At 38.9% G+C, this 125,095-nt stretch overlaps 1 protein-coding gene and 1 long non-coding RNA gene across 2 annotated transcripts; both read right to left on the minus strand.

Annotated features, from left to right (window-relative positions):
* Positions 1 to 20,963: 20,963 nt before the first annotated feature.
* On the minus strand, positions 20,964 to 66,284 carry TDRD15 (tudor domain containing 15). Its single transcript, XM_061433197.1, has 4 exons — positions 65,569 to 66,284; positions 59,334 to 59,437; positions 50,121 to 56,361; positions 20,964 to 21,920 (listed from the first exon to the last, which is right to left on the minus strand). Exons 3-4 carry the CDS (start codon positions 56,356 to 56,358, stop codon positions 21,892 to 21,894), a joined length of 6,267 nt encoding a protein of 2,088 aa, XP_061289181.1. The 5' UTR covers positions 56,359 to 56,361; positions 59,334 to 59,437; positions 65,569 to 66,284; the 3' UTR covers positions 20,964 to 21,891.
* An 11,298-nt stretch (positions 66,285 to 77,582) lies between these two features.
* Positions 77,583 to 105,790, minus strand: LOC133257381 (uncharacterized). The gene is made up of 3 exons (XR_009739527.1): positions 105,532 to 105,790; positions 83,922 to 84,087; positions 77,583 to 82,755 (listed from the first exon to the last, which is right to left on the minus strand). It is a non-coding gene; the product is annotated as an uncharacterized LOC133257381 (long non-coding RNA).
* Between the last annotated feature and the right edge of the window lie 19,305 nt (positions 105,791 to 125,095).

Raw genomic sequence — 125,095 nt, forward strand, 5'->3', positions numbered from 1 at the left:
CATGACTGAGTGGACACTGATGTCTCACTCGTTGGTTGGGATACCTCTGCTGCAAGTCCAGAAGGAAAATAAGCACACACTGCAGGGATCAGCGTGTTGATAGTCACAAAGCCTCAATTACAGGAAATAAGGTCAAAAATGGCCTTACAAAAAGTCCCTCAAAGACTACATAACATCAACCAAAGGCAAGAACAAATAACAGAAACTAAAAACAGTAAAAACTTGATGCTACTACAGAACAAATCAAGCATATTCATACTAATTTCAAAAACCATAATTTCTTCTTGGTGAAAACAGAAATCCATATGGCATTGTGGGTCTGCTAGACTACTATAAGGATGATATCTCCTGTATGAATTTATTTAAAATGAATTTTGAAGGGGGATGTTAATCAATTTAGCCATTTGTCACTTGCAACTGGCTACTGCTTTATTTCATCACCACAATATCAGGACTTTGATAAACTAGACTGATGTTTTCTAGAGTTCTGATTTATTCATTCCTTGATTTATCTGGTTGAGGGTCATTGTTTTTAAAGAATGTAGGCTGTCTTAAATTAAGAACATTTGAAATAAGATAAACTCATTTATAATCTAGGAAAAGTTAAATGGCTCAGCACTTTACCTAAGCACCTGACCATGACTGGGAACCTCTAGCAACAAGGCAGAACTATAAATAAAAATGAAGTTACCACAGAAGTTTCAGAAAGGTTATGCTTCTCTTTTACTGCATATTAACTGACTAGTCAGTTCTGTGCCCCCATATGAAACAAGAGGATTCATAAGAGTAATGTTAATAACATTTTGAAATCCTTTATGAGGAGCACCTAAATACCAGCTCTGACATTCATAACCTAAAATATTCAAGAAAAATCAGTATTCAAACTGTGACCCCTGCATAGCTCTTTCTCAGCAGTGTCCTGTTTGCAAACATGAAGTCTGCCTGCAGGCATGCTGAATCACTTTAGTCCTGTCTTACTCTTTGTCATTCCATGGACTGTAGCCTTCCAGGCTCCTCTGTCCATGAGATTTTCCAGGCAAGAATACTGGAGTGGTTGCCATGCCCTCCTCCAGGGGATGAGCCAATTCAAGACTGATCCAGGAATTGAATCCGTATCTCTTAAGTCTCTTGCATTGACAGGTTTACCACTAGCACCACCTGGGAAGCCCAGAAATGAAGTTTCCATATCCCCAATCATAAAAACTCCGCAGAATATAACTCTCTAGTTAAAGTCTACAGATTAATTACTGTGAAGGCAGCTAGACCTCTCCCCTTCCCCATGAAAAAGTAAGCCATAGGGAGAGCAACTCTTCACATGTCCTTGTAGCTGCCAAATATTAGGAGATGAATGTGATACAATTTCAAATGTGCTTTGAAAGACCACTTTAATTATAAGTATGTGTGTATTATTTCTCATCACGCATTCTCTCAAACACTACAATGGAAAAAATAAACTAAACTCAATCATGACTATGCCATGAGAAAAAAAAGAAGTGTGCTCTGCAGACACACACAAATTTCTACAGATTCTGGGCACACATGGTGCACAGCTGTTGACTGAATCTGGCCCTTGGGGGGCAGGATGAAAGAAAACACAATTAGAGGTGAAATAAGCAGGTGTTTTCCTTTGTTTGTTTGCTTTCATTATTTGAGTGGGAAGAGCAAGATAACTTCCTGTATGGCAAAGCACACAGAAAAATTTCAAACTCTCCATTTAATTGCTTTGTCTCTTAATGGAAAAGAGACAGTGTTCTCTCTAAAAATGAATTCACCTCCATGCTCATGGAGTGCAAGAATGAAAAAAAAAAAAAAAAAGTCTTGTTGGTTAGAGCTAAAATTAAAATACATTTATGACACTAAATCTTACTCTGCCCTAACTCCTTAAATATTAAATGGACATTAATGCAGAACTTACTCTAGTTCACCTTTTATTACAGATAATTCTAATTTTCTCATTTCTCCTATCAGAAATAAACTTCTTGAGGTCAGGAATGATATTATTCATTTGCGTCCCAAACACAGACCTTGCATAAATATTTATGGAGTGATTTGCATCCAGTAGACACACCAAAATATCTGTAGAATGAATCAATTCTGAGTCCCGGAGGGAAATGCTACAAGAACAAGATCTTTTTTGGAATCATGATATTTGAGACAAGTGTAGTCTATTTATCCAGGTAACAAATTTCACTTGCTGGAAGTAATTTAATGCAAGGAAACAAGGTAGACACTTCAAGTAAAATCCTCATGTTTCCAAAGCAGAGAGGTAACAGAATGAGGGTTTTTCTTCCTCTCCCTCCAACCTATTCCTATTTTATCAGTTACATAGATTTAAAAACTGAAAATTCTAAAAAGCTCATAAAAATGAAACCGTACTAACATGTATGAATACATATACACATATACCTATACACATATACACATTTTGTGTGTGTGTGTGTGTGTGTGTGTGCACAACATGCACAGTGGGCTGATTTTAGCTTAAAGGGTATCAGTATGATATTGGCCATGAATTCTGGGAAAATTTTAGGCAGAAGGGAGTTATATTAAAAAAAAGAAAAATTCTATGAGTTCTAATGAGGCAGTCAGTATTGGATTAAATGCATGCAAGGATATCAAAAATATTTTTAAATGAATCTTTTAAATGAATAAACATATGTGTGAATGGAGAGCGTTGGAGTAGTCATTATAAAGAGAATAAAAACAGACACCTTTAGTATTCTCACTCTTCGGTATTTTTTTAATAATGATATAAAACCATCATGTACTACTACTCCTTTTAGCATTTATGGCCTCTAAAGTCTTAACGCAGCCCTAGGGACAGACCATTTTTAACCTGCATGGTGACAGTACATAAGTGAGAGAATCCCAAGGGAAAAGATATTTTAGGGACAATATCCCTAGCAGACCTCCATAGCCAACAGCATTCAAGTTTGTTTTTTAATTCTAATACCTGTTTTTTTAAGAATGGTGTCTCTATCTTTAAAAAGCTTTATTATATAAAAAATAATGGAAAACATTTGGATTTTACATATTTTAAGAGAAATTTGTTTAAAAAAATATGAAGTATATTTTATAGGACTTTACATATCCACATAAAAAAAATAATTTGATAAACCATGTTCTAACACAGAATATGTGTTCACAAATTCACAAAAACTTTAAACCTAAAAAAGCTTTTAAAATTAAAACTTCATATATTTATATTTTATCCAAAATTTGCTTTTAAAAATCCATTTCTTCCCTCAAAAGGTGCCTGCCATTCTACACCCGATTCTAAAAATCCTGTCACAGTATCCTTTGAACCACAAAGCTCAGAATCAAACACCACCTAACATCTGTACTACCAGCACCTTAACCTTCCAGTGTGATTGTCAACAGCCTCGTGTTGTCCCTGAGTATAGGAAAAGTATTCTGTTTATTGGAGAGTGGATGGAATTCCCCTAAGAGCCAACCACATATGTTTAACTCTAAAGAGCATCCTTTTCTAACACACCTTTTAGTAAGAAAAGGCTGGGTGGGGAGAAGGACATCTAACTGCTTAGATTTGAGACCCAGCCATGATTATCTCCTGATAGCTCAGTTGTTAAGAATCCGCCTGCAATGCAGGAGACCCCGGTTTGATAGCTGGCTCAGGAAGATCTGGTGGAGAAGGGATAGGCTACCCACTCCAGTATTCTTGGGCTTCCCTTGTGGCTCAGCTGGTAAAGAATCTGCCTGCCATGTGGTAGTCCTGGGTTCAATCCCTGGGTTGGGAAGATCCCCTGGAAAAAGGAAAGTCTACCCACTCCAGTATTCTGGCCTAGAGAATCCCATGGACTAAACAGTCACAAAGAGTCAGAGTCGGACACGACTGAGCTACTTTCACACGTGATTATGTCAGAAAGGTTAATTTACTAATTTTCAAATTAAAAAATAACGGCCATAAAGTTTGGCCAAGTTCAGAATTATTTTATTAAGTAGCTTCCCCAGGTTGGTGGCCTGAATAAATTAAGGTGATGGAGACCTCCCTTTTGTTGCACTTAATCTGTGGTGTCTTCCCCCATTGGGTAATTGCAGGTTTGCTATTAGAGGTGCAAAGCTCTTAATCTTCCTCAGTATGATAACTACAGTCACACTGTCCTGAGGACAATTGTAGAAACACTCAAGGCAAAAAGTAGAAGCACATGATGAATGAACATCGGGTGCTGATAGCGCTGTGACACAGGGCATTGTTCTGATTTACTTCAGCAAGTCTTTAGAGCTTTAAGTGATTTCAACAGAGACTTTAATCTCTTGCTGCAATTAGTGCTCTCCACAGACTTGACATATTATCTAACCATTACATCTCTGGCCTTAACAAATCTCACTGCCCTTTTACTAATTTGATAAAAGGCCTCCTTGTTTCCAGAGTTGGTGATTTCCACTCCTAATATATATTCTGGCAACATTAAAACACACATAAAATGCCCACTTAAAGCTTACAATATGTGTGATATAGATCCTTTGTTCTCAGAATTCTTTATTCTCAGCAGTTCTTAAATATACTCAATGTTAAGAGAAGTGCACACAAACAAGTAAGGGTGGGAAGTAAAAAAGAGATTTTCTTCTATATTATGTTCTGTTGTTCACACTAGCTAAAAACACCACAATTATTTCTTTAAAAACTATTTCTTCATTTCCACATAAGATCTTGCAGACACTTTCAAAGTTGGTTCTTATTTTTCTATGGCTATTGCCTTTTACCAAAATAATTTCTTACTAGACTAATGAATTTAAATTCAATAGAAGAAAACAAAAGACACATATCAAACCTATTTTTCACAGATGACATCAGAAAAGAGAGAGGTGAAAATATGTGGACATAATATACAAATAACATAACTAGATATTCTTATCAACAGCTAGTGGGGTCTAAAAAGGGATATGGTTAAAGTACTCACTAGGATACAGCCTAGACTTATCAGTGAATTACTGTAAGCACAGATAACAGGTCAGCATTGAATTCCATTTTTTTTTCTATGTCTTTATTTATGTTGTTCTTTCTTCCTTGAATGCTTTCTTCCTAACTCTATAAAAACTACTAAGCCTTCAAGGTCATTTCAAATGCCACTCATTGGTGAAACTATACCCACAAATAGCAATACCAAATATCAATCATACTCTCTCCTTAGTATTCCAAAATAACTTTTTATATATTTCATTACAATGTATCATCCTAACCCCAACTTACACATCTCTCTATCACCATCACTAGCATTATAAAACAGGGTGGCATACAGTAGGTGCACATTTACAGCAAACTACATTGTCAGTAAGCCTATAATATCTCTTATGCACAAACAATAAGAAGTCAAATGGCTGAGAAAGAACTTACTATATCCTTTTTATTTAAAATATTTATTTATTTGGCTGTGCCAGGTCTTAGTTGGGGCACCCAGGATCTTCGATCTTCTGGCATGTGCGATCTTTAGTTGCAGAATACAAACTCTTGGTTGGAGCATGTGGGATCTAGTTTTCTGACCAGGGATGGAACCTGAGCCCCCTGCATTGGGAGTGCCTAGTCTTAGCCACTGGACCACCAGGGAAGTCCCTATATCCTTTTAATGGAGTGCTGCTACTGCTGCTGCTGCTAAGTCGCTTCAGTCGGGTCTGACTCTGTGCGACCCCATAGACGGCAGCCCACCAGGCTCCCCCGTCCCTGGGATTCTCCAGGCAAGAACACTGGAGTGGGTTGCCATTTCCTCCTCCAGTGAAAGTGAAAAGTGAATGCAGTCATTAAAAACATGTTCACCAAAACTCAGCAAAATATTCTGATATAATGTCAGGTAAAAATGTCAAATCTGGTGGCTCAGATGGTAAAGAATCTGCCTGCAATGAGGAGACCTGGTTTCAATCCCTGAGTCAGAAAGAACCCCTGGAAAAGGGAATGGCTACCCACGCCAGTATTCCTCCCTGGAGAATTTAATGGGCAGAGGAACCTGGCAAGCTACAGTCCATGGGGTCACAAAGAGACAGACACAACAGAGTGACTAACCACTGTCAATTAAAAAAAAAAAAGAGAAAACTGTACAGAATTTTTATTTCAGCTATGTATAAAATATATACTTGAAAAAAATTCTAGAAGAAAATACACTAAAGTATTAACCTTCAAGATCACAAAATGATCCAATATATTTATTTCCTCATTGAAATTGAAATGACTAAGCATAAACAGAGATTCTCCCATTTCAAAAGGAGGGGAACATACACACTTACCAGGAATTCCTGTAAAACATACCCTCAGACAAAGGAAAAGCAAATTCTAAATTATTACAAGTGAAGAAAATCCCTAACTTGGAAGTAAATTTCCCAGGGGAAACCTCCACTAACACAACCTGGGCCTCAGCAACTGTAGGTGGGAATGGGCTGTGGAGTAACATGTGGGGAGCAAATTCTGCCAGCAGCACCTGTTTGCACACTCTTGGAAGGGTGACCCATGATACACCCAGCCTACCCTTAGAAGAGCCAAGAGTGAAACAAGAGAAGCTCCCAGGGAACGAAACTGAAAGAGGCACCCATTCTCAGGGTCCTGGGAGCCTGCTAGGCTACTCACTTGCCTCACACCACCTGCTAGGGTCTAACTAGTCGGGCTGCATTAAAAATAAAATAAAAACACTCTGAAAACATGCACATCAACGTAATGGGTGAGATTATTGTTACAAAGCCATGCCTACTCTTTCCCTATGCCTTAGACCTCTCTAACTTAAATAAATAAAAATTATGTAAATCTAGTCTTTTCATTCTCACTTAAAGAAATTATGTAACTTCCAATATTAGAAAAATATACACTTCCCCCACCCCAAATGCATCCATTAATAACATGATGAGAAAAAAATAGTAATTTTTTTAAATGGACTTATATGAGATAATTCTGTAGTCTGAAAGAAAATGACCAATTTAAAGGAATTCAAACAAATACAATTTTAACTATCATGCCTGCAGCAAAAATCAAGGCACTAAATCGTAACAGGATTCTCATGCAAATCTGAAGATATTGTATCTATGAAGAAGAAAATAAGAGAGATAGATGTTAAAACATACTATAAATTTACCACAGTTAAGAAGTATGATACTGGCACCAGAATAAACAGATAATGGAAATAAGCACAATGAAAATCTCAAGAAATAACCCCAAATACACTAAGAAATTACTGATTTCACTGGTAGTTCAGTTAGTAAAGAATATGCCTGCAATGCAGGAGACCCGGGTTCGATTCCTGGGTCAGGGAAGATCCCCTGGAGAAGGAAATGGCAACCCACTCCAGTATTCTTGCCTGGGAAATCCCACCAACAGAGAAGCCTGGCAGGCTACAGTCCGTGGGGTCACAAGAGTCGGACACGACTTAGCGACTAAAATCACCACACTAATACTAAGCATTTGTGTACAACAACTTTAAAACCTCACCGTAAACAAAGTTAAAAGATAACCAAATGTAATCAAAGCTAAACAGGAAGAGAAAAACTGGGAAAGTAAATTTTCAACAAGAGAATGTAAATATTCTTAAAACATGGTGGGTGGTGGTTTAGTCGCTAAGCTGTGTCCAACTCTCGCAACCCCACAGACTGTAGCCTGCCAGGCTCCTTTGTTCATGAATATTTGCCTTCTTTTTTTAAAAAAGCTTTGTATGTTATAAGAAATAAAAATAAGGCAAAATTTCCAATAAGAGTATAAATTCAACTCAACAAATATATATTGAACACTGTATTAGTTTGCGAGGGCTGCTAACAAAGTAACACAGATTGGGTGGCATTAACAGAAAGCTATTTTCTCACAATTACAGAAGCTGGAAGTCCAAAATCACGGTTTCAGCAGAGTTGGTTTCTTCTGAGGACTCTATCCTTGACTTGTAGATATGTAACTGTCTTTACCCTGTGTCTTCACATAGACTTCCCTCTGTGTATGTCTATATCCAAATTCCCTCTTCTTATAAGGACACTGGTTGTCCTGGATTACGACCCACCCTAGTGACCTCATTTTAACCTAATTTCCTTTTTAAAAACCTTCTTTACAAATACAGTCATGTTCTAATGCACTGGTGATTTCAGCACATGAAGCTGGAGCAGAGGAGAAGGAAAGAAAGGAGGAAGTCTATAACAAGTCAGGTATTTCCCACCTTTTGAAAGTTTGCTTTATGCTACTTTGCTTTTACAAAAGTCTTACATTAGTGCCTGTTTTTGCTAAACAAAAGAAATTCCAAGAGGATTTTCGATTTTATGAAGGAAAAAAACAGGGTGAAAGGAGCCTTCACCATGTTTTGCAAAGAGCCTTTATAGAGGCAGTGTACACCCTGAGTAACAAGAGTAGCACCACCAAGCTCCTTCCACACACGTGGATGTATACTCAGTATCTGAGCATCAACACACCACAGCTTTGAACTCTGTCTGTGAGCAGCTGTGCTTTTGCATGAAGTTGCTTCAGTCGTGTCCGACTCTTTTGGAGCCTATGGACCACAACCCACCAGGCTCCTCTGTCCATGGGACTCTCCAGGCAAAAATACTGGAGTATGTTGCCATTTCCTTCTCCAGGGGATCTTCCCAACCCGGGGATTACACCTGCATCTCTTAAGTCTCCTGCATTGGCAGGTGGCTTCTTTACCACTAGCGCCACCTGGGATCTGTGCCTTTCCTCAATTCATTTTCTGCATCCATTTGCAAGGTAAGTACTAAGGTAACTGCTTCTTCAGTTGATGCCATTTCAGCTTACAAAAGATTTCAAAGGAATGCTCTACACTTGGATATCAGGGAATACCTGCATCTACTATTTGCCAGGCATTATTCTAGAAACATCAATGTACCAAACAGACAACTATCCTTCCTGATAGACCTGACATTCCATAGAGATATCCATGAGAAATGGACAATAAACAGTAAACCTGATAAATAAAATTATACTAGAAGGTTATGAGCATTATGGAGAAAACTAAAAACAGAGTAGTTTAAGGAGAATCAAGATTGCATGGTGGGGGGTGCAAGTTTAAAATACAAGTCATTGAGCAGATGACATTTTAACAATGATGAGCAAAAGAAATTAATGGTAAATCACACCTACTTTAAAGAACTAGAAATGCTCAATAGACAAAGAAAAACTGTTCAACTGCAACAAGACAGTTACCATCTAATGAACAAAAAGTGTTAATACCACCAATGTAGGCCATGGTGCAGGTAAGGATTAATGGGAGTATAAATTAGTATAACCACAAAACAGTAAAGAAATTAAAGGAGAAAACATATAAAGTCCCTACAATGCATTGTAGTCAAAGATCCAAATGTGAAGGGCAAAAATAAAAATGTAAACACAAAAATTACAATAGAAGAAAATCTTAGTATCTGTGAACTAATGAAGTAATCTGGGTACCCTCTATTTACAGATGATTTACATCTAATTGTACTGGCAGAGCCCCTTCTAAACTCCAGAACCAAAACAAACAAAAAACTGTTCATAATGTGACTATCTTAAATGAAGCTGAAATGTCAGAAAATTCTTAGCATATCAAAGAAAGGATCCAAAAACTTGGGGCAACAGGAATGCTGTTCGTTATGAATGGTCTACTCTCCCATTATCCTATGCCCCTCAAGAAAACTTAGATGATACTAACTTAATCAAGGAATTCAGAAATATAAATGTTGAGGGAAATGCGAGCATCTTTGAAAAGTGTTATGGAGTGCATTCTTTGTAGGGCAAGGATGCTGGTGATGATGCCTGTAAGTGACAGAGGTACCAGGATCCCTATGTAATGATCAGTTCTCTGGACAGTACAAGCCTAGAAGTCACACCTAACCACCCAAAGGGAAGAACGTAGCTATAGTCAGGATGTTCTAAGTACTAATGACCTTTGATACTAAAAAACTGAGGAGAGGACTGAGATGAATGGGCAGCTTTCTAAGATTCTACATGATTTGCATAACTCAAAAACCTCTTGAATCTGATGAACATCACGACATGAGCCACCAAAATAGAGTCATAGTTCTTCATATAATACTTAATTCTGAGTTAGAGACACTGAGCCCCTTAAGTGAAGGGATGGTGAGGTATTTAAGTACATTCCATAAATCCTGATTTTCCCCAAGGGGATAAAATGTGAGGCTTTGGGGGTATAGAAATAGCTAGGTGTTTGGAAGATTGTTGAACATAGCTTTGAGTTAATGTTAAACCCTCTGAGTCCAGAAAGCCACTGTGGTCATCTATTCAAAGACAAAAGGAGTTCAGTCTTAGTTTTTTAGATACTCAGAGTGACAACAGCCTCAAGCTATGGCCATTTCCCCAGATCCTTAATATACAGTTGAAACAGATACAGTAGAAAAAAAGAGGAATCTTCACTTTAACTCTTAAAAATGTGTATATATTTAATTATCCATTTATTTCTTTGGTTTCACCTGGCCGCAGTTGTAACCTGCAGGATCCTCGGTCCTCGCTGTGGCACTTGAGATCCTTCAGCAGCAGCATGTGAACTCCCAGCTGTGGCATCCAATTCCCCAACCAAAGACCGAACCCAGGCCCCCTGCATTGTCCAGCCACTGGACCACCAGGACTGTCCCCTGGTACATGAACTCTTAAAAAAGTAAAGTCTTTTACAGTGGGAAGGGCCAAGTGGAAGCCTCTGGAGTGACATCTACCTACCTAAAGAATACATTTATAAGAATACCAGATATCTCTGGAGAATTATAGAGATTAGGATACCACCAAATTTTTGAAAGCTGCTGAGGTAAGGATTCCTAACACAGCCCTGTTTAACTCCAAGATATATCTTAAAGAAGGACATCCTAATCAAGCAATTATGCCAATTGAAGCTGCTGGTCCAGATGCGGCCACTCTACTAAAGTAAATCAACCCAACGCCTAGCACCTGGCAGGCAGCTACTGCTCTGGTGAATTCTTTTTCTACCATCCGATACAGAATACTCAAAGCAGACTATTCTCACTTAGGAGTAACAGAAGTAACTCCTCACTGTTTTGCCTCAAAGTAGGTCAATTCTCAGGCTCTTAAAGCAAATTAATCTATAGAGAGCTTGATTGTTTTCCTATTCCACAGAGCATGATGCTGGTGCATTATACTAATAGAACCACATTGATGAAATAGAGTAGGAAACATCAGGTAAGCCAGATACCTTGATAAGATACTTGCGTGGCAAAAAAAGATCCGAGATAAACTCCATGAAAATACCAAAGCCTAAAATCTCAGTGAAGATTCGGAACTCCAGTGATCTCAGGCACATGAGGATATTCCCTACAAAAGGCAAGTTGCCATGTCTTGACATTCACCCCTACTCTGTGATCAAATCTATCACCACTGCTCACGTAATTTTTTAAATGAGGGGAAAAAGTAAAAATGTTCTTTGACATTCTATAAACTATTGCCCTGATTTTCCTAATAGCAACCACCATTATCCAGAATGTTTGCTCATTGCTTACTTCTGTTTATCATCCTCATAAGATGGTAAGTTCCATGAGTATTAAGAGTTGACCTTTTTATTTATAAATATTTTCCAGGACCTAGGATGGTATCTGACAAAGAGCAAGTGTTAAAAATTTTTTTCATTAAGGAATAAATTAAATCCAAAGCACTTTTCGATACATGAAAATTTCTAATAAGATTTTCACTACACTTGTTACTATTATATACATTGTTTTGCATGTGTTTAGTGCAGGTGTTGTTTTATTATTTTTTAATATTTGGCTGCATCAGGTCTTAGTTGCAGCACTCAGGATCTTCACTGCATCAAGCAGAGTCTTTCATTGTAGTGCACAGACTCTTTAGTTGTGGCCTGTAGGCTCTAGAGCATGTGGGCTCAGTAGTTGGGGCACGTGGGACCTTAGTTATTCAACCAGGGATCAAACCCATGTCCCCTGCATGGCAAGGCAGATTCTTAACCAGGGAAGCCCCTGGTGTAGGTATTTTTGACAGAAAAGTACAAGGAGGAACTAATTCTTCCTTTTGGTAAGTTCTTCAAGGTTATGAATTGACTTTATTGGTTTCTGATTTGCATATAATATTCAAAAGAGAAATAAGTTCTATTAAATATTATGCATAATGTAATATAAATGTGACAAACTATTTACATTTTAAAAGGCTAAAATGATAATACCCTCTATGGTTTTTCATTTTGCCCAACAGGCTATTTTGGTTTTGAGTATGAATTTTAAAAACCAAAGTTATCTAAAATCTTTAGCAGGGCATGGCAGGACATAAATGATTTTTACACGTTCCTACAAAAATAAAACTGAAAGGCTGAACAACGTTTTACTAATTGCTTTTATTTCGGTGCTGAAGACCCTAGGAAATAAGAGAGGATTCCAGAAGACAAGCATCAAAAATATATGGAAGGTCAAAAATCAATATAGTTAGGTACAATGCATCAGGTATACACCAATAGTACAAACAAAAACATAAATACAGAAGAGGGGACTTATGTGGCTTTTGTTCAGAAGCATTAAGGGAGGCTCTAGAAGTTACACACGAGATGAGCCATCAGTCCAAACTGTAGGCAGGATCAGATGCGTAGACCTCATCAGGCCTAACAGTTTGGATTTACCCTGCACTGAATGCAGTCTTTGATTGATTATGGGAAGGTTTCATCATCATTGTTTTAGATACATTAGCCTGACAGGAGTACAAAAGGCCAAAGCAACAGGAGAGAGAGCAGAGGCAGAGAGCCGAGTTAAAAGGTGACTTGCCATTTACAGAGAGTAAAAGAAAACTAGAGCTAAGTTCACCAACCTCTCCATGAGGTGACAGTGAAACAAAAGGTAAACTTTTCCTCTAATGTTGGGTCAAACAGCATATAAGCCATGAAAGATTTTTCTTCTTGCATTGTCACAAAATGTCACTAACTTTTTGTGCAGTTGCCCATCTCTAGAAGCAAGGTAAGTGAAACCTAGCAAGCAAATATGGAAAAGTTATTTAAATTTCCCTTCTGGAGTCTTTTGTCTTTCAGTTATGAGGAAATCATATTCACCAAGAACTCCAAAGAAAACGTTTATTGCTTTAGGTATCTCATAAGAGGTACATGTAGTCTCCAAACTGCACAGCACTATGGAAAGATACCAAAAACAAAGGGGTAAAGTGAGAAATAGGCCAACTTCTCCACTCATTTAAGAAGGAACAAGCACAATCCAATTTGCCTGGCCTGTCAGAAAATTTCTCAGAATATCCTGCTACTGACAAATCTCTGAAAGCCTCTCTGTGGACTTCATTGCTGTTCTACTCCACTGTATCAAGAAAGCACACTTTAGTTACAGCTGTTTTCATCATGAGTTATTTTCCTTTTTATATTCTTACCTGACTGCCCTTTTTCCCACTAATAAAAATCCCTTCACTCCTAAAATCCAATCAAATGAACATTACTGTAACTTTTTTTCAACAGCCCTGTGCTCCTCCAATCTTACTTAACAGAATTAGACAAGTACCCTGATCTTCATGTGGATCACTTTTCACTTCTTAATCTTTGAATGAATCAGATTTTAATGCTTCCTTTTTACTACAACTTGCTATCCACACCAAACTTTCCTGAATATAGGTAAGACTGACTCTAAAGAGTAAAATTTGTGAGAATTATAAAAAAAATCAGAAGGGGAAAAAGGTATTTGTTTAAGCATTTTATATCTTTACCATTACTTCTTGGATAGTCAGCCTATCAAAATGTCAGTACTGGGTCTCCATCTGGTGGCCAAAGTTTCTACTTGTAAATTCTAAAGGACCTCAGAATTTTTTGGTTCATCACCCTAAGAGTGAATCACAAAAGAAAAAAGATGTAATGTATTATTTTAAAAAGAATGCATAAACTTATTTAATTCAGAAAATTCTGACTTTCATAATGCATAAATTAAAGGCATACTTACAAAAAAAATCCAGCAATGTTTAGAGCTAATCTTATACAAGAAAAACAAAAAAGAAAATGTTTTGAACTGAGCACAGGGAGAAAGTCTGTGACTGTCAGAAATTTCATTTATCTATTCATTAGTCAACAAATATTTATTGAGTACATATTATATGTGAACAAAGCCCTCAGTGCAGGGGCTATAGGGAAAAATACAAATTTCTTTCCTTCAGACATCTTACATTCTAACAGGGAAAGACAAAATAAATACACACCATAACATCAGTTGTCATCAACATAAGAACAAAAAATAAAGGAGAATAATAGGATAAGGAGTTATATAGGTGGAAATACACTTACTTTATAAAGAATGGTCAAGATTGGCCTCTATAAGACAATATTTAAATAACAGACCTGAATAAACTGAGAAATTTATGGTTTTAGAAAAGGCAGAGGAACCAGAGATCAAAGTTCCAACATCTACTGGATCACTAAAAAAGCGAGAGAGTTCCAGAAAAACATCTACTTCTGCTTTATCAACTATGCCAACACCTTTGACTGTGTGGATCACAATCAACTGTGGAAAATTCTGAAAGAGATGGGAATACCAGACCACCTGACCTGCCTCTTGAGAAATCTGTATGCAGGTCAGGATGCAATAGTTAGACCTGGACATGGACCAACAGACTGGTTCCAAATAGGAAAAGGAGTACATCAAGGTTGTATATTGTCACCCTGCTTATTTAACTTATATGCAGAGTATATCATATATACTTCCTCCAACCCAGAAATGCTGGGTTGGAGGAAGCACAAGCTGGAATCAAGATTGCCAGGAGAAATATCAATAACCTCAGATACGCAGATGACATCACCCTTTGGCTGAAAGCAAAGAACTAGAGCCTCTTGATGAAAGAGGAGAGTGAAAAAGTTGGCTTAAAGCTCAACATTCAGAAAACGAAGATGATGGCATCTGGTCCCATCACTTCATGGCAAATAGATGGGGAAACAGTGGAAACAGTGGCTGACTTTATTTTGGGGGGCTCCAAAATCACTGCAGATAGTGACTGCAGCCATGAAATTAAAAGACACTTGCTCCTTGGAAGGAAAGTTGTGACCAACCTAGATAGCATATTAAAAAGCAGAGACATTACTTTGTCAACAAAGGTCTGTCTAGTCAAGGCTATGGTTTATCCAGTGGGCATGTATGGATGTGAGAGTTGGACTGTGAGGAAAGCTGAGCACCAAAGAATTGATGCTTTTGAACTGTGGTATTGGAGAAGACTCTTGAAGGTCCCTTGGACTGCAAGGCGATCCAACCAGTCCATCCTAAAGGAAATCAGTCTTGAATATTCATTGGAAGGACTGATGCTGAAGCTGAAACTCCAATACTTTGGCCACCTGATGCCAAGAGCTGACTCATTGGAAAAGACCTTAATGCTGGGAAAGATTGAGGGTGGGAGGAGAAGGGGACGACAGAGGATGAGATGGTTGGATGGCATCACGGACTCAATGGACATGAGTTTCAGTAAACTCCAGGAGTTGGTGATGGACAGGGAGGCCTGGCGTGCTGCAGTCCATGGGGTGGCAGAGTTCGACACGACTGAGTGACTGAACTGATGCATTCCTAAGAAAAAAATGCTTTAGGCTAAGAAACCATATGTGTAAAGAGTCTGAGGTAGAAACATGTACAGACAAGTAAGTGGAACAATGTGGCTAGAGAATACTGAGTGACAGGAAAAGTGAAAGTTTGGCTAAGAGAGGTAGCAACGAGTCAGAGTATGCAGGGCCCTGTGGCCACTCAAGAACTATGAATTTTATTCTAAACATGGGAGAAAGCCACTGGAGGTTTTGGAGAGAATCAGATTTGGGCTTTAATAGGTTCACTCAGCAGACAGCTATGTGAGGAACAGACTGGGTATATGTTTGTGGGAGGGAAAAAGGGGCAGCGGGGAATTTACTAGTCTGCTGCAGCCATCCAGGGAGGAAATGGTGGTAGCTTCCACTCTGATGGTAGCAACACAAGAGGTAAAACTTTTTTTTTTTTTTTTTTTTTAGTATTTATTTGGTTGCTCTGGGTCTCAATTGCCACATGCAAGATCTTCAATCTTTCTTGTGGCATGCAAGATCTAGATTCCTGATCAGGGATGGAACCTGGCCCTCTGCACTGGGAGCAAAGTCTTAGCCACTAGGGAAGTTCCCAGAGACATAGGTTTATTTTTTGTTGTGCTGGGTCTTTGTTGCTGAGCACTGGCTTTCTCTAGTTGCGGTGGGCAGATGCTACTCTTCATTGCAGTACAAGAACTTCTTATTGCAGTGGCTCCTCTTATAGAGCATAGACTCCAGGCACACAGACTCAGTAGTTGTGACTTGCAGGCCCAAGAATGCATGGGCTCCAGTAGTTGCAACTCATGGGCTTTAGTTGTTCCACGGCATGTGGAATCTTCCCAGACCAGGGACAAAACCCATGTCCCCTACATTGGCAAGCAGATTCTTATCCACTGTACCATGAGTGAAGTCCCAGATATGTTTTAAAGATGGTGCAATAGGAATGCTTGTGAAGTATGAGAGGAAAAGAGGAATCAGGATAATATCAAGGGTTCTGTCATGAACCAGAATATATGTCAGTAGAAAATATGTAGACCAAAGCTTGGAAAGTGAAAAGGATGAAAAATAAAACGTCATCAGAATAAGTGACAAAGTATAAGCCTCTAATATAAGTGTACCTGGAATCCAAGAAGAGAAGAGATACAATGGGTGAAATGTCTAAAGATATTGTGACTGAGGATTTATTAAAACTGTTCCCCAAAATTCTATTAATAGCTAAAGATTTTTTTTAAAAATGGCACAAATCCCAAACAGGGAAATTACAGTTCAGTTCAGCACTTAGTCGTGTCTGACTCTTTACGACCCCATGGACTGCAGTACGCCAGGTTTCCCTGTCCATCACCAACTCCTGGAGCTTACTCAAACTCATGTCCCTAGTCAGTGATGCCATCCAACCATCTCATCCTCTGTCATCCCCTTCTCCGCCTGCCTTCAATCCTTCCCAGCATCAGGGTCTTTTCAAATGAGTCAGTTCTTCGCATCAGGTGGCCAAAGTATTGGAGTTTCAGCTTCAGCATCAGTCCTTCCAATGAACATTCAGGACTGACTTCCTTTAGGATGGACTGGTTAGATCTCCTTGCAGTCCAAGGGACTCTCAAGAGTCTTATCCAACACCACAGTTTAAAAGCATCAATTTATAAATAAGAATGTTTCAGACATCACAGGAGAATTTCTGAAATTTAGGGAAAAGAAAAAAACTTAAAGCAGCCAAGGAAAACCAATAATATTTTGAGCTGACTTAAAAAGGTGAAAGTCTCACGATATAGAAAGATACCTTTAAAACTCTGGAAAAAAAACTATTCTAGCATTCTAAAACTTTATTAAAATTCTAGTTAGAAAATAACTATTCCAAAATTCTATATTCAATAAAAATTACTTTAAAATTGAAGACAAAATGTATTTCAGGCAAAAATAAGAGAATTCATCATAAAGCATGTGTTAAATGAAACATTAACAGGTTCTTCAGAAAGCAAAAAGATCCCAGAAGGAAACACAGGAATACAGGAAGAAACGGAGACCAAATGAAATGGTAGATGTGTAGATAAATCTAACTGCTTAATACTCATATTTCATGAGATTAAAAATTGGGACAGCAATAATACAAAATGCAATAAAGTGGTAAATGGCATTAAGCTGTGTTCTAAGACACTATTTTTGTCTAAATAGAAAAAATAATTTAAACTCTACTAAATCAAGGATGCATCTGTTAATTTATACATAACTATTAAAATGAATTCTGAAATGATGTATAACTGAGGCTAGTATAAAAATATAATAAAAAGATTTTATATTCAAAAGAAAACAAAAAATGGACCAAACAGAAAACAAATGGTAAAACTATATACCAACCAAATACATACTTAGCTACATAAATGTCAATGAAATAAATACTCCATTTAAAAGAAAAATACAATCAGATGAGGAAAATAGCTTTAAATTGTGTATGACAGACACACCTTAAATAGAAGGACAGAGTATGTTTGAAAGTAAAAGAAGTTTGGAGAACATGGAAAATCATCCATGTGCTAATGCAACGAAAGCCAAAAGTGTGGCTTGAAAGACTAAATTGAATGTCTGTTCTCTGCATTACAAAATTAACCTGGAAAGAGATTTTTAATACACACACACACAAACCCACATATATCCCATCAATTTTTCTCTGAAATATGTATCTACACACACATACATGCCATCAAATTTTTCTCTGAAATATATATCCAATATATCCAAGTGAACAAATATGCACAAAAGCATCAGAATAATGTATTAAGAAGGACCATAGCAGCATTATTCCATATAGCCGTAACTGAAAACAATCCAAATATCCATCAAGAAAACAGGTAAGTCACAGCAATAGAATGGAATACTATATAGCAAGAATAATTAATGAACTGCTACACATAACATGGACAAAACTCAAATAACATGTTAATAAGCAAAAGATAACAGATATAAAAATACACATGAACATACTGAGGTCAAGGATCAACTAATCAAACTATAATGTTTAGGGACTCAGCTTGTGTATGTGTGTTAGTCACTCAGTCGTGTCCAACCCTTTGCGACCCTAAGGACTGTAGCTCACCGGGCTCCTCTGTCCATGGAATTCTCCAGGCAAGAATACTGGAGATGGTTGCCATTCCCTTCACCAGAGGATCTTCCCAAACCAGGAATCAAATCAAGGTCTCATGCATTACAGGCAGATTCTTTATTCTCTGAGCCACCAGAGAAGTTGTTTTTTTTAAAGGACTCAGTTTAGAAGGTTAAAAATACAAAAAGCAGAAAGAAGGTGATTATCACATATCAGGAGAATGCTATGATACTGAATGCTTAGTAATAAAGAACGCATAAGAATTATTCTGACTGGCTGAAGAGTACATGGTTCTGTTCACTTTGTGATAATATTGTACTTAACTATGCATGTTTTCTTTAAGTTTTTAAAAGTTTATGAAAGTCTATTAAAACAATTAAATCCCACAGGGACTAAGGCTTAAAGGTAACACTTGGAAAATAAAAATGTTGCAAAATAAAAAAGGCAGGAATGAACCTGGAATACAATCCAAATGTAAAAGAGACTTTCTTAACTACATCTGGGAAATTCAGTCTCAAAAACAAAAGATAAACATGGTTAATTGAATGAAGAGTTAAACCTGTGTTATATCTCTTTCCATACAAAATGTCTAAATTGGATGATAAAGTGTTAACATAATATACAAACTGCAAAAGTTAAAATTAGAAACTTCATAGAAGGATAAATTCAAACACAAAGTTGTTAAAATTCTCTATTAATAAGGAAATTCAAATTGAAATAATTTTACACCCTCATACAAAAATGTATAAAATGCTATAAAATCTACTAAAGATAACATAGGGAAAAAGTATTATCATATATCATTCATTGATATTTCAGTTGTTTTTGAAAGCAATAATGGTAACAGCTACTGAAATTAAAAATATTTTCTTTTATTTAACAATCTCCATTGCTAAAAATCTTGGAAAAACATATTTAATAGATTATCACTATGTAAGGGGTGTACACTCACAGATGTGTACTGCAGCTACATTCAAGGAGGCAAAAACTGCAAAAATAAATCAATGAAGTTGCTGAAAACAGAATTTAAAATATATCCATATTTTTCAAATTATGAATAATTTTAAAGAGTAAAAGTAGCACATTACTACAGAGAAGGCAATGGCACCCCACTCCAGTACTCTTGCCTGGAAAATCCCATGGATGGAGGAGCCTGGTAGGCTACAGTCCATGGGGTCACTAAGAGTCGGACACGACTGAGTGACTTCACTTTGACTTTTCACTTTCATGCATTGGAGAAGGAAATGGCAACCCACTCCAGTGTTCTTGCCTGGAGAATCCCAGGGAAGGGGGAGCCTGGTGGGCTGCTGTCTATGGGGTCACACAGAGTAGGACAAGACTGGAGCGACTTAGCAGCAGCAGCAGCACATTACTAATCTTACATTTCTCAGAGGAATTCTAAGTGAGAAAAATAAAATGCAGAAACTTGTATGATCTTATTTTTCTAAAACAAAGATATGTACATTGTATTTCTATGCTAACATCATTAAATTCACTAAAGCACTGATTATATGCACATGGAGAAAATCTAGGCTTTTATGACCTAACTCGGCAGAGATGGAAGAGTTATATAAACAGAAAGTTTATAAATTATAAGAATAAAACAGAGAAAAGAGGAAGGAGAATCTAAGCAAATGAGAGGGGGAAAAAGGGCAGGAAATTATTATACCTAAAAATGAATGATATCTTTATTCACTTATGTTAAATTATATATATATCATATATGTGGTATATGTATAATATCATGTATCGTCAAAAAAACCCTACCATTACTTTAGGCACCTGAAATATTTTTCCTTAAAAAAGAAAAAAAACAAGCTTAAAAACTGAGAAGATAATTATGGGAAAAATGAGTAGAAATAAAGAAAACTAAAAGGAATTTAAATCATATAGGACTAAGTGCCACTAGATGGCAGTAAAACCCTCCAAAAATTATAGAAACATTTTTCTTAACTGCTAAACATCTTTCTTTACCTCATTAAAAACATTCAAATTAGATGATTATCAGGAATGAAGTTCCTTAAAAGACAGACTATAACCTTTAATAATAAAGGAGTTAATATGTGTGTTAGTCACTCAGTCATATCCGACTCTGCGACCCCACGGACTATAACCTGCCAGACTTCTCTGTCCATGGAATTCTCCAGGCAAGAATACTGGAGTGGATTGCCATTCACTTCTCCAGAGGAACTTCCCAACCCAGGGATTGAACCCTGGTCTCCGGTATCGCAGGCAGATTCTTTACCATTTTGAGCTACAGGGAAGTCCTAAAGGAGTTAATAGTCATATATAACTCTCCATTTCCTAAGTCATCTGAAACATTCACATTTTTTAAAACTAATGAATTATGTCGTCTGAAAAGACGACATACTTAGTATTTACTCAATATGCATTTATCTCAAATCTTTTATGTGTAAAAATAAGAAGACAAATTGAAAGAATCATTTATTGAATTTTTAATCAAGTAGAACAAAATGAAAACTGAATAGAATGTTTACAAATAAACCAATACACACTAAATGTACAACAGCATAAGAATTATCTAGAACTCAGACACAGTCACATGACATGGTATCCCAAAACCAAATAACTGAATAAATAAGCCATTAGGCAGCTAATATGTGTGTCATACACATTTTCACTGAAACTCATACTGTATACATTACTAAGCATCTTTACCACATCTATACACCAAAAGGTCTTAATGATTCTTATAACGTATTTAAGTTATCCAGTTGTTCTAGTTACTACTTCAGAGTTTAATACATAAAACTACTGTGTTATCAAGTTCACGCATCCTGCAGCTTAGGAATCTGGGCATGATGGAATTGACTTGTCTCTGCACAATGCCCATGGCCTCAGCAAGAACAACTCAAATGCCTGGGGTCTGGAACTGCTGACAGGAATCTTTACGTAACTTGGGTTTCTTCCCAGCCTAGATGCTAAACGTAGATTTCTTTCATGATGGTCCAGGGAACCAGGTACAAATGTTTCAGAAAATAAGGTGAAAGTTGCATCACCGTTTATGAGCCAGTCTTGTAAGGTCACGCTGCATCACTGCTCCCCTATGCTTCGATCAAAGCATTCACAAGCCTGTTAAGATCCAAATGGTGAAGAATGACAAGGGGCACACTGGATAAAAGCATGTGAGAATGGAAATATTACTGTGACAATCTTTGGATAATACAATGTAACACAGTGTTCACTCTGGCCACAATTCACATCATTCCCATATGCAGACTACACTGTACCCTCCCCCAAGACCTGCAAAGTCTCAATGCACTATGGCATCAGGACAATCTTGAACTTCATTATCTAAATCAGGTCCAAGGGTAGATTAAGCTCCCAAGAAGTGGTTCCTCAAGTACAGCACCTCTCGCCCTGAAGATCTACAAAACAAAGCGGCATGTTACCCCACATGCATTTAACACACAACTATGGAACAAGCACAGGTTAACCTCTGTATGCACTCTCATTCAAAAGGAGGACAGCCAGCAGGAATTCAGTAATTGCTTAGAAATCTCTTTAACCTTGCTAGCTGGATTCCTCAAGTTAGCTACATTTTCAGTTTTCCATATTGTGGCAGTAATCATTTTGCTAAATTTTCTTGACTATATCTAATAAAGATTTCCAGTCTCCTTTCTTTCAGCTTCCAACATTTTCCTCAACTTCCTCAAATCCCTCACTGACGGCCTCCTTGAAGCCTGCATCATGTTTCCTCTTTAAGACCCTTCCAGCTTCTGTCCATTGCTCAATCCAAAAGTTAGGTCAGCCTCTCACTTCTGGTAACCAAAATCTGTTTCAGTTATTATTTCAACTTACCCCAAAGCCTAGTGATAAAAATAATGGTATTACTATGCTCACAGATTCTGTGATGCAGAAATTCAGACAGGATGGAGCACTGCTTCATAATGTCTGGGCCTTATACAGGGATATTAAAACAGTCATAAGCTAAAGCTATCAAAAAAGTACCCAAACATTTCTTCTCCATGTAGAATGGGTTTCCTCATAGAGTGGCTAGCTCACGGTAACTGGCCTCCTTACACGGCAGCTCAGCATCAAGCACAAGTATTCCAGTGAACAAGTTAGAGAAACACAGCTTTCATGACCAAGTCTTGGAAGTCACACAGCATCATTTTCTATACTCTTTGAAGAAGAAAATAAGAACAGGAAATAGCACTGTGGCCATTTTTGGAAAATCCCCTATACCAACTAATCAAGAAATAAATGGTAAAGAAGATCAAAGTACTATTGTCAACCATGCATAATGACAGAAGGAAGAACTAACGGCTACAACACATATCTGTGCTGCCTCTTAAAGCCCTATTAGAATAACAGAAAAAATAAAAAAGATAAATCCAAAGGACAAAAATAAAGACAGCAATGGAAAGAGAAAATTAGTTGATATCTATTCAAATAGTCGAATAGTCTGACCTAGACAGATTTTGCTAAGAGACGGCTGTGGAGATAAAGATACACCATCTCATTCTAGCTAAGAGTTTGTCTGCCATCTTGATCCAACTTTCCCTTCCTCTCTAATCCCAGATAACAACTTTGGCCCAACTTCTCTGAAAGCAGAATCATGGTAGAGGATCAGAGCCAATCACTTAATATCTGAAACAGCATTTCCAAGGACATACCTTACAGCAGAGCTTTATTTTTATGGAGGAGGAGGTAAGCAGGTAAAGCTCAAAAAAAAAAAAAAAAAGGATTTACTGAGATTTTGTACAGAAGAATTAAACCAATGACCTCAGCCCAACCCCAAATGCCTAGGTAATTACCTCTCCACTACTCAGTAGAGGTATATTTATTTATTTTCTAAAGCAGCAGCTCTCGAACTGTGGTCTGGGTACTACTACTGGGGCCCTGAAACCCTTTCTTATCTTACCAGTCGATAAAGATAAGGACTGTTTTCATTATTATATTAAGATGTGCTTTGCCTTTTTCATTCTCATTCTCCCATGAGTACAGAAGGGAATTTTCCAAGAACCACACAACATGTGATATAGAAACAGACTGAATGCAACAGCAAGTATGAAAATCCAGCCGTCCTCCATGAAGGCAGGCATTAAGTTTATGAAGTTTAAAACAATGACATTGTTCTCACTGCTTTTTTATTTCAGAAATATCTTCAAAGAATTAGGCTAATCTTAAAATCACACTATAAAATTAAAATATAATTAGATTGCTATTTGTCAATGGATTATTTTTAATCTTCAATTTTTTGACATAGTGAATTTTGATAGATATAATCCACATAAACAAAAGGTCTTTGGGATCTGCACTAGTTTTTAAGACTGTAAGGAGAACTTGAGAATAAAAGTTTGCAATCCACTGCTCTAGAGAATTTATACCGGAAATAAGAGAGGCTCCTAATTTGGTGATGCCAAGCGCAACAGAAGGCATGGGTAACATATTGTGTTCAAAATTTAGAGACAAAATGAAATACTATACATAGAATTCACCAACCTGTTTCCTAATTTAGCTTCCAGATTGACAACCTGGCATATATCCACCAAGTAGTAGATAAGAGGACTGTTAGCAGGGAAAATGGATCAAAGAGAAGCCAACATAACAAAATGCTTTGCTCCTGTAAGATCATACCTCAGCATATGAATGGAGAAGTTCCAATCATTGTTTTAAGTCTCTTCACTAACCAACATGAGTGGACTGAAAAAAAAAATTTTGAGGAAAATCTAGGAGAACAAAACCAACAGTGCAAAGAACAAAATAAAACTTAAAAACATTTTTGCATCACTAAAACAGAACACAGATCTATAAAAAAAATAACCCCAGGGATATGAAAGATCCTCTCTCAGATGAGGATGGGGCTCTCCTAAGTCAAAGGGATCTCACATGTTTTCTGATGGGTCACAATTTAAGTATGAAGCATGTCCTGGGTGACAGAGAAAAGCTTTCATATGTCTGCCTTTGCTTACTTTCTCCTATCACACTGTATGTCCAACCTTTATTAAAGCATTTTATGAGTATACAAGAGTCTTGTGAACACTTTCAACTATCTTACCTGTGTAACTATTACAATGTGTTAAGTAGTTGAGAGTGGTTCCAATAGCTTGCTCAACTGGTTGAGTAAAATGTGGACTCAATGGTGCTACACATGGAAATCGAGATGTCCAGAATTCTATTTGAAAGTGAAAGTGTCAGTCGCTCAGTCCTGTCTGACTCTTTGCAACCCCGTTGATTGTAGCCTGCCAAGGTCCTCTGTCTATGGAATTCCCTAGGCACGAATACTAGAGTGGGTTGCCATTTCATTCTCCAGAGGATATTCCTGACCCAGGGTTCTCCAGGGTTCTATTTGTATAATATAAAACAATTCTCAAATGATGGCCTCCCCAGACCAGCAACACCACCATTACCTAGGGATTGTTTAAAATGAAAATTCTCAGTCCTCCTTCAGAGCTACTAAATCAGAAATTTTGGCACTGGGACCCAGAAATCCCTGTTTTAACAAATCCTCCAAAAGATAGGATATATGCAGTTTGAAAACCTTTGATATAGAAAAAATTCATAGGGATATAACAATGCAAGTGTATTTACTATGTGACTTGTTCACTAATTCCCTAGTTCCCAAAGAACACTCAAAAAACATTTTCTTCACAACTGATTTAACAAATGCATTGGGATGACTCAGGGAACTCACACCGGGGCTCTGTAACAACCCAGAAGGGTGGGAGGGACATAGGGAGTGGGAGGGAGGGGACATATGTATACCCTGACTGATTTATGCTGAGGTATGGCAGAAACCAACCCAATATCATAAAGCAATTATCCTCCAATTAAAAGGAAAAAAAGAAATATACTGGGGCAAAGGCTCTGACTATTATCAGCATGCCAGCTATTAAAGTGAAATATGGGGCTTCCTTGGTGGCTCAGATGGTAAAGGATCAGCCTGCAACGTGGGAGACCTGATTTGATCCCTGGTTTGGGAAGATCCTCTGGAAAAGGGAATAGCCACCCACGCCAGTATTCTGGCTTGGAGAATTCCATGGACAGAGGAGACTGGCGGGCTAGAATCCATGGAGTTGCAAAGAGTTGGACATGACCGAGTGACTTTCACGTTCAATTTTCATGCTACCTTTATTATGGGTTCACTATAATCAGTAAGAATGATGGGCAATTGTTGAGGATAGGTAGCTAAGATGGCAGGGCAGGAAGACACTGAATCCCCTCCTTCCATAGACACACCACAATTACAACTACTTACAGGAGCAACCGTCTATGATATTTATGATATCATATGATAGAATATCAACTTAAAAGACTAGCAGAAAATATTTTCAACAACTAAAGACATATAGGCAGAAACAGAATAATACAGGGCAGGAGGAATGGAGAAACAGTACAGTCAGGACCCACATCCCCATTTCAGCAACACACAAACAGAGGAATAGTGCAATCATAGAGGTCTCCTCCTTAAGAAGTGAGGTGTCTGAGCAATTGGGCTCCCCAGTCTAAGGGTCCTGCACAGGGAAAACGAGGCATCAGAAAACCTGGCTTTGAAAACCAGCAGGGTTTTTGTTCAGGTGAGCAGGAAACCTATAGGAAACAGATTAAAAAGTCACATGCAAAATCTCACAGGCTCTGAGTCCCAGCACAAAGATAGTGATCTGAAAGGACTCACCTGTTGTTAATCCTAAAGAGCCTCCAACCCATAGAGATGGGAGGCAATGGGGAACCCCACCCCCCAGAGAAACAGATGCTGTCAGAAGCCATCTGGAGACCTTGTTCGAAGAGGACACTGGTGCTGGCAAGTGCCATTTTGGATCCTCCCTCTAGCCTGTGAGTGTTAGTGGCTTACCTGTCCACCAGCAGGCTAGCACAAAACCTGAGCTCCCAGAGCCCCCATAGTCAGCTACTCTAGGACCCAGCCCAGCTCCCAAACTCCAGGCAACACAGGAAGCCCTGCAAGGACCAAGGCTTGCCCTAGCCCCAAGCTGCCGGAAGCCACACAGACTGCAGAATAATGAATTACCCTCTTGTGAGCCAGCAATAGTGCCAAGAGGGCTTGCGCCACAGAGCCAACCACACAAGAAGCCTACCCACCCTCCAGTAAACCTGCAGCCACTTGATGCAGACTGTAGTCAACTGTGCCAGGGACCAATACTACCTACCACTGTACCCACAGCAGCCCTTGCCACAACAGAAGGGACCACACAGCACATATAGGGGGCATTCTTAGAGCACATGGCTCTGCTAACCAGAGGGGAGCATGCCTCTGGGCTCTACAGGACATTCGTTACCTAAGACTACTACTTCAAGATCAAGAAACGTAATCAAAATACCAAGCATATAAACAGAAGATTGAGCTGTCCAATGGTAAAAGTTAATGAAAAACTAGAAAATTCTGGTCTTGGCTATGAGTACCTGGTATTAGACTTCTCCTATGAAATACAACTGGAGACAAAACCAAGAATGAATATATAAAATCTTCAAGCACCTATGTAGGGCTGTAAGAAAGAAGACACAAGAGAATCCCCGTAGTCATCCAAGTTCTCTCCCTCGGAAAATTACACAGGCCACAGTTCAGAAAATGGAAGCATAGGACAGTAGTTTTGCTAAATTAAGGATGCAGAAATCAAAGTTCAGTGCACCTTGTGGTAGGTAGAATTCGCAATGCCATACTGAGGGGGGCCAGAAAGAGTGAATCCCTCAGGCTTGCATGATATGCCCTTAGTCCTTAGCCAAATTCTAAACTGCAAATTTACAGGGCAAGATTCTAATTGGTTGTGTTAAGAAGTTGAAATTGAAAAGAAATTCTAGAGGTAACAAGAGTGCCTGAAAGATTTCGCATTTGGGGCCAAACTAGAGCTTAAGCACCCCATAAAGCAACCCTGGCTGGCATTCAGTTCAGACCCAAGAAAACTTATGCCATAGAAGTGGGGACCATGAACAAAGTGGAGAAACAAACAGATCTTTCCTTAAAATAAAACTGAAATAGATCTTTCCTTAAACTAAATCTTGGTATGATTCCGGTGATGCATTTGCAGTTTATCTACCTATCAGAACAAAAAGTTTAAAAGACTTAAGAAGAAAATAACATAACCCCAAAGCTGCTGCTGCTGCTGCTAAGTCACTTCAGTTGTGTCCAACTCCGTGTGACCCCACAGATGGCAGCCCACCAGGCTCCGCCGTCCCTGGGATTCTCCAGGCAAGAACACTGGAGGGGGTTGCCATTTCCTTCTCCAGTGTATTAAAGTGAAAATGAAAGTGAAGTCGCTCAGTTGCGTCTGACTCCTAGCGACCCCATGGACTGCAGCCTACCAGGCCCCTCCGTCCATGGGATTTTCCAGGCAAGAGTACTGGAGTGGGGTGCTATTGCCTTCTCCCAACCACAAAGCTACTATAATATAAATTCACACCATCCATCATATAATTTTTTAAAAAGGCAGGAAAGACTGATCAATAACCAAGAGAAAATAATCGGTTAAATCAGGCATCTATTCATGATGAAATTCTCAATAAACTCAGAATAGAAAGGACTTGCACAACATGATTAGAAGTTAAGATACCTACCACAAATATCATATCTAATGGTGAAAAGACAGAAGGTCTTTCCTCCATGACAGACTACAAAGCCCAGATGCGTGCTCTCACAACTTTTCAACATTATATTGAAAGTTCTACCTCATGTAATCTGATAAGAAAGGCATCTACACTTGAAAGGGAAGATTATCTAGTTGTAAATGACACTATCTTCTATGCAGAAAATTCAAAGGCACACACATGCACATACATATACACACATGTACAAATTAGAACCAATGAAAAAGACAGAAAGGTCACCAGACAGAAGATCAAAATTCAAAATCAACTGTATTCCTATAGATCAACAATGAATAACTGAAAAAAGAAACTTAAAAATTTAGTATCAAAAGAATGAAATATTTAGAAACAAAAGAAGTTCAAGACTGGTACACTAAAAATTGCAAACACTGCTGAGGGAAATTAAATAACAAATGTAGAGATACTCCCTGTTCACAAATTGGAAGAGATAATACTGCTAACAAAGCAATTCTCTCCAAATTAATCTACACATTCAACCAAATGTTTATAAAAATTCTGGCTGGCTTTTTGTGAAAATTTACAAGATGATTCTCAAATTCAAATAAAAATGTAATATAGCCAATGGAGCCCCACAATTGGAAAAACAAAAAAACTATGGAGACTTACCTTTCTAACATCAAAAATACTCCAAAGCCATAATAATCAAAGTAATGAGGTACCAGCATGAGACTAGTCATACAGATCAATGGAATAGAATTAAGAATCCCCAAGTAAATCCCTACATTTTTGGTCAACTAATTCTGACAAAGTTTCCACAACAACTCAATGAGCAAAGAATAGTCTTTTTTTTAAAAGTGGTGCTATAAAAACTGGAAATCCATTTGCCAAAAAAAATGCAGACCCGGCTTTATACCATATATAAAATTAACTTAAAATAGATCAAAGATCTAAACATAAGAGCTAAAATTCTCTTAGGAAAAACGTGTAAATCTTCATGATCCTGGATTATACAATGATTTGTTATATATGACACTGAAAGCAAAAGTGACAACAGAAAAAACAGGTACACTGAAGTCCAAAATTAAAACTCTTATGCTTCAAAAGAGCATCAATCAAGAAGTAAAAAGATAACCTACAGAACGGAGGTAAATATTTGTAAACCATATACAGGATAAGGGGCTTGTATCCAGAATATATAAAGAAATTTTATAATTTAACAATAAAAAGACAAAAACATTTTTGCGGTGAAAAAGTTTGGACATATTTATACAAAAAAAGATATACAAATGACTAATAACCACATGAAAAAATGCCCAATATCATTAGTCATTAGTGAAACGCAAATTAAAATCAGAAAACAGCATTTCACATACACTAATGTGGCAAGAATAAAAATGGCAAGTAACAGATATTAACAGAGATACAGAGAATCAGGTGCATACATATGACTAGTAGAAATGGAAGAATGGTGCAGCCACTCAGGAAAACAGTTCAGTGATTCTTTAAATGTTAAACATAAATTTACCATCAGTTCAGTCGCTCAGTCGTGTCCGACTCTTTCCAACCCCATGAATCACTGCACGCCAGGCCTCCCTGTCCATCACCAACTCCCGGAGTTCACCCAGACTCACATCCATCGAGTCAGTGATGCCATCCAGCCATCTCATCCTCTGTCATCCCCTTCTCCTCCTGCCCCCAATCCCTCCCAGCATCAGAGTCTTTTCCAATGAGTCAACTCTTCACATGAGTTGGCCAAAGTACTGGAGTTTCAGCTTTAGCATCATTCCTTCTAAAGAAATCCCAGGGCTGATCTCCTTCAGAATGGACTGGCTGGATCTCCTTGCAGGCCAAGGGACTCTCAAGAGTCTTCTCCAATACCACAGTTCAAAAGCATCAATTCCTCAGCGTTCAGCCTTCTTCACAGTCCAACTCTCACATCCATACATGACCACAGGAAAAACCATAGCCTTGACTAGACGAACCTTTGTTGGCAAAGTAATGTCTCTGCTTTTGAATATGCTATCTAGGTTGGTCATAACTTTCCTTCCAAGGAGTAAGCGTCTTTTAATTTCAAGGCTGCAGTCACCATCTGCAGTGAGTTTGGAGCCCAAAAAAATAAAGTCTGACACTGTTTCCCCATCTCTTTCCCATGAAGTGATGGGACCAGATGCCATGATCTTCGTTTTCTGAATGTTGAGCTTTAAGCCAACTTTTTCACTCTCCACTTTCACTTTCATCAAGAGGCTTTTGAGTTCCTCTTCACATTCTGCCTTAAGGGTGGTGTCATCTGCATATCTGAGGTTATTGATATTTCTCCTGGCAATCTTGATTCCAACTTGTGCTTCTTCCAGTCCAGCGTTTCTCATGATGTACTCTGCATATATGTTAAATAAGCAGGGTGACAATATACAGCCTTGACGTATTCCTTTTCCTATTTGGAACCAGTCTGTTGTTCCATATCCAGTTCTAACTGTTGCTTCCTGACCTGCATACAGATTTCTCAAGAGGCAGGTCAGGTGGTTTGGTATTCCCATCTCTTTCAGAATTTTCCACAGTTTATTGTGATCCACACAGTCAAAGGCTTTGGCATAGTCAATAAAGCAGAAACAGATGTTTTTCTGGAACTCTCTTGCTTTTTCCATGATCAAGCAGATGTTGGCAATTTGATCTCTGGTTCCTCTGCTTTTTCTAAACCCTGCTTGAACATCAGGAAGTTCACGGTTCACAAACTGCTGAAGCCTGGCTTGGAGAATTTTGAGCATTACTTTACTAGCGTTTGAGATGCGTGCAATTGTGCGGTAGTTTGAGTATTCTTTGGCATTGCCTTTCTTTGGGATTGAAATGAAAACTGACCTTTTCCAGTCCTGTGGCCACTGCTGAGTTTTCCAAATTTGCTGGCATATTGAGTGCAGCCCTTTCACAGCATCATCTTTCAGGATTTGAAATAGCTCAACTGGAATTCCATCACCTCCACTAGCTTTGTAGTGATGCTTCCTAAGGCCCACTTGACTTCACATTCCAGCATGTCTGGCTCTAGGTCAGTGATCACACCATCATGATTATCTGGGTTGTGAAGATCTTTTTGGCAGAGTTCTTCTGTTTATTCTTGCCATCTCTTCTTAATATCTTCTGCTTCTGTTAGGTCCATACCATTTCTGTCCTTTATCGAGCCCATCTTTGCATGAAATGTTCCCTTGGTATCTCTAATTTTCTTGAAGAGATTTCTAGTCTTTCCCATTCTGTTGTTTTCCTCTATGATCCAGTAATTCTACTCAGATATATAGCCAAGAGAAAGGAACACATGTATTCACATAAATGCTTATAAAATATCTTTTTAGCAACACTAATCGTAATAGTGGAAACTTAGGAACAGCTAAAACAGTGTATTCACACAATGAAATGCAGGGATTAATGTTTAGCAGAAATGATAGTGGATGATAAAAATTATTTCTGATGACAGTTCACAACTTTTTTAATTACAAAAAAACACTGACAATTTATGCCACGGTGTCTTATTATATTTGGGTCTTTAATCAGTTTGGGTTTATTTTTGTATATGGTGTGATAAAATGTTCAGATTTCCTTCTTTACATGTAGCTGCCCAGTTTTCCTGCTTGTTCAAGAGAGGCTGTCTTCATTGTATGTTCTTGCCTTGTCATAGATGAATTGACCATTAGTGCTTTGGTTTATTTCTGAACTCTTTTCTGTTCCATTGATCTGTGTTTCTTTTTGTGCCAGTACTAAACTAAAAGAAAGTGGAAGTTGCTCAGTCCTGACTCTCTAAGACCACTTGACATTGAATTCTACACTTGAAAAGGGTATAGGATATGAAAACATGCCTCTAATTAGTTTTTAAAGCAGCAAAATTAAAAGTCACAGACAAAAACTGAAAAAATTCATTGTTATTAAGAGCCAAATTAATATAAATTAAAATATATCAGAAAATAACTTCAAAAATGAAAACAAACACTTCAAAATTTACAAGATGCAGCTGAAGAATACTTAAAACAAGTCTACAGTATTAAATAATTCTATTACACAAAGATTTAAAATAATTGAAGTGGCTCAGACGGTAAAGCATCTGCCTACAATGCAGGAGACCCGGGTTCAATCCCTGGGTCAGGAAGATCCTCTGGAGAAGGAAATGGCAATCCACTCCAGTACTCTTGCCTGGAAAAGCCCATGGATGGAGGAGCCTGGTAGGCTACAGTCCATGGGGTCACAGAGAGTCAGACACAACTGAGCGACTTCACTTCTTTAAGTTGCTTACAACTGCCAAGCAAAAAGTTTGAATAGGGGGTAAACTGCAGTTAACAGCCATTTCAGCTCTTAGCACAGAAGTTCTACCCATTCTCCACAGGCCCTGGAAGGCAACCCTACAATAATTCCTAGAGCAAATTTACGTAAACAAACTAGATAATGTGGGTGAAACGAACAAATTCCTAGAATGACACAAATAACCAAAACTGACTCAGGAAAAAAAGAAAATCTGAACACACCTATAACAAGCAAAGAAACTGAAGTAGGAATTAGCACTTCTTGTAAAGAAAAGCCCAGGCTCAAAGAGCTTTACTGGTAAATTCTGTCAAATTTTAAAGGAAGAAACAATACCAATCCTACATAAAATTCTTCACACAATAGAGAAGTAAATATTTCCCAAGTCATTCTTTTATCCTGATGCCATATCCAAACTAGACATCACAAGGAAGGAAAAAAAAAAAAAGCCTACAGACCAAAACTCCCTATTAACAACATTAATCAAAAACAGCATGGTACAAAAACCATCATACATGGGCTTCCCTGGTAGTTCAGCTAGTAAAGAAGGAGACCTCAGTTCAATTCCCAGGTCAGGAAGATCCCCTGGAGAAGGGACAGGCTACCCACTCCAGTATTCTTGAGTTTTCCTGATGGTTCAACTGGCAAAGAACCCGCCTCCAGTGTGGGAGACCTGGGTTTGATCCCTGGGTTGTGAAGATCCCCTGGAGAAGGAAATGGCTACCCACTCCAGTATTCTGGTCTGGAGAATTCCATGGACTGTATAGTCAGGTGGTCTTAGAGAGTCAGACAGGACTGAGCAACTTCCACTTTCTTTTAGTTTGGTACTGGCACAAAAAGACACACAGATCAATGGAACAGAAAAGAGTTCAGAAATAAACCAAAGTACTAATGGTCAATTCATCTATGACAAAGAAGGCAAGAACATACAATGAAGACAGCCTCTCTTGAACAAGCAGGAAAACTGGGCAGCTACATGTAAAGAAGGAAATCTGAACATTTTATCACACCATATACAAAAATAAACCCAAATTGATTAAGGACCCAAATATAATAAGACACCGTAACATAAACTGTAACACTATTTTTTTTAAATCTGTCTCCCAAAACAAAGAAGGGCTTCCCTGGTAGCTCAGCTGATAAAGAATCCACTGGCAATGCAGGAGACCCCAGTCTAATTCCTGGGTCATGAAGATTCCCTGGAGAAGGGATAGGTTACCCACTCCAGTATTCTTGGGTTTCCCCGGGGCTCAGACAGTAAAGAATCTGCCTGCAATGCAGTAGACCTGGGTTCAATCCCTGGGTTGGGAAGATCCCTGGAGGAGGGCATGGGAACCCACTCCAGTATTCTTGCCTGGAGAATCCCCATGGACAGAGGAGCCTGGCAGCTTATAGTCCACGGGGTGGCAAAGAGTTGGACATGACTGAGCAACAAAGCACAACACAGCAAAACAAAGAAAACAAAAGCAAAAATAAACAAATGGGACCTGACTAAATGTAAAAGCTTCTTCACATAAAGGAAACCATTAGCAAAAAGACAACCTATGGAATAGAAGAAATATTTGCAAATGATATGACTGATAAAGGGTTAATATCCAAAATAAACAGCCCATTCAACCCAACAGGAGAATGCAAACATGATTAAAAATGTGCAGACAACCTGAATAGCCACTTTTTCCAAAAATATACAGATGTCCAACAAGTACATGAAAAAAATGCTCAACACTGCTAATCAGAGAAATGCAAACTAAAACAATGAAATCACATCACAACTGTCAAAATGGCTATCATCACAAATACAAACAACAAACATTGGTGAGGATGTAGAGAAAAAGGAACCCTTGTGCACTGCTGCTGGGAAGGTAAACTGGCACGATTTCTATGGAGGTTCCTCAAAAAACTAAAAATAGAACTACCAAATGATCCAGGAATTCCACTGCTAGGTATGTATCTGAAAAAAACAAATATAGTAGTTCAAAAAGATATATGTACTCCTATGTCCACAGCAGCATTATTTACAATATCCAAGATAAGGAAGCAACCCAAGTGTCCACCAACAGAATAACAAATAAGAAATAGTGGTACGTACATACACACACAAAAAAAACACAATATGGAATATTACTCATTCATTAAAAGGAATTAAATTCTGTCATTTGCAAAAACATGGATGAATCTAGAATATTATGCTTAGTGAAATAAGTCAGAGAAAGACAAACACTTTATTAATTCTATGTGGAATCTAAAAATTAACACGAATGTGATGACAAAACAGAAACAGACTCACAGATATAGAGAACTAGTGATTGATTACCAATGCGGGGAGGGGCCGGGGACAACAAGGGTTGGGGATTAAGAGGTACAAATTACAATATATAAAGTGAAAGTATTCAAATATATCCATTATTCTGTAATAACTTTAAATATAATCTATAAAAAATACTGGATCACTATGGTGCACACCTGAAACTTACTATTATAAATTAACAATAAAAATTGTTTTGAAAACAAATTTGAAAAAGAAAATGAATGAACCATAGCTATACATGAAATGGATGAATCTTAACATCTAAAAAACTGCAAAAGCAAATTACAGATACAAAAACAGACCATGATTTCCACTGACAACCATTAAAAGAAAAGAAAGCAACATTACTTCTTTACTGTTGGCAATATTAGGTGGTAAAACTTTTTAAAACATAAAAAGTAAGAAGGGAAATATGCAATAGTCAAGATAGCAGTTCAGTTGGAAAAGGCATAAATATCAAAAAGGAGAGGGAAAGAACTTCTGAAGTTTTGGCAATGTTCTATTCTTAAATGTGTAGTGGTTATCATCAGTGTTCAATCAGAAGTAATCCCTCCAACTGCATAATTCTGTTTGGTGCAGTTTTCTTTATGCTACATTTTAAAATAACAAAAGTTTAAAATGCATTATATGCCAATAACTAATGATGACATGCAAAGAATGTTCTTGTTTCAGGATGCTGTGCTCCCTTTCCTGGGTCTTTAAAAAAAAAAAAAAAAAAACCTTGAGGTTTGATATTTCATTTAATTTTGAAACCCTTGCAACAGATATCAGAACTATTCATTACATTTCTTTCTTCAACAGTTTCAAAGGATAGCTTACTTAATTCATAAGCTATACATATGCATCATACATGTAATTTAAGAAGTTTAAGATTTCACTTGTCATAAAATTTATCTTTTTTAAAGTGTAAAACTCAATGAGCTTCAGTATATTCAGAGTTGTGCAACTGCTATCACCAATGAACTTCAGAACGTTTTTCATCACCCCAAAGAGAAACCCCATACCCATCACCTACCTCCCCTCAGGCCTTGGGAATCAAAACAAAAGTAGTGTGTTTGTAGTGAGTCAGCGTTACTTGGCTGTACTATGCTTTCTATAATTTTCTTTCCGGTACTCCTAAGTTCCCTACCAAACTATACCACACCTTTTAAGAATCAGGCTCACACATTATACTTCTTTAAGTCTTTTAACTGGTTCCTAGGCAGTTAGATACACCATCCTCTGTGGACGTAAAACACCTCTTATATACCTTTATTGCATTGTACATCAGATCAGATCAGTCACTCAGTCGTGTCCGACTCTTTGAGACCCCATGAATCGCAGTACGCCAGGCCTCCCTGTCCATCACCAACTCCCGGAGTTCACCCAGACTCACATCCATCAAGTCAGTGATGCCATCCAGCCATCTCATCCTCTGTCGTCCCCTTCTCCTCTTGCTCCCAATCCCTCCCAGCATCAGAGTCTTTTCCAATGAGTCAACTCTTTGCATGAGGTGGCCAAAGTACTGGAGTTTCAGCTTTAGCACCATTCCTTCCAAAGAAATCCCAGGGCGGATCTCCTTCAGAATGGACTGGTTGGATCTCCTTGCAGTCCAAGGGACTCTCAAGAGTCTTCTCCAACATCACAGTTCAAAAGCATTAATTCTTCGGCACTCAGCCTTCTTCACAGTCCAACTCTCATATCCATACATGACCACAGGAAAAACCATAGCCTTGACTAGACAGACCTTTGTTGGCAAAGTAATGTCTCTGCTTTTGAATATGCTATCTAGGTTGGTCATAACTTTCCTTCCAAGGAGTAAGCGTCTTTTAATTTCATGGCTGCAGTCACCATCTGCAGTGATTTTGGAGCCCAAAAAATAAAGTCTGACACTGTTTCCACTGTTTTCCCATCTGTTTCCCATGAAGTGATGGGACCAGACGCCATGATCTTCATTTTCTGAATGTTGAGATTTAAGCCAACTTTTTCACTCCCCACTGTCTACATATCAACCTTTATAATAAATGTTTACAAATTGGTTTCCACCACTGTAAATGACATATCTTTAAGAAGCAGAATTTGACTTATTTTTCTATCTCCTACATCTAATACAGTGACTTTCAAAACTTTTGATGAATGAAGGCACCATAAGAAGAATATAATGAGTTTAAAAAGGATGATGATTTAGTAACGAGAAGATATTCAAAGATCATTATGTTCAAGGACATAAAGACAGAAATAAATACACTGTGCTACACGAAAGCATTATGACAAGAGTAGCTTTAGTCAGCAACTGATCACTTTATGATTACTAAAAAATTATGACAAAACTAAGGAAATATATTAAAACTATTACTTAGGGTTCACACGAAGATGTTAATGCATCATAGCCAAAGGGGAATGACTATTAGAATAAATCTTAAACGTATCTAGGTTATATTATGATATCCATACCAAGAAAAATTATTCTAAAAGTCAAGTAGAGATAAAAATACAATGCTGGAGACTTCTGAAAATGGATGAGAATTCAGAGTAGAAACCAAAAAAATGTTTTAAAAGAGAGCTTCAATTTTTAAAAGTGAAAAGGATGAAGAATATTTTTAAAAGTCTGTTTTCTGAGAAGACAAAACTATTTTTAAACACATGAAACTATAATGTGTTTGAGTAAGAACTATCTTTGTAAATAAAATTAAATGAATTAAATTTTTCATCACAATATGCATATGGCATGATTTTGTTAAAACATATACACACACATATACTGTTTAGGAAGTATCACAATTATTTTACAGTGAAAAAATTTAACTCAAAACATTCAATACACAAAACAAAAATAATTTTCTTTGGATGTACACAAATAATATTCATTAATAATGTAAGAAAGTTTTATCATTTAAAATATTAGAGCTCAATATTCTTATTAAAATCTGAAATGCAGACTTGAAAAAATATTTTCTACAGGATTTATTAATTCAAATTCTGTGAATAACTCTGTTCATTTCTGATCATTTCCAAACATAAAATACTATACAGTAAGACATAAATGAAGTTAAAAGAATTCTAAAAATCTAAAGGAGTATGCAGCCCTTCATGATTAAATTAGTGCCCAAAAATTCATTATTACTAACTTTATCTTACTTTAGCATTCAAATTCTTTAAAACTAATCAAATCATTAAAAAAAAAAAAAACACCCACACAAGAACAAAAGCAACCCAGAGATAAAATAGTCATAGAAGTTATGTAGAGTGAATTATTTTCCAATAGAATCACTCTTCTAAACTGTAGTAAATAACTTTAATATATGGTGAGGTTTGAGGGCAAGTAACACAAAATTATTCAAAAAAATTAGGTAAGAATGAGTAAATGTTAAAACTCTTTCTAAAATAATCACAACTAGATATTAACTCATAATGTAAAAATATATAAATAATGTCTACCTGCCTTGAATAAATTAACTTTCAGGATACAAAATTTAAATGTCAATATATTCATAAATAGTATTTCTGGAAATTATTTCCTAGGCTCAAAAAATAATACCAACACATATTCAACACTCAATATATATGTACAAATGACAAAGCTTGTTCCCTTAGCCAGCTTTGAAAATTTAAGTTTTTCACAAAATTCTTTGTATCCCTAGATCTCTAGTTTTTCAAAACTATTTGATTTACACTGACTCTTAAGCACACTTGTATAATTTTAAGGTTCTATCTTTGCACCAAAACACTGGATTTGCCCAATAAATATTTGAACTAAACATAGTCATACAGCTGTATCTGACTCTGTAATCCCATGGAATGTAGCACACCAGGCTCCTCTGTCCATGGAATTCTCCAGGCAAGAATACTGGAGTGGGTTGCCATTTCCTTCTCCAGGGGATCTTCCCAACCCAGGGATCGAACCCAGGTCTCCTGCAGTGCAGGCGGATTCTTTACCAACTGAGCGACAATATTTACTTGCAAAATAAATTTCAATTCACAGGTAAATGCTCTGACAATATCTATACTCCTACCACTAGAGAAGGATGTTCTTTAATGTCACAAATACCCACATATCACAAATATCCACAAGCAATAAACCCAAACCCAAATTAAAAGTAGAAATAATGATAAAATGAAAGGAAGAAAAACACCATAGTAAGAGCTAAAAAGCACCTGGTCCCATCACTTCATGGGAAATAGATGGGGAAACAGTGGAAACAGTGTCAGGCTTTATCTTTTGGGGCTCCAAAATCATTGCAGATGGTGATTGCAGGCATGAAATTAAAAGACACTTACTCCTTGGAAGAAAAGTTATGACCAACCTAGATAGCATATTCAAAAGCAGAGACATTACTTTGCCAACAAAGGTCCGTCAAGGCTATGGTTTTTCCAGTGGTCATGTATGGATATGACAGTTGGACTGTGAAGAAAGCTGAGCACTGAAGAATTGATGCTTTTGAACTGTGGTATTGGAGAAGACTCTTGAGAGTCCCTTGGCCTGCAAGGAGATCCAACCAGTCCATTCTGAAGGAGATCAGCCCTGGGATTTCTTTGGAAGGAATGATGCTAAAGCTGAAACTCCAGTACTTTGGCCACCTGATGCGAAGAGCTGACTCATTGGAAAAGACTCTGATGCTGGGAGGGATTGGGGGCGGGAGGAAAAAGGGATGACAGAGGATGAGATGTCTGGATGGCATCACCAACTCGAAGGATGTGAGTTTGAGTGAACTCCGGGAGATGGTGATGGACAGGGAGGCCTGGCATGCTGCGATTCATGGGGTTGGAAAGAGTCGGACACGACTGAGCGACTGAACTGAACTGAAGAGCTAAAAAAATGGGAAAATAGGATTAACCATGACCTTCTGATAAATGTCAGTCCTATAAGCACCTCTACTTCTGAGGGAATACAGTTACACAGGGTTAACTCTGTATATAACTCAGGACTGAAATTAGGACCCTACAAAGCAGCAACTGAAACACAGACATTAGTCAGTGAAGACAGCTGAAAATATTGAAATGATATTATCTAGTGACTGTAAAAGCACGTGTAAAAATTATTTCTTGAATAAAAGTTTTTCAAGATACTTTAGAGGTGAAACACATTTCCTAAGTAACACTTTTTACATCAAATAACAATTCTTGGTGTAAAAAATTTCTCTAACATTCTAGTTACTGTCTCCTGAGAAAATAATCTGAACAATCTAGATTATTTTAACAGTTTTAATATATTAGAAGTTGTTCTACACTTACAACTTTTAAAATATATCTGGAACATCTAATTATACCAATTACTGTGTATCCTATGCACCATCTGTTGATGCATAAACCATCTGAACTTTCTTCTCCCTCTACTGAAAAAGCAAACAAAAATGAACATGATGAATACAATTTTCAAAGCATTATGGGTTCAATTAATAGTTACTCAAGATTTGACATAAATAGAATTTCTACATAATTCCTAAAAGTCCCAATATAAAAAGTAAAGATATGAAATACAGCATAAACAAATTATGCATACACTAAAATGTAAACAAATAACCATATACAGAGAAACTAAAAATAGCTTTCTTAAACAAGTATAACCTCTGTGAAACACCTATAGCCTATTCCAATGCTTATTTAAAACAATAATTATCTCTTAATCATAAGTCCTAACTTCAAAATAGAAATTTAACCATTAATCTCACACTGTTAAGTAGGATGTGTGCACACGCATACATTGTCCTAAACACTTCTTACAGAGTAGCATCAGAACTTTTTCATGTTACCATTTCCCAAAATATTTTCAAAGTAAATATAGTTGCTTTATTATAATGATTACTGGCTAACAATAAGCATCTACTATGAACCAGGTAATAGTGACACTGACGAAGCTGAAGCTGAACAGTTCTGTGAAGACCTACAAGACCTTTTAGACCTAACACCAAAAAAGACGTTCTTTTCATTGTAGGGGACTGGAATGCAAAAGTAGGAAGTCAAGAAACATTTGGAATAACAGGCAAATTTGGCCTTAGAATACGGAATGATGCAGGGCAAAGGCTAATAGAGTTTTGCCAAGAGAACACACTGGTCATAGCAAACACCCTCTTACAATAACATAAGAAAAGACTCTACACATGGACATCACCAGATGGCCAACACCGAAATCAGATTGATTATATTCTTTCCAGCCAAAGATGAAGAAGCTCTACACAGTCAGCAAAAATAAGACAGGGACCTGACTGTGGATCAGATTGCTAATGCTAAGTTGCTTCAGTCGTGTCCGACTCTGTGTGACCCCATAGACGGCAGCCCACCAGGCTCCCCCGTCCCTGGGATTCTCCAGGCAAGAACACTGGAGTGGGTTGCCATTTCCTTCTCCAATGCATGAAAGTGAAAAGTCAAAGTGAAGTCGCTCAGTCGTGTTCAACCCTCAGCGACCCCATGGACTGCAGCCTTCCAGGCTCCTCCATCCATGGGATTTTCCAGGCAAGAGTACTGGAGTGGGGTGCCATTGCCTTCTTCGGTGCATCAGATTATGAACTCCTTATTGCCAAATTCAGACCTATATTGAAGAAAGTGGGGAAAACCACTAGACCATTCAGGTATGACCTAAATCAAATCCCTTATAATTATACAGTGGAAGTAAGAAATAGATTTAAGAGACTAGATCTGATAGACAGAGTGCCTGATGAACTATGGACAGAGGTTCGTGACACTGTACAGGAGAAAGGGATCAAGACCATCCCCAAGAAAAGGAAATGCAAAAAAGCAAAATGGCTGTCTAAGGAGGCTTTACAAATAGCTGTGAAAAGAAGAGAAGTGAAAAGCAAAGGAGAAAAGGAAAGATATACCTATTTGAATGCAGAGTTCCAAAGAATAGCAAGGAGAGATAAGAAAGCCTTCCTCAGCAATCAATGCAAAGAAATAGAGGAAAACAACAGAATGGGAAAGAATAGAGATCTCTTCAAGAAAATTAGAGATACCAAGGGAACATTTCATGCAAAGATGGGCTCAATAAAGGACAGAAATGGTATGGACCTAACAGAAGCAGAAGATATTAAGAAGAGGTGGCAAGAATACACAGAAGAACTGTACAAAAAAGATCTTCATGACCCAGATAATCACGATGGTGTGACCACTCACCTAGAGCCAGACATGCTAGAATGTGAAGTCAAGTGGGCCTTAGGAAGCATCACTACGAACAAAGCTAGTGGATGGAATTTCAGTTGAGCTATTTCAAATCCTAAAAGATGATGCTGTGAAAGTGATGTACTCAATATGTCAGCAAATTTGGAAAACTCAGCAGTGGGCACAGGACTGGAAAAGGTCAGTTTTCACTTCAATCCCAAAGAAAGGCAATGCCAAAGAATACTCAAATGACCACACAATTGCACTCATCTCACACGCTAGTAAAGCAATGCTCAAAATTCTCCAAGCCAGGCTTCAACAATATATGAACCGTGAACTTCCAGATGTTCAAGCAGGGTTTAGAAAAAGCAGAGGAACCAGAGACCAAAGTTTCAACATCCACTGGATCATTGAAAAAGCAAGACAGTTCCAGAAAAAACATCTACTTCTATTGACTATGCCAAAGCCTTTAACTGTGTGGATCACATAAACTGGATAATTCTTCAAGAGATGGGAATACCAGACCCCCTGACCTGCCCCTTGAGAAATCTGTATGCAGGTCAGGAAGCAACCATTAGAACTGGACATGAATCAACAGACTGGTTCCAAATAGGAAAAGGAGTAGGTCAAGGCTGTATATTGTCACCCTGCTTATTTAACTTATATGCAGAGTACATCATGAGGAAACGGTGGGGTGGATGAAGCACAAGCTGGAATCAAGATTGCTGGGAGAAATATCAATAACCTAATACACAGATGACACCACCCTTACAGCAGAAAGTGAGGAAGAACTAAAGAGCCTCTTGATGAAAGTGAGAGAGTGAAAAAGTGGGCTTAAAACTCAACATGCAGAAGACTAAGATCATGGCATCTGGTCCCATCATTTCATGGGAAATAGATGGGGAAACAGTGGCTGACTTTATTTTGGGGAGGCTCCAAAATCACTGCAGATGGTGACCGCAGCCATGAAATTAAAAGACGCTTACTCCTTGGAAGGAAAGTTATGACCAACCTAAACAGCATATTAAAAAGCAGAGACATTACTTTGCCAACAAAGGTCCATCTAGTCAAGGCTATGGTTTTTCCAGTAGTCGTGTATGGATGTGAGAGTTGGAGTATAAAGAAAGCTGAGCACCGAAGGATTGATGCTTTTGAACTGTGGTATTGGAAAAGATTCTTGAGAGTCCCTTGGACTGCAAGGAGATCCAACCAGTCCATCCTAAAGGAAATTAGTCCTGAATATTCATTGGAAGGACTGATGCTGAAATTGAAACTCCAGTACTTTAGCCACCTGATGCGAAGAGCTGACTCATTTGAAAAGACCCTAATGCTGGGAAAGACTGAGGCAGGAGAAGGGGACGACAGAGGATTAGATGGGTGGATAGCATCACCAACTCAATGGACATGAGTTTGGGTCAAATCTGGGATTTGGTGATGGACAGGGAGGGCTGGCGTGCTGCAGTCCATGGGGTCGCAGAGAGTTGGACATGACTGAGCAACTGAACTGAACTGAGGTACTAGTGAAAACACTTTGTGTTTTATTTAATCCTCCACCAGACAATGGAGTAATTACGATGATCTCCATTTTACAGATGAAGAAGCTGAGGAACAGATCAGTTAAAAAGCTTATCTACTCAATTAATAAAGGATGGAAAAAGGAATTCAAATTCAGGGAATTTGGCCTCAATGCCCATACTTTTCACTACCATGCTAGATTTAATACAGGTGATTTATGAATATATATCACTTAGTGTTATATTTTCAAAATTCCATCTGGCATTTTGCATGCTTGTCAGCCACTCCCCTTTGGATGTCCAGATATCTCAAATTTAAAATGTGAGACAATATTCTTCTCTAAAACTGGGTTGCCATTCCAGATTTCTTTCAAAGATGTCTTCCAGGTAAATAAACAAACTGTATAAGACATACTCATTGGTGAATAGCTGAGAGCATTTCCTATAAGATCAGAAGCAAGAAATGAATGTTCACTCTTGACACGTTTATTCAACACAGTTTTAGAAATCCTAGCCATGGCAATCAGAGAAGAAAAAGTTAAGTAAAAGAAATTCAAATTGGAAAAGAAGAAGCAAAACTGTCACTGCTTGCAGATGACATGATACAATATACAGAAAATCCTAAAGATGGTACCAGGAGAAATATCAATAACCTCAGATGTGCAGATGACACCACCCTTACGGCAGAAGAGTGAAGAGGAACTAAAAAGCCTCTTGATGAAAGTGAAAGAGGAGAGTGAAAAAGTTGGCATAAAGCTCAACATTCAGAAAACTAAAATCATGGCATCTGGTCCCATCACTTCATGGGAAATAGATGGGGAAACAATGGAAACAGTGTCAGACTTTATTTTGGGGGGCTCCAAAATCACTGCAGATGGTGACTGCAGCCATGAAATTAAAAGACACTTACTCCTTGGAAGGAAAGTTATGACCAACCTAGACAGCATATTCAAAAGCAGAGACATTACTTTGCCAACAAAGGTCCGTCTAGTCAAGGCTATGGTTTTTCCTGTGGTCATGTATGGATGTGAAAGTTGGACTGTGAAGAAGGCTGAGTGCCAAAGAATTGATGCTTTTGAACTGTGGTGTTGGAGAAGACTCTTGAGAGTCCCTTGGACTGCAAGGAGATCCAACCAGTCCATCCTAAAGGAGGTCAGTCCTAGGTGTTCTTTGGAAGGACTGATGCTAAAGCTGAAACTCCAATACTTTGGCCACTTCATGCAAAGAGTTGACTCATTGTAAAAAACTGTGATGCTGGGAGGGATTGGAGGCAGGAGGAGAAGGGGACGACAGAGGATGAGATGGCTGGATGGCATCACCGACTCGACGGACATGAGTTTGGGTGAACTCCGGGAGTTGGTGATGGACAGGGAAGCCTGGCATGCTGCAATTCATGGGGTTGCAAAGAGTTGGACATGACAGAGAGACTAAACTGAACTGAAAGATGGTACCAGAAAGCTATTAGAGTTCATCAATGAATTCTGTAAAGTTGCAGGATACAAAATTAATATACAGAAATCTGTTGTATTTCTATACACTAACAACAAAAGATTAGAAAAAAATTAAAGAAACAATCCCATTTACCATCACATCAAAAAGAATAAATTACCTAGGAATAAACCTACCCTAAGAAAACAAAAGACATGTACTCTGAAAACTACAAGATGCTGATGAAAGAAATTGAAGATTACATAAACAGATGGAAATATAAACTATGTTCTTGGACTTGAAGAATCAGTATTTTCAAAATGACTATACTACCAAAGCAAACTACAGATTCAATGCAATCCCTATCAAGTAACCAATGGCATTTTTCACAGAATTATAACAAGAAAACCTTAAAATCTGTATGGACACACAAAAGACATCTAATAACCAAAGCAATCTTGAGAGAAACTGAGCTGAAGGAACCAGGTGCCCTGACTTAAGACTATACTACAAAGCTACAGTCATAAAAACAACAGGTATTGGCACAAACCCGAAAACATCACTGTAACAAATATCACTGTTTTTCTTAGAGTAAAACATAGGCAGAACACGCCCTAACAGAAATCACAGCAATATCTTCTTCAGGCCATCTGCTAGAGAAATGAAAATAAAAACAAAAAAACTAATGGGACCAATTTAAACTCAAAAGCTTTTGCACCACAAAGGAAACCTTTACACACATGAAAAGATCCTCAACATCACTAATTATTAGAGCAATGCAAACCAAAATTACCATGAGATATCACCTCACACTTGTTATAATGGCCATGATTTAAAAAAAAAAAAAAACCTACAACAGTAAATGCTAGAAAGGGTATGGAGAAAAGAGAACCTTCCTACACTGTTGGTAAGAATGCAAATTGGTACAGTTACAGATGAATGGATAAAGATGTAGTAATATATACAATGGGCTATTACTCAGCCATTAAAAAGAATGAAAAAATGCCATTTATAGCAACATGAATGAACTGAAGTTTATCATAAGTGATGTAAGTCAGAGATAAAGCTTACACGCAGGACCCCAGGTGGCATTAGTGGTAAAGAATCTTCCTGCCAAAGCAGAAGACACCAGAGATGCGGATTCAATCCCTGGGTCTGGAAGATCCCCTGGAGAAGGAAATGGCAACCCACTACAGTATTCTTTTCTAGAAAATTCAACAGGCAAGAGGATTCTGGTGGGTTACAGTCCATGGTAGGGGGGTATCTCATAAGTTAGACAAGATTGAGCACTTTTCACTTCAGAATCTACTGTATAGCATAAGGGACTCTACTCAATATTCTGTAATAACCCAAATGAGAAAAGAATCTGGCTCAGCAGTAAAGAATCTGCCTACAATGCAGGAGCCACAGGAGATGTGGATTCGGTCCCAGGATCAGGAGATTCCCCTGGAGAAGGGCAAGGCAACCCACTCCAGTATTCCTACCTGAAGAATCCCATGGACAGAGGAGCCTGGTGGGCTACATTTTATAGGGTCACAAAGAGTTGGACGAGACTGAAGCAATTTAGCATGCACGCAAGCACAGTTCACATGAAGATTCTTTTTGAAATAATTGTTACAGGACTTCCAGAGCAAAATAAAAAAGCAAGTAACCAACCAACCAACCACACCAATAAAACAAAAACAAAAGAACCCTGTAAAAACATCCTGGAGAAGGACTAGTAATTTTTATTTTGGAGAAAACAGTCTGTAAATAAAAACAATTGCCTTGAACATTTAAATATTCATATGTTATAGTAGGCTGCTGCTGCTAAGTCACTTCATTTGTGTCCAACTCTGTGCGACCCCATAGACAGCAGCCCACCAGGCTCCCCTGTCCCTGGGATTATCCAGGCAAGAACACTGGAGTGGGTTGCCATTTCCTTCTCCAATGCATGAAAGCGAAAAGTGAAAGTGAAGTCGCTCAGTCGTGTCCGACCCTCAGCGACCCCATGGACTGCAGCCCACCAGGCTCCTCCGTTCATGGGATTTTCCAGGCAGGAGTACTGGAGTGGGGTGCCATTTAGCCTACTATAAGGTTAAATCTAGACATTTGTCTAAAAATTAGAGGCAGCAACTTCTACAAGCTAATGGCAGAAAGCAAAGAGGAACTAAAGAGCCTCTTGATGAAAAGGAGAGTGAAAAAGCTCAACATTCAAAAAACTAAGAGCATGGCATCTGGTCCCATCACTTCATAGCAAATAGATGGGGAAAAAGTGGAAAAAGTACGATTTCATTTTCTTGGGCTCCAAAATCACTGCAGATGGTGACTGTAGCCATGAAATTAAAAGATGTTTGCTCCTTGAAAGAAAAGCTATGACAAACCTAGATAGTGTATTAAAAAGCAGAGACATCACTTTGCCAACAAAGGTCCATATTGTCAAAGCTATGGTTTTTCTAGTACTCATGTATGGATGTGAGAGTTGGACTATAAAGAAGGCTGAGTACTGAAGAATTGATGCTTTTGAACTGTGGTGTTGGAGAAGACTCTTGAGCATCCCCTGGACTGCAAGATCACACCAATCAATCCTAAAGGAAAGCAACCCCAAATATTCATTGGAAGAACTAATGCTGAAGCTGATGCTCCAATATTTTGGCCACCTGATGCAAAAAAGCTGACTCATTGGAAAAGACTTTGATGCTGAGAAAGACTGAGGGAATGAGGAGAAGGGGCTGACAAAGGATGAGATGGTTGGATGGTATCACCAACTCAATGAACATGAGTTTGAGCAAATCCAGGAGATGGTGAAGAACAGGGAAGCCTGGTGTGCTGCAGTTCATGGGATCGCAAAGAGTCAAACATGACTTAGCAACTGAACAACAACAAACTTCTATAACTAAAACAATACCTGAGCAAGAAGAAATAAATGCATTATATACTTCTAGGCCATTTCTAATACAATGTCCATTACCTTAAATTAGATTTAGCAGAGGATTAGTCTGACTTATTATGTATAGTCTGGACTCCAAATACAGAAACAATTCTAAACATTTTCTCCACATAAAAATACAAAATTACTATTTTCTCCCACAATTCAAGAAGCTATCTATAGTAATTTCTAGAATAGCAATTCTGTACCTTAGCTATATATCAGAATCACTTGGGGAGCTTTAAAATCCTAATGGCAAGGCCACAGTTTGACCAATTAAAACAATCTACAATCTGTAAAACTGACACACAGGCATCAGAATTTTAAAAAAAGAAAACATCCTTTCTTAACGCCAATGCAAAGCCTAGCTTGAAAAGCATGGCTGTTAGAGTCCCTCTGCTAACATTTTTAATAGTCAAGAAAGTTTCTCAAGTATTGATTATCTTCAAATAAGAACTACTAAAACTATTTTGCTCTAGACTCAGACAAGCTACAGCCAATAATAGTAGCGAACAGCAGTTGTTACTATCGCCCTTGGATAAGTAATACAGGTAGAACCCAGACTGCACTCCAGGCAATGAAATCAGTTTATGTTGTTTTCTTATTTTGTTTTGTTTTAAAACTATGATGATAGCAAATCTATCGCGCTATTCTTTGTCCATAAAACCATATATTTTTGTATCACTGAAGTTATGATCTTTCCTTAGAAGGGACTTCAAATTTTTTAGAAGTATAATTTAATGTTTGATTCTCTAACTCCTTTTATAACTGTTACTTTCAACACTTTAAGTTTTTGACTCACTGTGTGCTAAGGATGCAGGAGGTGGGATAGACATGGTGACCAAAAGTGGGATCTTAAAGAATTTGATGAGCAAAACAAAGAAAGCAAAAACGTTCACAGGTAAAGGAACAATAAAAGATATGTAAGTGCCAAAATGAATGGACTGATGGTCAGGAGTTTTATAGAAAAACTCTTTCTAAAATAAACAATTTTTTAAAGTATAAATAATGGCCAAAAGTAGACTCTGTAGTTGGAGAAATCTGAATTTAAAATTTCAGTTTCTTACTTACCAGCTCTATGTCCATGGGCAATTTACTTAATTTCCCTGAGCCTTAGTGTAAAATATTCATAATAATTTTGGGGGAGAAGGACACTTCTCATTCCTGATCTTCCTCCATGTGAAGTATTCATGATTGAGGCACATTCCTAGATTAACAACCCTCTGGTCTCATTCCATCCTTACTCATACTCGAGAAGTCGAGGCAATCTGTTTCATTTACAGTGAGAAAGATCTATGTTTTATTAGTCTCTTCCTCCTTCCTCTCTCCCTTTATAGATATGGCTACCTCAAGCTGTAAATTTTACATGGGTAAGCCCTCATGGAGAAACTCTCCTCTGTGCCTACGTGGGTTAAGCCTATATTATAGATTCAGTATTGGGAAACCCATATACCCATGTATGTAAGCCACATTAAAATATTGTTTTGTTTTTAATAAATGTAGTATATTGCTCAATTGTCTTTCTGCTTGTCTCTGTAAGGTGGTTTTGAATTCAGGCAAGGAAGTAGGATACTAGTTATTAGTTTACATTTTAGTAGAGTTTAAAAGAGTGGTGGAAAGCTTTAAATGAGCTAATATGTATAACTCCACCTAGTACCTGGGAACATAATAAGCATTCGACCATTATTGCTACTATGATAAAAGAGTGATTCAAAAATTAGAAAAAAAGGGCCCATATTACAGCATTCATCAATTCACTATAAAACATCTAATATGAATTCAAATGAAATATTCTTTCTAAAATATATCAATTAAAAACAAGATACCTCCATTCATTGAAACAATGTAACCTGTTATACTAGTTATAATGTGGAATAATATACAAGTTGGAGCATTCATTAAGCATAGAATATTCTTTATAACCTATAAATCCTCACTAATTCATATATAAAATGAAATATAACATGCATAAGCAAAAAAAAGATAATATTCCACACAGAATATTAAAATTTTAACTCTAGCACATAGGCTATTAAAAATTTAATGTTTACAAACAGCTTGATGTCTAAAAGTTTTCAGATGAATATGCTAGAGTCAGTTTATTCTACAAGTTTAATTACATTGTCAATATGCTAAAAATCACATTCAAAAAACCTCAAGATATATTTAATGTGATAAGAATCAAAGTATAATGCACCTTCAAAATGCACCCAGGAAGCTCTCTAACAGTAGTAAGATCAATCTGAGATCTGTGGACCTTCAGGAGTTTTGAGAAACCCCTGAAGTTTGCAAAATGTCATGCACGTGTTCATGCGTATGTGGTTCAAATCCTCTACCTTCATTACATTCACAAAGCATTCATAAAAGGTAAAAACAGCAAAGCATCATTTTATAATTCAAGTGATCTCTTCTAGTTATCCATTTATTCAAATTTTTAGTAAAATCTTGCAGGGCATTTTCAACTTGAATAATTTTAGTAAATAACAAACCTTTAAATAATCAAAAATAGAATCTACAAAATCTACAAAAAAGAATGATTTCTTTAAAAATGTCCACTTACCTTTCAAATGTTTTGATACCATTACTTCATTAACATGCAGTGCTTTTCCTGTTGTTCTTAAGTCCACTGTATTATTTTCCTGCAATCCTTCACTTAGCTTTGCAAAAACGGTTTCAATGCAATTGGTGTTATTCTTCAAACCATTAGGTAGTTCCCAAAATGAAGCTGTTGCACATGTATCAAATGTAATGGTACTTTGGGGATTATGTTTTCCAGTATCAACCTTCTTCCTCCTCAGTACTGAGTTTCCAGACTGTAATCTTCTAGTAATATGGCTTTTCCTTAAGAGGTGTTTATAGATGTCTTTCCTCTTTATAGTTTTCTGATTTTTTAGCACTTGCTTCTCAGTGCATGTACAATTTATATTTTCTATTTTGGAATTATTTTGATCTAACAATTGGCAAATAGGCTCTCTCTCTGACTTATATTGGACTTCAATAGATCCAGTAGTAGTAACTGCGTCAAGATGAGCTGAATCTTTAGAATAAATTGCAAGACCAGAGGCAACTAACACGTCTGCCAAATTGTTTTTCTCATGAATGATGTCTACCTTCAGTTTTGTTTCAAAACTGTATTCCCTAAACTGAAACACTAAGCCTGGTTTACTCAGGAAATCTTGAAAAAATCTTTTGGCTTCTTCATTCCAATGTCTCCCTTCAGCAGGTAAGATACCATGTAAGATGCAAGGGTAACTTAGCCTCGGCAAATTCAGAAGTGCTTCAGGAACAACTTTAAGATTTTTTATATCTGAATAATGTATGTAAACAGAAAATCCATAGTCAATCAATGTAAGAAGTAAATTCTGATCAGAGACTTCGGAAATTTCTACTCTATTCCACTGATCTTCCGATTCATATTTGAACAAACAACCAGAACCGGGAATTATATGCTCTTGAGGCACTGTTTGTAAGTCTTCTGGTAGATCAGAAAGCAACATAAAGAGAGATTTCATTGTGTCAAAGAAATCTTCCAACTGAACACAGAAGTCTGATGGATCTGAAACAGCAGTGGCAATACCAAAATATTGCCTACCATTTTGAAGCTGTGTCCAAGTAAATGATCTTATGGTACACGGTGATACAGGAGTCTTAGATTCAATACTACAAATAATTCCTGAAGATCTAAATTTGTTTTCTTCAACATGAACTGTATTTAAATTTAAATATTCCAAAAGTAACAGACCATCTATCAAAATGTCTACTTTCCAAGCAGAGTCTAAATATTTCAGGAAAAGGATCTTTATTTCCAAATGAGCAAACAAACCCACAATGGACTCAAATGGCATCTTCCTAAAATTTTCAAACCAAATCCATTTACAAGGCACAGCTTGTCTTGGAATATTTCTGATTTCATTACTAAGCACCTTAGTATTACATAAAGGCACTATTTCATACTTACCACGATCTACTAAAAAAACAAGCACTTTCTCATCAACATACTTATCTACTTTTGATCGATACCACTGAAAAGTGTTCTTAGATTTTGCCAAGCATTCCAAGCCTTTCTCAATATTTTCCACCGATAAAAAATCAGGGTTTCTTACTTCTTTAGTAATTAATACTGTTAAATCTGATAAAATCTTTTTATTTTTAGATAACTTCACATAAAACGTTCCACTTTTTGAAACATGAAGTATTTCAGCCTTTTCAAGTTGTCCAGGTTTTAACTCTTCAAAAGGAATACTAACCAGTTGTTGGTAGGATGGCTGAAGGATCACAGAACCTTCATATCCATTTGATCCTCCTTTCTTCATTTCATTATCAACAGGGCCCACCTTTTGAGAGACAACCTGAGGCATTTGTAATACTGTTTTCTGTAGTTTCAAGCATGCTGTCCATTTCACTAGTTCATTAATGACACATTTTTCATCACAAATTACATTTACTTCCCATTTCTGTTCATGCCTTTTCAAAAACTCACAGGAAACTGTTTTGTTACTTACTCTTGAAGCAAAATAATCCACAGTTTTTCTGTCCCATATTTCATTAGGTTCATTCCACTTGACTCCACTAAGGAAAGAATGAACTCCTAGCTGAGGAATGGTTAAGAATTCCTTCTTAATTTCATAAATTTTAGATGTGCTTACTATTGCAGTGTTACCATAGTCAATAAATTCCACTTCATAAGAATTTCTTGACAAAATTTTCTTAATAACTGCTCTGTAAATGGCATTGTCACCAGAGTATTCTGCAACTACAAGATCTCCCACCATGGGTTTAACTGATATTCTCTCTCTCACTATACTGGCTCTTCTTGCATTTAGAGCAGCCGCTAGTCTGATGATTACATTTTCATTTTCAGCAAGCTGAATATGGAAACTCGCTGGATTACTTATACTAGAAACATATCCTTTAACGCTGGCATTCAAGTAAATCTTGGGTTGAGGAAGGTCTTTAATTTGTGGTCTGGCATGACTATATATGTTTTTTGAGGCTGCTTGATTTAATTCTCTGATAAAAGACTGTGATACAACCTTTACTGATTGTTGGCCCACATCATGTTCATCAAGAATATGTGCAAGTCCAGGGACAATTTTTACATCTTTAAGTTCATCTTGCAAAGACTTCACCTTGTTTTTTGACACAGGTTCCACTTTACAGCAAACTGATGGTTTCAAAAGCCTAGCATACATACTTCTGGGATTCATTAGCTGATGTGTTTTGCTTTCAGAATATGTTATCAGACTAGTTTTACTTACGTTACGGTGATAGTTGTTTTCTATTTTGCCTTTCAAGGCAACAGCCTCCTTTTTATTCTCATTTGTTTTATGATCCTTTTTCACACACTGTGCTTGGTCACAATGTTTTTTTCCATAAGCATGAAGCAACATTTTAATTTTCTGATTTATATGTTGATATCCATCATATAAGTCCACACCAAACTGGCCATCTGGCTCCCTGGACAGTATTTTTGCCCTTAATGGTTTTCCAAAATATTTATCTGCAAACCAGTTATTGATTTCTGCTGGAATATCTACATCGCTAAGATCTGACAAAAAACATTTAATAGCTTGCATAGGTGTAAACAGCAACTCTGGAAATTCATCTGAAACAGCCCTCAACATACTTTCTTCTACTAACTGCTTATTTCCAAAGTCCACAAAATACACCAGGATGTCAGATAATGAATCTGTTGGCATTGATAAAGCTCTGTAAGAGAGACCATCCTCTACATACTTAGCTATACATAATCTCATTTTACTAAAATTATATTTGGGGCAATCACTGAGGTAACTAATTTCCCTGATTTTTGTTTCTATCATCTCTAGGTCTTTATTATTTCTACTAAGTTGGCAATAAAACTTTTGAGGACTATATATGTGAGATATATATATTTCTTCCTCACTTCCAACTTTTATATTGAAGGAAGAATAACAGTAACTGTAAAGACTAACTGAAGATGGAAATGGCTTTGATACTGTACAATATTGTACAGAGCCGTGACGAATAAGAAATTCTTTTGCACTAGTAAATGGAGACTGTAAATCCACTAAATTACTTAAACAGTTTGGATATATAAGAACTATGGCACAGATGACACAAGTCAATAACCCTCTAGATGAAGAAATAAAATTCTCAAAGTCTCTGCATGCTTCTCTCGACCAACTGAGCACTTTACAACTAATGGGTTCAACTAAATGGTTAAGACTACATCTGAAGGCCTGGGCTTCTAAAGAAAGAAAATGTGGCTTAATAGCACAAAGATCTCTAATTAAAACTCTTTCCTGGTAACCATAATCAACCAGTACTACATCAAATTCTTTTTTTGATATTTGAGTCAAAATAGCAGCTCTATACCATTTCCCATCTTTAGAGGATTTAGCAACACAAGCCATGTGCCCAACCTGATAAGGATCAGAATGAACACTATAATAATGCTGAAGTTGTTCCATTAGTAATTTTAAGTCTTCTAACTGACATTGCAGCTGGCATAAGAAGTCACCTGGGCCACAAGAATAAGAACACTTAACTTCAAGGATTGTTCCTGGTTTAAACACATATTCTTTATAACGCCATGGTGACTCAGGCCCCAAAGGCAAGGTGAAAGGGTTTTTAAAATCAGAGAAATTAACAGGTGGGGACTTTAACAAAGACAAGTTACTTTCTTTTAGCTTATTTGAATAGTACCTTTTAGACTGAGGTCCTTCAAGGGCAGATATGACTTTCTTAACTTTGTTTTTAGATTTTAAATTTAACACTGAATACTCACTTACAAATTTTGGACAACATTCTGGTTCTACTTCCCAATATTCTGCATATCCAGCTTGTAACATAAGAGAGACAATATCACTACTTTCTGAGGCTTCAATACTCTGAATATTTACAGTATATTTGTCATCTTTTTTTGCTATAACCTGAAGCAAAACTTCTTTGTTCAGGACAATTTTTTTAAAATAATCAACAGCAGCCTTCACCCATAAATCTTCAACAGGAAATATATGTGCAAGTGAACAGCACATGGCTAAAGCAGGCAACTCACAGAACTCTGGAAGCAAAATTTTTACATCAAAAAATGGTATGGAATCAGTATTTCCATAATCTAAAAAATAAACATTAATTTTATGACCGTTAATTTCAGTGATGACAGCTCTATAAAAATGTCTATCCTTGCTATATCTAGCACAACAAAATAATCCAGGTTCTGGATTTCTTAGAATCAGTTCATCATTTTCACACAAATCATAATATTTGTTTATATTTTTCATTATATCTTGAAATTCATTCTGATGTTCATTAGTACGTACCCAGAAATGTGATGGGTTTAATACATACACTACAAAAGCTATGTAGGCAGCTTCTATCTTCATTTCTACAGTTTTAACAGGAAAATCTATTTTTAAAGTATCTTTTTTACTTAGAGAGTCTATTGACTGCTTGGTGTTTGCAATAAAACTCTCAACTGCAAAGCTGTTTACCTCAGAAGCACTAGTCGCCCTCAGCCTATTATAAATTTTTGAATCAGACACTGGACAAAGTACTTGTGTGCCTACAGTCTTCAGCAGACACTTAGAACTAATTGTAGACTCTTGAGTTTCTAAGGTTACATAATACAAATGCTCGTCCTTATTGAACCCATCAAGGTGCGCACATACTACCTGTCCTAACAAGGCTTGTTTAAATATACTCAGTTGAAATTTTCTTGTATCTCTGTCTGGACTGTGTAAACATGTTAGAGAACATGGAAATGAAAATAATGGTACTAAGATAAAATCTTGTTTAAGTTTCTTTACAAGAACTGAAGGTACAGTCTCAGTACTGCCATAATCCATAAACCAAATTCTCACTTGATTATTGGGCAAAAGCTGCTGAAGAATTCCTCTATGCCACTGTCCATTTCTCCTTCTGGCAGCACAAAGTAGTCCAAAATTATCACAGGTGGGACCACTTCCTTGGCTGATAATGTCATAATGCAATGTCATACATGTTGTAAAGTTTTCTAACTCTGGAATCCATTTAATTAATTGGCAATAAAATTTACTCGGGCTCAACGCAGATGATACTTTTACACTTTCAGTACTGCCCACCGACAAAGATGGTTGCAAATTATCCAGAACATGCTGAATATCAAGTAAAGTATCGTTATTACTTAATGATGATTCAGGTCTTTTATGGTGTAATGAATCTGGCATTTGTTTGGGGAATTCTTTTACCATTTCCACAATAAGACGAAATGAATCTCCATCAATGAGTCTCCCTAATTGTAATTCAAGTACCTGGGATATTATGTTTGGCACTTCAAGAAGAACCATCTGAAGAGGCAAAACAGCTTGTACACAACCTTTCACTTGTAGTCCTACTAATGACTTGAAATAATTCAAAGCCTTGGGAGACCATTTTTCCCCAGCTGGTAGTATGTTGGCCAAAATGCCAAATGTTACCCGTGGTGGTAGCTCAAATAAGTTGCCACAGGCTGAAGCAACTTGTGTACTGTCAACTCTCAGTTCCTCTCCGCGGTCTATGAGGAGCACAGTATAGAGTTCGTTTTTCTTTTCCACAACTCTTCCTCTCTGCCATTCTCCTGATACTCTTTCTTCTACCAAACAAAAGTCATCAATGCCTACATTATTGTTTCCTTTTTGAATATGCTGTATTTCCCTCTGCAATATGTGGTAGTCAAACTCACATTCAATATTATTTCTGCCTTGAAATTTCACCAGAATGTCCTTGGGAAGACATTCTATATGTGATATTGTCAGATCCACATTTAAAAGGGTTGGTAACAAAGATGTAGGATCCATTTTCTAAAAAGCAAATAATAAGAACCTATTAGCTTCTGGACTGACAGTTGTCAAAATTAAATGAAATTACTCTTATATGTATGTAAACATAAACCAAATTAGTCTTACATGTATGTAAACATATATTAAATATCAAAATAATTCCATGTCTGTATTTATCAAACTGAACATGTTGGTAAAAATTATATATATTGGACAAGATGACGAAATAAATAAAATGCATCTGACCACTCACTGCCTTTCACACTTTCAAAAAATCCTACTGAAATAACCAAGATATGTTTAAAAATACAGAGATGAATATAATCACTGGAAAACAGAAAAAAAAGGCAGTATTTTTCAAGAGACCAACAAATCTCTACTAGATATTGGACTGATACTGTGTAATGGAAGAAAGCCAAATAAAGTCTACTAGAGAACTACACTCCTTCATGCAGACTTCTTCCAGTACCCATAATTCCAAGGGGTGAGTGCTAGAAGCAGGGGTGGATGGTTACCCAACAGGGGACACACTGTTTATCCTCCCTACCTTGTGTCAATTGGCAGTATGTGGACCCTATCAGCATCATTATACAACTCCAGGTTCCTCCTCTGAGGGCAACAAGTTGAGACAATAGGCTGGGACACCAGTAATGAAAGCCAGGCATGGAAAGACCCTGAGACAGGTTAAGTACATCCAGGCTTGTCACTAGCATGTGTAAGTGTCAAATTGCTCAGTCATGTCTGACTCTTTGCAACCCTATGGACTGTAGCCCGCCAGGCTCCTCTATCCATAGGGATTCTCTAGGCAAGAATACTGGATGGGTCACCACACCCTCCTTCAGGGGATCTTGACAACCCAGGGATTGAACCTGCATCTCTTATGTTTCCTGCACTGGCAGGTGGTTCTTTACCACTAGCACCACCTGGGAAGCCTCTGTCACTGGCATGGGTGGCACCCACAAAAAGTGTGGAGGGAGGGGGAGAGGAAAATAAATCTTTACCACAGAGGCAAAGCTCTCTACTACAACTACGGCTCCAGCTAAGTTTCTCTGGATTGTTAGAATTCTAAAAACTGTAAGTCAAATATTCAAGAAGTATAAAATAGCCCCCAAATTCAGGTAAGAACCAACATCTATTGTGGTAGGATACAGCATAACTCCAGCTTGACTCTAATAGTTGGCAATTTTTTTTTCTATGAGAATGAGAGACAGACAGACAGAAACACTGGAGCTAAAAAAAATGAGGGAACCACTTAAAAGAAACCAAGGAAACCCTCACCTCAGGAATACACATTGTATTGAAGGAAACAGCAAAATATTGTTTTTCAATAGTTCGATTCCTATTTTTAAAAAGCCCAAAAGAGGATGATGCATCTTTATATGACTAAGTAGTCATTAAGATGCAACAACTGAAATCAGGAATAACTACCCACACATAAGAGTCAATGGGAATGTCCCTACTGCTATGAGGAAAGTCAATGCAAAATAAAGATGAATGGAAGACAAGAAAATTTTGTGAAATACCCAAAACACTCAGAAGGATAAAAAGATGAAAAACAAGCATGAAGGACAGGAATATAAAATCTTACCAAAGTATAAATGCTGTTATCTCAGAGATAAGAGAAGAGAAGCCCTTTTTTAGACTTAAGACCCAAGTCCACACAGTGAAACAGGCCACTGGAAAGCTAGAGAAAGAGGAATGATGTAGGTTCATCTGGGTACTGAGTACGGTTCTTATTTCCTCCCAGATAATTAACTTGGTGTGATAATCAGCATGGCTTGATCTACAGAGATTCCAGGCAATGCTCATTTGACCCTGATGTCCTTAAGAATAAAAATCAATGAGCAATACATTAAAGACTCTCATCAGACTAAGCCGCCTTTAATTAAAGTCACAGGCCTCTACTCAATTACCAGACTTTAGTCAGTTTATAAATCTATAATACCTTACATGAAGGGAAGACCAAGTATTATTAAGAAAGGATCCTGTGTTTGATTATACCAAGAACATTCTTCTTGGTATTCACCCAAAGGGTCACCTGAGTAGATAGGAAAAGGATAAAAATAGTTAAGTCTTCCAGGAATCACACACACTTTAGATATAAAAAGCAGATGCAGCCAGAAGGATTCCTTGATGAAGCGAATGTGGTATATACAAAATAGACCAAAGAAAAGCCCAAAGGAAGTTATGTGATGAGGTTACCCCAACTACCAGAAGCCTGCTCCTCCACACCGCTGTCCCTTCTTCAAACAAAATAAGTGGCCTCATGGAGAATTTCACAGAGAAAGGGGGAAAAAAATCTAAGCTTGATCTGCACATGCTCTCTCACCTAATGCCAGTAACTTCCAGAAATGGACCGCAAAAGCATTGTATCCCAACCCAGGAGAGTCCTTGCCAAAGAAATAAAAGGAGATATTGAAGTTGACAGGACTACCAGTACATCTACTTTGCCTGAAGAAGAAACTGTTTCAGTTAACAACCTATGCATATTAGTAGGCCACAGCTAATAGTTTCTGCAGGATGATTAGCAATTCTGAAGGAACAAGGCTGGAGGATTTGTTACAAAATAAATCTGAAGAAGAGGCATATGGATGAGCCTCTCAGACTTGGCACATGAATAAAACTTGTAGATCACATGTGATGTGCATTGAAGGGCTCACTATGGAAAAGATTCTTAATCAGGTAGACAGAACTTATTCAATGACTATCAATCAGCCTCCCGCACCTGCCTCTCCAATGCTTGCTCAATACGATCATGAAGAAGGTTCACTGGGTCATGGATAAAGCTCCTACCCTTGTGTATCTGAAGATCATCAAACTATAACAATTCAGAGAAAATTAGGGAAAAAACATCAACAGGAAATTTAAAACTAAACCAATTATTTTATACAAGGGACAATTATTTAAGGATATAACTTAAAGATGTTCTAGATCCAAACTCTATTCAGTATTATATTCCTTAGATTATTATCACACTGACAGAAAGTACTTACACTTTGTACACAAGATTAGGATATCAGGAAGCTTGAGTTTTACTTGAGACTCAATTAACAGTATGAAGTTTGGGGAACTGTTTTCTTAGAATCAGATTCCAAATCTGTAAAATGAGAGAGCTGAGTTAAATTTGGGTTTTTCGAACATTTTTTTTTTTTTTTTGCAATAGTAGAAATCCTTCTTAATCTAAAGGTGCAAAAAGTAAATATAAAACTTCAAATATCTATCAATTAGATTCATAAATGGTATGCTAATAATTTCATGTGCTGTGCTAAGTTGCTCAGTCATGTCCAACTCTGCCTCCCCATGGATTGTAACCCACCAGACTCCTCTTCCATGGGGATTCTCCAGGCAAAAATACTGGAGTGGGTTGCCATGCCCTCCTCCAGTGGATTTTCCCAACCTAGGAATCAAACCCAGGTTTCCTGAATTGCAGGCAGATTCTTTACCTTCTGAGTCACCAGGGAAGCCCCAATAATTTCATAAATTTATACAATTATAAAGCCAGTAAATGAGAATAATAAAATCATTCTGATGAACACAGTCTTCTAGCAGCTCCATCATATAATTTTCCTTAATATTGTATTTGGTAACAGTATTAGGGGAAAAATTAGGCTCAGACATTTGTAACACTTTCACAATAGTACATGATCAGATACAGGTAAGTTCAAACAAAAATAGAGCAGACAGTTACCAAAGGGGAAGGCAGGGGTGGGATAAATTAGGAGTATGAGATTAACAGATACACACTCCTATACTTAAAATAGATCAAGCAACAAATGTTTGCTGTGTAGGACAAGGAACTTTGATATCTCATAATAACCTAAAATGGAAAATAATCTGAATATAAACAAATAACTTAATCATTTTGCTGTATACCTGAAACACAGTAAGTCAATTATACTTCAATTAAAAAACACATCCATATTATTTTGGATTCAAGGATGACACTAGTAATTATTTAAATATGAAGATCACTTAACCCATATTGTGTTTTTTTGAGTCATGCTATTTGCCTCTTAATGTATGTTAAGGTTTGTTTATAAATTGACTATTAGGAAGTTATCCAAGCATTTAGTTGTCACCTCCCCATTTCTTGCTGTTTTCAATTTATCAGCTCAATAAATCTTTTTTCTTAATCTTAAAAAAAAAAATGCAGTAGAGCCTCAATTTAAATAAATTAATTGTATGGCACCAATCAGTGCTCATCACTGCTTTTAAGTTTAATATATCATATTGAAATATTTTATTTCTTTAAAAAGTAGACTATTTTTAAAAATTAAATTCAAACTTCACAAACTCATGAATTAAATTTAAGTCAAAAATTCAAAGTATCACTGTTCTGCTAAGGTTTGTGAAAATACAATCCATAAAACTATTAAAATTGATATGGAAACCCCTTCCTACACTAAAATTCCCTGATTCTACAGAATACATATTAGAGATGATGCCACTCTTAATGAGTCATGTAAGTAATTTAAATTTTTGATTTGTAAATTTTCTAACAAAAATTTGAATTCTTTCCTTATATTAAGAGCTTCTTATAACACTTTACATTTTTTTAAAAAAGTTTTCTGCACATTAGTTTAACGGATCTTTGCAATAAGACTTCCATTTTTTCAAATGAAAAAACTTAAGATAAAGGAAATACAGGAGCGAGCTTGAATTTACATTTTCTGATTCAGTCCAGTTCTCCAAGTTCTCCTCCCACATTACTCCCACTGTTTCACACTGCTCTTTCAACTAACCCATGTAATCATGGACAAGAAATAAAAAGTGAAAGATACAAATCAAAAATCTAAACAACAAAAAAAAAAAATAGGAAAAGCACCCTTATGGGATAGAATCAGCTTATTCTTCCTTTTTCAAAATTTAAGATAATTCTGGTCAAACTCTGACTAGCATTCTGGCAAGGTTACCATGTTCCAAAAGACTGGATCAAATTAGGCATCTGTGCCTTGGTTTTCCTCCTCCTATATTCTCCATATATTCAAAATGGTTTCTAGGTTTAGGTCTTTAAGGATACTGATAAAGTAAAAACAAAACAGCATAGAGTACTTTTAAAATTGCATATTTCAAAATCAGTACTTCAATTTTGTTAACATTCTTTACTGAAGTAGTTCCTTAATCAAGGACAATGTTGTCCCATAGGGGACATTTGCTACATCTGGAGATATATTCACTTATCATAACTGGGCCAGGGTCAGGGTTCCCACTGGCATATACCAGGCATATGCCAGTTGTTTGTTAGTTGCTAAGTTGTGTCTGACTCTTTTGCAACCCAATGGACTGTAGCCCACTAGGCTCCTCTGTCCATGGGATTTCCCAGACAAGAATACTGGAGTGGTTGCCATTTCCTCCTCCAGGGGAATCTTCCTGAACCAGGGATTGGATCTGCGTCTCTTGTACTGGCAGGCAGATTCTTTACCTGAGCCACTTGGGAAGCCCAATATATGCTAGAGATGCTGCTAAATATCCCATAATGGACAGAATAACCTCCCACAAAAAAAAAGCAATTATCCATACCAAAATGCTGGTTGAGAAAATGCTTTACTGAAAGTAAAAACAAACCCCAGGGAGATAAAAGAATTCTTTAAAACCATCTAAAGAATTAGTAGAAAAACAATCTAATCTTAAAGTTTTCCTCATGAGACAAAAGAGGCTACCAAGGTTTTTTTAATTTAAAATATTACAAAAAATAAAGCTGTAACAAAATTGAAATCAATTTAAAAATATATAAAAGTCAATATAATTTACCACATTTTTAAAAATGATTTCCTCAGTCCAAATATATTCTGTCACCTTTGACTCCACTTTTTACCAAGTGGAAGCTATCCAGTTTCCCTGATGGCTCAGCTGGTAAAGAATCCGCCTGCAATGCAGAAGACCTGGGTTCAATTTCTGGGTTGGGAAGATCCCCTGGAGAAGGAAAAGCTCCCCACTCCAGTATTCTGGCCTGGAGAATTCCATAGACTGTATAGTCCATGGGGTTGCAAAGAGACGGACACAACTGAGCGACTGCGACTTTCACATTCACACACAATCCATCAAGGAATCTTACTAGATTCATCTCCAGAGTACAAAAAAACTCTGACATTTCTTCCATCTCTGCTGCTACAACCTTGGCCCAAACTCCTATCATCTGTAATGCTAAGTCCCTAACTTATCTTCCTGCTCTGTCTTTAACCCTACCTTATTCTCAATCATGATGATTCTCAGCACTGTAACCAGATGATCTTTTTTAAAATATAATACACAATGTGGATTACCGGTTCTCAAATATCTGGCCTCAGGACCCTTTTATACACCTACCAGTTAATGAGGACTGAGGTTGTGTGTCCTCTCCCTCTAAATTCATATGTTGAAACTGTATCTCCCAATGATGGGATAAGACTATCTCATGAGAACTGAGTTCTCATGAATGTGACCAGTGAAACAATGAAAACACAGCAATTATCCATACCAAAATACTGGTTGAGAAAATGCTTTGCTGAGAGCAAAAACAGGGAGATAAAAGAATTCTTTAAAACCATCTAAAGAATTAGTAGAAAACAATCTAATCTTAAAGCTTTCTTCATGAGACAAAAGAGGCAAAACACAAACATCAGTGAAAAATTGTAAACCAGGAAGCAGGCTCTCACCAGATATTAAATCAGTAAGAACCTTGATCTTGGACTTCTCAGCCTGCAAAACTATGAGAAATAGATTTCTATTGTTTATAGGCCATTCAGTTTAAGGTATTTTGTTACAGCAGTCCAAACTAAGACAGACCCCAAAGAACATATACATGGCTCTGTCAACATTTACCTTATTATGCTGTTGCTAAGTCACTTCAGTTGTGTCCGACTCTGCGACCCCATAGACGGCAGCCCACCAGGCTCCGCCGTCCCTGGGATTCTCCAGGCAAGAACACTGGAGTGGGTTGCCATTTCCTTCTCCAATGCATGAAAGTGAAAAGTGAAAGTGAAGTTGCTCAGTTGTGTCTTGACTCTTAGCGACCCCATGGATCAGCAGCCTACCAGGCTCCACCATCCATGGGATTTTCCAGGCAAGAGTACTGGAGTGGGGTGCCATTGCCTTCTCCGACCATATTATAAATAAAAGTAAATTTTAAAATATTTAGTAATTCACTTTCAAATAACAATAAACCCATTAAATTTTGGTACTTTCATGAAGATTATTTTTCAGAACCAAAAAATTACAATTTTTGAAAACCTCAATCTCTGCTTAATGAAAATAGCTGTATTCTCACAGCTGCTTCTGCATTCAGTATGCAATAGGTTGTTCTGGTTAAAGTATATGAATAAAAACTGACCACATACAGATAATGTAGTTAGAGAAGGGAGGAGCACTTTAACAGCTTTTTCATATAACTGAGGATTTATTTATATTCACAAAAGCTCTGTGAGAAGTCATTTCTTAGAAATTATTTACAAAATGGAATATTAAATCATATTAACAAATTTTTGTACTCTGTGACCTTAAACTTCCTTGGTCTATCATGCACCTTGAATGAGATTTTCAAACATGAATGATTTCAAAGATACACTGATTTGAAAATATTGATTCAGATATACAAAACTTTCATACATAGCACATTAACCAACATCAAGTTAAATTAATATCACCATCAACTTTTTTAGAAAACCCAAATACTGGGAAGGCATCAAGCTTGCATTGACAGTCCACATATTTTCCAACTTTTCAATTTTGGCTTTAAAGCTTAAATTATATCATTGACAAATACAATCAGGTGTTTTCCTTAAAGTGTCAAGCTCACTTTACTCATTCTCAGGAAAATGTCTGCAAAATACCCAAATCTGAATGATCATAGTTTGTTTCTGAAGTAAGAATGGAATCATACAATGACTGTATGCCACACAATGAAAACTACACAGCAATATATAGGAGCAAAGTATTGGTACACACAACAGACATAGATCTCAAAGATAATTACCCTGAGTGAAAGAAAGCTGAGACAATATACACTGTATTCCACTGTTTACATAAAATTTCTAGAAAATGTAAACTATAGTGACAGAAAGTTGATCAGTGTTGAGGCGGGCAGAAAAAACTTCTGGGGGTGTCCGATGTATTTATTATCTTGATTATAATCATTTCATGGTCACACACATTCTGTCAAGTGTCAAACTACACACTTCACATGCAAGTTTGTTGTACCTGAATTATACTTCAGCAAAGCTGTCAAACACACACACACCCTACAAACACACAACCTGAAAAGAGTAAAATTATGGCGTCTCTATTATTTTAAAAGTGAAGTGAAGTCGCTCGGTTGTGCCCAACTCTTTGGGACCCCATGGATAGTAGTCTGCACCAAGCTCCTCCGTCCATGGGATTTTCAAGGCAAGAAGTACTGGAGTGGGTTGCCATTTCCTTCTCCAGGGAATCTTCCCAACCCAGGGATCGAACCCAGGTCTCTCACACTGTAGACAGACGCTTTACCGTCTGAGCCACGCAGTAAGTTCAATCTGTTTTTATTGAAAGTGAAAGTGAAAGGGTTGTGTCCGACTCTGCGACCCGTGGACTATAGTCAATTTTTATTGACTGGAACAGGTCTTAGGAATACTGTTAAGTTGGGGTGGGCGGCTCAGAGTAACTTACAAAAAACAAAAATAATATTCTAAATATGTACAGGAATGTGTCTGTCTGCAAACAGATAAAAGAGAAGAAGGATAAATTAGGAGATGGAACTGGCAAAATGGGGTGGGGGTGGGTCTGTTTAGCTGCTCTACTCCAAAAGGCTTGCATTTCTTTTTCTAAATTCCAAAAGGTAACACGTTATTTTTGAATGTGTATTAAACTGTTACAACAATGAGGTGACTCAGCAAAGCTCAATCTCTTCAAAAGAGCAACGTCACACTCCGACTTGGTATCTTTTGACCTCCACAGAAAAAAAGGCCTCCGCAATACTATCAGCGATTCCTGAACCAAACCTGGAGGGTACACCTTCTCTGAAAATAGCATTTTTCAGGTCAAGGGCACCGGCGCCCACGCAGAGGCCGAGCAGCGAACACCTTTAGGAGGCCGGGAGGTCACAGAGCTGAGGGGATACCGACCCGGATCGAAGGCTGTGGGCCGGCGCCCCGCTCCTCTGAAGCCAAAACCACAACAGTCAAGGAACAAAGGGGGAAGGGGGCTGCAGAAGCGTCACCTTCAAAAACAATACCGCCTACCGCGAGTCGACCATTTTGTAGATAGCGACTTACGGACCTTCAGAGGGAGTCCGTTTCTTCCTGACGCAGGTCAGTTTCCTCCCACAGCCCAAGATGGCGGTAAACTTGAAGCCGGTCCTCGCCCCTTGTGCGCCGCGGGGCGCAGGCTCAGGACGTGGAGGCCGGGGGCGCCACGGGAGGCTCGCTCGCAGGTGCAAGCTGTTCCTCCAGCCTGAGAACGCCAGCCACCGCGGTTCTGCGAAGCTTGCTGCTCAATTTGAGCTACCTACTCCAGGTGGGCACCCTCACAGCCTGGTCTTTGAGGGCCTGGCTAACACCTGGGTTAGAGCCTTGTGGGAGGCCTCTGGGGAAGGGGGCAGGGCTAGGGTGCTGTAAAGGATGTTGCTTGCCTGGTGGATGTGGCACATGGGGTGCAATCACCCCTCGTATCTGGTTGTGTGAAGACTGCAGAGCACGCAGACAATCCCCCTTGTAACTGCCCAGGAAAGAAACCCGGGTGCCCCCAGTCTGTAGACTTAACAGACCAGTGAAAATAAGTCACTTATTGAGCCCCAATGAATCAGGTATTTCTATACGTTATTGTATTTTCTTCTGTTTCTCTGTGTTGCAGAAACTTGAATCGGATCCCTGCAACAGATAGTGGTCATTTCTAAAATGTTATTAAAGGTCTCATTGCTACCACTGTCTTTATGTTAAAAAGCCATTGACCTGTACGCTTGAGTATGCTTTACATTATACTTCAATGAAAAAAAGAAAAACACAAACTTTGAAAAAGGAATGTAGGAATTAACAATATTTGTCTTGAGTTTATCTGTTAAGTGAGTCACATCTAAGAAAAAGAATAACACATATAATTTGGCAATTTTTGATAAGGCCTTTTTATGAAACTTCCCAGACACTAAGAAAGATGATTCAAGTCAAGTGGTCTCTAATTTTAGCACTAAAAAAAAAAAGAGAGAGAGAGAGAAAGTGAAGACTGAAGAATTTAGTCAATTCCTCAATCATTCAGTCATTAGAGATACAGGTGCATTAACAGCATGATAGCAAAAAGGTTTAGGAACCACTGAACTATTTTATTTTCTCATAGCAAGCTGGACTTTTCCCCTTAATAATTACAATGTGTGAATACATAGTTCAGTTCAGTTCAGTCACTCAGTTGTGTCCAACTCTTTCCAACCCCATAAACCGCAGCACGCCAGGTCTCTGTGTCCATCACCAACTCCGGGAGTCTACCCAAACCCATATCCATCGAGTCAGTGATGCCATCCAGCCATCTCATCCTCTGTTGTCCTCTCCTTCTCCTCCTGCCCCCAATCCCTCCCAGCATCAAGGTGTTTTCCAATGAGTCAGCTCTTCGCACCAGGTGGCCAAAGTATTGGAGTTTCAGCTTCAGCATCAGTCCTTCCAATGAACACCCACCCAGGCCTGATCTCCTTTAGGATGAACTGGTTGGATCTCCTTGCAGTCCAAGGGACTCTCAAGAGTCTTCTCCAACACCACAGTTCAAAAGCATCAGTTCTTCAGTGCTCAGCTTTCTTTATAGTCCAACTCTCACATCCATACATGACTACTGGAGAAACCATAGCCTTGACTAGATGGACCTTTGTTGACAAAGTAATGTCTCTGCTTTTTAATATGCTGTCTAGGTTGGTCATAACTTGCCTTCCAAGGAGCAAGTGTCTTTTAATTTCATGGCTGCAGTCACCATCTGCAGTGATTTTGGAGCCCAAAATATAAAGTCAGCCACTGTTTCCCCATCTATTTGCCATGAAGTTATGGGACCAGATGCCATAATCTTAGTTTTCTGAATGCTGAGCTTTAAGCCAACTTTTTCACTCTCCTCTTTCACTTTCATCAAGAAGCTGTTTAGTACTTCTTCACTTTCTGCCATAAGGGGGGTTTCATCTGCATAATTATATGATTATTTGTGTCTGTTTCTCCTGCAACATCAAGTCTCATAGAAATAATAGTGAGCATATTATTTTTCCTCCGTGAATCTTTAAGTGAAAAGTTGAATGAACAAATACATTACTGTCTAGGTGGTATCTGCAGTCTGGGAGTTAGATGAAATTATCTGGAACATGTGAGCAAAGCAGAGGATGGAACCCTTGAAAAGAACAGTGTATTAACAATTCCGATTAGGACCACAACTGTGTCATTTGTTTTTGCACCTCTTTTCCTTTCCTCTTTTGTCCTGAGTAAGGAGCACAGTGTCTTGCACACAGGAAACATACAAGAGTAAAAATAACCCTGCTACACCAAACCAGTCTAAAATCCGAAATACCCAGCTGCTATTATGCTTGCATGCTAAGTTGTGTCCAACTCTATCCAACCCTATGAATTGCAGCCTGTCAGACTCCTTTGTCCATGGGATTCTCTGGGCAAGAATACTCAAATGGGTTGCCATGCCCTCCTCCAGGAGATCTTCCTGACCCAGGGATCAAACCCACGTCTGTTACATCTCCTGCGTTGGCAGGCAGGTTCATTACCACTAGCGCCACCTGGGAAGCAGCGTGTTCTTTTCAGTGAAATACTTAACTCCAGAAGACTATAAACTGGGCAAGTCTCTAAAATTTTTGTGCCTCATGGCCTTTACCATCTTGTAGGAAAACATATAAAATATAGTCATTTCCATCACCCCTTTTCATGGAAGCTGTACATGATCTGTCCTCAGAACATGCCATTTATTTTTTTTAATCATTCAGTTTAATCATTTATGAATATAGCATGCCATGTGTGATACATGTGGGTAAGAATATTTTTCCTCTAGTTCCCGTATCCTCCAATATCCTAAAGTTAGCTCCATTTTTTTTCTAGACTTCTACTGCCCATTTTCTAGAACTTTGCTGCTGCTGCTGCTAAGTCGCTTCAGTCGTGTCTGACTCTGCGACCCCGTAGATGGCAGCCCACCAGGCTCCCCTGTCCCTGGGATTCCCCAGACAAGAACACTGGATTGGGCTGCCATTGCCTTCTCCAATGCATGAAAGTGAAAAGTGAAAGTGAAGTCACTCAGTTGTGTCCGACTCCTAGCAACACCATGGATTGCAGCCTACCAGGCTCCTCCGTCCATGGGATTCTCCAGACAAGAGTACTGGAGTGGGTTGCCACCGCCTTCTCCAGAACTTTAGCATTAAATAAATTAACCTTGATGACTTGTTGGCATAGTCTCCTTTCTGGTTAACTGCATTTTTTGTCGTGTTGGTTTCTTAGGTGCCACCAGGAGGCAGCACAAACTTGGTTTGTGATCTCACTCTATCTCACCCTTGATGCCTATACATCTGCAGTCATTCTGTCACTTCCTTAAGGTGAGAAGTCTTTTCTACTTAAGATGCAATTAAAACTGACCACTTTTTCCCCAAAATATACATTGTTAATAAGGATGTGGTGTAACAAGTACCATCATATACTTGTGGTAGAAGTGTTAATTGAAGCAATTTGAAAACTATCCATCCAAAGCCTTCAAAGGGTGTATACCATTTACCCTGGCACTCCTCCTTCCCACAACCACTCTCCCACCCCTAGTCATTTCTCTTAAAGAAATTATTGTGACCCTGAGCAAAAATACAGCTACAGAGACAATGCATACGACTTTGCTTATAATAATGTGAACTAGAAGCAAAGTAAGGATTCAGCAATAAGAAATTCAGGAATTTGCAGCTGTTAAAAAACAACAGTGTTGAAATATTTTCCCAAAATGGTATATGTATCACCAGCTCTGTTACACTAGACAATTTTAATTACTACATAGAAAAGCACCATTTGCTTCCATTTCCCTAAATCTGCTCCCAGGTCCCAGAAACACCACCCTAAGACTTCCCACATAAGTCTTCCTTTTCCCCATCCTCCTTAGGAGCTCCCTGTCCTATTCCTTCTCCAGTGCCCAGGCTTCACCCTGTCATCACGGCCCCAGCACCCTTTACTTTCAACCCAGCCCTTTGTCATTTGTCAACACAGCTTTCCTTCATTCTGACCTCCAGCTCCATCCTCATAGCTTTCATGTCCCTTTTCATAGTATTTCCTGAAACCTCCAATTCTGTTTCTTCTTCTAAATTCCAGCAGGTGACACTGAATTAAGCCTTTAAGGAAGAGGAGGATTTGGCAAGCCAAAGACCAAGGACAGTGGCTTGTCAGAATAATATAGACCAACGTAGAGAGGAGAAAAATAGCATGAAATGCACAGAGCCTAAACTCAGGGCGGTGATACACGGGGATAAATTAAGAAGCTTGTTCAGAGACATAGCCTAAGGGTAGCAGAAACCTGACTACAGAGGACAGAGCATGATATTTTATAGACAGTGAACCTCATCTTAGAATTGATGGATGAGCCAATTAAGTTTTAAGATGTGATGAAATCAAATCACAGATAGTTATGGAAAAATGAATTTGTGGGGAGGGGTTTTTTCAGTTACAGATGTGAGACATGTTAAGGACTTGAGCCAGAGCAGAGGTAGGAAACAGAGAGAAGATGGATCAGATTCAAGATTACTTAGAATGTCAAATTAACAGAACCTTGTGACTATGGACTCTAGACCTAAGGTAAGTTAGATAAGGACCAGAATCACATCTATCTTACTCACTGCTAATATCTTTTACACCTAGTACAGTGTATTGAACACAAATACTCAGTAGTTTCTAATGAAAGATTAATGTGTGAGAGAGCTAAACTGGCATTACTGTATATGTAGCAAACCCCCTTCTAAGAAGCCATCAATTTTAAGGCACACCATTGATTTCATAGTAGTCTTTTCTGAGGGTGGGTAGGTACTGGAAAGGTTAAAATGCAGAATGACTCTCCAGATCTTACAAACGAATAGATGAGTTTATTTCCCTTCCCTTGATGGGCTGGCCTTGTGGTTTGATTTGCTTTAGCCAACAGAGTTTGTGGTCAGAAGAGTTAAAATGAAAAGGAAATCTCTTCTAATTAAGCAATTAGCAAAAATTTAAATAATTGCTGATGCTACATCTGTGAAGTAATTGAAGATTCCTCAAAATAAAAGTGGAAACCATTAAAACAAATTTAATGATTATATAGAATTAAGACTGTTAGTGATGTAAACATGACTTAAAAGAAGAGGGGCATAGGTAAAAATAAAGTTGATATCTACTAAAAGAATTATTGCTTTTTCCATTTTTAAAATATTTTATCCATTTTTAAATATTACTTCCCATTTACTGATATTACATAATATTAGACCTATTCCCCATGCTGTACATCACTGAGTCTATAGTTTGTGCCTCCCACTCTCTCACTCCTGTATTAATCCCCCTCCACACTGATAACCACTAGTTTGTTCTGTATAAGTCTTCCCCTTTTTTGTAATATTCACTAGTTTGTTGCATTTTTTAGAATCCACATATAGTGATATCATTCAGTATTTGCCTTTTTGTCTGACACTTCATTTAGCAAAATGACCTCTGAGTCCATCCATGTTACTGCAAATGGCAGAATTTTATTCTTTTTTATGACCAAGTTGTATTCCATTTTACAAATATGTATCTTCTTTATCCATTAATCTGTTGGTAGACACTTGGGTTGCTTCCATACCTTGGCAGTTTAAAATAGTACTACTATCATTAAGAGAAGACTCTACACATGGACATCACCAGATGGTCAACACCGAAATCAGGTTGATTATATTCTTTGCAGCCAAAGATGGAGAAGCTCTATACAGTCAGCAAAAACAAGACCAGGAGCTGACTGTGGCTCAGATCATGAACTTCTTATTGCCAAATTCAGACTTAAATTGAAGAAAGTAGGGAAAACCATGAGACCATTCAGGTATGACCTAAATCAAATTCCTTATGATTACACAGTGGAAGTGAGAAATAGATTTAAGGGACTAGATCTGAAAAACAGAGTGCCTGATGAACTATGGATGGAGGTTCATGACATTGTACAGGAGACAGGCATCAAGACCATCCCCATGGAAAAGAAATGCAAAAGCAAAATGGCTGTCTGAGGAGTCCTTACAAATAATCTGTGAAAAGAGGAGAAGCAAAAAGCAAAGGAGAAAAGGAAAGATATAAGCATCTGAATGCAGAATTCCAAAAATAGCAAGGAGAGATAAAAAAGCCTTCCTCAGTGATCAATGCAAGGAAATACAGGAAAACAACAGAATGGGAAAGAATAGAGATATCTTCAAGAAAATTAGAGATACCAAGGGAACATTTCATGCAAAGATGGGCTCAATAAAGGACAGAAATGGTATGGACCTAACAGAAGCAGAAGATATTGAGAAGAGGTGGCAAGAATACACAGAAGAACTGTACAAAAAAGATCTTCACGACCCAGATAATCACGATAGTATGATCATTCACCTAGAGGCAGACATCCTGGAATGTGAGGTCAAGTGGGCCTTAGGAAGCATCACTACAAACAAAGCTAGTAGAGGGGATGGAATTCCAGTGGAGCTATTTCAGATTCTGAAAGATGATGCTGTGAAAGTGATGCACTCAATATGTCAGCAAATTTAGAAAACTCAGCCGTGGCCATAGGACTGGAAAAGGTCAGTTTTCGTTCTAATCCCAAAGAAAGGCAATGCCAAAGAATGCTCAAATGACCGCACAATTGCACTCATCTCACACGCTAGTAAAGTAATGCTCAAAATTCTCCAAGCCAGGCTTCAGCAATACGTGAAATGTGAACTTCCAGATGTTCAAGCTGGTTTTAGAAAAGGCAGAGGAACCAGAGATCAAATTGCCAACATCCACTGGATCATCAAAAAAGCAAGAGAGTTCCAGAAAAAACATCTGTTTCTGCTTTGTCTATGCCAAAGCCTTTGACTGTGTGGATCACAATAAACTGTGGGAAATTCTTCAAGAGATGGGAATACCAGACCACCTGACCTGCCTCTTGAGAAACCTATATGCAGGTCAGAAACCAACAGTTACAACTGGACATGGAACGACAGACTGGTTCCAAATAGGAAAAGGAGTACGTCAAGGCTGTATATTGTCACCCTGCTTATTTAAGGTATATGCAGAGTACATCATGAGAAACGCTGGGCTGGAAGAAGCACAAGCTGGAATCAAGATGTCCAGGAGAAATATCAATAACCTCAGATATGCAGATGACACCACCTTTATGGCAGAAAGTGAAGAGGAACTCAAAAGCCTCTTGATGAAAGTGAAAGTGGAGAGTGAAAAAGTTGGCTTAAAGCTCAACATTCAGAAAACGAAGATCATGGCATCTGGTCCCATCACTTCATGGCAAATAGATGGGGAAACAGTGGAAACAGTGGCTGACTTTATTTTGGGGGGCTCCAAAATCACTGCAGATGGTGATTGCAGCCATGAACTTAAAAGATGCTTACTCCTTGGAAGCAAAGTTATGACCAACCTAGACAGCATATTAAAAAGCCAGAGACATTACTTTGTCAACAAAGGTCTGTCTAGTCAAGGCTATGGTTTTTCCAGTGGTTATGTGTGGATGTGAGAGTTGGACTGTGAAGAAAGCTGAGCACCGAAGAATTGATGCTTTTGAACTGTGGTGTTGGAGAAGACTCTTGAAGGTCCCTTGGACTGCAAGGAGATCCAACCAGTCCATCCTAAAGGAGATCAGTCCTGGGTGTTCTTTCTAAGGACTGATGCTAAAGCTGAAACTCCAATACTTTGGCCACCTCATGCGAAGAGTTGACTCACTGGAAAAGACTCTGATGCTAGGAGGGATTGGGGCCAGGAGGAGAAGGGGATGACAGAGAATGAGATGGCTTGATGGCGTCACCGACTCGTTGGACGTGAGTTTGGGTGAACTCCGGGAGTTGGTGATGGACAGGGAGGCCTGGCATGCTGCGATTCATGGGGTCACAAAGAGTCAGACACAACTGAGCGACTGAACTGAACTATGAACATCAGGTGTGATACAGGGTGCATGTATCTTTTGAATCAGCGTTTGTGTTTTTTTCAAATATATAACTTGGAGTGCAATTGCTGGGTCATGATAGTTCTACTTTTAGTTTTTTGAAACCTGTCCATTCTGTTTTTTACAGTGGCTGCACTAATTTACATTCCCACCAATAGTGTAAGAGGGTTCCCTTTTCTCCATTTCATCACGAACATTTGTTACTGGATGTTTTTCGGGGGTTTTTTTGTTTTGTTTTTATGATAGCCATTCTGATAGGTATGAGGTGATATCTCCCTGTGGTTTTGATTTGCATTTCCTGATGGTTAGTGATGTTGAACATTTTTTCATGTGTTGTTGGCCATCTGCATTCCCTCTTTGGAAAAAATGTCTATTCAGTTTTTCTGCTCATTTTTTGATTGGGTTGTTTGGTTTTATTTCAATATTGAATTGCTGTTTACATATGTCAGATATGGCGTTCCTAGCATGAGGTAGGGCCAGCAAACACTTACTGAATGAATGAAAATGCTTCTACTTGCTTGAAAATATTCCCAGATCTCTCCAGTCAGAATGATTTCTTCCTCTCAAATTTATATCCTCTCAAAATATTTAACATCTTTTTTTCTTTCAGATACTTGTGTTTATGTCTCATTTTCCACTACCACTTTTTAAGTTTTTTAAGAGCAAGATCAGATCAGATCAGATCAGATCAGTCGCTCAGTCGTGTCCGACTCTTTGCGACCCCATGAATCCCAGCACGCCAGGCCTCCCTGTCCATCACCAACTCCCGGAGTTCACCCAGACTCACGTCCATCGAGTCAGTGATGCCATCCAGCCATCTCATCCTCTGTCGTCCCCTTCTCCTCCTGCCCCCAATCCCTCCCAGCATCAGAGTCTTTTCCAATGAGTCAACTCTTCGCACGAGGTGGCCAAAGTACTGGAGTTTCAGCTTTAGCACCATTCCTTCCAAAGAAATCCCAGGGCTGATCTCCTTCAGAATGGACTGGTTGGATCTCCTTGCAGTCCAAGGGACTCTCAAGAGTCTTCTCCAACACCACAGTTCAAAAGCATCAATTCCTCAGCGCTCAGCCTTCTTCACAGTCCAACTCTCACATACATACATGACCACAGGAAAAACCATAGCCTTGACTAGACGGACCTTTGTTGGCAAAGTAATGTCTCTGCTTTTGAATATGCTATCTAGGTTGGTCATAACTTTCCTTCCAAGAGTAAGTGTCTTTAATTTCATGGCTGCAGTCACCATCTGCAGTGATTTTGGAGCCCAGAAAAATAAAGTCTGACACTGTTTCCACTGCTTCCCCATCTATTTGCCATGAAGTGATGGGACCGGATGCCATGATCTTCGTTTTCTGAATGTTGAGCTTTAAGAGCAAGAACTATTCCCTTTTTGTAATTTATTACAGAGTGATAGAAAATGGAAAAGGAAAAAATGTCTTAAAGCTAAAATTAATTCATTTATACACTTTTCTAAGTTTAGAAGAATTGTATTAACCTTAAACTATGCAACTTCAAACCACTTAAAATGAATTCTGCTTCTATGTATTAAGTTAGTTGGTAGCAAAGGAATGGATATTAATATGCCATGCCATACTACCTACAGGGATGGTATGCTAATTTGCTCAGCTATATCTCATCAAACACCAGTGAACAGAGACAGCTGCCAGACTTTTTCTAGGTCATTTTTTCTGTTTGTAAACAGAAAGTGTACAATAATTAACGAGATGTAACCATTTGCAAACTGGATTTATGCAGAATAAAAGAATTTTTTTAAAGAGGAGAGACATTAATGCAACTCTTAAGTGCTTAATGACCCCATTAATTGTCAAATAAGTAATTGGAGAAATTAAACAGAAGAGGTAATGGCCTTGGAGCCATTAATCTATTCTGGGAGTACTGCTCGTGTTTACCAGGTGATATTCCTCTGAATTAAGAGCTGAGAGTCAATTCCTTTCACATAATAGTTCTTGAATGTTCTCAGTCATTAGAATCACTTGGAACGCTTTTGAACAACACAGATTTCTGGATTATCTTCAGACTTCCTTAATCAGAATCTTAGGGATGGGGCTCAGGTATATGAATTGTTAAAAAGAGGAACAGGTGATTCTTTTGATTTTTTGATAAAAAGCTACCCAGGTTTGGACATCCTTGCTTCAGAACAGAGTTTCTCGGTCCTACAACTATTGACATTTGGGGATGACTAGTTGTTCTGGAGGCTGCCCTGTGCATTATAGGATGTTTGGCAGCATCCCTGGCCTCTACCCACTAGATACAGAAGCACCCTTCCTTCCCCAAGTTGAAAAAATCAAAGTGTCTTCACACATTGCCAGATTTCTTTGAGAGGGGATTAAATTGCCACCATTTAGGACCTCTGCTTCACAACAACCCTTTCTGCAACTTTATGCAATGAGGGAAATGCCCAGCGTAGTAGCCACAAGTCACATGTGCGTATTGAGCACTTGCAGAGTGGCTAGTACAACTGAGGACATGACTGTTAAATATTATTTTGTTTTGATTAACTTAATTGCTAAAGCCATATAGAACCAGTGGCCATTATATTTCTCATATATCTTTATAGGAATCAGATATGACTCTAGATCTACACAGCTTCTCCTGAAGTACTTCTAAGACTTGCCATGTAGAAATAATTTACAGGAATTGAAAATCTATCTACCTTGCTGTTTGAATCTAAAAAAAGAAAAAAAATCTTGGGATGTTAGGACTACTGGAAAGTTTACTTGTAGTTTTGCTTTCTGTGTTGCCCACGAAGTATTTTTTGTTACTGCCCTTGATATCCAGATGATATCAGACTTAGAGAGCAGTCTGGCTTGAGGATAGCCTCTTTCAGAGTCAACCTTGATCTCCTTTTATGGCCAGTCCTTCACATTTTCTTAGGAAAAAAAGCCCAGTGTTTTCTGGTTTTCTCAATTCCTAACAGGTTAAACATAGAATTACAATAGAGACCCAGCAATTCTACTCGTAGATGTATAACCGAGAGTTGAAAACATATGTCCATGCAAATACTTGAGTATGAATGTTCATGCTCAAGAGAAGACTCTTGAGAGTCCCTTGGACTGCAAGGAGATCCATCAAATCAATCCTAAAGGAAATCAGTCCTGAATATTCTTTGGAAGGACTGACACTGAAGCTGAAACTCCAATACTTCGGCTACCTGATATAAAGAACTGACTCATTGGAAAAGACCCTTATGCTGGAAGGTTTGAATGCAGAAGGAGAAGGGGACGACAGAAGATGAGATGGTTGTATGGCATCACCAACTTGATGGACATGAGTTTGAGCAAGCTCTGGGAGTTGATGATTGACAGGGAAGCCTGGCGTGCTGCAGTCCATGGGGTCGCAAAGAGTCAGACCAACTGAACAACTGAACTGAACTGAGCTGAATTTTTTCCATTTTTATTGAGGTATAATTAACGTGTGTGTGTGTGTGTGTGTGTGTGTGTATGTTAGGCACTCAGTTATGTCCAACTCTTTGTGCCCCCGTAGACTGTAGCCCACCAGACTCCTCTGTCCATGGAATTCTCCAGGCAAGAATACTGGAGTGGGTAGCCATTCCCTTCTTCAGGGGATATTCCTGACCCAGGGGCTGAACCCAGGTCTCCTGCATTGCAGGCAGATTCTTTACCATCTGAACCACCAGGGAAGCCCATAATTAACGTACTGCATTGTATAAGTTTAAGGTACACAGCATAATGATTTGACTTACATGCATTGTGAAGTGATTACCACAATAGTTAACATGCATCATCTCATACAGATACCAAAGACAAGAAAAAGAGGAAGAAAAAGTTTTTCCTTATGATGAGAACTCTTAGGTGTCATTCTCTTAACTTTCATACATATCATGTAGCAATGTAACTATCATCATCATGTTTTAAATTACATCCCTAGTATTTATTTATCTTATAACTGGAAGTTTGTACCTTTTGACCACCTTCATCCAATCTCCCCCAACCCCACCTCTGGAAACCACAAATCTGACCTCTTTTTCTATGAGTTTGTTTGATTTTTTAGTTTCTACATATAAGTTGGATCATATGGTATTTGTCTTTGTCTGCCTTATTTCACTTAGCATAATGTTCTCAAAGTCCATTTATGTTGTTACTACTGGTAGGATTTCCTCTTTTTTAAGGTTGAATGATATTCCACTGTATATGTGTGTGTGTGTATATATATATATATATATATATATATATATATATATCACATCTTCTTTATCTGTTGATAGATACTTAGTCATCTGTTGATAGATACTTACATTGTCCCCATGTCTTAGCTATAGTGCTGCATAGCCACATTATTCATAGTAGCCAAACAGTGGAAATAATCTAAATGTCCAACCAATGATAACTCAATAAAACAGAGAGTATTATACAAGGGAACTTTTTTGGCAATAACAAAGAATGAGCCCTTGTTATATGCCACAACAAGATGAACCTTGAAAACACTGTGATAAATTAAAGAAGCCAGTCACAAAATATCATAATATTATATAATTCTATTTATATGAAATGTCTGTAATAGGCAGATCAATTGAGACAGAAAGTAGATTAGTGGTTTCTTAGGGCTGGGTGTGAAATAGGGACATTTGATGGTGATGGCTAAGAGATACTGGGTTTCTTTCTGGTGTGATGAAAATATTCTAAAATTAAATTGTGATGACCACACAATTATGTGATTATGCTAAAAATTATTAAATCATATGCTTTAATTGGGTGAATTGTATAGTATGTGAATTACATCTCAACAGAGCTGTTAAAAACTGTTTAATTTACTACATTAGAAGGTCTGATGAGAAAATCTGCATGATCCTATCAGTTGGTGCATATTTATTTATCTACAAACTAGAAGTGGCTTTAGATAATGTTACTGTCTTAATTCCAAAAGAGTCTCTCCACTGGCTACCACCACTCTCATTTCCAAGATAATAGAAGTGATCCTGCATTGTGTCCAAACTCAGAGTAAAATCCTAGAGTGTGGCCCTTACTGAACAACAAATCATGCCTCTCTTAAGAAACCCACTATAAGACATCCAGAGGATACGCTTGGCATAACCCCAGCCTGCAGTTTGTCTTTCTGAGCTTATTTTCCCTCTTGAGTCCAGAGCAATAATGGACCTATGAATATTTCAAGTGAGAAAAGAAAGAAGGATAAGAAGTTTCTAATACACAACTGAGTTTTTTCATGATTAGGCTAGTCAGACCCTGTCCTGGATATAAACTAACTAACCCATGAAAGATAAACAGTTTTACCAGGCAGTTAGAAGATGACATTCAAGAACTTCCCTGGTGGTCCAGTGGTTAAGATTGCATGCTCCCAATGCCAGGGGCCTGGGTTCAATCCCTGGTTAGGGAACCAGATCCCATGTGCCACAACTAACAGTTCACATGAGACAACTAAAGACTGAAAGATCCCATTAGCCACAACTAAGACTTAGCAAAGCCAAATAAGTAAATAAATATAAAAAAAAAAGAAAATGACAGCATACACTTTTACGGCCTTGATCTCTCCAAGCAGCCAGATAGAGCCCATTCTACAACTTTCAGCTCATCCAACTCAGATAACTTTACAGGAAATGTAAATGTTTCTCTGTGCATGCATGCTATCTTTTAGTCATGTCCAACTCTTTGAGACCCCATGGACTGTAGCCTGCCAGACTCCTCTACCATGGGATTCTCTAGGCAGGAGTATGGAGTAGGTTGCCATGCCATGGAAAGAAATAGAGGAAAATAAAAGAATGGGAAAAACTAGAGATCTCTTCAGGAAAATTAGACGAAGGGAACACTTCATGCAAAGATGGGCACAACAAAGGACAGAAAGGTATGGACCTAACAGAAGCAGAAGATATTAAGAAGAGGTGGCAAGAATACACAGAGAACTATACAAAAAAGATCTTAATGACTCGGATAACCATGATGGTGTGGTCACTCACCTAGAGCCAGACGTCTTGGAGTGCGAGGTCAAGTGGGCCTTAGGAAGCATCACTACAAACAAAGCTAGTGGAGGTGATGGAATTCCGGTTGAGCTATTTCAAATCCTAAAAGATGATGCTATGCAAGTGCTGCCCTCAATAGACCAGCACATTTGGAAAACTCAGCAGTGGCCACAGGACTGGAAAAGTCAGCTTTCATTCCAATATCAAAGAAAATGAATGCCAAAGAATGTTCCAACTATGGCACAAGTGCACGCATCTCACACGCTAGCAAAGTAATGTTCAAAATCCTCCGAGGTAGGCTTCAACAGTACGTGAACCGAGAACTTCCAGATGTTCAAGCTGCATTTAGAAAAGGGAAAGAAACCAGAGATCAAACTATGAACATCCATTGGATCATAGAAAAAGCAAGAGAATTCCAGAAAAATATTTACTTCTGCTTCATTGACTATGCTAAAGCTTTTAACTGTGTGAATCACAACAGACGGTGAGAAATTCTTCAAGAGATGGGAATACCAGACTACCTTACCTGCCTCCTGAGAAATCTGTATGCAATTCAAGAAGCAACAGTTAGAACCAGACATGGAACAACAGACTGGTTCCAGACTGGAAAAGGAGTATGTCAAGGCTGTATACTGTCACCCTGCTTACTTAATTTATATGCAGAGTACATCATGTGAAATACTGGGCTGTATGAAACACAAGCTGGACTCAAGATTGCAAGGGAGAAATATCAACAACCTCAGATATGTAGATGACACCACCCTTATGGCAGAAGGGCTTCCCTGGTGGCTCAGACAGTAAAGCGTCTGCCTACAATGTGGGAGACCCGGGTTCAATCCCTGGATCAGGAAGTTCCCCTGGAGAAGGAAATGGCAACCCAGTCCAGTATTCTTGCCTGGAAAATCCCATGGACTGAGGAGCCTGGTAGGCTACAGTCCATGGGGTCGCAAAGAGTCAGACACGACTGAGCCACTTCACTTTATGGCAGAAAGTAAAGAGGAACTAAAGAGTTCCTCTCTTGATGAGGAGAGTGAAAAGGCTAGCTTAAAACTCAACATTCAAAAAACAAAGATCATGGCATCTGGTTCTATCATTTGATGGCAAATAGATGGAGAACCAGTGGAAACAGTGACAGACTTTATACTCTTGGGCTCCAAAATCACTGCAGATGGTGACTGCATCCATGAAATTAAAAGATGCTTGCTCCTTGGAAGAAAAGCTATGACTAACCTAGACAGTGTATTAAGGAACAGAGACATCACCTTGCCAACAAAGGTCTGTATAGTGAAAGCTGTGGTTTTTCCAGCAGTCAAGTGTGGATGTGAGAGTTGAACCATAAAGAAAGCTGAGCACTGAAGAACTGATGCTTTCAAACTGTGGTATTGGAGACAACTCCTGGGAGTCCCTTGGACAGCAAGGAGATCAAACCAGTCAAACCTAAAGGAGATCAATCCTGCATATTCATTAGAAGGACTGATGCTGAAGCTGAAGCTCCAGTACTTTGGCCACCTGATGCGAAAAGCCCACTAATTGGAAAAGACCCTGATGCTGGGAAAGATTGAAGGCAGGAGGAGAAGGGAATGTCAGAGGACAAGATGGTTGGATGGCATTACCAATTCAATGCACATGAGTTTGAGCAAGCACTGGGAGTTGGTGAAGAACAGGGAAGCCCTACGTACTATAGTCCATGAGGCTGCAGAGTCAGATGCTACTGAACAACAATAACAATATTTAAAAAACATTTTTTTATTTATTTGGCTACACTGGGTCTGCCTTGCTACACACAGGCTTTTTCTACTTCTGATTCCTGGGCTTCTCCTTGTGGTAGCCTCTCTTGTTATGGAGCACAGGCTCTAGAAACACAGGCATCAGTAGTTGTAACAGATGAGCTTAGTTCTCTTGAGACATGCGGAATCTTCCCAGAATATGGACTGAACCCATGTCCCCTGCGTTGGCAAGCAGATTCTTAATCACTGGGCCTCCAGGGAAGTCCCAAGCTTTTTATTTTATCTCCTTTTCCCACTAGACAAGGAACTTCTCAAGAGCTATAGTATTGTTGGCATTTTTGTGGTTTTCCATTTTCGAGGGCCTCTTATCAGAGTTACTTAGGTAGACGTACTTTCCAACCTATGATGGGTAGTGTTTCATTTTCAGGAGTTCTATAGGCCAACTGGCTCCTTCCCAAGATTGTGTAATCCAGAGGTTAACACCATACCAGGACTCTGTCGTAAGACCTTGTGGTAAAGTCAGATTGTCATACTTATTACTGAGTTTCACTCATATCTGGCCTGGGTTCCAAAATGGATGCCTTTTACAGGACTGCTCATTAGAGTGAGTTTAGTGCCACTCCAGTATTCTTGCCTGGAAAATCCATGGGCGGAGGAGCCTGGTGGGCTGCAGTCCATGGGGTCGCTAAGAGTCAGACACAACTGAGCGACTTCACTTTCACTTTTCACTTTCATGCGTTGGAGAAGGAAATGGCAACCCACTCCAGTGTTCTTGCCTGGAGAATCCCAGGGACGGGGGAGCCTGGTGGGCTTCCATCTATGGGGTCACACAGAGTCGGACACGAATGAAGTGACTTAGCAGCAGTATCATTGCATAGGGTTCATGTCAAATGTTTTTCAGATAACATTGTCACATGGACTTTGGACGTTAGAAGTACATTCCTCCAGTTAGGCACCCGGGTGTGTTTTACTTGTTATTTCAGCCATATTCATGGGAGATGCTTAGGAAACAAATTGCTCAGTGACACCCATAGGACATGAAAAATTTTAAGTACCTCCCTATTGCCTGTCTTCATGGAAGAGGTGGATGGGAAAGTGTAATATAGCCTTTAAAGATTCAAATTTACATCCCAGTTCATGTACCCAGCTCGCCGACATGGAATCAGAAGTTTTGTCTTCGTCCTTGTGTGTTTAAGACCATCAAACCTAACCCCTGGATCTTGTCGTCTTTTGTTTGTTTGTTTGAACCCATTCTCTTTCTCTGAGTGAAACTCTTCAATTGAAACATTACAGTGGACTGTCTGGATAAGGAGCATGTTTTCACCAAATCTTTGGGTTATGATCTTTTCATTTACAATAGACAAATTTTAGATCTTTCATTTACAATAGTTTCTTTTTTCTGGGCTGTGTCAGTGTAGGCACTATGTCAGTTTGAAAAAAGAACAATAAATTCCATGAACGCCCCTACACAGCACTGTGTGAGCCATCTCTGTCTCCAGAGTTATAGGAACTTGTCCTGCCTCTGCTGCTGAGGCTCCTGGGATTAGAGACCAGCAGACAATCACGCACCACTCTGTATTTCAGGCAATACACATAGATGGACTTTGGAGTGAAGAAATCGTATTTGTTGAAACCTTTGCCCAGAGCTATAAATCTGTGTGCCGCGTGGCAGGGATGTCTCTGAGTCTGGAACAAAGAACAAAGAGCATTTTAGTTAGTCACACTGAGGAAAACACAGAAGCAGCAGAAATCACAGGAGTATTAATAACAGTAAGGTACCCAGCCCCCTCTCCTCCTGAAGGAGCACCTGCCTTTTATTCAACTCCTCAAGTGGATTTCTGAAGCATTCCGGTTCCAGATCTGGACTTTCAAAACAATAAAACTAATTTTGGAATCATGCCCCAGGCCTTGGCGATCCATTTTTAATTATGAGCTTAGAGCTTTCAAGGAATCATAAAACCTCAAGGTGGCCCCAAACCTGGAAGTTAGTGTTTCCTGTCATCATTGGGTTCGGGGGTGCCCTACAATCCAGTGTCACAAAGCCTCTCAGAGGCCCAGTAAGCCCCACAACATTCGGTGGGATCCTTTAAAAGCACATGATTCAGAAATATAATTATTTTTTCTTTGTAGAAACATTCTAAGTTATGTAAAAGTATTAAAACATTTTCATAATTCCATAACAGCACATTTTGTTCACCATCCTCTTTTGTGATTAAGCTTATAACTGATGTGTTAAATCTTACAGAATAAAAAAGAAAAACGTGTATTTCTACTTTTGATGCTTAAATCCTGAATGCTGCCACTTATTCCAGTAAAACATCAAAGCATGCTTGGACAGGGACCTTGTTGGAGATAGCAGTATTTTACAATAGGGTGTAAAAAATTGCAAAATCAAGCCAGCTCCATGAGAATGTGCACAGCATGACGTTCTCTGTGAAGATCCTGACAGGGCCAGAAAATCCTGCACTCGTAATTGCCTAAATTCCACTGTCATCACTTGCCAGGCACAGTCCATAATCAGTGGAAGGATTCCGGAGGTGTGTGATATGACCCCTGAGTTCTTATCACAGACACTAAAATTCAGACAATTAAATCTGAAAGAAGGCAATCTAGAGTAGGTGAAAACAGAGTGATTGACGTGTGTGGATTTGTGTTGATCTTGCGCTGATTAGAGCTGCCAACGGAAGCCTCCTGCTGCCCTGAAGAGGTAGAGAGGCAGATCTTTGGAGGCAAGATTCTCATGTTATCTGATGTTATCTGGGCTTAGAAGAGAGTTCTGCCAAGAACGGGGATTTGCTAAGCGTGAAGCTAAACTCTGTTGGCCTTAACCTCATGACTTACTGAGACGATACCTGGTATGGAGTGATCTTTCATTTTTCTGTAGGCTCTGCAGACCTGGTGGGCTATCTGAAGGCATGTCTGCTTGCAAACAGTCACACCCTGAATGTGGGATACATGGGTACACCCTTGCCTTTTTCACGTTGCTTTTCATTGCATTCTTCAATGAAGAATTTAACTCTGAAATTTAAAAGAGAAAAAAAAAAAAACTGGCTTATGTCTTGGCTTCAGTTTTGTTATCTGCACAGTAACAGGGTTGGTGGAATGGCATCATCACTGAGTACCCTCCCCAGCCCTGCATTCTCTTCTGTGGACTTCCAGAAGCTAAATGTCCCACGTTAGGCAGGAGCAGTGTAATCACTGCTCCAGGTTCACAGTGCGGGCCTGTTGGAAAAGCTGGGCTGTTTGCTAAAATAATGTTTTGGTGACTGCCCCTCTAAACCCAGTTCTTCACTTGTCAGATACAGTGTTGGAAGTCAGGGCCCCCCAATGAGGGGAGTTCAAAGACACAGGAAAGAAAGGATATGTGGGTGAGAAGCAGTACTTTTATAAAAAAAAAAAAAAAATTACTTTCTTTTTTATGTTTTTGAGTTTCAGATGCACATTACTTTTGAATTGATTACCAGTTTTGTTTGCATATAATGCATTACCTTAATTTTTAGGAAGTATTTTGTTAGATGAGTTCTACAACAGTTTTCCCTTAATTTCGATATTCTCTTGAAAGGGTCTTTAAAGTGAAATGCATGATACCTTTCAGAAAGCTCCATTACTTAGCTCTCTAACACTGTGAGGTGGGAAGTTATAATTCTTCCTTTTGAATAAAGAGGAAACTAAAACACATAGATTTAAACACATCAGGGAAACAGAATTAGCTTCCTGGTGGCTCAGACAGTAACAAATATGCCTGCAATGCAGGAGACCTGGGTTTGAAGCCTGGGTCAGAAAGATCCACTGAAGAAAGGAATGGCTACCCACTCCAGTGTTCTTGCCTAGAGAATTCCATAGACAGAGGAGCCTGATAGGCTACAGTCCATGGGGTCACAAAGATTCGGACATGACTAAACAACTAACACTCATGCTACAGGATCATTTGAGCACTAATGGTAAAGAGAGTTCCAGAAAAATATCTATTTCTGCTTTATTGACTATGCCAAAGCCTTTGAGTGTGTGTATCACAATAAACTGGAAAATTCTGAAAGAGATGGGAATACCAGACCACCTGACCTGCCTCTTGAGAAACCTATATGCAGGTCAGGAAGCAACAGTTAGAACTGGACATGGAACAACAGACTGGTTCCAAAAAGGAAAAGGAGTACGTCAAGGCTGTATATTGTCACCCTGCTTATTTAACTTATATGCAGAATACATCATGAGAAATGGTGGGCTGGAGGAAGCACAAGCTGGAATCAAGATTGCCGGGAGAAATATCAATTACCTCAGATATGCAGATAACACCACCTTTATGGCAGAAAGTGAAGAGGAACTAAAAAGCCTCTTGATGAAAGTGAAAGTGGAGATTGAAAAAGTTGGCTTAAAGCTCAACATTCAGAAAACGAAGATCATGGCATCCAGTCCCATCACTTCATGGCAAATAGATGGGGAAACAGTGGAAACAGTGTCAGACTTTCTTTTTTGGGGCTCCCAAATCACTGCAGATGGTGATTGCAGCCATGAAATTAAAAGACACTTCTTATTCCTTGGAGGAAAGTTATGACCAACCTAGACAACATATTAAAAAGGAGAGACATTACTTTGCCAACAAAGATCCATCTAGTTAAGGCTATGGTTTTTCTAATAGTCATGTATGGATGTGAGAGTTGGACTATAAAGAAAGTTGAGCACCAGAGAATTGATGCTTTTGAACTGTGGTGTCGGAGAAGACTCTTGAGAGTCCCTTGGACTGCAAGGAGATCCAACCAGTCCATCTTAAAGGAAATCCGTCCTGAATATTCATTGGAAGGACTGATGCTGAAGCTGAACTCTTTGGCCACCTGATGCGAAGAGCTGACTCATTTGAAAAGAAGCTGATGCTGGGAAAAATTGAAGGCAGAAGGTGAAGGGGACGACAGAGGATTGTTTGGTTGGATGGCATCACCAACTCAATGGACATGAGTTTGGGTAAACTCTGGGAGTTGGTGGTTGGCAGGGAGGCCTGGCATTCACGGTCCATGGGGTCACAAAGAGTTGGATGCGACTGAACTGATCTGAACTGAATGGTAAAGAAGCTCACCTGGCAATGCAGGAGGCATAAAAGGTGTGGGTTTGATCCTCAGCTTGGGAATATACCCTGGAGGAGGGCATGGCAACCCATTCCAGTATTCTTGCCTGGAGAGTCCCATGGACAGAGGAGCCTGGCAGGCTACAGTCCACAGGGTCGCAGAGTCGGACATGACTGAAGCAACTTAACATGCATAGGATCAGTTTAAGATGCACAGATGACACTTCTGTTGAGGAGAAAAGGGACTTTCCAGCATGAGTGAAATCACATGGATTTAATACCCTACAGATGCTGCTCTAAGGCAGGTATCTGATTGTGGCAGCATCTGGATAAATACCCAGACAATTTTGTTTTCCCCACTAGGTGTCTTTGTTTTATTAGGCTTACTGCCTTAAGCCAACTACCCGGTCCTTTGTTTATTCTTCAGCTCTGACATCCCATCAGTTCAGTTTAGTTCAGTTCAGTCGCTCAGTTGTGTCAGACTCTTTGCGACCCCATGAGCTGCAGCATGCCAGGCCTCCCTGTCCATCACAAATTCCCAGAGCCTACCCAAACTCATGTCCATTGAGTCAGTGATGCCATCCAACCATCTCCTCCTCTGTTGTCCCCTTCTCCTCTTGCCCTCAATCTTTCCCAGCATCAGCGTCTTTTCAAATGAGTCAGCTCTTCGCATCAGGTGGCCAAAGTATTGGAGTTTCAACTTCAACATCAGTCCTTCCAGTGAACGCTCAGGACTAAGCTCCTTTAGAATGGACTGGTTGGATCTCCTTACAGTCCAAGGGACTCTCAAGAGTCTTCTCCAACACAACAGCTCAAAAGCATCAATCCTTTAGCGCTCAGCTTTCTTTATAGTCCAACTCTCACATCCATACATGATCACTGGAAAAACTATAGCCTTGACCAGACAGACCTTTGTTGACAAAGTAATGTCTCTGGCTTTTTAATATGCTGTCTAGGTTGGTCATAACTTTGCTTCCAAGGAGTAAGCATCTTTTAAGTTCATGGCTGCAATCACCATCTGCAGTGATTTTGGAGCCCAAAAAAATAAAGTCACTCACTGTTTCCACTGTTTCCCCATCTATTTGCCATGAAGTGATGGGACCAGATGCCATGATCTTACATGATCTGACATCCCATAAAGGTTGGAAATTGAACCACACTCAGACTAAAATTGTATATCTTTAAAATCTCCCTGGGGTGCAGAGTGAAATCAAATCAACAGTGGATGGAAAGCTAACTGCCCAGGAAGCAGCTCAGGACCTCAGGTAAGTTAGGTCATCTCTGACCTCTTCCCTGAAGGCTTAACCCTGAGGGTATGAAATGGAATTGAATAAGGGGATCTGCATTCTCCAGAGATCACAGATGAAGGGGTCAAGAAAACAAGATCCATCCCCATATACCAGAGAGCAACTTTCAGTAGTGTAAATCCGTTCAGTAGAATATTTGTTATAGAGTCAGAGAACTCGAAGAAACTCCATTAAATCATCCAGTTTATAAACTGCTTTCAAATAATTCACAAGAATTCATTTAATTACTTCTTGCACCACCAGGCATGTACTGGAATGGAATCCAACCCATACTGTTTTTTCAAAACAGATAATCTCAAAATATCCTTTGGTCATCTTTTCCAGTCTCATCAGCATCAGCCACCCAGTTAATATCTAACCTAAATCACTCCTGCTACTTATTTAAGCCTTTATTTTCTTTGACACCTACGAGATATGGGAAAACAGCAAGTATCCTTTTCTGGAAACTTCTCAATTCTGTGATTCAGAGTGAATAGAGCATGTAGGGAAGAATCTCAAAGAACATAGATTGTTTAATTCTCCCATTAAGAACTGGGAGTAAAGTAATGTATTTTACTTTCCCATTGATTAGCTTTGTGGTCTTGGACAAGTGATATACCACCCTTAAGCTTCAATTCTTTCTCTCATAATAAAAATATAACTTTTAAGCTGAAGATTATTATAATGAATTAAAGGGGTAATTTATGCAAAAAAAAATGTATCAACTGTGAAGTGTAATCCAGATGCCAGATAGAGTAAAAATTGTTCATTTATTTTCTTTGGATAAATGTCTATTTAGGTCTTATGCTAATTTTGATTGAGTTGTGTTTGTTTTTTGTTTGGTTTTTTGGGGGGTTTTTTTTGATGCTGAGTTGTATGAGCTTTGTGTGTTTTGGAAATTAAACCCTTGTTTGTTGCATCATTTACAAGCATGTTCTCCCATTTCATAGAATGTACTTTCATTTTGTTGATGGTTTCCTTTGCTGTGCAAAACCTTCTAAGTTTGATTAGGTCCCATTTGTTTATTTTTGATTTTATTCATTTCACCTTAAGAGACTGATCTAAGAAAATGTTGGTATGATTTATGTCCAGGAATGTTTTGCCTCTATTCTTTTCCAGGATACTTATGGTAATGTCTTATACTTAGGTCTTTAAACCATTTTGAGTTTATTCTTGTATGTGGTATATGGGAGTGTTCTAATTTCATTGATTTACATGTAGCTGTCTGGCTTTCCCAGCACCATTTATTGAAGAGACTGTCTTTTCTCTCTTGTGTATTTTTGCTGCCTTTGTTGAAGATTAATTGACCTTAGGTGTGTGGGTTTATTTCTGGACTCTATTCTGTTCCATTGATCTATATGTCTGTTTTTATGTCAGAACTGTGCTGTTTTGATTACAGTAGCCTTTCAATGTTGTCTGAGTAGACAGCATCCTTAAACACCTATTTGAAACTGGAAGCTGAGAGGCATGGCATAGAGAAAACCAAAAAACTGAGTATTGATTGACACATTATCTGGGGTAAGCTGAGAGAAGCAGGAATAAATCATTAATGTCATTGGGTACCAACAGTTTAATGTCAGTACAGAGGTGTACACTGCTGGATAATTATTTTCAGTATTCCAAAAGAAATATTAACTGCTCTGCTTTGGTGATGGCAGAAAGAGGTGATCGTGGTGGGTTTTACAGAGAGAGGTAGCATCAGGCTGAGTAATGTAATGAAAAGAGCATGACTTTGGTGTCAGACAGACCTGGATTCAAATCCCAATTCTGCCTCTTACTGCTTTGTGAATTTGAACAGTTATTTCATGTTTCTTAGTTTTTCTTACAGAGAGTAATGATACTATATCATGAGGTTTAAAATAAGATTATGATAATTTGTAGAATGTTCCTTAACATAAAGGACACTCTAATAATGAGAAGAAAATCAGCAAAAGATTTTCAGAGAGGTGCCTGTGATTTCTCCTAGATTGTAATAAAAATCAGTTCAGTTCAGTTGCTCAGTCATGTCCGACTATTTGTGACCCTATGGACTGCAGCATGTCAGGCCTCCCTGGCCATGCCAAACTCCCGGAGTTTACCCCAACTCATCTCCATTGAGTCAGTGATACCATCCAACCATCACATCCTCTGTCGTCCCCTTCTCCTCCCACCTTCAATCTTTCCCAGTGTTTTTTTATTTATTTACTCTTAACGTTTGTCATATTTTCCCCAGGAATGTTCTAGTAACTTTTCACTTTGAACTCTTAACCCTTGGAAAAATCCTATCAAGCCGCTAACATATTTGTTGTCACTTTACATTTGAGAGAGCTGAAATACAGAGAGGTTAAGATGCTTGCCAAATGTCACAGAGCTAGGCCAAAGTCCATATTCTGAACTGTATTGATATAGACTGGAGATGATATTAGATAGCCTCCTAATGAATGAATTTACTTTGCATATTTTTGGTTTTAATAATGAGATGATTAGAAAAAAAAAAGAAAATGCATCTTTAAATCCCTAGAGCAAGTCATATAAAGGTTACTTTATGGTCATATCAGGTTTCTATTCGGCAGCTAATTCCAAAGATACAGATAATCAAGAAGTGTAAATCACCATGTCATTTTAATAAGACACTTCATTTTCACATATAGCTACAAAAGATGAAATGTTGAAGAGTACCAGTGACTCAATGGACATGAGTTTGAGCAAACTTCAGGAGATAGTAAAGGACAGGGAAGCCTGGCACGCTACTGTCCAGTCTGATAGAGTCAGACTTAGTGACTAAACAATAACAAAATTGAAATATTTAAAGACAGAAGTTTGCCAGTTTCTATTAGTTAAGCTCTCATATTTGTGATAATTTTAGAATTCAGAAGTTTTAACATGGATAAGTTCAATATGTACATTTTTCCAATTAGTAAAAAAAAAAAAAAAGATGTAGGTTATCTCTAAGAACCCAGGTTCCTTTTTATCCACAGTAAGACTTAAGTTCTAAAACACTTAAATAGGTAAAATTGTACATCAAGAACACCAAACATATTGTACAGGAATACAGGTCTGCTTTCAGTTGCTTGCTCATTAACTCGATATAAGTTGGAAAAACTATGGCCCAGAAAACTCCAAAGTAGAAAGATGTTTCACTTGTAATTAACTGAGTTGACCAATAACCATAGAGGAAATTAGAACTATAGTTTAAAAAAAAAATGTATTTCTCAAAGACAGTCCCCAGTGACTCATGACGTCAGTTGTTCAAGACCAGAGAAAAATCTGAAAAGTGTCTCAGTTTGTATCTGGCATAAACTCAATGTGGAAAGTGGACAAAGATAGAATAAAACAAGAAAACCATAAACCAATGAATTATTTGGAGAGTTTTAACAAATTATAAGCAAAGTTATTTCCAGAACTGCTTTTAAAAGAATACTATGCCATGAAATTATTTAAATATAATTCTGTTTTAAGGACTATTGGGGCTTCCCCCATAACTGAATGGGTAAAGAATCTGCCTTCATTGCAGAAGACACAGGAGATGTGAGTTTGATCCCTGGCTTGGGAAGTCCCTTGGAGGAGGAAAGGGCAACCCACTCCAGTATTTTTGCCTGAAAAATCCCAGGGACAGAGAAGCCTGGTGGACTACAATCCAAAGGGTTGCAAAGAGTTGGCCATGACTAAGCACAATACCATTTGTTTTAAGGACAATATTAATATAACAGTTGTAATTTATTACATTTTGAAACTTAAGGGTAAGATGTCTACAATACCCTTGATAGATATCAAAAATGTATTAATAAAATGTAACACAGAGCTTTTCTGGTGGTCCAGTGTTGAGAGCCCACCTGCCAGTGCAGAGGACACGGGTTCTATTCCTGCTCCAGGAAGGTCCCATGTGCCACAGAGCAACTGAGCCCACGTGCCATAGCTACTGAGCTCATGCACTGTGAAGCCCGCGAGCCACAACTACTGAGCCCACGGGCTGCAATTACTACCGAAGCCCGTCACCTAGAGCCTGTGCTACACAACAGGAGAAGCCACTGCAGTGAGAAGCCCTGCACCGCAGCCTGGAGCAGCCCCGTCCTACTCAAACAGAGAGAAAGCTCACACACAGCAATGAAGACCCAGCACAGCCAAAAATCAAATAAATCAATCTTTTTTAAAAAATTTAATATCCATTCCTGATTACACAAGAAAGTCTCTTGGTAAATTAGGTAAATGGAAGGAAACTTCCCTAATTGGGTACAACATATCTACTAGAAACCTAAGTCTCCTGTCTTAGTTTAGGCAAACAACCAAAGAAGCTTCTTTCTTACTTAAGTCCAAGGTGAGTGTTTCTGGTTAGCAAGCCCTATTCACAGTCTTACAGGTACTCAGAATCCTTGCATCTCATGGCCTCATCTCCTGGAAACTCATCCTCTATATTCAGCTTCAAAAAGGAGGATGGAGGAGTGTAAGTGAGAGTTTTTAGGGGCCTGGCATAAATACTGTTCACATTACACTGGGGAGAGCATAGTCCCATGGCTGTACCCAGTCATGAGGGAAGCAGGAAGATAGATTCTAGCTGTGTGCTCAAAGGGAAAACTGGAAAATTGCTTCTGTGGATGCTCTGGCTAACTGTATCTGCAGATTCTGCTTCTCACTCACCTTGTCCCCAAGAGAGATAACCCCAAATCTTAGGGAGTTACTACATTCATCTCAAAGGGTAAGAACTCTCACTGCAGTGCAGTCCAATTCATCAAATACTTCAGATCAAGTATGTGGTTCCTTATAGTTTGGTGACCGATGAACTAAAAATATTAACAAATGTTCACAACTCCTGCATACCCACAAGGTAGCAGAGTGGAAGGAGACAACAGCAATAAAAGGCTCTATTTGGAAAAGGGATACACATGAAATCTCAGACCAAACACAAAATTAAAATCCTGATGGATATGTATCTAAACATGAAATATCTAATCACAAAAGACTGAACTACTGAATATTAAAAGTCACTATATAGTAAAATAGGTTTCGGTTTGGATTAGGACGGTCTCTTGAGCATGACACAACACCCAGAAATCTTGAAGTAAAACAATGGACAGATTTGTCCTCATAAAAATGTAAAATTTCTGTATCTCAGGCAGTACCTTAGACATGAGTAATAAGTATTTACAACATAACTAACAATTGGTTAATATCTCTAATATAAGAAAAAGACAACCAACCCAAAATAAAATTGGGGTTTTTGCCTTTCTGTTGGGAAACTAACCACACACAGGAATGTTTTCTCCTTCCCCAACCTTCTCTGTCCTTCTATTCTAAGCCTTGGCTTTCTTTTTGTGAGTATGGAAATATATACCCCATTCTGTAAATTCAAAGGAAAATTTTAGCTAATGAAAATTATGAGAATTTCTGAGAGTCTAAGAAAACAAAGGATAAGTTTGAAGAGGGTAATTGCAGTCTGGAATTTGTGCTGGACCATTTTGGAAAGTACTGCCACAGCACATGGGGGCTTCACCAGGAATTCCGCCTGCCTGCAGGGAGAAGAGCTGCCCAGGTGGCTCAGTGGTAAAGAATCCAGCCACCAATGCAGAAGATACAGTAGACGGGGTATCAATCCCTGGATCAGGAAGGTCCCCTGGAGAAGGAAATGGCAACCCACTCCAGTGCCCTTGCCTGGAAAATTCTATGGACAGAGGAACCTTGTGGGCTAGAGTCCATAGGGTGGCAAAGAGTTGGACACAGCTGAGCACACATGCCTGCAGGTAGAAGCCAGGAGCAGAGAAGAAGGATTCAGTGCAGATGACAGGGAATGCGATGGGATCCCCACAGTGGCTGTGCCACGTGCATCCTACTCTCCTCTCCACTCCTTCAGGTTTGTCTTTGAGCAGGAGCCATGCTGAAGGAGAGGCAGAAACTGACAGTGCCCAGAGAGAATGACTCAGCCCAGAATACCAGCCTCGAAGGAATCCCATCCAGCATGCATCCCACCTTTTCCCCATTTCAACTGAAAACAGTGGGGAGCACGAACCTCAATAGCTGTTTCTCCAGCTCCCACAAGGAAGGCTGAGGGTCTGGCAGTATAAAGGATCTGGCAAAGGATCCAAAGCACAGAGATGAGCTATAATTAGAAATCACCAACATCTGGCATGCAGCCACTGTGAAAAAACAGACAACAACCCAACAGAGGTACAACTATGCAAAAGTTAATAGAGTGATAAGAAAAGGATTTTAATACAAGTTTAATTAGTGTCTTCAGATATAGGATGGAGTCACAATAATGAATCAGAAACTGTCTGTTATAAAACCAAAGACAGACCTTGGAAGTAAAAAATTATTGAAATTAAAAATTCAGTAGATATAAATAGAAGAATGGGCGCAGCTATAAAAGAAACTGGATATCTGGAAGATAGCCTGGAAATGAAGGACGAAGTGAGAAAAAGATGAAAACTTAACACATGGAAGAGAGTTCTGCAAGCCATAGTATCTACCCAGTAGAAAATAACGAAAACAGAGGAAAGGTAAAATATGAAGAAATAATAGGATGAAATTTCTTATAGTTGAAGAAACATATAAATCCTCAGATTCAAATGGTACCAACTATGCTGCTGCTGCTAAGTCATTTCAGTCGTGTCCAACTCTGTGCAACCCCATAGACGGCAGCCCACCAGGCTCCCCCATCCCTGGGATTCCAACTATAGAGAAGGATTAAAAATAAACACACAACAAAGATAAAACAATGTACAAAAGTAATGAAAGTTAAGAACATGAGGTATATAGTCAATGTGCTAAAACTACAAGAGAAAAGACAGACTTCTGAAGCCTCCAGAGAGGGTTAGAAAAAGGTTGTTCAAAATAAGTGGCATTACATGTGTCATCAACAGTATTGGATGAAAGAAGATACTGAACAATATCTTTAGCCTGCTGAAAGAAAAGAACTTGAAATCAAAATGATTAAGATGGAGTCAAAAATCTGAATAAATAGATCTCTATTTAAATACATTTAAAAAAGTTTCTCAGCTGTGCTATGGAGAGTCAAGAAAGTGATCTGTGTGTACCTGCTTAAGTGAAAAGAAAGTGAAGTCATCCAGTCGTGTCCGACTCTTTGCGACCCCGTGGACTGTAGCGTACCAGGCTCCTCTGTCCATGGGATTCTCTAGGCAAGAATACTGGAGTCGGTTGCCATTTCCTTCTCCAGGGGGTCTTCCTGACCCAGGGATCAAACCCAGGTCTCCCGCATTGTGGACAGACGCTTTTCCCTTTGAGCCACCAGGGAAGCTTGGGCCAGTGTAAAAAACCACTTAGGGGCAAGTGAATCTCAAGGATGAAAGTCAGAGTTCTGTGATCCAGCTTCCCAACCTGTGTGGAGACCTGCCATTTTATTTTTTGAAGGAAGCTGACGAGTTTCATTATAGATGTATTCCTTTTCACCATATTTCCATTCCTATTCACAACTACTAATTCCTCTCCTATTTTGTGCAAAGATTAGGCAAAATAATCAGAGATACTAAGGAGTCAGGCTATGAGTTGGAAGACAAATGTATCCTCACTCCAACCAGCTACATATTGCAGGATCCAGGCAAGCACTTAGCCTTAGAGCCTGTATTTCTTTTTCACCCACCAGATGGGAAGGATACCATTTACCCATCTATCTTGTAGATTTGTATTTGAGGATTAAAAGAGGGTGAACATCTGGTAATGGATAAAAAGAAGTATACATGGGAGATTTAGTGTTAGTTTGAAGGGTATGTGTGGAACAAAAATGAAAAAATATGAAGACACACCAGTTATGATACATTTATAACCTTTTCCATCTCCAGGCCAGCAATCACTTGTGTCCTGCTGCCCCAAATATGCCCTGAGCATGTCTCCTTGTACTTAGGCCCTACACGGAGTTAGTGTAGTAGCATCTCTAGCAATTTGTTCAATGTATGCTTAATAAATGATTCTGCAGTAAAAGAAAAAGGTTAAGGATAATCTTCAATCATAAAGAAAATACTGAGCTCTGTTCATTATTCTCTGAGGAGGATGCTCTGATTATGGAAAATTTTTCTTTAAAATGACAAAGTGAATAAAAATGTTGGTGTTAAAAAGAATAGCTATAGAGAAGCAGCTATCTAGGGTAACACCATTCAGAAGGGGCTAGGCGAGTTTAGAATTTGATATAATTTTCATAAAGCCTGGCAATAACTGACTTTATTCCAATATTTCAAATGGTTACAAAAAAGAAATAATGAAGTAATTAAGATTGTAAAAAAGTTAAATTTAGTGATAAACTCCCAACATAAGAGTAGTGTGCTATATGAAAGATCTTTGAAATAAAAGAAAATGGAGATAAGGTGATTCTAATGCAATTTTAAATCTCTAGAGACATATATCATCAAACTCCTCCAGTAGAAATGCTTTTTATTATACTCTCATGTCTTACTCATTTGTATGTATTCAGAGTATTTTATTCTAAGATTACATATATGGCTGAATAAATTTCTTAGTGTCCACAGACTTTTTATTTTAGTGGAATATTTGTATATAAATGTTTTCAGCAAATTACCAGATCAGTGACAATTTATGGAACATGAACTGAATTAATAAATTCATTTGAAGAGAAGAAAAATGTTTCATTGCTCCTGAACTCTTATGTATTGAATTTTACTTTTTATGAAGTGATATAAAAATGTATTTCTAATGGTAAAAATATATGAATATATGAAAAAATTAGGTTTATATCAAGTTAGAGAAGATGAGGCTTGGAAGATAATTTAAAATCAAATAGTTAAGAGTCTGTTGAAGCTGAAACTCCAATACTTTGGCCACCTGATGTGAAGAGCTGACTCATTTGAAAAGACCCTGATTCTGGGAAAGATTGAGGGCAGGAGGAGAAGGGGATGACAGAGGATGAGATGGTTGCATAGCATCACCAACTCAATGGACATGAGTTTGGGTAAACTCCAGGAGTTGGTGATGGACAGGGAGGCCTGGCATGCTGCGGACCTCACTGGTGTGCTGCAGTGCATGGGGTTGCAAAGAGTCGGACATGACCGAATGAACTGAACTGAGTGTAAAAGTCTTGAAAAGTTTGGCTTGGGTGGGATATCAGAGATCATCTGGTATTTAATTAACCTGTTAACTTTATGTTCAGAGAAATTAGGTCCCAAGAATCCCTCCAATTTCTTTTTTATTGAAGTATAGTTCATTTATAGTACTGTGTTATGTTAGTTTCATGTATACAGTAAAGTGAGATATATATATTCTTTTTCAGATTCTTTTCTATTATAGATTTGTGCATTATCCTTGAATATAGTTCACTGTGCTATGCAGTAGTCTTTGTTGTTTATCTGTTTTATAAATTGTGGTTTTCATTCTGTCTATCCTCTGATGGATAAGGATAAGAAGCTTGTGGAAGCTTCCTGATGGAAGGGACTGGCTGTGGGGAAATCTGGGTCTTGTTCTGATGGGTGGGATATATTTTTTGCAGCTGAAGATGGAGAAGCTCTATACAGTCAGCAAAAGCAAGACCAGGAGCTCACTGTGGCTCAGATCATGAATTCCTTATTGCAAAAATTCAGACTTAAATTGAAGAGAGTAGGGGAAACCACTATACCATTCAGAAAGTGTGTGAAAGAAAGTGTGAAGTCACTCAGTTGTGTCTGACTCTTGCAACACCATGGACTGTAGCCCAGGTACAGTAACACCAGGCTTCTCCATCCATGGAATTTTCCAGGCAAGAGTACTGGAGTGGGTTGCCATTTCCTTCTCCAGGGGATCTTCCCGACCCAGGGATTGAACCTGGGTCTCCAGCATTGCAGGCAGATGCTTTACCATCTGAGCCACCAGGGAATAGACCATTCAGGTATGACCTAAATCAAATCCCTTGATTATACAGTTCAGTTCAGTTCAGTCGCTCACTCATGTCCAACTCTTTGCAACTCGTGAATCGCAGCACGCCAGGCCTCCCTGTCCATCACCAGCTCCCAGTTTACTCAAACGCATGTCCATCGAGTCGATGATGCCATCCATCCATCTCATCTTCTGTCATCCCCTTTTCCTCCTGCCCCCAATCCCTCCCAGCATCAGAGTCTTTTCCAATGAGTCAGCTCTTCGCATGAGGTGGCCAAAGTATTGGAGTTTCAACTTCAGCATCAGTCCTTCCAATGAACACCCAGGACTGATCTCCTTTAGGATGGACTGGTTGGATTTCCTTGCAGTCCAAGGGACTCTCAAGAGTCTTCTTCAACACCACAGTTCAAAAGCATCAATCCTTCAGTGCTCAGCTTTCTTCACAGTCCAACTCTCACATCCATACATGACCACTGGAAAAACCATAGCCTTGACTAGACGGACCTTTGTTGGCAAAGTAATATCTTTGCTTTTAATATACTATATAGGTTGTTCAAAACTTTCCTTCCCAGGAGTAAGTGTCTTTTAATTTCATGGCTGCAATCACCATCTGCAGTGATTTGGGAGCCCAAAATAATAAAGCCAGCCACTGTTTCCATTGTTTCCCCATCTATTTTCCATGAAGTGATGGGACCAGATGCCATGATATTAGTTTTCTGAATGTTGAGCTTTAAGCCAACTTTTTCACTCTCCTCTTTCACTTTCATCAAGGGGCTTTTTAGTTCCTCTTCACTCACAGTAGAAGTGACAAATAGATTCAAGGGATTAGATATGATAGACAGACTGCCTGAAGAACTATGGACAGAGGTTTATAACACTGTACAGGAGGCAGTGATCAAAACCATCCCCAAGAAGAAGAAATGCAAAAAGACAAAATGGTTGTCTGAGGAGGCCTTACAAATAGCTGAGAAAAGAAGGGAAGGGAAAGGCAAAGGAGAAAAGGAAATATATATGTATCTGAATGCAGAGTTCCAAAGAATAGCAAGGAGAGATAAGAAAGCCTTCCTCAGTGATCAGTGCAAAGAAACAGGAAAACAATAGAATGGGAAAGACTAGAGATCTTGTCAAGAAAATTAGAGATACCAAGGGAATATTTCATGCAAAGATGGGCACAATAAAGGACAGAAACTGTATGGACCTCACAGAGGCAGAAGATATTAAGAAGACGTGGCAAGAATACATTGGAGAACTATCCAAAAAAAGATCTTAATGACCCAGATGACCACAATGGTGTGATCCCTTACCTAGAGCCATGTATCCTGGAGTGCAAAGACAAGTGGGCCTTAGAAAGCATCTCTACGAACAAAGCTAGTGGAGGTGATGGAATTCCAGTTGAGCTATTTCAAATCCTAAAAGATGATGCTGTAAAAGTGCTGCACTCAATATGCTAATAAATTTGGAAAACTCAGCCGTGGCCACGGGACTGGAAAAGGTCAGTTTTCACTCCAATCCCAAAGAAAGACAATATCAAAGAATGCTCAAACTACCACACAATTGTTCTCATCTCATACACTAGCAAAGTAATGTTCAAAATTCTCCAAGCTAGGCTTCAACAGTACATGAACTGAGAACTTCCAGATGTTCAAGCTGGATATAGGAAAGGCAGAGAAATCAGAGATCAAATTGCAAACATCTGTTGGATCATAGAAAAAGCAAGAGAATTCCAGAAAAATATCTGTTTCATTGACTACACTAAAGCCTTAAACTGTGTGGATCACAACAAACTGTGGGAAATTCTTAATGACATAGGAATACCAGACCACCTCACCTGCCTCTCAAGAAACCTGCACACAGGTCAAGAAGCAACAGTTTGAAATGGACATGAAACAACAGACCGGTTCAAAATTGGGAAAGGAGTACGTCAAGACTGTATATTGTCACCCTGCTTATTTAACTTATATGCAGAGTACATCATGCAAAATGCCAGGCTGGATGAAGCACAAGCTGGAATCAAGATTGCTGGGAAAAATATCAATAACCTCAGATATGCAGATGACATCACCCTTATGGTAGAAAATGAAGAGGAACTAAAGAGCCTCTTGATGAAAGTGAAAGAGGAGAGTGGAAAACATGGATTAAAACTCAACTTTCAAAAAACTAAGATCATGGCATCTGGTCCCATCACTTCATGGCCAATAGATGGGGAAACAATGGAAACAGTGACAGAATTTATTTTCTTAGGCCCCAAAATCACTGCAGATGGTGACTGCAGCCATGAAATTAAAAGATTCTTGATCTTTGGAAGAAAAGCTATGACAAACCTAGACAGCATATTAAAAAGCAGAGACATTACTTTACCAACAAAGGTACATATAGTCAAAGCTATGGTTTATCCTATAATCCTGTATGCATGTGAGAGTTGGACTATAAAGACAGTTGAGCACCAAAGAACTGATGCTTTTAAACTGTGGTGTTGGAGAAGACTCTTGAGAGATAAGCAGGACAATCAAACCAGTCCATCCTACAGTAAATCAGCCATGAATATTCATTGGAGGGACTGATGCTGAAGCTGAAGCTCCAATACTTTGGCTACCTGAGGCGAAGAACTGACTCACTGGAAAAGAACCTGATGCCGGGAAAGATTGAAGGCAGGAGGAGAAGGGGATGATAGAAGATGAGATGGTTGTATGGCATCACCAACTCAATGGACATGGGTTTGAGTAAGCTCCGAGAGTTGGTGATAGACAGGGAAGTCTGGAGTGCTGCAGTCCATGGGGTCGCAGAGTCAGACAAGACTGAGCAACTGAACTGATGCTTTCAATTAAAAGATTTTAACTAAACAATGCTTGATACACTAGACAATAGTGTTTTCTGGCCATCTTTGAGGCGCATGTCCTATCAGAGAAATGTTGCCCACTGTTTTTGTCTCTCTCTCTCTTGCATGCATACACACACTTCCAAAAGTCTGTAATTAGATAACTGAACTTTTCTCTCACTTGTCAGCAAAGCACATTTATCCAGAAGAGTGAAAATATCAAGCAATAAGGCAACAAAAGCAAAAATTAAAAAGTGGGACTACTGAAAAGCTTCACCACAGCAAAGGAAACAATCCATGAAATGAAAAGGCAACATATGAAATGAAAGGAAATATTTGTTAATCATATATCTGATAAAGGGTTAATATCCAAAATATATAAAGAACTCATACAACTCAAAAGCAAAAACAGACAAGCTGAATTAAAAATGGGACAGAGGAACTGAATAGACATTTCTTCCAAGAAGTTATACAGGAAGCCAACAGATACATGAAAAGGTGCTCAACATCTGTCATCATCAGTGAAATGAAAATCAAAACCACAATAAATCATCTCACACTTGTTAGAATGGCTGTCTTCATAAAGACAAGAGTTAAGGTTGATGAGGATGTGGAAAAATAGGAATCCTTGTCCACTTTTGATGAGAATGTACATTGTGTTGCCACTATGGAAAACAGTACGGAGGTTCTTCAAAAAATTAAAAATAGAATTACCATATAATCCAGAAATCCTACTTCTGAGTATATATCCAAAGAAAATGAAAAGAGGATAACAAAGAAATATCTGCACCCCCATATTCCTAGCAGCGTATTCACAACAGCAGATATATGAAACAACCTGAGAATCCATCAACAGAAGATGAATTCAGGAAGTAGGTGGTGATGGGGACACAAAGCCAAGTGGACTTTAGCCACAGGATAATTTCTGCAATGTGTAATTAAAGTATCTTGGGCTTTCTTGGCAAATTCTATCCAGGAGCGGGGAAACACACCACAGTTCTATTACATATCTGCCTTCTTTTGATCTGAATTCAGTCACCTTGGTAATAATGAGAATTTTCTATTAGAATTACTTGTTTTAATACCCAAGTTCTAACTTTAAGCCTCATTATGTGGAGCAAAAGAAGCCAGACACGAAAGAGTACCAACCATGTTTCCATTAAAATGAAGCCCTAAAATAACAAAACTCATCTATGATGATAGAAATCAGTCCTGTGGTTGCCTCAAGGAGGGCAGGAATTGAGTGGGAAGGGTCATCAGGGAACTTTCTAGAATAAGTATTCTGTAGCCTGATAATAGGTGAGAGCTTATGCATTTGTCAAAGCTCACCAAACTGTGCATTTAAGATCTGTTCATTTCACTGTAAATAACACCTGTTATTAAAATGAATGCATGCATTTATACTATTTCATATCAAATTAAACATAATTACGAAAAAGTACATGTGTTTTTCCTTGGGAAGGTCTGTCAGAAATCTAAATTCAAGTCTGTATGTAGTTTTCAGTTGCAAGCACAAGAGTATGAATAGGACAGAAGCCATATGCCCCTCAGGAATTCTCCCTGGATTTCTGTAGCCATACCTAAAACAGCAATTCTCACTGGGAAGAGGAAAACAGTGGGAAATAACACCTCCTGATGGTTGGGCTCCAAAATCACTGCAGATGGTGACTGCAGCCATGAAATTAAAAGACGCTTACTCCTTGGAAGGAAAGTTATGACCAACCTAGATAGCGTATTCAAAAGCAGAGACATTACTTTGCCAACAAAGGTTCGTCTAGTCAAGGCTATGGTTTTTCCTATGGTCATGTATGGATGTGAGAGTTGGACTGTGAAGAAGGCTGAGTGCTGAAGAATTGATGCTTTTGAACTGCAGTGTTGGAGAAGACTCTTGAGAGTCCCTTGGACTGCAAGGAGATCCAACCAGTCCATTCTGAAGGAGATCAGCCCTGGGATTTCTTTGGAAGAAATGATGCTAAAGCTGAAACTCCAGTACTTTGGCCACCTCATGAGAAGAGTTGACTCATTGGAAAAGACTCTGATGCTGGGAGGGATTGGGGGCAGGCGGAGAAGGGGACGACAGAGGATGAGATGGCTGGATGGCATCACTGACTCGATGGACGTGAGTCTGGGTGAACTCCGGGAGTTGGTGATGGACAGGGAGGCCTGGCGTGCTGCGATTCATGGGGTTGCAAAGAGTCAGACACGACTGAGTGACTGAACTGAACTGAACTGAACTGTTGGTTAAATCAGAACAACCAGGCTGAGTTCTCGAATGCAGAGATGGGCTAACACTCTGGTTCACCCCCAAAGATTCTCTCAGGATGCTTCCCCACCTTAAGAACCATCTCAGAAGGAGCCACTGTGATTAAAGAGAGCCTTGTAACCCTTGGCTACATTGGGTATAAGCTCTTGATCCCATGAGGTTAGGTCATTCAGGTTTACCAACCTCTACCTCACTTTATTACTGTCATCTACCAACTTCCTAGGATATCCCCTCTCATTAACTGGCAAATATAGGACCTGAATCTTTCTTTCTACCCCAGTTCCTATCATAATTCTGGTGATATCAAGGTTGTGTGTTAATAGATGAGCCATCCAGAAAACGAACCCAGACTTTCGTGATTCCAGGGTCTCTCACATCCACTCTGCTTTAGCCAAATCACACCTAGAATCTTGTCATCACCTGGAACGCACCACATCTGAAACTCTGAAGTGCACTGTCCCGTTATGAGTCTCAACCTCTTGTCCTTCTACTTCTCTTGTGCCTTCACTCCCACCGTACCTTCTTTCAACACTAGAGAGACCTCCAGTTCTTTAACCCCCATCATGTTTCCCTGTCTGTGAGGACTTGCTAAGGCTTCCATGCCAACTTAGACTGTTATAACATGATAGGTTGTCTCAATTTTTTTTTATCAGTATCTTTGACACTTTTTTAACATACTTTCATAACAACACCTGGACAGTAAATCTCCAGCCAAAGATCAAAACACTATTACTGCTTACTGTTATCTTTATTCTTGTGCACACACAACTAAAGAATGGTTCTAATTGACAAATTTTATGGTTCTAGTTGATAAGTTTCATGGGCATTTTTAATCCCAATTTCACTGAATTGTAGAGAAGTTATAACTGATCATCCTAAAAGAAACACTTCACAATCATAAGGACTAATAAACAAGTCAGGAAGTTTGCAGAATATGAAGTCAACATACAAAAATCAATTACTTTATGTTAGTATCCTAGCAGTGAACAATCCATAAATGTAACTTAAAAAAAAACTATTCCAATTGTAGTAGCATTAAAATAATAAAACATTCAGGAATAAATATAACAAAAGTGTAGTACTTGTACACCTAAAATTTTAAAACATCATTGAAAGAAAAAAAGGCCTACATAAATGGAAAGACATCCCACATCTAAGAATTGGAAGACTTAATATTGTTAACATAAGCAAAACTTTCCAAATTGATCTAAAGATTCAGTGCAATTTATTTCAAAATTCCAGCTGGCTTCTTTGCACAAGATGACAAGGTAATTCTAAAATTCATAGGAAATGCAAGGGAACTAGAATAACCAAAGTAATCTTGGGGAAAAATAATGGATTTGAGGGACTCACACTTCCCAATTTAAAAATTTACTACAAAGCTACTGTCATCAAGACAGTGTCATACTGGCATAAAAGTAGACATTTGGATCATTTGAGAATAGAATTGAAAGTCCAGAAATAAACTCCCATATTTATGGTCAAATGATTTTTGATGAGGATGCCAAAAGATTCAGTGGGGAGATAAGAGTCTTTGCCACAAATGGGGCTGGTATAACTGCAGATCCAAATGTAAAAAATGAAGCTGGAACTTTAGGCTTCAGCCCTGCATGTAAAAACCACAATCTTACCCCCAAAAAAAGTGAAAAAAAAAAACACTAAAAATCAGGGACTTTCCATGGACTCATGAAGCTTAGGTAGCAGGGCAAGTGACCACCCCAAAATCTGGATGGATGGTAAGGTCACTGAGGTCCACTTCCCTGGAATGGGAATCACTGGAGCCAGACACTGATAGCAACATTTTTGTGGTAATTCTGACAAGTTGCAGGAGCTGAGTGCGGACTAGTAAGAGAGTGAGAGACTCCTAGAATCTCTGATCTTAGGGGATCACTCATACTTCCATGGACTTTACTTCTAGGAAACCCACCAGGTTCTCACAGTGAAGAACCAAGAAACATCACCTCTTGGCTCTGACAGGTGGTGGAAAAGTTTTCCTAATTTGAAATAAATCCAGAGTGATTTCCATAATGAAGCCCTGCCCTTCAGGGGAAAGATTCTACCCGAGTCTTTGTCCATTTGGGAGAAGTGCTCTCCCCTGCCTCCAGCCCTCAATGTGTTTGTTTCCTGTCCTGCCTAACAGAGAAGGGGTCCAAGAGACACTTGTGAAGGTCACCTACCAGGGACCAAAGCATACTCAAACACTGAGATTTAACTACAAAACTATAGAATGCTTTCCCTCCCAGACACCTCACCACCACACAAACAGGGCTGTGATATAGCAGGGGGCTATGGTTGAAAATGCAGATTCTGTCTAAGGAGGACTTCTCAGGGAATCATCCCTGGGCAGCAGGGGAGATGAACAGAAAGGCACTGCAGAAACCTGACGCCTCCCGCACCTACACCTACAGCTACATTAAACAGTAAGCACAGCCCAGCTCATAGTAGACCTGCTTAGTTTCATTTATCCTAGTCATTTTATAAATGTACTGACCTTATCATAAGTTCTTTTACCAAGCTTCTGATTGGTTGTATAGCAAAAGATGACTAACCTTTCTAATACTTTCCATATCATTAAGTGTTTGTATTATTGTATCATTTTATTTCTGCCTCTTGTTGCCCCAGTTTCAACCGAAGTCCTTTAAAGACAAAGACTGCATTTTACTTTTCTGTACCTTTCATTGATAGCCTAACTCAGTGATGGGTGAATGGGTGAGTGAGGGAATGGGTGAGTGAGTGAGTGAATGAACGAATGAACAAACCAGCTTAAGATTGTCATTGGGGTGACAAGGGAGCCCCTGGAGGAGGTACGGCAGTTCTGGTTGTTGCTGTTGCTCTGATGGAACTTTCTTGGTCCTGGACATCCTCCCTCAGGGAAAAAGTGTCCAGTGGAGAATGGTCTGAAGTCAGCAGTCTGGTTTCTAGTCCTGAGTGTACCGCTAGATATCTGTGTGACCTTGAAGAGCTCAATGCTCTGGGCTTTTTACATCTCTGTAAAATAAACATTCCTTTCAGACCTATTATTCCAAGATTCTTAAAACCACTGGTCCTTATAAAGATGCAGGGGGAAAAACCTACCAAAATAAACCACAAACTTAGCAAATAATATTTATTTTTTAGATCCTATTCATATCTAGGATTTAATGAATGCCTGCTGTATTCAGGCACTGCTTTAAACAAGTACATCACTTGTATCATTCATATGAAAACCATTTCATTGACTTTCACAAAAGAGGCATAGAAAGGTTGTGTCACTTACAGAGCTGGTGGTGGAACCAATTTCAGATCCAGGCTGTCTGACTCCCATAGCTGTGCTCTTGATCTTAATGTTTCTCCCAGCACAAGGGTAGAACCATCCTTCCCTTCCGCCCTCGGAACCACTGGCCTCTTCTGAGATTGTATACTTCATTTGAAAGAGTAAAACTGCTGCCTCAATACAAAGTGATAATTCAAAAGGATGTTGTGAGAGAACAGAACTCCCAGCAGAGCAAAGAGATATTTGCTAATGACTTCATTTGGGACCAAGGCCTTTGTTTTATTTGGTATTACAGATCCTGGATTGAGAAATCAGTGTGTGGATAAGCTTTTGACCTGACTTTTGAACAGAATGTCATTCTTTCCTCCAAACCTTATCAGTCATGAGGTTGAAAGGTGAGTCTTATCCTTGCAACATCACCTATTTTTCTCTTACTGAGAGGGTTCCATTTGATGTAATATTAGGATAGGTTTCTTTCACATGAACTAGATGTAGGAAGCCATCTTAGCCTGCTTCCTCCCACTCCTTACCTCAGCTCACAGGTATATCAGCTACAAGAAACATATTGAAATGGTCAAATAGCCTTTAAAGCTGGGTCAGGAAGAGTAAGTAAACAGGGAAACTTTCCACCATATGAAATGTGTACTTTGAGTCCAACAAAGTATACAAAGTAACAAGTAAGATAAAGATGATTCTAGAACTAACAAAGATGTGATCAGCGCTCAGTGTTGCTGGGCCTTCTTCCTGCAATTTCAGCCATGTTTTCTTCTCATTCTTTTTTTCCCATTCCTCCCTTCACTTTTCTCCATTCAGCTATTCTTTCCCCAATCCTTTCCTTTCTGAGTGCCCCCAGGACTGGTATTGTCACGCCTCCTGCTCCTAGAACATTGAGGAAAACAGGCCTTATGAGGACATATAAAAATGCTGAATATCCACATATGTATAGCATACATTCACACTTTGATTTTTCACATCCGTACTCTCAATCAACAGGTGAGTATTTATTGCCTATTCAGTCTTTACAAGTTCTTACCTACCCCCACATACATATGTGGGTATACCTTAGGACAGATGTATATATGTGTTCCCCTAAGGATTTTGCATTTTATCTGGAGAGCCCCAAAGGAACTGAAATGGGGGCTTATTCTTGATACTTTACCACTGACCATGGGTTCAGAGTCTGCCAGGTCTGCAAATTACAGCCTGAGGAAAGCCATTTGGGAAAACTAGCAGAAATAAAGACTTTGCTGTCTGGTCCTTTTATTGGCCTTTCTGGAACTTTCTCTTTGAGCTCTGGGGAAAGCTCAAGTACAGGTAGGAACCAGTGTCCCTCTCTCATGACTTCCTATCTGTTCACTCAAAAGATCCTACAAGCTTGGGAAACATTGACACATAGGGTATCATAAATATGATACAATCTATGAAACAAAATCATTCCTTTTATGAGGTTTGCCTCTAAAGCATTATAAAAAGTTTTGGCACAAAAATGCCCAAAATACAATATCAAAACCAGAACATGGCTTTTGACTAACCTTATTATACCTTTCTGTTTCCCATTGAGCACATCACCCCTGGGGCATCCAGCATGGTGTTAGGAGTATTCATGGTCTTTTGGGAACTTACAACCAAGTTTTGGAGGCTAGACCGACACTAATCAGATCATGAATGCAGCATGATAAAGTGGAAATAGCCTTTGATTTGGAAACTTAAGACTGGCTGTGGCTCTAAATTTCACTACTTCCTGGATGTGAAACCTACTTAAGAAATGTAAAGCTTTGCTTCCAAGCTTAGCTTATGTAAATTATGTATGAATAGAAAATATTTTTATGGTTTTTAGAGAAAAGGGCAAAGCAGAATAGGGTTCCTTACCAGGTTTAATATAGTCCAATGAAGTAAGCCAATATTTTGCAAACAAATTGCCACCCATTGGTAGATCAGGAAATCAATTTAATGCATGGTGACCAGCTCTTTTCTTCTTTTTTTAATGAAACAGAATTTTAAAAATCAGTGTATCACATGTAATAAGGATAAGAGTAAGTTTTGTTTCAGGTAACTTTTATCTCGTGTGTGTGTGTGTATGTACTCTGTTGGAATGGTAAAATACTTAGAAGTCACTTTCAAGAAGTTTGAAATGTTGATAGAGATTGCATGCCTTCTCTACTTGAATATTTATAAAATTATCTGGACTAAGCCTGGTTGCTTCTTTAATAATTCAATAGTTAGATTCTTAACTCACTCAAGCCAGTATTTCTTGATTTCTACACCTGCTCAACTCCGTGGGGTGTTGCCTACAGACATCTCGCTCCCAAGGACGTAACCAGTAAAGGAGAATGATCACAAATAATAGAGAATATTAGGGATATTTAAATGTCACACCAGGTAATCATTACAGTTAAGTTAACAGAATGGCATTGAAGAGGAGGGGAACTGAGATATCCAGGCAGATTTCTAATAAGTCCACTGAGAGCAAATCCTAAGGGCAGCACTGTGTAAATGGGTTGACATCTTGCCAGTCCTCTGTGCCCACAAGCTCCTGCCTGGCTGGCTGACCCCAGCTACCAGCTCTCAGCAAGCATAGCCCGAGTTTCCCTCCCTTGCATCATCTTCTCTCAGCCCTAACCCTGGCCAGTCACCACGCACAGTTACTACAGGCCAGGACAGGACAAGAGACAGGCAGCAGAACAACATGTCATCTGAGATTTAACACATTTGTATTCTTGAGCTACTGCACTTGAGAGGAACCTTTGCCAGTGGGATGTTCTCACAGAAACCTGATCTCTGCACTGACGCGGTATATCGGCACATGACTGTCCTACACAGCTCAGTGTGGCTCTAGTATTGAGACACTGTCCAGGTACAGTGAGTCTTTGGGACAGTGCCAAAGGCTTTGGCTCAGAAGTTAAAGTGATGTCACAGGTCACGTGTGCTTTAGGACGGTGAGCCTCGAAACATCCCTGGAAGCATGGATTGAGGCGCAGCTTTGGGACTTCCTTCTCTGCCCCCGTCCCCGTCTCTCTCTCTTTCACACACACACACACACACACACACACACACACACACGGCAACACCCAGAGGAAAACCTGATTCTAAGGCTTCATGGACTCCATTTGAAGGCTTTCTCTGCATTCTTCCCAAAGCGTACATTTTCCCTGTCAAGACCATCGTTTCTGGACCTGTGGCTCAGCACACTCGTTGGCTCACACCAGGATTTCTTGATGACACAAGAGCAGTTAACCATACCATTTATTGAAGGATGGTATTATTCTATCATCTAATATCACGGGCCAAAGCACCAAAAACCATCCTGACAGCAGTGACCTCACCCATAACTTGCCCAGGGTGGTCAGGCTGGGGTTTCTGGTGCCAGCATGTGGGTGTCCCTGACAGCCAGCACTCACCCAGCGCTGCCCGGGCTTCCCAATTCTCCTGAAATCCTCTGTCCTGAATGCACAGACAACGGGCTGCGGTGGGGAGCACTCGACCTCTGGAGATGCAGGCACTGGTGCACTGAGATTCTCAGAGCCTTCCTCCTGGTGCTCTGGGGCTCCCTGTGGCTGAGAGCACCAACTCCAACCCCTGGTAAGTTATTTATTGCCAGTAAATCTGAAATCCTGCTCCAGGCTAGTCACTGCACAAGGAAGTCTAAAGATACAGGGACAAATTAAGTCTAAACCTGATCCTCTAGTTGTCAGAGTAAGCAGCTAAAGCATTGTTGGGGTCTGGATGGGTTCCAGGGACTTCACAACCTCTTGAAGCTCTGTGCAAAATTTGCAGGCCATTTGTAGCTATTTATAGTAAGAGGATACTAGCTAGGATCAGATCATCAAAGGGCAGGGTTCTGTGGCCCCCAAATGTTTGAGAACAATCAGTTTTCTCATGTATAATCTTTATGTGTTCTAATAGTAGAAGAATAGTTTTGTAACCCTGGGTAAAATGGGGACAAAGATCTTTTGAGTAACAGAAGATGGTGTCTGTATGATTTACTGCCCCAGCATCTACTTAGTAAGTGGTCAGTTAACAGATTCTAGTGGCCAGGGTGTTACTGCCTCAGTGGGAATGCGTACCCTGTGGAAGACTAGCTAGAAGCGCTTTGACCAAATCTAAGGGCTGATTTCCTTAAAACGCAGTGTCACACGTTACTATCCCTGTACTATTTGTGTAAGCATTGGTTTCTGATCCTACTGTAGCAGCATGTTCAAAAACAAGTAAATAGAAGATAGTCCATTTGTTATGCAATACAGCAGTCCCCCAGTTTCTGTCATCAGCGTGAAGAATGTAGATTTCCCCACAGTGGATTCTGTTCCTTCAATCGCTGCTATTAAAAATACTGAGAGAGCAGGCTATGATGACTCTACCGTATCCAGCTAGGCCATGATGTTTCTTACTGAATTGGCTTATTGCAACTCAGAGTCCCATTTGGCTAATTGTTATCTGATCACATTGTGTATTTATAGTCTGATTTTTAAAAATTTGAATCTAAGAAAATCTAAAAATATATCCTTTGAAACTAGGGTATTTATCTTTTGTTCCAGAAGAGACATTCTTTTCTTTATTGCTGAGTAGCTGAGAAAAAAGTTTACCTGATGTCCTCTAAATGACTAAATAACTTTTACACAATTGTATAATCTAAATCAAGGTGTTTTTATCAGAAGATTAACTATGGCCTAATTTCACAGCTTGTAGATTTCCTGAGCTCCAAGAAGGTTAATCCCATGCCTAAATTGGGATTGTTTCTTTCTGTTTGTATGAAAATACCTAATTATTTAAGTATTAAGTTTCTTACAGATAATTAATGTCAGCAAAATTAATTCATTCACTTTTAAAAGCAGGGATCTGACAACAAGAGAAAAATTTGGGCTATAAAAATGTTGTTGTCCTCTATTCATTCTTTCCAGTGTTCTAAATCAATAACTATCTCTATCATGACTGAGTCATTACTGATAGAATAATGAAAAAGTAGAAAAAGTTAATAGTTAACTATTCCATGTTATTTAGTTATATCATGTTGATTTTGGAGAGTTGTATAAAATAAGTTCTAGTTGGCTGCTAAAATAATAGAAAATAATATCAAGCAGCTTTATGACCAGTGAAAATCTAACATGACAATTTAAAAATATCCATTTAGTTTATGATGCTGCATTTCAAATATACATTTAGATGGTAATGGGAAAGATGATTAAAGTTGGCCCAGTGACATTTTTCAGATAGCTGAGAAATGAGAAATATATTCTTCCCTTCACAGCTTTATGTTTCATTGGTGGGAATTGATAGGTTCTTTTGCTGAAGAAGTGAACCAGTGGTCCATGTACCAGAGCGTTTATATTTCCAATTCTAAACTACTTCATTTTTCTAAACCCCAAAGAATTTTACTAGAGTGAAAATTATATCTCATTACTGAATCATAAAAAATAATAAAAAGTAGGCTCTGTTCTTTTGCTCAGAGTAGAACAATATTTCATAAAGTGTGGAACTAGAAGGAATTTCACATGACACAAAGGAAGAACATTTTCTAACTCTGACCAAACAGATAGTAGAAATTGCTAAAAACCATCAATTCCTCTAAGACAATGTGAATTAATTTTCCTTTTTTATTCATTAATTGTTTTGAGGTTTGTGAATGAAGTGTGTGTATGTTTGTACACAACCATAACTTTTGCAAATGATTCTGCAAAAGAAATTATCTTTCTTGATCTTTTTAAATGCAAGCCAGATAAAAAGGAAGCGACGCTCTTGAAATACCACTGCCCTGTTCAAATCCAACTGTGCATCCAGGAAGCGTTCCTATTAACACTGTGCTTTAATTCAAATGAGGATCTTTCTGTGAAACAATGGAAACTTCATTGGAGTTTAAAGGAAAAAAAGTCTGTATTACACCCTACAGGAAACTGCCACTTGAGAAGGGAACAGGTTGTGAATGACAGATGAGAACCAATAGTCTGTGAATCTCCATCACTTAAGACATAGGATTGATTAAATATTCACCACCAAAGACGATGAAGATCCTCACACTTAAAGTACAGAAGATGAAAAGAAGTATATTCAACAAATTTTGTACTTTTGAAAAAGTCATGTCTGAGATATTTGTGGGGTATCCAAGTGGAGACATTTTGGTGTGCCTGGCAATGAGCTGACAAAGTGAAAAGGCAGAACCTCTGCCCTTAAAATGGTCAGAGTAATGAAGAAATGGATGGACAAATAGATGATTACAGTACCACCAGATATTACTATAATGCGAATATGTCCAAAGCACAGAAGTAGCATTAAAAGCAACTATTAATTTGTTGGGGACATCACAGATAGCTACAGAAAGGCCTTTAAGTTTGTTTGTCAAACTGATGGGAGAAGAGCATTCCAGGCAGAGAGTGGCATCTTCAAGGACTCCAAGAAGTGAAAGATGTTGAAATATTCAGGCAACTACACATTGAATTGTATGGCTGTAGATGGGGTGCACGATGGCTCTTGTCCAGATCAGTGGCTGTAGAGAACTGGAGGAAAAAAGTAATGGAGATATTTAGAAAGTAGACTAGACTTGTTTTTGTGATTGACAGGGCTCAGAAATAAAGAGGGAAGAGGCCCTACTGACTCCTAGGGTTCTGGTTTGGGTATGTGGAGAAAACTGTTTCCCATCGATAAAATAGGGAATGCACATGGTGAAGAGATTTAGATTCAAGGATGGGTAAAATGAAATATTCAGTTTCAAATGTGTTGTGTTTGAGATGCCTACAGGATGTCCAATTGGATGGCAATTATATATGTTGGTGAGGATCCCAAACAAGAAAACTGGGCTGAAAATATAAATGAGAAGCCATCAGCATGTCAATAGAGGTGGAAGCCACAGGATAGGTGAGATAGAGAGTGACGAGAACAGAGCCTGAGAGAAGAGTGACATTTAAAGAACAGATACAGCAATGTTGGGTAAAGTAGGTTGCTCTGTGGAGGATGGGAGGAGAACTAGTAGATTGTAATGACATGAAACTCATCAGGAGAGTGGGACTTCACAAACAGGGCAACACATATCAGTGTCAAAAGTTGAAGTTAAGTCAAGCAGCATAGAGACTGGGATGCTGACACGGGATGTGTTAAATAAGTTTTGGCACCCTTAACAAAGTAGTTGTCATGGGTTTTAGTGGCTGAGAGGGTCTACACCAGATTGCATTGAACTGAGACGTGAATTAGAAGTGAGAAAATGGAAGCAATGTTTATGTGAACTGCATTTAGGAAAAGCTGTAGGAAAATCAAGGAGGAATAGAGGGTGGTAGTGATTCAGTATCAAAAAACATTTTTTAAGTTAGTAGGGATTTGACAGGTTTTATATATGCAAACAGCATAGCATGTTTTATATGCAATTTTAATCATTTTAGATATGCACTCTTGGTTAATTCTCAGAATAATTCTGAGATGATAACAATCATATTTAACATTTATTGAGTGCTTCCTGCATTCTAATATAGGAAACGGACACTTTACATATATTACCTCATTTAATCCTTATGAAAACTCTTATGGGATAACTGGTATTTTCATTTCACTTTCATTCTGTAGATGAGAAAATTTGAAGGACAGAGAAGTATATCTCCAGGCATACAGTTATAAAACAGCCAGGTCAAAATTGAACCAGAAGTCTAATGCCAAAGTCCAAGAAATGATAAAATTGTTCCTATCACCCTTTTAAAGATGAGAAGCAGAGTCTAAGAGGTTAAACAGTTTGCCTACTGTGAGGTCAGTCAATGAGTTTCAGAGCAGAGGGGCACAGAATGCTTTATTCCAAAGCTTGAAACAACTGTGCTGCTGACTGAGCAGAGTCTAAAGATAAGAGAGAGAGGGCACAACATGTGGAATAAGAACCTCCAGAAGCAGAAGAGGATAACAACGCAGGTGAAGCAATTCATCTGTTATCTGCAACATGTGAGCAAATCCAGGAATGTACAGATCACAGGATTGGAAAGAAACTCTTCAAGGCCAACCCTGCTGCTTTCTTAATACACCACAAACAAAAACAGACGGTAAATGTATTTCCTGCCCAGGGAAGGAGGTCAGAGTCCAGGGAGAGGTGTGAAGAGGGATGAAAGTAACTCTCTATGATTCACAATTCTCTTTGCTATCCTTTAGCACTGGTGACCACCAAGAATTCTTAGTCCAAGCAGAATGGCTTCCTGTCTCCACATGCAAACACCTCTCTGCAGGTTCTCAAAGCCTCAGGATAATGTTTACCCAAGCATCCTTTCTGACATTTATCTCAGAGAAACAAAAGCTTATGTTCCCACAAAAACCCATACACAATGCTTATAGCAGTCGTTGTCTTAATAATCAAAAATGTGAAAACCAGCCAAAGGTCCTTCAAAGGGTGAATGGTTAAACTACTCTGATAAATCTTCACCATCCAATACTACTGAGCAATAAAAAGGAACAGTTATTGATACACATTGCTATAGATTTGTAGGCAATTGTGAGTGAAAAAAAATCTCAAAAGTATGTATAGTGTATAATTCTATTTATATAACATTCTTGAAACGACAAAATTATAGAAATGGAGAACAGATTAGAGGTTTCCAAGGGTTAAGGAGGAACACTGAAGAGGAAAGTAGTTGTAGTGATGAGAAGGTACAAAAGTATTTGTGAGGGAATAGATTCGTGTCTTGGAGAAGGCAATGGTACCCCACTCCAGTACTCTTGCCTGGAAAATCCCATGGACAGAGAAGCCTGGTGGGCTGCAGTCCATGGGGTCGCTAAGAGTCAGACACGACTGAGCAACTTCACTTTCACACATTGGAGAAGGAAATGGCAACCCACTCCAATGTTCTTGCCTGGAGAATCCCAGGGACAGGGGAGCCTGGTGGGCTGCAGTCCATGGGGTCGCACAGAGTCGGACACGACTGAAGCGACTTAGTAGCAGCAGCAGCAGATTTGTGTCTTGACTGTGGGGGTGGCCGCACAAATCTGCGTATGCAGTGAAACTGCACAGAACTATGTGCACACACATCACACACAAATGCATGCAAAACTGGTGAAAGTTAGTCATTGGATTGTATCAGTGTCATTTTCCTGGTTGTGATACTGTGTTATTCTTCTACAAAATGTTCCTCTTGTGGGAATCCAGGTGAAGGGTAAACAAAAACCTCTCTGTATTATTTCTTACCACTGCATATGAATATGCAGTTATCTCAAAAAGTGTTTAGTCTTATAAGTAAAAGCCTTTAAAGATTGCTACATAGTCTGTCTTTTTATACTTGAATCACTCCAGAATAGATTCTGGACACAAACTGATACAGTCAAGTTATTTGAATGTTCTTAAGACTAAGACCAGAGAAGGCAATGGCACCCCACTCCAGTACTCTTGCCTGGAAAATCCCATGGACGGAGGAGCCTAGTAGGCTGCAGTCCATGGGGTCGCAAAGAGTCAGACACGACTGAGCGACTTCACTTTGACTTTTCACTTTCATGCATTGGAGAAGGAAATGGCAACCCACTCCAGTGTTCTTGCCTGGATAATCCCAGGGACGGGGGAGTCTGATGGGCTGCTGTCTATGGGGTCGCACAGAGTCGGACACGACTAAAATGACTTAGCACAGCAGCAGCAATACTAAGACAAATACATACTGATCAGTGTTTGTTGAATAAATCCAGGTGAATGAACAAACAGGACAAATTATTTTTTCCTTTCCTGCCAACTTTTTAATAATGTTAGTTTCTAAATCAGTGACTCACCTGTACTCTATAATCAAAGGTCTCTAAATCACCTCAACTCCAGTGACCTTCGCCTGTATTCTAGCAACCCACATCCATGGTCACATTCCAAACTATCTCTTTGTCCAGAATCCCAGAGTTATTCTTCTTCTGAAAGCTTAAACTCAGAAAACCAACATCTGACCCTAACATCCACTAAGCTTTCTTTTCACCTTCACAAAGAGCCTCGTCCCTTCACCCCTTCTAATCTGTCTACACTTCATGACCCCTGTGCCCTCTCATCTCCAGATTACGTAGCGAATCCCTCCAAAGACTACCACCCTTGGTTACCTGACTCCTTTGTTCTTCTTCACATCCCTCAGTCAGTCCCAAATCCATGCTTTCGACCATGCAGTATCTACAAGGGATATACAAGGCCGTATAGAGAGAAAATTCCCACTGAGTTCTCAGGATCATCTTAAACATTATTTCCAACATCAGTTAGACACTGAACTCACCTTGAGAGAGGGTTTATTATCCTAGTCTCCGTTTCTTTTTCCCACTGAGTTATCTATTTTCAATCTTTACCACATCTTCTTCCCCCTTATTTCCCAACTCCATTGGGTAAATCCTCCTTCAGTTACTCTTTTTATACCATCAGCCTTCTCCTTCATAACCTCAAGACATATCCATGTTTCCATCTTGCCAAATAAAGGCTTTCTATGCTCTTCTCTTCAGATCACCCTTCTTTTTTCCTTATAGGCTAGCTTTTCTAAAGAGTCTCTTCCTTTTTGTCTCCCATTTACAATCCCAGCTTATTGTGATCTGGCTTTAGGCCTCACACCTTTAACAGAAACAAGACTTCAAATAATTTCCTAATTTCCAAAGCCAGTGGACATTTTCCATCCCTTGATTCCACTGGACCCTTCTTAAAATTCTCACTTCTCTTAGCTTCTGTGAGGCCACTTGTTATACCATATGATCAACTCTTACGGTTTGGGGATGTGGTAAAAAGAAGATCATTAGAGACTCAGAGACTTGCTCAAGGTCTGAAAGTCCTTTTGCCTTACTTCTTTCCTTTTATGGTTGTATCAGAAAGAATCACAGCTCTAAAAAACTTTGGAACAACTGGTTGAATTACTGGAGAGTGGGATGCATTTTACCCTCTAGTATTAGTCTTTCATGAAACTAAAATTTTAGAAAATACCTCCCCATGTAACAAATCACAAAATCATGAGTCCCAATTCTGAGCTCTTCAACAGAAGAATCTTCCTTACCAGATTTCACTACGAGGCTTTAGTTTCCTCCCCTGACCAGAGATCAGAGATGTGGGCAGTCCATTCACTCCTACCCTGTTCAGAAGGTTCTAAGGTAACTCAGCTTTCAGCCCAACCGTGGATATTGTAATTGTATTGCAAACTTTATATTATACTTATGAAAATATTTTTACAAATTGCATGGGAAAAGAATTACTTGCTTTTCATAAATGCTAAAGCTAGATGAAGAAACAGCCTACCAGACAAATAATTTGAGAGTTTCCAGATTTCTGAGAATCTCCACTAAAAATGTGTAAAAATACCAAGTAAGAAGCTGAAACTCATTTTACAAAATGAGACGTTAGTGTTTTTACTTCAAATGAAAATCACATCTAATAAAGAAAATGCCAGGAATACATTTAGTAAAACATAAATATCACAAAAAATCAGTTTGCCATTCAGCTAGCATGCAAAGGAACTTATTGCAAAACCTTCAAAGGTTTGGATCTTTCATGATAGCACATTGTCTCCCTCCACCACCTCTGGTGACCCAGCTGCACCTCTTCTAGAGCAATAACGTCTGGTCTTACAGTCTGACTATTCTTGTAGGTCTCACTTCCTCTTTAAGAATGTAAATTAACAGAAAAACTTTGTATTCATCTTGGGAAGATATCTGAAGTAGACATTATGTGTGCCTATCAGTAGACCACAGACATTGGCAAGAAGGAAGGAAGCTGAATGTGAAAGGATGTATTGACAGACCAATGATAGTAACTAATATTTAAGGACTCTTTACCATGCATAAGAACTATGTGCAGTACCTTCAATTTTATTAGGTAGGAACGATCTATTCCAATCCCCTTTTTACAGATAAGGAAACAGAGCCACAAGAGATTAAATAACATGCCCCCAGTCACATTACCTGTAAGTGACAGAGCTGTAGTGCTAACTTCAGAGTCTGGGCTCTTAACCATTCTGCAAATGCACTTCCGGAAAAGAACACATGAGCAAGGGAAGTATCGGTACCCAGCTCTGGAAAAAAATGGATTTCTGGGTCTCCTGGGATCAGCTTGTTTTGCAAGAATAAGTTGCTCAATAGACTGTCCATTCTGAAAGCCCACCTTCATTGTTGGGCCATAGAGTTGCCCAGGTGCAGCTAGTGGTAAAGAACTCAGCTGCCAGTGCAGGAGATGTAAGAGATGTGAGTTTGATCCCTGAGTCAGGAAGATCCCCTGGAGGAGGGCATGGCAACCCACTCTAGTGTTCTTGCCTGGAGAGTCCCATGAACCAAGGAGCCTAGTGGCTACAGTTCATGGGGTTGCAAAGAGTTGGACATGACTGAAGCAGCTTAGCATGCACACACATGGTTACTTCAAACACAATTTGGCTGACCAAATGAATTAATGAACACATAAAAATCTCTAGAAAGGGAAGTTATAAATATTTCAGCATATCATCATGAGCCCATACACACTGATTTCATACATGACATAAACTCCCAATTGTATTAACTAAATCCATATCTTCTTTCTTTCACCACCCAGTGTAAGGACTAAAGAATGCTGAAAATAATAAATGTTCTTTCGCTGATTAATTGACTTATTGACTGACTGATACGAGGAAGCCTTATTCTTTTTGTGTCCCAGCTCCAGTTATAGTCAGCTAGTTCAACACCCTACTCTCAGCATCTCATAGAATCAATAGACAAAATCAACAAGAATATAAAAGAACTCAACAACACCATCAACCAACAGGATCTAACGGACATGCATATAAGTCTATACCCAACTCAGTAGAATACACATTTTTTCAAATGACTATTGAAACATTCACCAACATAGGCCATATTCTGGGCCATAAACAAACCTCAACAAATTTGAAATAATTAAAATCATATAGAGTAAATTCTCTGACCATAATGAAATCACTTTTGGTTTCAGTGAAACTACTCAACTAAATAATATAATGTTATCGTTGCCTTATTTTTGTGATTTTACCCAAATGTGCTGTTACCGTGCCTTTCTCATACGCTGGTTGATGTTAATGGTGTCACTTTAAAAAAAAATTTCATAAATGATTTCTCACATTTCCTTGAGAAGAAGCCTAGTATTTCATGTAAATGAGTCTTTTCTAATCTGTAGATTTTTGCACCTATTTTTTTTCTTGCAAGAGACACTTTTATTCTCTGTTCTCCACCCAAAGCATTCACAGTATCAAAGTATTAATCTGCCCTTCCTAATCGGGTTAAGGCCACCGCTCTCCTGCTCCTGAGCTAAGAAGACTGCTGGCCCACAGGTACAAGGGAATCCATAATTTCCCAGGAATCTATCTTTAATTCTCTTAGAGATGAGTTTATTCTGCTAGAAGAAAAGGGAGAAAAGTAGTCCTTTAAGAGCAAAAGTCAGGACTACCTTAGTGGTCCAATGGCTAAGACTTTGAGCCCCCAACTCCAGGGACCCAGGTTCAAACCCTGGTCAGGGAACTAGAGTCCAAATGATGCAACTAAAGACCCTGCATGCCACCACTAAGACCCAGCACAGCCAAATAAATCAATAAATAAATATTTTAAAATAATAATGAGCAAAACAATGCACTCTATTATTATTATGGGTTATTTTGTTGTTGCTGATAGGCTGTCTTAGTGTCCCAGGCCAGTTGTTTTCTGGATTTGTCCTACCATTGAAATTACCACAGGATCTCCTGGCTACCCAGGACTTCCAAAGTGGCGCTAGTGGTATAGAACCCGCCTACCAATGCAAGAGACTTACAATATGTGCAGGTTTGATCCCTGGGTATGGAAGATCCCCCTGGAGAAGGCAATGGTGACCCACTCCAGTATTCTTGCATGTAAAATCCCATGGACAGAGGAGACTGATGGACTGCAGTCCATGGGGGTCACAAAGAGTAGGACACGAATGTGCAACTAAGCACAGCTCCTGGCTGCCCAGAAGAATGCTCTAGAGGCACTATTCTCCCATGGTGTCCTTCCACTGAAGCAATCACATGGCCAAAGCCCATCTCAGGACTCTGAGGAAGCCATTTAACTCAGTGAGGCAGTTCCAAGCCCATTTGGACCCTAGTCCCTAGTCAGCTACTCCACTAACAGGGTCTTTTTGCAGCTTTCCAGAGTCCTTCTCAGGAAAGGAGTCTGCATAACTGCCAGTTGTAAGGAAGTCATATACTTCTGTTTATAAAGCCCTTCTGACTATATTGTATAGTCACTGAGTATAGGGCTCAAGTGTATCCCCCCCAAAATTTGGATGTTGCTATGAATAGGATTGTGTTCCCCTCAAATGTGTATGTTGAAGCCCTAATCCCCAATGTGATAGTGTTTGGAAATAGAGCTGTTGGAGGTAATTAGGTTTAGACAACTTCAGGAGGACAGGGCTTTGATGGTGAGATTGGTTCCCTTATAAGAAGGAACATCAGAGCTCCCTGCTTCTCTCTCTTTCTCTCTTTCTCTCTCTCTCTCTCTCTCTCTCTCTCTTTGCTTCCTACCCCTGCTCCCACTCACCCCCCTACCATGTGAGGACACAGGTAGTAGGTAGCCATCTGCAGTCCTGGAAGAGAGCTCTCACAAGAACCTGACCATGCTGGCACGCTCATCTCAAACTTCTAGCTTCCAGACTGTGAGAAGATAAATTTTCTGTTGTTTAAGGCCCCAGTCTATGGTTTTTGCTATAACAGTCTGAGCAGACGAAGGCATACTTTGAAATCTTAAGCTCCAGTATCTCAGAATGTGACCGTATTTGGAGATGGGGCTTTTAGCACAGTGATTAAAATGAAACCATTAGTGTGAGCATGATCCAATAAGACTGCTGTCTTTGTAAAACAGACAGGCAGGCAGGCAGAGAGGGAAAACCATGTGAAAACTGAGGGAAGAGGAGATAGCCATCCATAAGCCAAAGAAACCAGCCTTGCCAACACCTTGATCTTGAACTTGTAGCCCCCAGAGTTTTGAGAAAAGAAACTGCTGTTGTTTAAGTCACCCATTCTGTGGTACTTTGTTATGGTGACCTGAGCAAACTAATACACAGGCTATGTTGGGAGTCATGACAACATATTCACTTATATGGCAGCCTCTTGGTCCATAAAATAACTCAAAATATCAATTAATTCAGAGATAACAAGGTGCTAAATCGGTGGTGATGATAAAGCAAATGTGAAAGAGGACGAAGAATGTGACAGGCAGCTTTAATAAAGAAAATGGAATTTGGGGCTGGGGTTTGGTGACCAGGGCAAGAGAGTGAATTTGCTGAGGCAAGAGTGAGAAAGAAAGTGAGGAGAGTGGAGGAGAGGGAAGTTGCTCCCAGGAGAGTTTCCTCTCCCTCCATGGAAGGGGGCCATCAGAGAGGTGGAAGCAGGGCAGCTAAAGATGGTGGCGTTCTCATCCATGGGATGGGCTGGAAGCTACATTGTCTGATTGCCCACCCCTCAACCTCCCTCTTTTCAGGAAGGTTCTAGCTTCTCTGAGCAGTAAGGAGGCAAACAGCACATCTGCCCTCTAACAAGGAGAAACAGTTCTGTTATTAATGAAGTGAGGATGAAGCAATTACCTGGGTAATTCAGACATCTATCACCATATTTAACTAAGAAGTCTGGGTGTAAGAGTCAAGAGGCATATATTGATTTGAGTTAATTGCCTCAAGGCTTCCCTGGTGGCTCAAACAGTAAAGAATCTGTCTGTAGTGTAGGAGACGTTGGAGACATGGATTCGATCCCCGGGTCAGGGAGATCCCCTGGAGGAAATGACTACCCACTCCAGTATTCTTGGAGAATCCCATGGGCAGAGGAGCCTGGTGGGCTATGGTCCATAGGGTCACAAAAGAGTCAGATACAACTGAGCACCATCACTTAGACCATTTTATATTGGACTTCTCCAAATTAAGTTATTTCAATGACCATTAGCTTTGCCTATGGGTTGGCCAGTGATGGAGAATGTTGTTAACCCAGTGTTCTGCCAAGGGACTCTCCAGTCCCAAGACCTGGTCTGGAATAAGAGGACAGACACATCATTTCATACTGACTCATTCTCAGATTTTCTGAGTATGAGACAGTGTCTCACATTCTCACTCATAGGAATAACCATGTGAGGTCATCATGTGCAAGATAAACATGGAAAAAGAACTGAGGTGTCTGAGCCAGCTTCTTGTTTACCTACTTAGAGGAAATGCATGAAGGCACTGAGAAGGGGAAAATTTCAAGAAACAGCATTTACATTAAGAACACATCAAAGGAGCAACGGCCACAGGTGTTTCAGCACATTGTTGCTTCTCGCCTAAGTGCGTTTCAACAGAAAGCTGCATGCTATCAAAGGTGGCCCTTCGGAAGTACCACCAAACCCCCTCTCCTCCTGCGGCAGTGGATTGCTCCCGTATTTTCACGTTGTCTCTCTGAGCGTCTCAGAGGCTCAGAACCCCTGTGCCTTATTCCTCTATCACATTCCATAAAAAGTCCTGGATTCCCTAATTCTCTCATTAAGATTCAGGATGGTGAAATAAGTATGAATTCCTGGGGATGTGAAGTCAGAACACCTAATCTTGAGTTCTCGCTCAGCTGGTGACATGCCAGGTGTGCTCAGAAAGTCATTTAACTCCAGGGAGCCTCCAGAGCCTCACCTGTAATATCTAATATAAAACTCACAGGGTTAGAAATTCCATGGCAGTACAGTGGTTAAGACTCTGTGCTGTCTCTGCAAGAGGCGCAGGTTCAATCCCTGGCTGAGGAACTAAGATCATGTATGCCAGGTAGCACAGCCAAAAAAAAAAAAAAAAAAACAGATCAAAAGGTTATTAGAAAAAAGAAATAACGGACACCAAAGACTTTGGCAAAACTTAAAGCAAGATACAATTGCAGCTCTTGTTAATAAGACAGTAGCTTATTTCCCCAGATAAAAGAGCCACTTGAGTATATGTACCCAGATGAATTGAGATGAACCTTGGTGTTCATTTGATCCTATTATACATCCATGGTTGCCTCTTCTAGGGATCATGAGGAAGACCTTGCATAAGGAAGACAGTGAAATTTGTGACTTTCCTGGTGGCTCACACAGCCTGCAATGCAGGAGACCTGGGTTCACTCCCTGAGTCAGCAAGGTCCACTGGAGAAGGGAATGGCTTCCCACTCCAATATTCTTGCCTGGAGAATCCCATGGACAGAGGAGCTTGGCAGGCTACAGGCCATGGGGTCACCAAGAGTCAGACATAACTGAGCGACTAACACTTTCACTTTTATGTAGAATTTAGCCCTTACTTCTTATTTTTAGGAACAGGGGTTAAAAATACCTGTTTTGCAGATTTTCTTTTTTTTTGAATGTTAAATGATTTATGAAAGTTAACTCTCACCGTGATTAGTACATTTTGGGTACTTGAGAAACACGATTTTTTTTTTTAACATTTTTAGTTAGGAGTGTTGTTCTGTTATCACTCAAGAGGAGACATGACTGTTCCCCCTCCCAGTCTCTGACACACAGTTATTGGTCTGCAGGGATCCTTGTCTCATTCTCCTGGTTTATTTATTTCCCATCCTAACTCCCCATTCCCACCTACAACTCCTGCTCTTCTTCCCTTTACCCACTAAGCAATCATTCTGATGTGTTTGATGTCACTTCATTTGTTTGTTTGTCTCTAGTTTTGTATATTTCCTTGTAGAACATGTTGAGCCGTCTTGGGTGCAGAAACACCTCATTTCTCTAACCACTGGATACTTTTGGAAGGAAAAAGGAAGCATGGTTATCAGAGAGCCTCATGGACTTGAAAAGGAGATTGGAAGTTCAGCTTCAGAGACCAAAAACATCTTTTTTCCTTCTGAGAAGACAAGGGCTCAAGGCCTGTCCTCTCAGAGACTGTGGCTCTCGGGCACTGGGTGACTGGTCACTGCCTGGAAAGCACCAGGGAGGAGCAGCACCTGATAAGGGGCTGACCCTGTGCATTGAGCAAGGGGCCTGATGTCATTCTCATCGGGAACGAGCCACACCCTGTTAGCAGGGAGGAGGGAGAGGTTATTCAGAGTCATGTGCAGGCTCACAGGACTCAGACATTTCCAAAAGCAAGGCTTGAAAGGTGGTCTCTGTGTACAAAATTTAATTCTAAATGGATTGAACACATAAATATAATATCTAATACTATGAATCTCCTTGAAGAATATATAGGAGTAAATTTTCTTGACCTTGTTTTAGGCAGTATTTTTAGGTAAGATACCAAAAGAACAAGTAACAAAAATAAATAAAGCAGACTTTACCAAAATTAAAAATGTATTTCAAAGGACACCATGAAAGTGAAAAGACAGTCCACAAAATGAGAGAAAATATTTGCAAATCCTATGTCTAATAAAGGTCTTGTGTCTATCATATGTAAAGAACTCTTGTTTTGTTGCTTAGTCACTGAGTCATGTCCGGCTCTTTTGTGACCCCATGGACTGTAGGTCACTGGTTCCTCTGTCCATGGGATTTTCCAGGCAAGAATACTGGAGTGGGTTGCCATTTCCTTCTCTAGAGTATTTTTCTGACCCAGGGGTTGAACCCACATCTCCTGCATTGGCAGGAATATTCTTTACCACGGAGCCACCTGGGAAGCCCCAAAGAACTCTTACAACTTAGTAATAAAAATAACTCAATTAAACAGTTTGAAATCCAAAGGATTTGAATAAATGTTTCTCCAAAGAAGATATACAAATTGCCAGTGAGAACACAAAAAATATGCTCAATATCCTAGCCCTCATGGAAATACCAATGAAAATCACAATGAGAAAACAGTTCAAACCCACTAGAATGGCGGTAATCAACAAGTGTTGTTGTTCATATTCTTAGGAGAAATGAAAACGTTCATCCACCCAAAAACTTGTACACAAATATTCATAGCAGCATTATTCATAATAGCCACTAAGTAGAAGCAGCATAAATGTCCATCAACTGATGAAGAGATAAACTGTGGTAAATCCAAATGATGGAATATTATTTGGCAATAAAAAGGAATGATGCTACAATATGGATGACCCTCAAAAATATTATGCTAAGTAAAAGAAACCTGTCACAAAAAAACAATACATTTATGACCCCATTTGTACAAAATGTCTAACATAGGCAGTTTGTGGCTGGACAGAGGAGCCTGACTGGCTATGGTCCATAGGGTCACAAAGAGTCAGACACGACCAAAGCGACTTAGCACACACGCACAGGGCTGAAGGAATGGGGAGTTTAGGGGGTTGCTGGCTAATTGGAACAAGATTTCTTTCAGAGATGTTAAAATTTTTTCTAAAAACCTGTTGAGGTAATGGTTGTACAATTCTCTGATTACACTAAGAAACATTGAATTATACACTTGAAATGGGTGTATTTTATGGTATGAATCTTATCTCAATAAAGCTGATTTAAAAAATTCTTTTCCAAGATAGATCTCAAAATAGCTGAAGGTGACCATTATTTTTTAAAATAACTATTAAAAGCTAAGTGCCACCATTAAAAAGAAGAAAGGCAAAGAACCCCAGATACTAAACAGCACATGGGTCTACCCACTTTCTGTTTTGAATAACGAAACACCAAAGCAGATTGGGTTCTGGGAATGGCCTGACTCCTCCCCCTAAGCTAACAGACAGCAAAGGAGGTACAGATGAAAATAATATCAGCCAATCTGACAGTTATTTGCTCTTCA

This window comes from Bos javanicus, chromosome 11 (genome assembly GCF_032452875.1).
Source record: "Bos javanicus breed banteng chromosome 11, ARS-OSU_banteng_1.0, whole genome shotgun sequence".
NCBI classification, from domain to species: Eukaryota; Metazoa; Chordata; class Mammalia; order Artiodactyla; family Bovidae; genus Bos; species Bos javanicus.

Coding starts and splice junctions, on each gene's coding strand:
- TDRD15 (XM_061433197.1), bottom strand. CDS start 56,358: ATGGATCCTACATCTTTGTTACCAACCCTTTTAAATGTGGATCTGACA. Junction 21,921..50,120: donor GGTATCAAAACATTTGAAAG/GTAAGTGGACAT, acceptor TTTGTTTTGTAG/ATCTTCAGGGCGAGAGGTGC.